The 144,179-nt window shown below is 39.3% G+C and overlaps 1 protein-coding gene, 2 long non-coding RNA genes and 1 other non-coding gene across 9 annotated transcripts; 3 read left to right on the forward strand and 1 right to left on the reverse strand.

The window, feature by feature from the left end:
* The first annotated feature begins 17,233 nt into the window (after positions 1-17,233).
* LOC129524011 (uncharacterized) lies at positions 17,234-34,922 on the forward strand. Of its 2 annotated transcripts, XR_010132758.1 has the most exons (8): positions 17,234-17,403; positions 19,450-19,508; positions 20,593-21,088; positions 25,592-25,714; positions 27,563-27,679; positions 28,017-28,213; positions 29,058-29,122; positions 34,755-34,922. It is a non-coding gene; the product is annotated as an uncharacterized lncRNA (long non-coding RNA). The 2 variants fall into 2 exon arrangements; XR_010132757.1 differs by lacking the exon at positions 34,755-34,922 and having other exon boundaries at positions 29,058-29,320.
* A 3,961-nt stretch (positions 34,923-38,883) lies between these two features.
* LOC129523959 (solute carrier family 35 member F5-like) lies at positions 38,884-105,401 on the forward strand. Of its 4 annotated transcripts, none has more exons than XM_063703613.1 (10): positions 38,884-39,018; positions 44,002-44,169; positions 47,149-47,236; positions 50,170-50,234; positions 52,314-52,418; positions 56,308-56,467; positions 58,657-58,747; positions 62,546-62,700; positions 63,902-63,999; positions 105,301-105,401. In XM_063703613.1, exons 2-9 carry the CDS (start codon positions 44,106-44,108, stop codon positions 63,975-63,977), a joined length of 804 nt encoding a protein of 267 aa, XP_063559683.1. In that variant the 5' UTR covers positions 38,884-39,018; positions 44,002-44,105; the 3' UTR covers positions 63,978-63,999; positions 105,301-105,401. The 4 variants fall into 4 exon arrangements, with proteins under 4 accessions (XP_063559683.1, XP_063559681.1, XP_063559686.1 ...); XM_063703611.1 differs by lacking the exon at positions 105,301-105,401 and adding an exon at positions 66,632-68,052; XM_063703616.1 differs by lacking the exons at positions 38,884-39,018; positions 105,301-105,401 and adding exons at positions 41,392-41,766; positions 66,632-68,052.
* On the reverse strand, positions 97,982-98,088 carry LOC134758096 (U6 spliceosomal RNA). The gene has a single exon (XR_010132933.1). It is a non-coding gene; the product is annotated as a U6 spliceosomal RNA (small nuclear RNA).
* A 33,495-nt stretch (positions 105,402-138,896) lies between the features above and the next one.
* Positions 138,897-139,911, forward strand: LOC129525414 (uncharacterized). Of its 2 annotated transcripts, XR_008669712.2 has the most exons (3): positions 138,897-138,992; positions 139,103-139,246; positions 139,531-139,911. It is a non-coding gene; the product is annotated as an uncharacterized lncRNA (long non-coding RNA). The 2 variants fall into 2 exon arrangements; XR_008669714.2 differs by lacking the exon at positions 139,531-139,911 and having other exon boundaries at positions 139,103-139,282.
* Positions 139,912-144,179: the final 4,268 nt, after the last annotated feature.

Below are 144,179 nucleotides of genomic sequence, written 5' to 3' on the forward strand. Positions count from 1 at the left end.
TGACTTTTAATTTCTCCTCTGTTTTTAGTTTTGTACATAATTTTCCTATCTACTTTTGCACTCTTTTTTCCATCAACAATATTTTTAAAATATACTTTTTAGCTTTTTTTGAAGAATTGTTATGTTTGACAATTTTTTATGACCTAATCATGACCGTAAATGATTTTTAATTAATTTCAGCTTAATGTCTTTTGTAGGGCACAACTGTTAAAATACAAAATTACAACAAATGTGGGTTTGCAGATCTTAATTGGCTTTTTTTTGTGGTTCTAGAATCAGGCAGCAGTCCAGACCAAAAATGGTTCAGAATGATCTGCCACACAACATGTGCGGGTTATATTTATAGCCAGAGAAAAAAAGTGACATACAGAAAACAGAAGTGAGGTATAGAGGTGGCTGGATTGGTTACAGACCTGGTTACAGCCCGGATTTGCCTTCTTGGAACTTGTTTTGAACAGCTGGCTGCCGGCCATTGACTGACACTCGGCTGATGTGATTGGCTGAACCGCCGCAATTTGTTACCATGATACATTCCCAAGTCAGATTTTCAGTTTGTTTCTATACTAAATTAGGTTGCGATTCTTCTTCTTCTTCTTCCCTTTTCTTTTTTGAGGCGGAGTCTCGCTCTGTCGCCCAGGCTGGAGTGCAGTGGCGCGATCTCAGCTCACAGCAAGCTCCGCCTCCCGGGTTCATGCCATTCTCCTGTCCCGGCCTCCCGAGTAGCTGGGACTGCAGGCTGCCGCCACCAAGTCCGGCTAATATTTTTGTATTTTTTTTTAGTAGAGACTGGGTTTCACCTTGTAAGCCATGATGGTCTCGATTTCCTGACCTCATGATCCACCCGTCTCGGCCTCCCAAAGTGCCGGGATTACAGGCGTGAGCCACGGCGCCCTGCCGCGACTCTTTACAAGGACTCCTTGGGAGGCTTCTAAAGCCTAAATGTTGTTTGATGTAAGAATTCCTCCCTTTTGGTCAGCCTCTCAATTTTGAGATATTGATCAAAACTTTGGGCATTGGTGTCACTCTTTGTTATCGTAAATTGAGTTATTAGAACTTATTTGCTTTCAGTGTGGCATTTTCAAGTTTTATTTGGTCTCAGTGCCCTCTGGGCAATAGCAGAACACTGTGTTGTGTAAGGCGGAAATAGAGCAATAGAAAATAACAACTGATTTGTTAATATCAGATTGCTTCAAGTTACTTGTTTTGGTAAGAATTAAAGCAGAGGGGACTTCTTTATGCTGACTCAGGTAGACTGGAATCTCTTCAGGGAAAAAGGGAGCTCTTTTGGGATCTATCTACTTCCTTAAAGTTTCAGCTTTGTTGTGTGTCATTCAGCGTGAGTGTCTCCATTCTGGTTTTGCCTGCTCAGTGTGGCCTAATGCGGGAGTTGTGACCAAAACAATGACCTCCCGTAATTTGTTCAACAGTTCTCCCCTTTTGGTTAGGTTCCTACCTAGGTGAGGGTGTGACTAAAAACTTAGGGCATTAGCAGTATTCTCAGTAACTATCATTTTAGGTTTCCGGTCTCAACACATCATTTAAGAAGTCAGTAAAGCTTTCTTCTATTGTGACAGCATATTTAATACTGAGAAAGAAAAGAAAATTTTTATCTTGCGAATGTGAGCTTCCTCTAAATTATCAGGTCCAGAGAGGCGTGGGAATGAGGCAGCAGTCACGTCCCATTTCCCTCTTAGCTAAGTAATCATATCTTGAAGCTGCTTGCTATGTAGACTAGACTGACTGTCATCAGCTATAGATTAACCTAAGAGTGTCTTTGAATATTTTTTCCAGTGGCAAATATTTGCTTCTGTTGTATCATAGCTGAAAGGAATGCTGGGAAACAAAATAAAGACAAGCATTCATTAGAATAAGTGATCCAGTCACAAGGAATCAATTTGAACTTTTTTTTTTTCACAAAGTCATACTTTGAAAACGTCCAGCCATAAATTGAAATAGTCTCCAAAATGTGAATTTTTTTCCCTGGTTCTAAGATGACCAGCTTTCTTAGAGAGTGAACTACACCATAAGAAAAATGATATGACCATGTTTACACGTATATGTTATCTTAACATAAAACATGTAAAAGGGGCATTTCTTTGAAAGTATATATTAGTCTGTATAATTTACTTTGCAGTATCATGAATGCTCTTATTTTTAAAAGTAGGAGTAGTTACTGTCAATTACTAATTTTTAGTACAAATAATTTAGCAGATATCTGAAAAAATTACAATTTTTAAATAGAGGTTTTATTTTAAATTAGTTTTAGATTCATATAGAAATTGGGAAGAAAATGCAGATTTCCCATGTAGATGCAACCTAGTTTCCCCTCTTTTTAACATATCAACATGTATCAGATAGGTTTAACAGCTTTTTTTTTTTCCCAGACAGAGTCTCAACCAGGCTGGAGTGCAGTGGCGTGATCTCGGCTCACTGCAACCTCTGCCTCCCAGGTTCAAGTGATTCTCCTGCCTCAGCCTCCTGAGTAGCTGGTATTACAGGCGCCTGCCATCATGCCCGGCTAATTTTTGTATGTTTAGTAGAGATGAGGTTTCACCACGTTGGCCAGGCTGGTCTTGAACTCCTGATCTCAGGTGATCCGCCCGCCTCAGCCTCCCAAAGTGCTGGGATTACAGGCATGAGCCACCACTCCTGACCAACATCTTACATCATTTCTTGTCATACTTAATGACTGGGTATTACTATATTATTAAATAAGCTCACATCTTATTTGGTTTCCCTTAGTTCTGCCTTTTTCTCTCCCAGGATCCTATCTAGGATCCCATAGGACATTTAGTCATCATGTCAGGCTCTTCTTGGCTGTGACAGTCTCTCAGACTTTACTTCTGAGGACCTGGAACAGTGTTAGGAGGATTGGTCAGGTATTGTGTAGAATGTCCTCCATTGTGGTTTACTTGGGGTTTTTCTCATAATCAGCCTGGGTTTAGGGGTTTGCAGGAAGCAGAGCAGATGTGTAGTGTGTCCACAAAAAGAGTCAAAAGACTGTAAAATATTTGAAGAGATGTATTCTGAGCCAAATATGAGTGACCATGGCCCTTGACACAGCCCTCAGGAGACCCTGAGAACATGTGCTCAAGGTCGTTGGGGTGCAGGTTGGTTCTATACATTTTAGGGAGATAGGAGACATCAATCAAGTGTATTTAAGATATATATTGGTTCGGTCCAGAAAGGTGGGACAACCCAATGGATTAGGGTGGGGTGGGGCTTCCAGGTTATAGGTACATTTAAAATTTTTCTGATTGGCAGTTTGTTGAAAGACTTACTATCAATAGAAAGGAGTGTCTGGGCTATGATAAGGGGTTATGGAGACCAAGGTTTTATCATGGAGATGAAGCTTGCAGGTAGCAGGCTTCAGAGAGAATAGATTGTAAATGTTTCTTATCAGATTTTAGGTTGTGTTGATGTTAAATGCTGATTGGCTTTTCCTGAATTCCAAAAGGGAGGAGGGCATCATGAGGCATGTCTGACCACCTCTTTCCCATCATAGCCTGAACCAGTCTTCCAGGTTAACTTTGGCGTCCCCTGGTGGAGAGGTGGTTGTGGGAAAGATCTTTGAATTTTATTTTTGGTTTGCAAGTGCTAGTGTAGTCACTTCATGCTGTCACTTCATGCTCTCAAGATGTGTTATCACCATTAATGTTAACTTTTATCACTTGGTTGAGGCAGTGTTTTCAGGTTTTTCACTGTGAGGTTACTTTTTTCCCATGTCTATATTGTATGTATGCTTTTGGAGGAAGTCATCATGCAGAGCTCATACTTAAAGGAGTGGGGAGTTAGCCCCACCTCCTTGATGGCTGTCTATATCAGGTATTTGGAATTCTTCTGTATAAGAGATTTCTATTCAGCCCATTTGCATATCTGTTTAATCATTTATTTATACCAGTATGGGTCCACAGATAGTTACTTTAATCTTTTGGTTATCTAATTGTACAGTATTTTGTTGCTCTTTGTTCATACCTGTGGCCATTGGTAGCTCTTTCCACTGGCTCCTTTTACATAATTTCATGTTTTTTTTTTATAATTTATTTCTGTTACTTCAAAAGTACCCTGGCTCATATATTTTCTGTCCCAGTCCTAGTTTCAGCTATTTCTTCTAATAGCCCTGATTTCTTTTGTTAGAGAATGGTATGAAAAACTTACATCTGGCCACTAAATGTGGTCATTGCATCATGACACTTACAGCTGACAGTGCAAAGAAATATATGTGTGTCTTCTAACTTGTATGTACCCACTTAATTATAAAGGTTTCTATGTGGAATCATCTATGTATATGTTAAGCTAAATGTGAATTTATACTTATGTTGTATATATATATTCTGACTCATTATGACAGAGATCATTCTAGGCTTCCCTATTTTTTATCTGTAACTTCTCACTGTAATAGTGAGGAACCTGGCTCCTACTATCTGCCATTTATTTCATCCCTTGTACCATTGGGAACAAGGAATTCATTCTTGATCAAGATTCCAGGTTGGGACTTAATAAGAAATATATGTTTGGTCTGTGTCTGCAGTTCCTGGTACAGAGCTTCTAAAACTATTATAATTTCCTGAACAGTAGGGGTGCTAGGAGCATCTTGTGTTCTAATATTTGGTCTTTGGCCCTGGTTCCTGATGCAGAGTTCCTAAATCTCTTGGAATCTCCTGGATAATAGGAATGGCTTCTGTTCTAATAAGGACACTCTGTGGGTTCCTGGATGGTTTCAGGATGGGGATGGTCACCAGAAAGACCAAGCCATGATAAGAAGGTTGTAACTTTTAGCTTAACATGCAATCCTTTGAGGGTGTGAAGGGACTGGAAATGGAGTTAATAATCCGTCATGTCTACATGATGAAGCTTCCATAAAAATTCCTAAAATATGGAATTTGGAAAGTTCCAGATCAAGGCTGACAGATTTGATGTCTAGTGAGGGCTCATCTATCATAGATAGTGTCTTCTAGCATGTCGTGACATGGCAGAATGGGGAAACGGGCTCCTAGATGCTTTTATAAGGGCACTGGTTTCATTCATGAGGACAGCACTCTCATGATCTGATCACCTCTTGGTTACCTCTGAATACCATCCCTTTGGGGATTACATTTCAAAATAGGAATTTGGGGTGGGGGTGTACACACATTGAGACCATAATAACTAGTAAACATAAGTAAGTATTTCCTAGTTCCATAAGCCATCATAGCAAATTGTCAAACCTGAAGAGGGGGTGTAGGAATGCCTAGTTTCTGGCCAAGTCATATAGAAGTTTGGGTAAACTGGGGATTCACTACTTGTGATTGGCATCTGAGGTTGTGGACAGTCTGGTGTTACTAAGCCCTTAACCTGTAGGGTGTATACTAACTCCAGGTAACCAGTGTCACAGTTGAATTACAGGATACCCAATTGTTTTCCAGAGAGTTGGAATATTGGTTGGTATGGAAAACACCCCCCACCCCCCACAATTTGCTGTTAAAAGTGGAGTGTTGATAGTATAGAGGAAAATCATGGTTATTTTTCTTTTTACAGATATAGTAGTTTCAAAATTAACTATTATCCCTATGGGAAATAACTTTATAAAATGAAGTCCACTGTTCGTGTATATAGTACGTTTTGTTTTTAGTCTATGGATTCTACTCATTTCCAGCTCAGCACCTTTGGCCCACCACTTGCAACATACATTGGTAATACAGTTAGATTCTTGGTGGCACTCTGTATTTTGTCCTTAGATACTTCCACATCCTAAATCATTTAATTTGTGTAGATTGTGATTTGTTCTTTGTGCATTAAAATTCTGTGGGTTTTATCAAATGCATAGTGTCAGATATCCACTACTGAAGTAGCATACAGAATACTTCAAATCCCCACCCCAGACAGTCACTGATCTGACTATCATCTCTTTGGTTGTGCTTTTTCCACAATGTTAGATGAATGGAGTCATATAATGTATAGCATCTTCATACTGCCACCCTTTACTTAGCAACATAGATGCAAGATTCATTCATTTGTTTTCATGGATTGACAGTTCATTCCTTTCTGTTGGTGAATGGTATTCCATTGCATGGTTGTACTTCAAATTGATTGTGCATTCAGCTATTGAAGAACGTTCTGATTACTTCAAGTTTTGGCCATTATGAGTAGAGTGGCTCATATATAATTACATGCTAGTTTTTGTTTGAACATAATTTTTCAAAGCAGCTGTCTAAACATACACAATTTAGGGGTGCATTTGTTGGATTGTAAGGTAAGACTTGTTTATCTTTGGGAAAAACTGTCAAACTATTTCCCAAAGTGGCTGTACCCATTCATGCATTCTGCCAGTAATGAATGGCCGTACCTATTGTTCTTCAACCTCCAATTGTTACTGTTGAGCTTTTTTAAGAGTCCCACAGTTGTACTAGGTGTGCAGTGATATCTCAGCATTATTTTAATTTGCAGTCTCCTAATGAGATATATTGAGCATCCTTTTGTGTGATTATGTGCTATCTGTGTATTTTCTTTTTTTTTCTTTTTTCTTTTTTTTAATTGAGATAGAGTCTCATTCTGTCACTCAGGCTGGAGTGCAGTGGCATGATCTTCGGTCACTGCAACCTCCACCTCTGATGTTCAAGCAATTCTCTTGCATCAGCCTCCCAAGTAGCTGGGATTACAGGCACCCACCACCATGCCTGGCTAATTTTTTTGTATTTTTAGTAGAGAGGGGGTATCACTATGTTGGCCAGGCTGATCTCAAATTCCTGACCTCAGGTGACTCACCCGCCTCAGCCTCCCAAAGTGCTGGGGTTATAGGCATGAGCCACCACACCTGGCCTGCTATCTATATATTTTATTTGGCTGGATGTCTGTTCAGATATTTACCCAGTTTTATTTGGGTTTTTAGTTTTCTTAGTGTTCGTTTGAAGAGTTCTTTGTGTATTTTCAATACAGTTTTTAAAACCACGTTTGTATTTTGTAAATATCTTCTCACAGTGTGTCTTGTCTTTTTGTTCTCTGAATAGGGTTTTTCATAGTAGAAAATTTAGTTTTATAAAGTCTGTTCTCAGTATTTTCACGAATTGGCACTTGATGCTGTGTATTAAAACTCAACACCAGATCCAATGTCTCTTAGGTTTTCTTTTAGATTGTTTATAGTTTTGCCTTTGAAGTTGTAGTCTCTGGACTATTTTGAGTAGGTTTTTCTGTTTTAATTTGTGTATAGAGTCATTTCATTCTATATGGCTTCCAAATAATTCTTCCATCACCATTTATGGGAAGGGTACGGATATAGTGGCCTTTACTTCGGTTTGAATTTCCAAAATTATGACACTGAATAAACTGAATATTGAATTTTATAGGTATTTCAGGACAGCCAGGAGGGGGCGCACATCTGCCGAGAAACTGTGAGCAAGAGCGTCTGTGCTGAACCACGGAGCCACCAGAGGGCGCGCGATCCCGCCCCAACCAACTTCCCGCGGAGGTGCCAGAAGCAGCGAGGAGCTTCAACTTCCTCAGGGCAGCACGAGGGTCGTGTTAACTTGGTGTTCTTCATTGGAGAGTAAAAAGCTCCTGTCCACGGCCCTGAGTGCCAAGGAGTGAGTCTTTAGAGCACTCAGCAGAGGAAGAAATTCATCTAGAAAAATAAAATCCCCAAATCTCACTGTTTGGAGTACACCCTAACATCATTGTCAATGTCCAAGACACAGTGGCTGCTAATATATATTCTTACAGTGGCCTCTAATATAATAATCACACTGTGCCCTACATTACTATGATATCCACACCGTGCCCTAACACCCATATAATATTCACACCATGCCCTATGACTGATCTAGTCCACACCATCGCTTCCAATACTAATGTAGTAATATCCACACCATGCCCTATCACTGATCTAGTGCACACCATCGCTTTCAATACTAATGTAATAATATCCACACCATGCCCTATAACTGATCTAATCCACACCATCGCTTCCAATACTAATGTAATAATATCCACACTATGCCCTATAACTGATCTAATCCACACCATCGCTTCCAATACTAATGTAGTAATATCCACACCATGCCCTATCACTGATCTAGTCCACACCATCGCTTCCAATACTAATGTAATAATATCCATAACATGCCTTATCACTGATCTAGTCCACACCATCGCTTCCAATACTAATGTAGTAATATCCACACCATGCCGTATCACTGATCTAGTCCACACCATCGCTTCCAATACTAATGTAATAATATCCACACCATGCCCTATCACTGATCTAATCCACACCATCGCTTCCAATACTAATGTAATAATATCCACACTATGCCCTATAACTGATCTAATCCACACCATCGCTTCCAATACTAATGTAGTAATATCCACACCATGCCCTATCACTGATCTAGTCCACACCATCGCTTCCAATACTAATGTAATAATATCCACACCATGCCCTATAACTGATCTAATCCACACCATCGCTTCCAATACTAATGTAATAATATCCACACTATGCCCTATAACTGATCTAATCCACACCATCGCTTCCAATACTAATGTAGTAATATCCACACCATGCCCTATCACTGATCTAGTCCACACCATCGCTTCCAATACTAATGTAATAATATCCATAACATGCCTTATCACTGATCTAGTCCACACCATCGCTTCCAATACTAATGTAGTAATATCCACACCATGCCGTATCACTGATCTAGTCCACACCATCGCTTCCAATACTAATGTAATAATATCCACACCATGCCCTATCACTGATCTAATCCACACCATCGCTTCCAATACTAATGTAGTAATATCCACACCATGCCCTATCACTGATCTAGTCCACACCATCGCTTCCAATACTAATGTAATAATATCCATAACATGCCTTATCACTGATCTAGTCCACACCATCGCTTCCAATACTAATGTAGTAATATCCACACCATGCCGTATCACTGATCTAGTCCACACCATCGCTTCCAATACTAATGTAATAATATCCACACCATGCCCTATCACTGATCTAATCCACATCATCACTTCCAATACTAATGTAGTAATATCCACACCATGCCCTATCACTGACCTAGTCCACATCATCGCTTCCAATACTAATGTAGTAATATCCACACCATGCCCTATCACTGATCTAATCCACACCATCGCTTCCAATACTAATGTAATAATATCCACACCATGCCCTAACACTGATCTAGTCCACAACATCGCTTCCACTACTAATGTAATAATATACACACCGTGCCTTATCACTGATCTAGTCCACACCATCACTTCCAAAACTAATGTAATAATATCCACACCATGCCCCATCACTGATCTAGTCCACACCATCGCTTCCAATACTAATGTAGTAATATCCACACTATGCCCTATCACTGATCTAGTCCACACCATCGCTTCCAATACTAACGTAATAATAACCACACCATGCCCTATCACTGATCTAATCCACACCATCGCTTCCAATACTAATGTAATAATATCCACACCATGCCCTAACACTGATCTAGTCCACAACATCGCTTCCACTACTAATGTAATAATATACACACCGTGCCTTATCACTGATCTAGTCCACACCATCACTTCCAAAACTAATGTAATAATATCCACACCATGCCCCATCACTGATCTAGTCCACACCATCGCTTCCAATACTAATGTAGTAATATCCACACTATGCCCTATCACTGATCTAGTCCACACCATCGCTTCCAATACTAACGTAATAATAACCACACCATGCCCTATCACTGATCTAGTCCACACCATCGCTTCCAATACTAATGTAGTAATATCCACACCATGCCCTATCACTGATCTAGTCCACACCATCACTTGCAATACTAATGTAATAATATCCACACCATGCCCTATCACTGATCTAATCCACACAATCTAATCCACACAGTTTTATTTGGGTTTTTAGTTTTCTTAGTGTTCGTTTGAAGAGTTCTTTGTGTATTTTCAATACAGTTTTTAAAATCACGTTTGCATTTTGTTAATATCTTCTCACAGTGTGTCTTGTCTTTTTGTTCTCTGAATAGGGTTTTTAATAGTAGAAAATTTAGTTTTATAAAGTCTGTTCTCAGTATTTTCACGAATTGGCACTTGATGCTGTGTGTTAAAACTCAACACCAGATCCAATGTCTCTTAGGTTTTCTTTTAGATTGTTTATAGTTTTGCCTTTGAAGTTGTAGTCTCTGGACTATTTTGAGTAGGTTTTTCTGTTTTAATTTGTGTATAGAGTCATTTCATTCTATATGGCTTCCAAATAATTCTTCCATCACCATTTATGGGAAGGGTACGGACATAGTGGCCTTTACTTCGGTTTGAATTTCCAAAATTATGACACTGAATAAACTGAATATTGAATTTTATAGGTATTTCAGGACAGCCAGGAGGGGGCGCACATCTGCCGAGAAACTGTGAGCAAGAGCGTCTGTGCTGAACCACGGAGCCACCAGAGGGCGCGCGATCCCGCCACAACCAACTTCCCGCGGAGGTGCCAGAAGCAGCGAGGAGCTTCAACTTCCTCAGGGCAGCACGAGGGTCGTGTTAACTTGGTGTTCTTCATTGGAGAGTAAAAAGCTCCTGTCCACGGCCCTGAGTGCCAAGGAGTGAGTCTTTAGAGCACTCAGCAGAGGAAGAAATTCATCTAGAAAAATAAAATCCCCAAATCTCACTGTTTGGAGTACACCCTAACATCATTGTCAATGTCCAAGACACAGTGGCTGCTAATATATATTCTTACAGTGGCCTCTAATATAATAATCACACTGTGCCCTACATTACTATGATATCCACACCGTGCCCTAACACCCATATAATATTCACACCATGCCCTATGACTGATCTAGTCCACACCATCGCTTCCAATACTAATGTAGTAATATCCACACCATGCCCTATCACTGATCTAGTGCACACCATCGCTTTCAATACTAATGTAATAATATCCACACCATGCCCTATAACTGATCTAATCCACACCATCGCTTCCAATACTAATGTAATAATATCCACACCATGCCCTATAACTGATCTAATCCACACCATCGCTTCCAATACTAATGTAGTAATATCCACACCATGCCCTATCACTGATCTAGTCCACACCATCGCTTCCAATACTAATGTAATAATATCCATAACATGCCTTATCACTGATCTAGTCCACACCATCGCTTCCAATACTAATGTAGTAATATCCACACCATGCCGTATCACTGATCTAGTACACATCATCACTTCCAATACTAATGTAGTAATATCCACACCATGCCCTATCACTGACCTAGTCCACATCATCGCTTCCAATACTAATGTAGTAATATCCACACCATGCCCTATCACTGATCTAATCCACACCATCGCTTCCAATACTAATGTAATAATATCCACACCATGCCCTAACACTGATCTAGTCCACAACATCGCTTCCACTACTAATGTAATAATATACACACCGTGCCTTATCACTGATCTAGTCCACACCATCACTTCCAAAACTAATGTAATAATATCCACACCATGCCCCATCACTGATCTAGTCCACACCATCGCTTCCAATACTAATGTAGTAATATCCACACTATGCCCTATCACTGATCTAGTCCACACCATCGCTTCCAATACTAACGTAATAATAACCACACCATGCCCTATCACTGATCTAATCCACACCATCGCTTCCAATACTAATGTAATAATATCCACACCAAGCCCTAACACTGATCTAGTCCACAACATCGCTTCCACTACTAATGTAATAATATACACACCGTGCCTTATCACTGATCTAGTCCACACCATCACTTCCAAAACTAATGTAATAATATCCACACCATGCCCCATCACTGATCTAGTCCACACCATCGCTTCCAATACTAATGTAGTAATATCCACACTATGCCCTATCACTGATCTAGTCCACACCATCGCTTCCAATACTAATGCAGTAATATCCACACCATGCCCTATCACTGATCTAGTCCACACCATCGCTTCAAATACTAACGTAGTAATATCCACACCATGCCCTAACACTGATATAGTCCACACCATCGCTTCCAATACTAATGTAATAATATCCACACCATGCCCTATCACTGATCTAGTCCACACCATCGCTTCCAATACTAATGTAGTAATATCCACACCATGCCGTATCACTGATCTAGTCCACACCATCGCTTCCAATACTAATGTAATAATATCCACACCATGCCCTATCACTGATCTAATCCACATCATCACTTCCAATACTAATGTAGTAATATCCACACCATGCCCTATCACTGACCTAGTCCACATCATCGCTTCCAATACTAATGTAGTAATATCCACACCATGCCCTATCACTGATCTAATCCACACCATCGCTTCCAATACTAATGTAATAATATCCACACCATGCCCTAACACTGATCTAGTCCACAACATCGCTTCCACTACTAATGTAATAATATACACACCGTGCCTTATCACTGATCTAGTCCACACCATCACTTCCAAAACTAATGTAATAATATCCACACCATGCCCCATCACTGATCTAGTCCACACCATCGCTTCCAATACTAATGTAGTAATATCCACACTATGCCCTATCACTGATCTAGTCCACACCATCGCTTCCAATACTAACGTAATAATAACCACACCATGCCCTATCACTGATCTAATCCACACCATCGCTTCCAATACTAATGTAATAATATCCACACCATGCCCTAACACTGATCTAGTCCACAACATCGCTTCCACTACTAATGTAATAATATACACACCGTGCCTTATCACTGATCTAGTCCACACCATCACTTCCAAAACTAATGTAATAATATCCACACCATGCCCCATCACTGATCTAGTCCACACCATCGCTTCCAATACTAATGTAGTAATATCCACACTATGCCCTATCACTGATCTAGTCCACACCATCGCTTCCAATACTAACGTAATAATAACCACACCATGCCCTATCACTGATCTAGTCCACACCATCGCTTCCAATACTAATGTAGTAATATCCACACCATGCCCTATCACTGATCTAGTCCACACCATCACTTGCAATACTAATGTAATAATATCCACACCATGCCCTATCACTGATCTAATCCACACAATCTAATCCACACAGTTTTATTTGGGTTTTTAGTTTTCTTAGTGTTCGTTTGAAGAGTTCTTTGTGTATTTTCAATACAGTTTTTAAAATCACGTTTGCATTTTGTTAATATCTTCTCACAGTGTGTCTTGTCTTTTTGTTCTCTGAATAGGGTTTTTAATAGTAGAAAATTTAGTTTTATAAAGTCTGTTCTCAGTATTTTCACGAATTGGCACTTGATGCTGTGTGTTAAAACTCAACACCAGATCCAATGTCTCTTAGGTTTTCTTTTAGATTGTTTATAGTTTTGCCTTTGAAGTTGTAGTCTCTGGACTATTTTGAGTAGGTTTTTCTGTTTTAATTTGTGTATAGAGTCATTTCATTCTATATGGCTTCCAAATAATTCTTCCATCACCATTTATGGGAAGGGTACGGACATAGTGGCCTTTACTTCGGTTTGAATTTCCAAAATTATGACACTGAATAAACTGAATATTGAATTTTATAGGTATTTCAGGACAGCCAGGAGGGGGCGCACATCTGCCGAGAAACTGTGAGCAAGAGCGTCTGTGCTGAACCACGGAGCCACCAGAGGGCGCGCGATCCCGCCACAACCAACTTCCCGCGGAGGTGCCAGAAGCAGCGAGGAGCTTCAACTTCCTCAGGGCAGCACGAGGGTCGTGTTAACTTGGTGTTCTTCATTGGAGAGTAAAAAGCTCCTGTCCACGGCCCTGAGTGCCAAGGAGTGAGTCTTTAGAGCACTCAGCAGAGGAAGAAATTCATCTAGAAAAATAAAATCCCCAAATCTCACTGTTTGGAGTACACCCTAACATCATTGTCAATGTCCAAGACACAGTGGCTGCTAATATATATTCTTACAGTGGCCTCTAATATAATAATCACACTGTGCCCTACATTACTATGATATCCACACCGTGCCCTAACACCCATATAATATTCACACCATGCCCTATGACTGATCTAGTCCACACCATCGCTTCCAATACTAATGTAGTAATATCCACACCATGCCCTATCACTGATCTAGTGCACACCATCGCTTTCAATACTAATGTAATAATATCCACACCATGCCCTATAACTGATCTAATCCACACCATCGCTTCCAATACTAATGTAATAATATCCACACTATGCCCTATAACTGATCTAATCCACACCATCGCTTCCAATACTAACGTAATAATAACCACACCATGCCCTATCACTGATCTAATCCACACCATCGCTTCCAATACTAATGTAATAATATCCACACCATGCCCTAACACTGATCTAGTCCACAACATCGCTTCCACTACTAATGTAATAATATACACACCGTGCCTTATCACTGATCTAGTCCACACCATCACTTCCAAAACTAATGTAATAATATCCACACCATGCCCCATCACTGATCTAGTCCACACCATCGCTTCCAATACTAATGTAGTAATATCCACACTATGCCCTATCACTGATCTAGTCCACACCATCGCTTCCAATACTAATGCAGTAATATCCACACCATGCCCTATCACTGATCTAGTCCACACCATCGCTTCAAATACTAACGTAGTAATATCCACACCATGCCCTAACACTGATATAGTCCACACCATCGCTTCCAATACTAATGTAGTAATATCCACACCATGCCCTATCACTGATCTAGTCCACACCATCGCTTCCAATACTAATGCAGTAATATCCACACCATGCCCTATCACTGATCTAGTCCACACCATCGCTTCAAATACTAACGTAGTAATATCCACACCATGCCCTAACACTGATATAGTCCACACCATCGCTTCCAATACTAATGTAATAATATCCACACCATGCCCTATCACTGATCTAATCCACACCATCGCTTCCAATACTAATGTAATAATATCCACACCATGCCCTACAACTGATCTAATCCACACCATCGCTTCCAATACTAAGGTAGTAATATCCACACCATGCCCTATCACTGATCTAATCCACACCATCACTTCCAATACTAATGTAGTAATATCCACACCATGCCCTATCACTGATCTAGTGCACACCATCGCTTTCAATACTAATGTAATAATATCCACACCATGCCCTATAACTGATCTAATCCACACCATCACTTCCAATACTAATGTAGTAATATCCACACCGTGCCCTATCACTGATCTAGTCCACAACATCGCTTCCAATACTAATGTAGTGATATCCACACCATGCCCTATCACTGATCTAATCCACACCATGGCTTCCAATACTGATGTAGCAATATCCACACCATGCCCTATCACTGATCTAATCCGCACCATCACTTCCAGTACTAATGTAATAATATCCACACCATGCCCTATCACTGATCTAGTCCACACCATCTCTTCCAATACTAATGTAATAATATCCACACCATGCGCTATCACTCATCTAATCCACACCATCGCTTCCAATACTAATGTAATAATATGCACACCATGCTCTATCACTGATCTAATCCACACCATCGCTTCCAATCGTAATGTAGTAATATCCACACCATGCCCAATCACTGATCTAATCCGCACCATCGCTTCCGCTACTAATGTAGTAATATCCACACCATGCCCTATCACTGATCTAGTCCACACCATCACTTCCAATACTAATGTAATAATATCCACACCATGCCCTATCACTGATCTAATCCACACCATCACTTCCAATACTAATGTAGTAATATCCACACCATGCCCTATCACTGATCTAGTCCACACCATCGCTTCCAATACTAAGGTAATAATATCCACACCATGCCCTATCACTGATCTAGTCCACACCATAGCTTCCAATACTAATGTAGTAATATCCACACCATGCCCTGTCAATGATCTAATCCACAGCATCGCTTCCAATACTAATGTAGTAATATCCACACCATGCCGTATCACTGATCTAATCCACACCATCGCTTCCAATACTAATGTAATAATATCCACACCATGCCCTAACACTGATCTAGTCCACACCATCGCTTCCAATAGTAATGTAATAATATCCACAGCATGCCCTAACACTGATCTAGTCCACACCATCGCTTCCAATGCTAATGTAGTAATATCCACACCATGCCCTATCACTGATCTAATCCACACCATCGCTTCCAATACTAATGTAATAATATCCACACCATGCCCTATCACTGATCTAGTCCACACCATTGCTTCCAATAGTAATGTTGTAATATCCACAGCATGCCCTATCACTGATCTAATCCTCACCATCGCTTCCACTACTAATGTAGTAATATCCACACCATGCCCTATCACTGATCTAGTCCACTCCATCGCTTCCAGTACTAATGTAATAATATCCCCACCATGCCCTATTACTGATCTAGTCCACACCATCGCTTCCAATAGTAATGTAGTAATATCCACACGATGCCCTATCACTGATCTAGTCCACACCATCGCTTCCAATACTAATGTAATAATATCCACACCATGCCCTATCACTGATCTAATCCACACCATCGCTTCCAATGCTAATATAATAATATCCACACCATGACGTATCACTGATCTTGTCCACACCATCGCTTCCAATACTAATGTAGTAATATCCACACCATGCCCTATGACTGATCTAGTCCACACCATCGCTTCCAATACAGCTTCTATGCCCTTCTGTTTTGTAGTTTTGGTAGGGATGGGGTGGGGTTAGGGCTAGGGAGGGGGGTTTTGGCTGTGTTGCCCTGAGGTCAAAGTGATCCGCCTGCCTCTGCTGCCAAAGTGCTGGGATTAGAGGCGTGCACCACTGCACCTGGCTGCTGTAAAGTCTGATTTCACACAGCTGAGACATGTTTTAGGAAGTTTGCTAAAAGACCCCTGGAGACCTCCTTATTGTGACCTCCCTGTTATTGTGTTTAATTTGATTGAACTTTTCTGCCCTCCTGCTTTTCAGCTTCTCTAATAGTCTCACATTAAAGCAATTCTAAGAACCACCAAAAAGGGGAAATTTTTTCTTGAAAGCAATAAAATGATATGGACTGTTTGAATGTAAAATATATGAAATCAGTCATTATACGTTAGTGCTGCTCTGACATAGGGACGTAGTATTGAGAAGCAACTTTTGCTTGATTTTCAGAGAAATGGAATCATCGTATCGCTGATCTACGTAAACAAATTGAAGAATTGTCTGAAAGAAAATATGGTATGTCTAAACTGGAAAAGTCCTGTAATCTTATGTTCATGGGCGTTTACACAATGGAGTTACTGTTCATCATGGGGGTACCGTGGACAATCCCAGGGCTGCCGGTGAGTCATGCCATCCTTACACGTTTCTCCTTGTAAGGTGCTTTGTAGTGTCTACACACTTTGTTTCTAGATTGCTGCAAAGCTGAGGAAAAGTTGTATTTCTTTAGTTATTTGTTAGCATTTCTTTTAAACTTTCAGTATGGAGATTGGAAATTTATTTACATATTTATTGCAAAGCCCTGGATCTTAGGGATTTCATTGAATTATTTATTTATTTTTTTTGAGACGGAGCCTCACTCTGTCACCCAGGCTGGAGTGCAGTGGCACGATCTCGGCTCACTGCAACCTCCGCCTCCTGGGTTCAAGCAGTTCTCTGCCTCAGCCTCCTGAGCAGCTAGGATTACAGGCACCAGCCACCACGCCTGGCTGATTTTTGTATTTTTAGTAGAGACGGGGTTTCATGATCTTGGCTAGGCTGGTGTTGAACTGCTGACCTCCTGATCCACTCACCTCAGCCTCCCAAAGTGCTGGGATTACAGGTGTGAGCCGCCATGCCTGGCCAAATATTATTTTTTTAAATGAATTGTTTCTCTTAGTCTGCTTTGTTAAATTTGGAATTCATCTGGGCGCGATGGCTCACACCTGTAATCCCAGCACTTTGGGAGGCCAAGGCAGGCAGATGTCTATGTCGGGAGTTCGAGACCAGCCTGACCAACATGGAGAAACCCCGTCTCTACTAAAAATACAAAATTAGACGGGTGTGGTGGCGCATGTCTGTAATCCCAGCTATTCGGGAGGCCAAGGCAGGAGAATCGCTTGAACCCAGGAGGCAGAGGTTGCGGTGAGCCGAGGTTGCACCATTGCACTCTAGCCTGGGCAAAAAGAGCAAAACTCCATCTCAAAATAAATAAATAAATAAAATGTTCAGTACTCACCAAGGTGCCCCTATTGTCTCTACTTTTATCTTGATGCATCACTGAATTGATGTTAGATTTCAAATTCATCATCGCCCTGATACTATTCTATCCTGAAGCCACCTTTATATAGTGATGAAAGAAATTAGCGATTTGTTATTATCCTCTCTCTGTTGGTACACATCAAATGCTCACCTAAAAAGAGCAACAACCAGTGGAAAACATGATGTTTTTATTTGGGTGACTATTTACTTGTAACCTACTAGCAAACTATAAAATTGTATGATATGCAGAATTTTAACTGAATTGCTTTAAGTGAACATTTAAACATGATAAACAATATTGATGGTATTTATGTTAATGTACTTAAAATGAACATTTTTCTTCATTATGAGTAATATAACCTACTCCTCAATGAAAACCTAGCACTAAATTTGCTAATGAATTCAATAACATTTCCATAATATTTTTAGTTACATGCTTAAGGTTCTCTTAGTGTTTCTCCCACTTTTTAATAGCTTATGCCGTTTTCACCTTTGGTTTATTTTGGTTCATTTTAAAGCAAAAACCTCACAACATGTGATATCTGGAAACACTGTAACCTAGTGGTAAGACCATAGGCCCTGGGGACACAGGCTGGCCACGTCTCTTCTCCTGTCTGAGCTTTAGTATCCTCTTTTGTGGTCATGAGAACTGAAGATCTGTCCCGAAGATTTGATAAGATAGTAAAGTGCTTCACATAATACCAGACATATACACAGTAAATGCTTCCTCCTTATATTTTTATTGATTGATTGATTGAGACAGAATCTTGCTCTCTTGCCCAGGCTGGAATGCAGTGGCGTGATAATGGTTTCTGCAACCTCCACCTCCTGGGTTCAGGCAATTCTCCTGCCTCAGCCTCCCGAGTAGCTGGGATTACAGTTGCCTGCCACCATGCCCAGCTAATTATTGTACTTTTAGTACAGACGTGGTTTTACCATGTTGGCCAGGCTGGTCTTGAACTCCTGACCTCATGATCTGCCTGCCTCGGCCTCCCAAACTGCTGGGATTACAGGTGTGAGCCACTGTGCCCAGCCTGTCTTTTCTCTTCACACCCGCAGTTCATGATGAAATATTAAATATGTACTAGTGGATATTACTTTGTTGAATATTGTCTAGTGAATATTAAGTATTTATTCTCACCTTTCAGACATGAACTTATGAATTCAACAGGTGAAGATTTACTACTTGATAAATCAGCTTTGTGAGGTACGTCTTCAGTCTTAAGTCAGATTAGAAGATTATGTGAGGTAATTAACACTTAACATTGATTTAATGGTAGCTTCCACATGAAATAGTATGCCTCTAAGTATTAATTATGTCCTAGGACAGGAGAATTCATGTTGTCAAAATTCTCATACTCTCTAGAACAATAAACATTTTCTTTTTATTAGTAAATATTGCATTTATGGTTAGACAAAACTGAACGAACAATATTTGTTCTACTTTTGAGATGCAAGATTCATCTGGCATAATGCATTGAACAGGTTATTATTGAAGTCTACACCAGTCAACTGAATAAGCATTCATCAAATGTCCATGATATGCAGGACGTAAGTTTTCTTTTAGAGTATGGAACCATGCATATTATCTTTTAATTAGATGATTTAGTTAGATATGTTTTTAAAGAACTAGAAATATAATTGATTTTCTTGTTTTGGCTCTGGAGTGGAGTGGGGACGAAACAGAATGGATTCACACAGTTTAGATTTACTAAAATGGAAGGATTGCAGCAGGATCATATCCCTAGTCTCCCCATAGCAAATGTCACCTGCTAGCTGTTTTTTTTTTTTTTTTGGAGGTTGAAGTTTTGTTCTGTCGCCCACGCTGGAGTGCAGTGGTATGATCTCAGCTCATGGCAAGCTCACCTCCTGGGTTCAAGCAATTCTCCCTGCCTCAGCCTCCTAAGTAGCTGGGATTACAGGCCTCTGCCACCACGCTTGCCTAATTTTTGTATTTGTAGTAGAGTTGGGGTTTCACCATGTTGGCCAGGCTGGCCTTGAACTCCTGACTTCAGGAGATTCACCCGCCTCAGCCTCCCAAAGTGCTTGGGATTATGGGTGTGTCACTGCACTTGGATTTAATGGGATATTTCACTACAGACTTTGGTAAACAGAATATTAGCATTTTTGGTGTTCTTTTTATTTTACTCATACTATTTTTCTTTGGACTCAATCACAATAACAGAATTAAAGATCAAAGTGTAAAAGTTAAAGACCAGTACAGATTCAATAATTATTCTTTTCTACATACTGTGTTTAAATGATATCCCTTTTTCTTTTTGTTCTTATAGCTCGAGCTGTAAAAGCCAAAGGTCCGGTGATGATCCCATACCCTTTTTTCCAGTCTCATGTTGAAGATTTTTATGTAGAAGGCCTTCCCAAAGGATTTTTTTTTTTTTTTTTTTTTGAGATGGAGTTTTCACTCTTATTGCCCAGGCTGGGGTGCAGTGGCGCAACCTTGCTCGTCACTGCAACCTCTGCCTCCTGGGTTCAAGAAATTCTCCTGCCTTAGCCTCCCAAGTCGCTGGGATTACAGGTGCCCACCACCACACCAGGCTAATTTTTGTATTTTTAGTGGAGATGGGATTTCACCATGTTGGCCGGGCCAGTCTCGAACTCCTGACGTCAAGTGATCTTCCCGCCTCGGCCTTCCAGAGTGCTGAGATTACAGACGTGAACCCATGCCTGGCCAGGAATTTTGTTTTTTAGGAAGGCTTTCTACTAATGGAATTCCTGGCCTTGAGAGGATGTTACTTTCGAAGGAAAGGATTTTTTTGTTATTAAAAGGTAAGATTCCTGGATTCTTATTGGACTGTTATCTCTGTTATGAGTAATCCATCTTTAGTCATTCACCACTAGGGTTGTATTTAATTAAGTCTGAGTTATTTTATGGTAGTTTTGTTTTGTTTTGTTTTGTTTTGTTTTGTTTTTACCGAATTTCGTTCTCATTGCCGTGGCTTGAGGGCAATGACGTGATCTCAGGTCACCACATTCTCTGAATTCCAGGTTCAAGCAATTCTCCTGCCTCAGCCTCCTTAGTAGCTGGATTTACAGGCATGCGCCACCATGCCTGGCTAATTTTTTGTATTTTTAGTAGAGATGGTGTTTCACCATGTTGACCAGGCTGGTCTAGAACTCCTGACCTTGGGTGATCCACCTGCCTCGGCCTCCCAAAGTGCTGGGATTACAGGCATGAGCCACTGCGCCCAGCCTGGGCCTGCTTCTTTCTCTTTTTCTTTTTTTTTCATTAGCAGCTTAAAATTGGTGCCTTATTCAGACACAAGCAAAAGGACATTAGCCCAGCTTTGGAAATAGGTGAGAGCCCATCTATGATTTTCCTAGTTTCTCCTCCCCTTTTGCTTTTTGCTCTCTTGTTAGTATATTAATTGTTTTCACTCTCTGAATCTTTTTTCCCCATTTCTTTGGCAGACATTTTTACTTGTCTTGGAAGAGTAGGTGAAGAGCTGTTTTTAGGACTCTTTGAAAGGGTACAGTATGGGTGACAGTCTTGGCTAATGGTAACATCCAGGGAGCTGGGGTCAGCGTGAGCTGGAATCAGTTCAAATTAGCAAAACACTGGCACTCAGTGGCAGGAATACAAGTGACTGCAAAGTGTTAAACACATCTGGAAAGGGATACTGACATCATCCTCAGAATCTGTGGGGAGTTCACATAGCCAGTTAAGACTCATTCCTCTTTGACCCTATAAAGATTCTTTAAAGAATAATACCCTTAGTGGTTTTCTAGCCAGCTTGCCTGCTCATTTATCTTTGAGGACGACATGCCTTGTGGAGCTCCACAGGCCCCAGAGGGGTATGGATTCTGCATTTAAAAGTGCTGAAGCTGAGAGACTGGGTCTTGGTGGACCCCGAGAGTTCTGTTTCTCCTCTACTCATTGTTCCTTTTTTTCCCAACAGCTGGCATTGCTGTTTAAATGGGTTGTTCTTTGCTGTTTTAAGTTGTTTCATAGTGGTGTGTCAGGATTTGGGTTTTCTTAATACTTTCCAAGCTGGTGACTTGAGTGGTGGTTAGAGAGGAAATGTTTTAGGGCTGTTCTGGAGCTATTGAGGTCAGGTGTCTAGATACTCCCAGCTTGTCTGTTGAGGAGAATGCTGTTCTCATTGTGCTGCCTTTGGTGGTGCTGTGTGTGGCTCTTTAGATGTGGGTGGAGGTGAGCTGGGAGAGTTAATGAGATCTTTTTTAGGTGCTTTTGATAAAGTAGCCTGCCCTACAGGATTCACTGTGACTTTTTTCCTTAACCTATGCATTTCTCTCTGCTAGCTTTTGCTGTCTTTCTCATGCCTTTGATTTTCCCAGCTCCTCTTAGTTGAATTAACCTAAGTGCTCTGCTATGGTTTAAATGTGTCCCCCAAAGTTTATGTGCTGGAAACTCAATCCTCAATGCAACAGTTGGGATGTGGGGCCTAATAAAATAGCCTTCATGAATGAGTTAATGTTGTTATTGTGGTAATAGATTAGTAATCACAGAGTGGGCTTATTATAAAACAGAGTTCAGCCCCTTTTGCCCTCTTGCTTTCTTGCACTCTCTTTTCCTTCTGCCTTCTGTAGTGGGATGATGCAGCAAGAAGACCCTTACCAGATGCAGGCCCCTCAACCTTGGACTTCCTAACATCCAGAACTGTTAAGAAATAAAATGTATTCCTTTCCTTTCCTTTTCTTTCTCCTTTCCCTTCTCTTCCCTTTTCTTCCCTTCCCCTCCCTCCCTCTCTCTCTCCCTCCCTCCCTCCTTCCCTCCCTTCCTCCTTCCCTCTTTCTCTCTTTCCCTTCCTTCCTTTCCTTCTTTCCCTTCCTTCCTTTCCTTCCCTCCTTCCCTTTTTCCCTCCTTCCCTCCTTCCTTCCTTTTTTCTTTCCTTCCTTTTTTCCTTTTTATAAATTATGCAGTCTGTGGTATTCTTTTATAGAAGCATGAAATGGACAAAGACTCCATTTTCAAGAGCAAGCACTTTTGTAGTTTCTGAGCGAATTATGACTGCAAAGGAAGTTCTATAGGTAGCCTCAGATCCACTACCTAGGAAGCATGCTACCAAGCAGACCTAGGATCTAGGATTTGATCAAGTGCTGGGCAACATGATACCTCTGCAATTTAGCACTTCCCTATATACCTCCAGTTGGCTCAGCCCATTAGGGCTAAAACTACTCCTCATATCCTGGTGTCTCTTATAGGCAGAAGCCTTGCCTAAACCCTAAGCTGCTTGGCTCACATTCTGTCTTGTGGTTTTTTTGTAGGGGGTTCAAATATACACAAAAGAAATATGTTGAACCTCCATGCACCCAACCCACAGATTAAGCAGTTACCTCCATTTTTCCAGATTTGTTTCGTCTGCTTCAATCTCCCTAAAAATTTATGTTTGTACAGGAAAGACTGAATAAATAGCTAATTCTCCACCCTACCTCTCATCTTAAGTCACTTTTCAGAGTAGTAAGTTAGTGACCTAGTAACCTTCCCTCTAATGACCAGTAGTTTTTTTTTCTGAATACCATTATGAACTCATAGATTATTGTTTGCATTTGATGTATTTCAGGCCATTGCAGTCTTTATTGTTTTGGATGCTTACATTGTCTCATCTAGGTTAATAATTATCTCTTCAAGTTGACTTTCATGTCTTTTTGACGTGATCCTGTTGGACTTTGATGGCTTCCTTGCTTTCTGGCAAAAAAGATGTTCCAGGATCAATATACTGCACCATACATGGAGTCAGCCATTTCTCTAGGGAAACTTGATTCCTTTTAGTAGAGAACAGAGTTTGAGGTCTTGGACTGAATGACTTTTGTGAACCTCCTCTCCTGAGACTACAGCCTGCATCCCTGCATATAGCCCATTTGGAGCTCTTGCTGGGCACCAACAGATCTCCTAAAACTGCTATATAGTTCTGCCTCACTCTTACAAAGATTCATCTCTTGAGAGTTTTGTGCTCTACCCCCAGATGTGGTCTTTCTGGTTCTGAAGCTTTTGCTTCAGTCACCCTGAATTTTGCCAGCCCTATGCATGCTATACCTTGGATTGCCAACTTGCCCTCACTGAAGCCAGTTTCTCTGGTTAGAATAGTTGCCCAAACCCATGCCTAATACTCTAGTAAACAAGGTTCTACCTAAGTTCATCAGCCTCCCTAAGTTCTGGAATTACAGGCTGCCACCATGCCCGGCCTTCACCAACATTTGCCATTATCCGTTTTTTTTTCTTCCTTTATACCTTAAAGCAGTATAAGAACAAGTGTCTTCAATTATAGGAAACAGTATAATCCCAGGGCATTGGGAGGCTAAGACAGGAAGATGTCTAGATGCCAGGAGTTTTGTTGTTGTTGTTGTTTTGTTTTTGTTATTGTTGTTGTTGTTTTTGACAGAGTCTTGCTCTGTCACCCAGGGTGGAGTGCAGTGATGGGGTCCACTGCAACCTCCACCTCCCAGGTTCAAGTGATTCTCCTGCCTCAGCCTCCCGAGTAGGTGAGACTACAGGTACACGCCACTACTGCCCAGCTAATTTTTGTATTTTTGATAGAGTCAGAGTTTCACCATGTTGGCCAGGCTGGTCTCAAACTCCAGACTTCAGGTGATTTGCCTGCCTTAGCTTCCCAAAGTGCTGGGATTACAAGCATGAGCCACCATGCCCAACCTGATGCCAGGAGTTTTAGACTAGCCTGGGCAACATAGCAAGACCTTGTCTCTACAGAATATTTAAAAATTAGCCAAATGTGGTGGTGCCTGTGTATAGTCTGTCTCCCTCTCTCTCTTTTTTTTTTCTTTCTAACTTTTTGTGACATGGTCTGGCTCTGTCACCCAGGCTGAAGTGCAGTGGTGTGATCATGGCTCACTGCAGCCTGAAACTCCTGGGATCAAGTGATCAATCCTCCCACCTCATCCTACCAAGTAGTAGGGACCACAGGTGTATGCCACCCAGGTCTTTCTATGTTGTCCAGGCTGGTCTTGAGCTCCTGGCCTCAAGCAATCCTCTCACCTTGGCCCCCCACAGTGCAAGGATTACAGGTATGAGCCACCATGCCTGGCCCCTACCCTGCCTACTGAGAACCAAAAGAAGGACCCAAATTCTCCTTAGCTCAACTCGAGCCATTTCCTGATTGCTTCATCAGCAAGGAGCTGGTTATTGGGCTGTCCAGTCCTCCCAAGCAGCACAGAAATGAGGTGAAGGAGTTTTCCTGTTGCTCCACTCTGTAAGGAGTTGGAGGGTGATGTTTACTCGTTTGCAGAGAGAGATGCCTTGTAGGCACCTCAGGATGGAGAGGACCCTGATTCCAATGTCCTTTTTTTCTTCAGAAACAGGACCTTGCCCTGTCACTCAGGATGGAGTTCAGTGCTCCTATCATGGCTCATTATAGCCTCAAACTCCCAGGCTCAAGCAATCCTACCATGTCAGCCTTCCCGTAGCTGGGACTACAGGTAAGCATCGTGACACTCAGTGAATTTTGTTTTTATTTTGTTGTAGAGATGGGACCTCAGTATGTTGCCACAGCTGACCTTGAACTCCTGCACTCAAGGGATTTTCCTGCCCTGGCCTCCCAAAGTACTGGTATTACAGGCATGAGCCATTGTGCCCACCGTCTCTGGTTCTTAACCTTCTGCCTCCCTCTTCCAGTTTTAAAGAATGCTTGTAAGTACATGGGCTCTCCTAGATATTCCAGGATAATCTTGTTTTAAGGTCAGCTGATGAGCAACATTAATTTTATCTGCACTCTTAATTCTCCCTTCCTATGTAATTGTGCTGTGTAACATAGGACATGAGCAATTGGTGGTGGTGGGGGTTATTACTTTGGCCACCACAGTAACTATTTTATGCCAGGTACTCAGATAAGCACTGGTGAATTAAGCATGAATAACACACACTCCCTAATCTCCATCCATTCATGGGAGGAGCACTTCACCTGCCATGCTCCTGAGAATCTCGGGAGTCAAAGAAGTCTTCTATGAGGAGGTGATGCCAAAGCAGACAAGTGACAGAGGAGTCGAAGCTAGCTAGGAAGAGAGTAGAGGTTTAAGGGGAAGCATATTATAAGCAGAGGATATTACCCACTTCAGAGACTCCCAGAGGAGAAAGAGTGTGTGTTCAAGGGGCAGATGAGGCTCAGTTGGACTCCATAGCAGATGAAATGGAGAGGGGCAAGCAGTGAGGCTGCCTTGCAAGGCAGGGCAGAGCAGGGGCTGTTAAGGAGTTTGGACTTAATCCCTGAGGCAAGGAGAAGTGATGTAAATGGGGGAGTAACATGATGAGATTCATGGATTAGAGACATGGCTCAGGCTGCTATAGAGAAGGCACCAGGGAGAGCAGATGGCTCAATGGGTGTGCAGGAGACCTCTCCCTGAGTTTAGGGAGAGGTTTTTAAAACAGAAGAAGTTTGAGTAATTTAAATGATGATGGGAAGGAGCTAAAAGTGGGCGATAGGTTAAAGATACAGGAAAGTGGGAGGAAGAACTGACAAGTGAGGTTCCAGAGAGGGCAGGAGAAGAGGAGATTCCCATAGGGGGATTAACACTTTCTTTTCTTTTTTCTTTCTAAGACAGGGTCTCACTCTGTCGCCCAGGCTGGAGTGCAGTGGCACAATCTTGGCTCACTGTAGTGTAGACTTCCCAGGCTCAAGGGATTTCTCCCATCCCAGACTCCCAAGTAGCTGGAACTACGGGTGTGCACCACCACCACACCTGGCTAATGTCTCTTTTTTTTGGTACACACAGAGTCTCACTATTTAGCACTGATTGGTCTCCAACTCCTGGCCTCAAGCGATCCTCCTGCCTAGGCTTCCCAAATTGCTGGGATTACAGGCATGAGCCACAATGCCTGGCCTCTGCTAGTTCCGTATTCTCTAGAGTTGTCTTTACTTTGTGCTAGTGTGTCCCTCATTGTGCTGATCCTCTGTAAAAATTAATCTTTTTTTTTTTTTTTGAGATGGAGTTTCACTCTTGCTGCCCAGGCTGGAGTGCAATGGCGCTATCTCGGCTCAGCGCAACCTCCACCTTCCGGGTTCAAGCGATTCTCCTGCCTCAGCCTCCCGAGTAGTTGGGATTACAGGCATGTGCCACCATGCCCAGCTAATTTTGTATTTTTAGTAGAGATGGGGTTTCTCTATGCTGGTCAGGCTGGTCTCGAACTCCTGACCTCAGGTGATCTGTCTGCCTTGGCCTCCCAATGTGCTGGGATTACAGGCATGAGCCATTTTGCCTGGCCAAAATTAATACTTTTTATATTAAATTTACTTATATACATATATATACGTTTTTTCTTTTTGATACCAGGTCTCACACTGTCACCCAGGCTGGAGTACAGTGGCACAACCTCTGCTCACTGCAGCCTCCACCTGCCAGGCTCAAGCAATTCTCCTGCCTCAGCCTCCCGAGTAGCTGGGATTACAGGTAAGTGCCACCACACCCTGCTGATTTTTGTGTTTTTTGTAGAGACGAGGTTTCGCCGTGTTTCCCAGACTGTTCTCAAACTCCTGAGCTCAAAGCAGTACACCCACCTTGGCCTCCCAGAGTGCTGGGATTACAGGTGTGAGCCATCTTGCTCATTCTAGTTTAAACTTTTGAGTGGTTTGTGTCTCCTGATTGGACTCCTACAAATACAGAATTGATGCTAGGAAGGGTACCAGGAGATAGAAGCACACAGATGGGATTTGGGAATAGGTTTGGTTATCCAAGGAGCAGTGCTGAGCTCCTTGCTAATGGGATATGGGATGCTGGTGATTTCCAGGAAGTGAGCTCACAATGACTCAAGCTGCCACATACTGTTGATTGTGAAATGCCAGTTGAAGTATATGTCCTGCGAGCTTAGGGGTGCTACAAGTTGACCACTGCAGCAATAAAGATGTCTCTGAAGAATGGCGTGGGATGGATCCTTTCAAATGCACTTGAGCAGCGGTCTCCAACCACAGGGCCACAGAGCTGGAGGTGAGCAGCAGGCGAGTGAAGGGAAACTTCATCTGTATTTCTAGCCCCTCCCATTGCTTGCATGACCACCTGAGCTCCATGTCCTGTCAGATCAGCAGCAGCATTAGATTCTCATAGGAGCACAAACTCTGTTGTGAAGTGTGCATGTGAGGGATCTAGGTTGTGTACTCCTTATGAGAATCTAATGCCTGATATTCTGTTACTGTCTCCCATCACCCCAGATGGACAGTCTAGTTGCAGGAAAACAAGCTCAGAGATCCCACTGAGTCTACGTTATAGTGAGTTGTAGAATCATTTCATTATATATTACTATGTAGTAATAATAGAAATAAAGTGCACAATATATGTAATGCACTTGAATCATCCTGAAATTATTCCCTCACTCCCAGTCTGTGGAAAAATTGTCTTCCACACATTCACTCTGTTTTTTGGTAGAGGCAGGGTCTTAATATATTGCCCAGGCTGATCTCAAACTCCTGGCCTCAAGTAATATACCTCTCTCAGCCTCCCAAAGTGCTGAGATTACAGGCATAAGCCACCACCCTCAACCAAGACTTTCTTAAACCAAATAAAAATTAAGTGAGATTACTTGAGCCCAGGTGGTCAAGGCTGCAGTGAGCCTGATTGCACCACTGCACTCCAGCCTAGGTGACAGAATGAGACTGTCTCAAAAAATAAAATAAAATACAAATTAACCCTTTATGACATTCCCAGTAACTTCCTAAGTGTTCCCCAGAAGTCTTTGAATTCTGTTTAATTTTCACATAACATTTAAGACATTTAAGAATTTATGTCTGTCTGTGTCATCCGTTTATGTCAAAAGATGTCTTTTTGTCACTTCCAGCTGGATCTACCATGAAGGACTTCTGAATCCAGGAAGAGAGACTGACTGGGCAACATGTTATTCAGGTACAAAAAGATTTGGACTGTAACTTAAAAATGATCAAATAATAGTGCATGCATCAAGTGCAATGGGAAGCTCTTCTGGAGAGTGAGAGAAGCTTCCAGTTAAGGTGACATTGAAGCCAAGTCCTGAAAGATGAGGAAGAGTTGTATGAGAGTGGGGAGGGAAGGGGGAGGTGGAGGGATGGGGAATGGGCCGGGATGGGATAGCGCAAACTGCCCGGAAGGGAAACCAGCACCGTACAGACCTGAACGACGAAGATGGCGTATTTTGTTCAGGGAATGGTGAATTAAGTGTGTCAGGAATGCTTTGTAGACACAGTAATTTGCTTGTATGGAATTTTGCCTGAGAGACCTCATTGCAGTTTCTGATTTTTTGATGTCTTCATCCATCACTGTCCTTGTCAAATAGTTTGGAACAGGTATAATGATCACAATAACCCCAAGCATAATATTTCGTTAATTCTCACAGAATCACATGTAGGTGCCACAGTTATCTCCATTTTATGAATGGAGTGATGAAGCCTTAGGAATAATGAATGATTTGTGCAGGCTCACCTGGATATTAAGACTGAGTCAAATGTTGGGTCTGGTCTGACTTTAATGTTTGCTTTGTTCATGAGCACCACATATTGCCTCTCCTATGCAGTTAAGCAGGTAGGTGACAGAAAAGCCCATGTTTGTCTCTACTCACACACTTCTGACTGAATGTATGTATGGAGTTTCTACACCAAATTCTTCAGTGCTCTGGATATTAACTGGGTATCCCATGACTTTATTCTGACACTACCTGGAGTTAGCACAGACCCCACAAGTTAGGGGCTCAGTCCCACGAGGCCATCCTCACTTCAGATGCCAATGGCAAGTCCTAAGTTGTCACCATACTTTTGACCAACCTGTTACCAATCGGGGGTTCCCATAACTGTCTTCTTGGGTTTAATAATTTGCTAGAACAGTTTACGGAACTCAGAAAAACAGTTTATTTTCTTTTTTCTGAGAGAGAGGGTCTTATTTTGTTGCCCAGGCTGGTGTGCAATGGTGCAGTCATAGCTCATTGCAGCCTTGATTGTCTGGGCTCCAGTGGTTCTCCCACCTCAGCCTCCCTAGTAGCTGAGACTACATGCCTGCACCACCACATCTGGCTAGTTTCTTTTATTTTTTGTTTAGATGGGGTCTTGTTGTGTTGGCCAGGCTGGCCACAAATTCCTGGTCTCAAGTGATCCTCCCACCTCAGCCTCTGAAAGTGCTGGGATTACAGATGTGAGCCACCACATCTGGCCAGTTCATTTCCTATTACTGGTTCATTGTGAAGGATACATCTCAGAAACAGTCAATGAAAGAGACGTGCATGCTGGATGCAGTGGCTCATGCCTGTAATCTCAGCACTTTGGGAGGCCAAGGTGGGAGGATCGCTTAAACTCAGGAGTTTGAGACCAGCCTGGGCAACATGGTGAAAACCTGTCTCTATAAAAAATTAAAAAATAATAATAATAACCGGTGTGGTGTTGTGCACCTAGAGTTCCAACTACTAGGGAAGCTGAGATGAGAGGATACCTTGAGCTGGGGACTGGGGAGGCTTAGGTTACAGTAAGCTGAGATTGTGCCACTGCACTCTAGCTTGGACAAAAGAGCCTGATCCTGTCTCAAAAAAAAGAAAGATACCCAGGGCAAATTAAGTTCGGAGGGGCACAGAGCTCCCATGCCCTCTGTTGAACATGCGACCCTCCCAGCATCTCCTGTGTCCAGCAACCCTGAAAGCTCTGCAAACCCCGTTCAGGGTGTTTATGGAGGCTTTATTATGCAAGCATGATTGATAAAATCTTTGGCTGTTGGTGATTAAGTCGGTCTCCAGCCCCTCTTCCTCCTGGAGTTCAGTGCATGAGGCTGAAAGTTCCAAGCCTCTTACCATGTGGTTGCGTGGTAATCAGCCCTCCTCTTGAAGAAATTTAGGAGCTTGCAGTCACCCAGTCATCTCAACAACATCCCCAAATGCATTCTTACCATGCTGGAGATCCCAAAGTTCTTAGAGGCTCTTGTGTTAGAAACCTTGGACCAAGACCAAATATTAAAACAAAAGATGTTCCTGTCACATCTATCACTGAGGTCTTTGTAAGAGCTTTAGAAGCTCTGTGCCAGGAACCAGGGACAGAGATTAAATATATATTTCTTTTCTTTTTTTTGAGACAGAATCTCCTGTGTCATCCAGGCTGGAGTGCACTGATGTGATCATAGCTCACTATAGCTTTGGCCTCCTGAGATCAGGCAATCCTCCCATCTCAACCTCCCAAGTAGCTAGGACTACACATGCATGTCACCCATGCCCAGCTCATTTTTGTAGAGTCAGAGTTTTGCCATGGTGGCCAGGTTGGCCGTGTTGGCCAGATGGGGTCTTCTTTTGTTGCCCAGGCTGGCCACAAATTCCTGGGCTCAAGTGATCCTCCCACCTCGTCCTTGTAGAGATGAGATTGAGTTATGTCGTCCAGGCTGATCTCAAACTCCTGGGCTAAATCGATTGTCTCACCTCAGCCTCTCAAGGAGCTGGGACTACAGGCGCATACCACCATGTCGGGCTAATATTTATTTTTATTTTTTTCTAGAGGGGGTGGTCTCACTGTTTTTCGTGCTAGTTTCAAACTTCGGGCCTCAAGTGTTCCTCCTGCCTTGACCTCCCAAAGTGTTGGGATTCTGGGTGGGAGCCACCATGCCCAGCAATCACAAGGGTCTTTATAAAAAAAAGAGAGTAGGAGACTCAGAATTGGAGCAGGAGATGTGGTGATGAAAGCAGAGGTAAGAGAGGGAGATTTGAAGATGCTTCACCTCTGGCTTTGAAGATGGAGTCAGGGGCCATGATCCAAGGAATGGGGGTGGCTTCTAGAAGCTGGAAAAGCCAAGGGAACATATTAGAGTCTCCAGAAGGAATGCAGCCCTGCTGACACCTTGACTTTAGCCTTAATAGACCTAGTTTGGGTTTCTGGCCCCTAGAACTGTAAGATGGTAGATTTGTGGTGCTTTAAGCCACTAAATGTAGGAAACTGCAAACTATGTTGCAGCAGCAAGAAGAAATGAACATGAAGCCAGGCATGATGGCTCATGCCGGTAATCCCAGCACTTTAGGAATTTAGGCAGGAGGATCACTTGAGGCCAGGAGTTCAAGACCAGTCTGGGCAACATAGTAAGACCTTGTCTCTACAAAAAATGAAAAAATTGGCCAGGCATGGTGGCTCACGCCTGTAATTCCAGCACTTTGGGAGGCCGAAGCGGGCAGATTACCTGAGGTCAGGAGTTTGACACCAGCCTGGCCAACATTGTGAAACCCGGCTCTACTAAAAATACAAAAATTAGCTGGGCGTGGTGGCACACACCTGTAATCCCAGCTACTTGGAAGGCTGAGGCAGGAGAATCACTTGAATCTGGGAGGTGGAGGTTGCAGTGAGCCGGGATCGCACCGTTGCACTACAGCCTGGGCAAGAAGAGTGAAACTCTGTCTCAAAATAAAATAAAATAAAATAAAATACTAAAAAATTTAGCCAGGCATGGTGGCATGAACCTGGAGTCCCAGGTACTCGGGAGGCTGAGGTGGGAGGATCGCTTGAGCCTGGAAATTTGAGGTTGCAGTGAGCTGTGATTTCGCCACTGCACTCCAGCCTTGGTGACAGTGAGATCTTGAAAAAAAGAAAGAAGAAAGTAAAGAAAGAAGAAATGAGCATGGTGGGCATGGGGACAGATGGCAATGTTAAATAGAATAGTCAGGGGTGGCCTCCTAAGTGAAAATTGAGTAAAGATTTGAAGGAGGGGAAGGAGGTGGCCAAGGTGCTGAGGGAAGAGGATTGTAGGCAGAAACAATAGAATAAACTGTCTGAGGTGTGTCTCTGGCTCTGGAAGGAGGCCCATGGAGCAGATGGAGAGAGGAAGAGAATTAGGGGAGGGAGCCAGGGAGTTGCTGGGTGGGGATCAGTACAGATCACATAAGCCCTGGGAGGTTATTGCTGGGGCTTTGGCTTTTACTCTGACTGAGATGGGAACTGCGGGAGGGTTCTGAGCAGAGAGGCGACATGATCTGTCTCCCGATTTAAAAGCATTCTCTGGCTGCTGAGTTGAGAAAGACTGTGGGAAGATGTGATAGAAGCATGGGGGCCAAGCTTTGGCAACATCCAGGCGGGAGATGATGGTGGTCCTGACCAGGGTCGTGGTGGTGTTGAGAGATGGTCAGAGGGGAGAAGTAGGGGAGGAGGCCAGGGAGTTGCTGGGTGGGGATCTTTAGTAGATATCGAAGACAATCAACAGGATTTCCTGACAGACCGGATATGGGGTGTGAGAGAAGGCAGTGGTCAAGGTTGAGTTTGATTGTTACTGAAATTATTAAGTAATTTTAAAAAACACTACTGCCTTTCCCAATCCTACCAAGTATGGGATGCTAGATTAAAGAAATCTCTTCAGGCTGATTGCAATGGCTCATGCCTGTAGTCCCAGCTCTTTGGTAAGCAGAGGTGCGAGTATCTTTTAAGGGCAGGTGTTCAAGACCAGCCTGGACAACACAGCAAGATCTGCTCTTTACAAAAATATTTTTCAAAATTAAATAAATGTAGCTAGGCATGGTGATGTGTACTTGTAGTTTCAGCTACTCAGGAGGCTGAAGTGGGCAGATCTCTTGAGGTCAGGAGTTTGAGGCCAGCTTGGGCAACATAGCAAGAACCCTCACTCTACAAAAAAATTTAAAAAATAACCAGGCATGGTGACACTCAACTGTACTACCAGCTACTGGGGAACTGAGGCAGGAAGATGGCTTGAGCCCAGGAGGTCGAGGCTGCAGCGAGCTGTAAATGCACAGCTGCACTCCAGTCTGGGTGACAGAGCAGTACCTGTCTCACAATACAAATAAAAATACAAGTAAAATAATATCTCAAGTCAGAGCCTTTTGGCTCTGCAGCCCTTGAAACCCCTCAGCCGTGCAGTGGGGTTTGCATCGCTGGGAATGAGGAGACCCCTGCCCGGTGTTGTTGCCTGGCTAATCAGTGTTTTAAAAGATACATTAATCGGGGTGGGCGCGGTGGCTCACACCTGTAATCCCAGCACTTAGGGAGACCCAGGCGGGTGGATCATCTGAGGTCAAGAGTTCAAGACCAGCCTTGCCAACATGGTGAAACTCCTTCTCTACAAAGAAAATACAATAATTAGCTGCACATGGTAGTGGACGCCTGTAATCCCAGCTACTTGGGAGGCTGAGGTAGGAGAATCACTTGAACCTGCGGGGCGGAGGTTGCAATGAGCTGAGATTGAGCCACTTCACTCCAGCCTGGGCAAGAGAACAGACTTTGTCTCAAAGAAAAAAAAGTATTATATCAACATGTAATGGTTTTATTATTAATATGTAATGAATATTAAATATTTTTAAAATCTTATATCAACATGTAATGGCTTTAATATGTGATGAATAATATTTAAAAATTTGGGTCTTATTTTCTAGTTTTCATATAATTATCTACAGAAAGAAATAGTCTTAGAGATCTTCAATAAAGTTAAAAAAGGTAAAGGGATGTTAGACCCCAAAAGATTGAGAATTTCTAGTTTACAAATATTCAGACTAAGCCACATACAGCTTGCTACTTGAACTACATTTTTTCTTTGTTTTTTATTGTAGGAGATGGGGTCTCACCCTGTCACCCAGGCTTGAGTACAGTAGTGCTATCACAGCTCACTGCAGCCTTGAACTCCTGGGCTAAGGGTACTCCTACCTGAGCCTCCTGAGTAGCTAGGACTGTAGGTATACATGACGATACTTGGCTAATTTTTAAATTGTTTTGTAGACATGGGGTCTCACTTTGTTGGCCAGGCTGGTGTCAAACTAATGGCCTCAAGTGACCCTTCCACCCCTGCCTCCCATCCTAGAGGTATGTGCCACCACAAGGAGCACTTGTTCAATTTTCTAAAGAAAAAATTTCTAAAGTAAGGCTGTGGGATGATGGCAGGAAGATAAAAGAAAAACAGAAGAATAAGTTAAAATGACTTATTCACACATATTCTTTTGACAGCAAGAAGAACTTTTAGTATATACATTCCTTACAAACAAACAAACAGCAGATAAACAATGTTGTACAGGAACTTCAACACACACTGTACAATATTCCCACTTTGCTGACATAAGTTATGGAAATTTCGTGGTTTACTTGAGTGTCGCTACCTGTATTTTGCTTCTCTGATGATTTTTATCAACTTCCTCATCTGTTAACTTCTCTCCAAGGTATGTCATGTCATGACATACTGCTGTTGCACGAACACGGCCAGTGTCTTCCTATTAAACATGTAGAATGCTTTCCTAATTTCTCTTTTTACTCTCTGTCTTTGTGTTCTGCATTTTCCTTACTTTTGTTGTCAGAAACTCCAGAAAGTCAGTCGTACTAATTTATCACGATTTGCTTTATTTATTTATACTTTGCTTATATGGAATTTTGCCCAACAGACCTCATTACAATTTCTAACCTGTTTTATTTTGTTTTTTTTTTTCTCTGAGACAGGGTCTCACTCTGTTGTCCAAGGCTGGAGTGTAGTAGTGCTATCACAGCTGACTGCAGCCTCAACCTTCCAGGCTGAAGCGATCCTCCCACCTCAACCTCCCACGTGGCTGAGACTACAGGTGCTTGCCACTATGCCCAACTAATATTTGGAATTTTCGTATACGTGGATTCCAGAGAGGTGACAGCGAAACGTGAGTAAGCATGGATTTTGGTATATGCAGAGATGGGGGCTGGAACTAATTCTGTATACTGAGGGACGGCGACTGTATATGTTTTTACAATTACGCTGTAGGATACATACTGTTGCGTAGCCTTGAAAATAATAATTTTTAATGGAGTGGAAGAATAATAATAATATTGCTAAAAGTAGCAGCTGGCCAGGTGTGGTGTCTCACACTGGTAATCACAACACTTTGGGAGGCTGAGGCAGGAGGATGGCTTGAGGCCAAGAGTTTGCGATAGGCCTTGGAAACAAAGGGGGAGTCACCATCCCTACAGAAAAATACATGAATTAGCCTAGTGTGGTGGCATGTTCCTGTATTCCCAGCTACTTGGGAGGCTGAGGTGGGAGGATCACTTGAGCCCAGGGAGGCTGAGACTGCAATGAGTCATGATCAGGCCTCTGCACTGCAGCCTGGGTGACAGAGTGAGACCCTGTCTCAAAACAACAAAAAAGTAGCAGCTAACATCAACTGACCTTTTATACCAGGTGCCTATTGATATCATAGTTTAATTTCTTAGAACTGTTTCTTATTTCACTTACCAACTCTGTCTTCAGTTACTCCCAGATTTTTACTGTGTTTGTACAGATGACCTTTTGTTTAGATTGAATTGTCTCCCCAGAAGTAAGATTACTGTGAGTCATGGTGAATGGACATTCTCATTACCCTTGATGTAAATTGACAGGGTTTTGGGTGCCTCCCAGCTATAATCTTAGCACTTTGGGAGGCTAAGAGAGGAGGATTGCTTGAGGCCAAGAGTTGGAGGAGGCAGTATGGCAGTATGGTGAGACCCTGTCTCCATTATTTTAAAAAATTGACAGGCTTTACCCGGGAAGGCTTATACACAATGTAAACACCCCTCATAGTATAAGAAAGTGCCAATTTCACTGCACCTTTGCCAGCACAGGGTATTATAATTTAGTAAGTCATTTTTTGTTTGATTATTTTAAATAGACAAAAGACCTCATGTTACTTTACTTGTCACATTTCAACATCTTTCCTCAGCTTATTAGCTCTATCTCTTTTCTGTCTGTAAACAGTTTTTGTTGTTTTGTTCTTTGAGACAGGGTCTTGCTCTGTCACCAGGCTGGACTGTAGTGGCATAATCATGCCTCGCTGCAGCCTTGACCTCCCAGGCTCAAACTTCAGCATTCCGAGTAGCTGGGACTACAAGTGTGCACCACCACCCCCAGCTAACTTTTTTCTTCTTTTGGATGGAGACAGGTTCTCACTGTGTTGTCCAGACCGGTCTCTAGCTCCTGGCCTTAAGCAATCCTCGTGCATTAGCTTCTCAAATTGCTGGAATTTCAGGCATGAGCCACCATGCCTGGCCTGGGCTAGTCCTGTATTCTCTAGAGTTCTCTTTACTTTGTGCTAGCCAATCTCTCATTATGCTGTTCACCTGTTATAATGAATAATTCTCCGTATTAAATTTTACCACTTTAAACTTTTGAGTGGTTTATGCTTCCTGATTGGACTCTGACTAATATGTTAGGAAGGGTCCCAGGAGATAAACCCACACAGATGGGATTTGGGCATAGGTTTGGTTTCCCAGGGGGCAGTGCTGAGCTCTTTGCCAGTGGGAAATGGGATGCTGGTGATTTCCAGGAAGTGACCTCACAATGACTCAAGCTACCACTTACTGTTGATTGTGACAAAATGCCAGCTGAGGCACATGCCTTGGGAGCTAAGTGGTTGCTGCCCTTGACCACTATGAAGACTGGTGTGGGAAGGGTCGCTTTGGATGCACTTGAGCAGGGGTCCCCAACCCCTGAGCCATGGAGCCGTAGGGAGCCACACAGCAGGAGGTGAGTGGTGTCGAGTGAGGGAGTGAGGGAAGCTTCGTCTGTATTTACAGCCACTCCCCTTTGCTCACATTCCCGCCTGAGCTCCACCTTCTCAGATGAGCAGCAGCATTAGATTCTCATAGGAGAACGCACCCTGTTGTGAACCGTGCATGTGAGGGATCTAGGTTGTGCTGTCCTTATGAGAATCTAATACCTATTGATCTGTCACTTTGTCCCATCACGCTCAGGTGGGACCATCCAGTTTCAGGAAAACAAGCTTAACACGCCCACTGATTCTACATTATGGTGAGTTCTATAATTATTTTATTATATATTGGATATCTAATAAATATATATTTATTATATATATTAATATGTTAAATATATTAATATATTAAATATATTATTATCTATTGTAATAATGGAAATAAAGTGCCTAACAAATGTAAATGTGCTTAAATCTTTTGGCCCAGCTCCTACTTCCCGGCAGCCTCTCCAGGCCCAGAACTTTCTCCAGTCAGCCTCTACAGACCAAGCTCATGACTCACAGTGGCCTATTTAGGCCCATACCCCACCTCATGGCAGTCTCCGCAGATGAGCCTACTGCCTCACAACAGCCTCCACAGGCACAGCTCCATCGTTACAATGGCCTCTTTAGACCCAGCTCCTGCCTCCCAGCCTTCTCTCCAGGCCCTGAGCTTTCTCAAGTCGACCTCACCAGGCCCAGCTCATGCTTCTTTGCAGCCTCTCCAGGCCCAGCTCCTGCATCTTGGCCCCTCCAGGCCCAGCCTCTGCCTCCTGTCGGCCTCTACAGTCCCAACATCTACCTCACAGCAGATTCTTCAGGCCCAGCATCTGCCTCACTGTGGACCCCCCAAGCCAAGCTCCCAACCTTTCAGCAGCTTCTACACACCCAGCTCCCGCCTGCCAGTGGCCTCTTCAGGCCCATGGGGCTCATTCCTCACAACAGCCTTTCCAGGCCCAGTTTTTCCCTTCCGGCGGCCTCTCTGGGCTGAGAACCTCCTCAAGTCGGCCTCTCCAGACCACTTGCACCCTCCGGGCGTCCTCTCCGGGCCAAGCTCCTCTTCCTGGCTGTGTCTCCAGGCCCGACTCCTGCCTGTCAACAACCTCTTTGTACTCAGTGCCTACCCATCTCCTGGCTGCCTTGGTTGGCCCACAGCTTCCTCAAGCCACGCTCCCCAGGCCCAGGTCAGGCCTCACGGTGGCCTCTCCAGGATGAGTTCCTGCCCTCCGATGGCACCTGCAGGCCCCAAATGGTCTCCGGTCGGTGGGCTTCTCCACGCCAAGCTTGGGCCTCCCGGCGACCTCTGCAGGCCCAAGTTGTCCTGAAGTCGGCATCTCCCGGGCCTGCCTCCCAGCAAGTAAGCACGCTCTTTTGGCTCAACTCCTGCCCAGCTCCCAACCGCCTTTGTAGGTCCCGAACTTTCTCCAGCCGAGTTCTTCGGGCCTAATTCCTGCCGCCCGGTGGCCTGTACGGGCCCAGCAATGGTTGGAGAGTGGCCTCTGCAGGTCCCACTCTTGCCTCCCAGGGGCCTCTCCAGGCCCAGCTCTTGCCCCCACGGCGGCCTCCTGGGGCCAAGTCCCTGCCTGCCTCCCAGCAGCCTGTGTGCAGCCCAGCTCCTCCCTCACGGTGGCCTGTTGATGCCCATGCCTCTGGTACCCTGCCCAGAGGCATGAGCCCCTGCCACACACTGGCTCCTCCCACGCTGAGAGAGGTCAGCATGAGCCCCTTGCCTCACACCGGCCCCTCCCATGCTGAGAGATGTCAGCGTGAGCCCCTTGCCTCACACGGGCCCCTCCCACGCTGACAGAGGTCAGCCTGAGCCCCTTGCCTCACACCGGCCCCTCCCACACTGACAGAGGTCAGCCTGAGCCCCTAGCCTCACACCGGCCCCTCCCAGGCTGACAGAGGTCAGCCTGAGCCCCTTGCCTCACACCGGCCCCTCCCACGCTGAGAGAGGTCAGCGTGAGCCCCTGCCTCAACAGGCCACCGTGAGGGAGGAGCAGGGTCGCACGCAGGCTGCTGGGAGGCAGGCAGCGACTTGGGCCTGGGAGGTCGTGGTGGGGCGAGAGCTGGGTCTGGAGACACCCCTGGGAGGTAACCGCGGGGCCTACAGACTCTGTTCTCCAGCCGGAGCTGGTACTGTTCAGGTACTGGGAGGCGGGATGTGGGTCTGAAGAGCTTGGTTGCAGAAACTTCGGGGTGTACAAACGCAGGCGGGAGCTGAGCCAAAAAAGCTTGTTTGCTGGGAGGCGGGAGATGCAACTAGGAGAAACAGCTGTGCCTGCAGAGGCCGCCATGTGGGAGGCGGAGGCCGGGCCTCCTCAAATCGGCCTCTCCAGACCCACTTGCAGCCTCCCGGCGTCCTCTCCGGGCCCAGCTCTTCCTCCCGGCTGTGTCTCCAGGCCTGACTCTGGCCTCCCAACAACGTCTTTGGACTCAGCTCCTGCCCAGCTCCCAGCGGCCCTGGTAGGCCCACCACTTCCCGAAGCCAAGCTCCCCAGGCCCAGCTCAGGCCTCACGGTGGCCTCTCCAGGCTCAGCTCCTGCCCTCCAATGGCAAGGTCAGTGGGCTCCTCTAGGCCCAGCTTGGGCCTCCCGGCGGCCTCTGCAGGCCCAAATCGTCCTGAAGTCGGCCTCTCCAGGCCCAGCTCTGGCCTCCCGGCGGCCTCTGCAGGCCCAAGTCGTCGTCAAGTCGGCCTGAAATTGGGCCTGGAAGAGCAGCAAGTCGGCCTCGCCGGGCCCAGCTCCGTCCTCTCGGTGGCCTCTCCAGGTGCAAAACTTCCTCGAGTCAGCCTCTCCAGGCCCAGCTCCTCCTGCCTCCCAGTGGGCTCTTTCAGCCCAGACCAGCTCATGGCTCTTGGCGGCCTTCCCAGGCCCCACTTTTGACTTTTGGTGGCCTCTTCAGGCCCAGAACTTGACCTCCAGTGGGCCTTTGCAGGCCCGGCCTCCTGCCTCTCGAAGGCCTGCATGGGCCCGGACTCACAGCGGACTCACAGCGGACTCTCCATGCCCAGCTAGCTCTCGCCTCATTGCGGCCTCCTGAGTCCAAAGCTCCTGCCTCTCGGCCGCTTCAGCAGGCCCAGCTCCCGCCTGCCAGTGGCCTCTTTAGGCCCAGCTCATTCCTCACAATGGCCTTCCCAGGCCCCGTTTTTCCCTTCCGGCAGCCTCTTGGCCTCTAATTTGTTTATCTTTTGTGTATAAATCCCAAAATATTGAATTTTGGAATATTTCCACCATTATGTAAATATTTTGGTAGGTGATTTATTTGGGGTGAGTTTCTGCACCAAGCCCGAATTTTTTATTTTATTTTCCTTATTATTTGGTGTTAAACAGGTTTAATGACGGTCATGGCAACTTTTTGGCACAATGAAAAATATCGCCCATGATCAACGTGTTCTGTTCTGGGGAAGGGGGCAAAGGCAGGGTGAATCACTTTCTTAAAAAGTATAGCTCAAGTTGGGAGTGCAGAGGGAATGGGGAGAAAACCCTCCCACTGCCTGTGTCGAAGTGCAGGAGCCCCCACCCCCATACTCACCTGAGTCCAGCCCCTCTGGAGAAAGAAGGGGTGCATGAACTCCCCCTAGTCCACAGGCACCTCCCTGTGGCCCAAGGCCCTCTTCACACTCCATCTTGTAGCCCCTACAGGAGCTATTTTCCGAAAAGTGAAAAGCTCTGAAGGTCCCACAATTCATGGTATGTACACCTCCCTCACCAGGGGCTGCAAAGTGGCCTGGAGCTCCATACTGAGTAGAAGTCTTTGGGCCAGAGTCAGCATCTGGCTGACGGTCCGGATATCCTGGTTGGAGTGACCCTGGTGCTCCCTGCCAGGGCCTGGTGCCACTTGCTGAAGATCATGACCGCCACTCATGGGCCACCGGATGTGGTCCTTGTCCCATTTGTTGGGACTGCGTCCATCCTTCTCAGAAGATGAGTCCTGTTCCTTGCGCAGGGCACTGAGGGACTGGGCCTGACATCATCTGAGTGGTAGAGGCAACTGGGTGTCAGGAGACATGATGGAGAGGAAAGCATCATCATGGTCATTCTCTGTCTCACTGTCCAGCAGGGACTCCCCTGAGGGGCCCAGGGCTCCTCCTCCATGGTGGGAGGTGAGCTTTTACCAGGTTCCACCACCCCCAAAGTGTGTGGGGTTGCGGGCCCTGGGCTTTCAGGGCAGGTGGCTCCAGGGGGCCACCCAGGGTCAACACTCCCTGTCCCACCTGGTGGACGCTCATGAGCAACAGCTGCCAACTTGGCAGGTTGTTTTCTTTGGTTGGAGGCCACTGAGTGACTGACAGGTTGCTGGGCCTCATGTGGCTGCAGGGAGGGGTGAGGAAGGGGATGGAGTACCAGGGGAACACGGCCGCAGAGTGACCTTCCACATTCCTCCACACGAACATGCTGACGCCACGGGAGGCCTCACTGAATGCAGGCCTGGGGGCCGAGTACTTGGTCCGGGCAGGGGATTCCTGGCAGGGGCTCACACCTCCTCACCCCCTCCTCAGCCAAGGTGGCTTGGGCCCAGAGAAGGGGAGGTTGGAGAGGAGCAGAAGGCCAGGCCTCAAGTTTTGTTTTTTTTGTTTGTTTTTTTTTTTTTGTTTTTGAAATGTAGTTTGACTCTTGTCACCCAGGCTGGAGTGCAGTGGCACGATCTCAGTGGCCTTCATACCTTCCTAATTTTTTGTATTTTTACTGGGGGTGGGGTTTTGCCATGTTGGCCAGGCTGGTCTTGACCTCCCGACCTCAGGTGATCCACTCACCTCAGCCTCCCAAAATGGGATTACAGGCATGAGCCACCGCTCCCAACTTCATTCATTTTTACTTGAAAAACTCCATTAAGCATTTTTTTAAGGTAGACCTAGTGGTCCTGAATGCCCTCAGCTTTGTTTGTCGAGGAAACACGTTATTTCTTTTTTCTTTCTGAAGGACAGCTTTGTCAGACATAGTATTAGTTGCTGGCAGTTTTTTTCTTTCAGCACTTTGAATGTATTATTCGATTCTGTCCTGACCTGCAAAGTTTCTTTAACTTTTGACTATTTGATTATATTGTGACTTGGTGAGTATCTATTTGGTTTGAACCTCTTTAGGAATCTTTAAGCTTCATGGATTTAGATGTGTAAATCTTTCCCATGATTTAGGCAGTTTTCAGCCATTCTTTAAATAAGCTTTCTTCTCCTTTCTCTACTTTCCTTCCCAAACTCCCATAACCTGACAATGGTTTGCCTAATGGTGTCTTGTTGGCTTTCTTTTCTCTGTCTCTTTTTTTTTTTTCTTTTTCTTTTTTTGAGACAGAGTCATGCTCTGTCACCCAGGCTGGAGTGTAATGTGTGGTCTCGGCTCACATTGCATTCCAACCTCCGCCTCCTGGGTTCAAGCGATTCTCCTGCCTCAGCCTCCCAAGTAGCTGGGACTACAGGTGTGTGCCACCACACCCGGCTAATTTTTGTATTTTTAGTAGAGATGGGGCTTTGTCATGTTGGACAGGCTGGTCTTGAACTCCTGACCTCTTAATCTGCCTGCCTCGGCCTCCCAAAGTGTTGGGATTACAGGCTTGAGCCACCACACCCAGCCTTCTTTTCTCTTTTTTATTCTTTTTTTCTTTGTCCTCTGACTGGATAATTTCAGAAGATCTATATTGAAGTTTACAGATTCTCTCTCCTGTTGAAGTTTACTATTGTGTTATATCACCCAGTCTGGTCTTGAACTCCTGGGCTCAAGAGATCCTCCCACCTTGGCCTCCCAAAGTGCTGAGTTTACAAGCATGAACCACTGCATCCAGTCAGTCCCAGCACTTTGGGAAGCTGAGGTGGGAGGATCACTTGAGCTTAGGAGTTTGAGACCAGCCTGGGCAAAGTACTGAGAACTTGTCTCTATATTTTTTAAAAAAAAAAAGTCTTTGGGAGGCCAAAGTGGGAGGATCACCTGAGGTCAGGAGTTCGAGACCAGCCTGGCCAACATGGCAAAACCCCATCTCTACTAAAAATACAAAAATTAGCCAGGTGTGGTGGCACACGCCTGTAGTGGTGGTGCACGCCTGTAGTCCCAGCTACTCAAGAGGCTGAGGCAGGAGAATCACTTGAACTGGGAGATGGAGGTTGCAGTGAGCTGAGATCACACCAGTGCACTCCAGCCTGGGCAACAGAGTGAGACTCCATCTTATAAAAGGAAAAAAGAAGAAAAGAAAAATTCCATATCTGAGTGTTTACTCCTGAGTTTTTGAGATTGTTATTAAGATCGTGCTCTACTGTGATGATTTGGGTTTGTTTGATAATCATAAAAAAGCATATTCTTTTGGGTGTTCAGCCACACTGCTTTGGTGTCACAACTGCACATTGGTTTCACAGCTGCAGGACAAATTCGAGCATCTTAAAATGATTCAACAGGAGGAGATAAGGAAGCTCGAGGAAGAGAAAAACAACTGGAAGGAGAAATCATAGATTTTTATAAAATGAAAGCTGCCTCTGAAGCACTGCAGACTCAGCTGAGCACTGATACAAAGAAAGACAAACATCGTAAGAAGCAATAGTTTCTCCTACTATTCTGAGAGCCTTATCATTCTACATCCCATCTTCCTGTGAGATTGTCTTTGTAGCATTTAACTCTAATTGCAGTTCTCTTTTTAAAAATTGGCTTGCTTATTGTATACTTTCCCCAACTAAAGCGTGAACTCCTAGCAGGTCGTGGTGGCTCATGCCTGTAATCTCAGCACTGTGGGAGGCTGAGGTGGGTCGACTACCTGAGGTCAGGAGTTCGAGACCTATCTAGATAGGCATGTGAAATTATCTAGGAAATCAAAGGATTGCAGATGGAATCAGAACCACGTTGCCACAGTTTCATTCTGGCTTCAGCCTTGAGTACAGTATGGACTGAATGGAGACTACTAGGCTCTCAGCCATCTGCTGCGTTCTGGTAGTGCTCTACAATCATGTGTCTCTACTACTTCTTTTCAATGTAAATACTAGTGTAAAACTACTCAGCCACAAGCTCTGAGAGAGATCGAGAGATGTCCTTCTCTTAATAGAGATAAGTCATTTGGTGGAATAACTCTTCGAGTCAACCAGTGTAAGTAACAGAGACACCAAAAACCAGCCATTAGTTTAGTTTGCTTGACCCAGCAATCTACCTCTTAGTATATGCTTTGGTGACACTCATGTACTTATGCACCAGGTGGCAGGTGTGTACTAGAATTAAGATATTCATAGTAGCATTGTTTCAGATAGTAAAAAAGTGTTATCCACAAAAAATGGATGAATTATCAGTGAAAATTACTGAACTTTGGACACACACACATCCTGCCAACCGTCATCAAAAAAAGTATTATTTCTTATTCTCCATCCTAACCTAGATAAGTGGAAGAGAAGAAAGAATTTTTTAAAAAAAGTCCTGATAGCTGGAAAACTTCCTTCACTGTATCCAAAGTTATGAGAACTCTTTGGGTTGTGTCTCCAAACTGAGATTCAGAAAAGCAATCACAATTAATCAATAAATTATCATTTTCATAGGACATTTCTAAATTTCCAAAGTGAATATAGCCTTTTATTTTTCAATCCAGCTAGCTAGCTAGGTCCATCCATATCCATGCACATCATCTGGTTTAATAGATTTCTCATTATGCTGTATTCATCTGTATATATTCTAATGTTGGAGAATTTTCTCAAATTTAAATATGATTTAGATAAACTTAACAGAGTGTCAGCAGTACTTAGATAAAGCAATTTTTTTTTTTTTTGAGAAATGGTCTCTCTGTCACCTAGGCTGAAGTGCAGTGAGGGAGTTATGCCTCACTGCAGCCTCAACCTCCCAGGCTCAAGTAATCCTCCCACCTCAGCCTCCTGAGTAGCTGGGATTACAGGTGTGCATTACCATGCCTGGCTAATTTTTGTATTTTTTTTTGTAGAAATGGGGTTTCACTGTGTTGCCCAGGCTGGTCTTTCTGGGCTCAAGCAATCCACCCACCTCAGCCTCCCAAAGTACTGGGATTACAGGCATGAGCCACTACATGCAGCCTAGATAAAGCAAATTTTTAAATTGATTTGATACTTGATTTTACTCATTAAAAAAACCTGAATGCTAATTGTTAACCAACTATTGTTAAATTTTAAGGGCAATTGGGTAGCATGGTCTTAGGTCTGATTATAAATGTTTGTCTTTTTTGGGAGCCTGTGATTTTTTCAATACAAAGCAGCTTTTAAAACATCTTGTGAGAACGGTATTTAGGAGGAGAACAAAAAAGGGAATTCTGAATTGTAATGACAGATGTAAACATGTCTTTCATTAGGGTTCACTTTGGTTTTCTTTTTCTTTAGTGGTTTTTGGCAAATTTGTCATATCAAGAAGCACTTTCAGACACACAAGTTGCTATAGTTAATATTTTATCTTCAACTACCAGTAAGAAATTTGTCTTTAAAAATCTGCATTATAAATCAGTGTATGTATTTCTGGTATATATATGTGTACATGTACAACATTTTAATCTTGTTATAGCTTCTTACATTAGTTCTAATATACATTAGTCTATTATAACTGCCTTTTAATCTGTATACAGTCAGGTGCTGCTTATGATGTTTTAGTCTACAACAGACTGCATATACGATGGTGGTCCCATAAGATTATAATACTGTATTTTTACTGTACCTTTTCTATGTTTAAATATGTTTGGATACACAAATACTTACCATTGTGCTACAGTTGCCTACAGTATTCAATACAGTAGCATGCCATACAAGTTGGTAGCCTACAAGCAATAGGCTTATAGCATATAGCCTATCTGTGTAGTAGGCTATACCATTTAGGTTTGTGTGAGTATGCTCTATGATGGTGGCACAAGGATGACATTGCCTAACGACACACATTTTCTCTATATTTATCCCTGTTGTTAAGCATGACTGTAGTTTCATGCCTTAGCCTGTGCTATTTATGTTCCTTCAAATACTTTACAATATTTTTTATATAACAACATATTACAGTTTTATAGGCTGGCCTTTTGTATTGTAGTTGCCTTTCCCTTCACACATCCTTTCCAGAGATCTTTTTCTAGACCCTTTGGCTAAAATTTAATTGCTTATTTCAGAACTATAATTTGCCCTATGATAGGTGTTTTATTTTTAAGATTAAATCACCTTTCAAATCTGGAAGACAAAAGTATTTTTAAAGCTATAAAAGTAACTTTAGGGACACAGGCTTGATTATGATGATGTCAGCTTGTTACTCTGAATAAGATTTAAGTTTCCTATTAGTTTAAAATAAATAGGACTGTACTTGATCTGTACTGTTGAAATAAACATGGTTTAGTTTGGAGGCTATTTTATGCATGAACTTTAAACATTTCAGTCTAGTCATTACTTAACTGCAGTCATTTTCTTAGTTAAGAGTGACAAAAATAATTTGAAAGGTAGGTATATAATTTGCTTATTTAAACAATGAAGTTGGTAGTAAAAATGTTGACAGTATTTAAACTCATGTACCATTTTTAAATTCTTTTCTCCTCATAGGACTTTTTACCTTAATCCTTGCTGCAGTATTTCCAAGTAAGAGTGGAGATAGATTTACCCTTTCTAAACTATTAGCTGTAATTTTAAGGTAAGCATGTAGTGTGATAGCTAGTTTACTCTGCTTAAAAATACAATATTACAATTTCTGATAGTGGCACCAGGGTAGTTTGTATTGTAAGAGCAAAGAAAGATGTGGATAAAATAAGGCTTTAAGTGGACATGATGCTACTTAGCCCTGTCACATCCTGCACTAGGTTTCTAAACCTTCCTGGGTAGGGTAACCAGAGGGAAAACCCCAAGGCTGCTTTGGTTCCCATTCATGTGTCTGCAGACTCATCAAGTATTGGACTGACATTCACACTTAATGTGGCAGCTTAATCCTCATAATCTCCCAAGTTTCTATTTCTTTTTCTTAAGGCAATTTCCCCTCTTTGTTTTGATTTTTATTTCTCCTTTTTCTACTTCTCTTAGAAAGCTAACATTCAGTTTTCTCTAATTGTCTAAGCCTCAGGTGATGTTTCAGTTATTTTCTGTATAATTCATTTGGCAGTTTTGCACTACTGCATAATATGAGTGTTGCTGATAACTATACTTAAATATTTTAATTTAACTTTGTGTATGTTTGTCTTGTCTTCCCTACTGGTTTGTAAACACTTGAAGGCCATAGCCTTGTTTTATATTTGTGTCATCAAAGACCTAGCATAGGGCTTTGCCCATAGACAGTATTGAAAAAAGATGTGTTGGTTTAATAAAACTTATTTTATGAAACAAAATCAGAGAAGGTAGCAGGATGATTTGATGGAGAGTAGTGTTTCTTGGTTATCAAAGCTGAGATTGAATAAGAGCTCTGCTGTTTGCCCTGGGGCAGTTTCCTTAAACTCTGAAAGGGTTTCCTAGTTGAGAAAATGATATTATCTATTTTACCTTGCAGCCTTGTTTTAAAGTTTAGTGGTAATAGCTATGAAGTGTCTGGTATTGGGCAATCATAGAAGACTGGTAGCTCTTAATATTAAATGTTTTTCTTTTTTAGTTATAAGGGTAAATTAACCACGGTTGCTCCAATGGGCAGCTGGTTGATCCAACTAATTTATCATTTAGACTTTATGGCCACTAGGGATTTATTCTTTTACATGGTTTACTAATGTTTTAAGCCGAGCAAATTTTTGCATTAGGGAAATATGTTTGTATTGGAGAAGTAAATGAGGTTTTATTTAACTTTATTTAAAATATGTGCTAATTTATAACTTTTCTTCGTGGTATCTTAATAAAGACTTGATAAAGAAGGAAATGGATATAAAATATTGAACTTGTAAGTATTTTGACAGAGTACATTACTTCTTCTCATTAAAGTAGGTAGACGAACAGAGGTTGGCAAACTATGTTGGGTCAGCTGCTGGTTTTGTAAATCAGATTGTATTAGAACACAGCCACTCTCATCTATTTGCAAATTGTCTATGGCCATTTTAGCACTACAGAGGCAGAGCTGAATTGCAATACCATGTGGCCCAGAAGCCTAAAATATTTACTATCTGTACCTTTAAAAAAAAAGTGTTACTTAGAAATTTTTTGAGTAAGTATATGTTCTTAAGAATTATGTATTAAACATTGTTTAATATTTTGTTTTGAATTGGCGTTTTACTAAGAGATTCAATTTCTGAGGCTATAAAAAGAATTTTACATAGCAACAATCTTGAAGGGAATCTAAGCAAAGAAATCTCATTTCATCAATTGAGAGACAAGAGTGTGGCCTCAAGCCAAACAACTTGGAATCCAATCCCATCTCCATCATTACTAGTTTTGAGATCTTGAACAAGTTCCTTACATTTCTGTGCCAATTTTCTCATCTGTATATTGGGGATAATAATAGGATTTCTCTCATAGGATTATTATGAGGATTAAATGAGTAGAAGTTCTAAAGTGCTTGGAACAATGTCTGATACACAACAGGAGGTGCTCACTATATTTAGCCATTATCATAATCATCATCATTTAAATGGAAACAAAATCCCTGGTTTCTAATATATTGTGGATACTCAATAAATAATAGCTGAATCTGAATATGAACAGTGATTATTACAGAAAATTGTGATGATTTAATTGAAGGGTTTGCATATTTAATGTAAGGACTACACTTGAGTTCTGATGACATCTTTCCGTAAGGGAATACATATTTTCTTTCATCTTCCTCTCCCACTGCCACACTGGTCTTTCTCATCAGGGTGAGAGAATTAGGCTAATTTTTTTTTAATTAGCAATATCTCATCTACTTGAAAACGTGTTACAATTTATAAGATTCATAGAAATAGACAATGTAAAGAGTTCCCTGAGGACAGGAACCACATCTGTATTGTTCACTTCTGTAACCCAGTGCTTTGCCCATATTAGATGCCCAGAAAATAACAATTGAGTTTATGAATGACCTCTGATATCTCTACATCCTTAATTCAGTCTTATTTTTATCCACTAAAATCATGAGATTAGTGAAATTGTTTAAGCACGTAAGGATAGTTTTACTGTTAATTTAGATTTTACCAATAAGCAAGAGTAGTACCATTGGTGGATTTATATGGGTTTGATATATTTGTATAATCCAAAAGAAAGATTGGAAAGGGATGACAAGTTGGTTAATTCATTCTTAACTGAAAGACAGTGGATAGCATAGCGCATAAAAGCACTGGACTCTGGAGTAAAACTGCCTGTATTTCAGTCTCGGCTATGTGATCTTGGTCAAGTTACCTTACCTCTTTATGTATTAGCTTTCACATGTAAAATGGGAATGGCAGTAATAAGACTTCCTTATAAGGTATAATATTGTACATTTTGTGAGGATTAAATGAGTTAATACAAATATAACACTATATTATATTGATATTGTTAGATATTATTATTGAAATTGCTAAATTATTTGATAGTTTTACCCAAAGTTGAGATTAGTCTTGATCACTTATAAATAATTTTTATCTTTATGATTAGCCTTTTCAGAATTCTTTAGCTCATCATTAATGACTGTTATTCTCATAGCATTGGAGGTGTTGTACTGGTAAACCTGTCAGGGTCTGAAAAATCTGCTGGAAGAGGTACAATAGGTAAGTACTTGACTCTGGATTCTCTCTGTTAGAGTAAACAAGAAAGATACATGTGCGTGCTCATGTGCACAGATGAACGTACGAAGGGTAGGCCCTAGCAGGGTGTTTTTTTTTTTGAACTTTTCCTTTGGAAATAACATAAAAAAATGCGTAAATAGTTTAGTGAATTCTCATAGCCTTCACCCAGATTTTTCAAATGTTAACAACTTACATAAATATTATACAGTTATAAAAATCAGAAATTAACGTTGATTATGATACTGTTATCTATAAAGCCTTTTCAAATTTTGCCATTTTTTCCACTAATGTTCTTTTTCTGATCCAGGATCATTTATTGCATTTAATTGTCGTGTTTCCTTAGTTTCCTTTAAATGCAGAAGTGTTCCTCAGTCTTCTTGTCTTTTATGACCTTGACACTTTTGTAGGGTACCACCTAGTTGGTTTGTAGAATGTTCCTCAATTTGCATTTGTCTGACATTTTCTTTGGTTAAATTGAGGTTGTGCATTTTTGGTAAGAATATAATGGAAGTGATATTGTTTCCTGATCAGTGCATTCTACCAAAAGGCACATGATATTGATTTGTCCTGTTGCTGGTAATGTTAATTTTAAGGTGGTTAAAATTAACCACCCTACTCCAGTGTAAAGTTACTAATATTTCCCACTGTAAGTAATAAGCATCTTGTGGGGGATACTTTGAGGCTATACAAATTTCCTGTTGCTGTCATATCTTCACCCACGAATATTGTCATTTACTCTTGATTCTTGATTCATAGTTACTGCTATGGTGAACACTTAGATTTTGATCCATTGCTTAGACTTAACAAAAACAAAAGTAATCAGAACCTAGCTGGGCTGAGCATGGTGACTCATGCCTGTTATCCCAGTGCTTTGGGAGGCCAAGGTGGGAGGATCGCTTGAGGCCAGGAGTTCAATACCAGCCTGGGCAGCATAGTGAGACCTCATAATAAAAAATAAACCTAGATTAATTATTTCTCTTTGAATACTTCTTTAGATATTTGAGGTTTATTGAATAGAACAATGCTTTCTGAATTATTCCTAGCTACTACCCAGTGAGCTGTGCTTTGAACCTCCTCACCTCTTTCTCACCCAGAGCAGCTTTGTGTATATAAAACAATGTATGTATTTGGTATGTGCATGTGTATGCAAGATTTTGTTGACAGGCTTTTCCTTAGCTTTAAAAAAAGTTTGAAAATAATAAAAAAAAGTAATAAAACATTCGTCTTTTGAATAATTGATTAAAGTATTGAATATGACCACTTGGCAGAACATTATTTAGCTGTTTAGAAAAGTTTAAATGTTTTTGAGAGTTAATAAAGAGAATCAGTATTTATTATTCATGTACTGTGAGATCTGTATTATGTTAGCTATTTCGGAACATTAAAAAGTATAAATTATGTGTTTGCAGTTTTCAAGGAGTTCTTGATTTGGAACAATATGAGATTTATAAAATGAAGCTACTAGGGATTAAACTAATACCATACTTGACAATAGTAAGTATTGTCTAAAACAGAAGACAGGACAGAAATACAGCCGATTAGAAAGAGGATGCTTTGTGGAAGAAATGGAACTTTAACAGAGCCTTTAAGATGGGAGTGGTAGTGCAATACATATTAAGAATGGTATATGGGGGTAAGGAAGACAATACAAGCAACAGCTTAGTGATGGAAAAAAACATTTGTTAAGTTGGAAAATGCCAGGTGTCAAGATTGTTTATGTAGGGTAAAATAAGAAACATGCATTTCTAAATTAAAAACAAAGTGTTACTTTGGAGTTGTATTATTATAATATGTATAGGTTTTGGTCGGATCATTGAGGTGAATGCTTTTGCATTTATTTGTTAACACATTAAACTCCTTCCTGTACTCCTAGAAGACTTGGATGGGGTAGGCTATACCTTTTCATTATATATCTTTATATCAATATAAAGGTGATTTATATCATTATATATCTTTTCACTTTTGTATATTCTTGCAATATTATCTGACACATTATTGGATTTTAAGCGTATATTGAGTGAGCTAATGAGTGATTGCTTTAAATCACGTCCATTTTTACAGGTTCCATTTGGTCTCTTGCTGGAGCCATGCTCTATGCTGTCTATATTGTTATGATTAAGAGAAAAGTAGATAGAGAAGACAAGTTGGATATTCCAATGTTCTTTGGTAAGAATATATGTAACTTGGGAGGCTATTTACTCTAAATGATTAACACAGGGTTTTGCTTTTGTTTTTTGGAGGGAATAGGGAAGCCTTTTTTTTCCTTCCGTATGATTCTTTAAAACCATTTAAAGATTATGAAGGCCAGTCCCAATGTTTTCCTTACTTTATCCTGCATAGTTGTGCACCTATGAGGGAGTGCCCGTCTCCTCAGTGTGAGACAGAAAGAAACTCCTAACACTTTTTTCAAATTGATGTCTTCAGACTGCAAGTCAGATATTTATCTCATGGATAGGACAGATTTATGCTCTTATAAGCATGTGAGAGTTTACCTGCTGTATTTTACATTTTGCCATTTTTGAATAGTTAGCAAAGGACTGGGGAGACTGCCCCTGAATTATATGTTAATGCTGTCGCAGTCTATGTACTTATGTACATTAAAAATTGTGGGCCATTTAAATGATTTTCATTTGCATTTTATCTTTAAGACACAGACACTTTTATAACATAGATTCATTCTCAAATTACCCAATTATAGTTTCTGGATATGGTTTATAAATTTTCCTTTGCCTGACATCAGTTCAGGAAAGAACTTGCGATATCTGTAGGACTGCAGATGAAGAACACATTGACAAGATAATCTTTCAAAAGATATCTGAATATAAATAGATAAAGAAGCTCCGTGATAAGAGTTCAAAGTGCAGCTTACAAGGAGTCAGGAGACCTGGAATCCAGCTGTTGTAACTTTATTTATCTCACAGGCATCTGAAATATGAGGAAATTGGACTAGATGAATGGCCTCTAAACTGTGATTTAGGGAATAGGTAGGCTTCTGGGATGGTTGGAAGGAAATACAGTTGCATGCAGGGGTCTAGTTCTTGGACTCCTTTGCTGCTTCACCTGTGGAAGAGCTCTACTTTGTTGAGCATTTTGCATTAGAATTTAATTTATAGTAAAGATTTTTCTTATGGCTGGGCATTGTGGCTCACGCCTGTGATCCCAGCACTTTGAGAGGCTGAGGCAGGAGGACTGCTTAAAGCCAGGGATTCAAGATCAGCCTGGGCAACATAGGGAGACTGCATTTCTATTTAATTTTTTTTAAAAAGACTATTTTAAAACTATTTTAAAACTAAAAATAGATTAAATACTTGTACCTAAAGACTAACAAAAATAAAATGTTTGAAAAGCCATGAGGCTGAATGATTGCTTAAATTCTTTTTAAATATAGAATTCAAGAAATATAGCATAATAGCCAGGTTTGGTTACATGTGTTTGTAATCCCAGCTGCATGAGAGGCTGAGGCAGGAGAATCACTTGAGTCCAGGAGTTCGAGTCTGCAGTGAGCTATGATTGTGTCTCTGCACTCTAGCCTGGGTAACAGAGTAAGATGCTGTCTCTTAAAAAAGAAAAGATAATTTTAATGATATTTTATTTGAGAGTCATAGAAAATTTTATTTGGAATGGAATAAAATGCTAGTTTTTTTAGTGTTATAGGTAGGTGGTTGGGTCAGTGGTACTTTTTAAAAATTTATACATTGACAAGTTGCAAGAAAAATTGCTTAATTTACTCATATTAGGGAGAGTGCATATAGACATGTGGCTTGTGTTGGTCCTGTTCATATGTGATGTGATATGTAAAGCAATATTGATCTGCCCTGGGCTTTAGAATAGACAGGATTTGGAGAGGTTAGGATTGGGATGTTGGGGGCTCTTCAGGCAAGGGAGTGTGAGCAGAGGCTTAACAGGGAGCAGTGAGTAGATCTGAATGATTGTGCTGGAACTTCGCTTTGTGGAAGAAGAACAGAAAGGCATGTGGCGCCAGATTCTGGGCAGTCGAGGGAATAGGTGGGGTCATTGGGACTTTTGTCTCTAGGTCAAAGGATGTTAATTTATGTGGGATTTCATAGACTCAGCACTTCAGGGACTAGAAAATAGATTTAGATCTTGGTAATGCCACATTTTGGTGTTTCATTAAAACAACTTTGTAATGTTATTTAAGCATTTTAGGTCATGTGTCCTTGCTGTATATGCGTTCTTTTGTTGTTGTTTTTTTAATCAATAGATGTAAGTTGGTGTATTAGTCTGTTTTCACACTGCTATAAAGAACTACCTGAGACTGGGTAATTTATAAACAAAAGAGGTTTAATTGACTGACAGTTCTGCATGGCTGGGGAGGCCTCAGGAAACTTACAATCATGACGTAAGGTGATGGGGAAGCAAGGCATGTTTTACACACTGGCAAGAGAGAGAGAACTTGAGAAGGGGGAACTGCCAAACACTTTAAAACCATCAAATCTTGTAAGAACTCACTATGATGGGAACAGCATGGGGGAAACCACCCCCATGATCCAGTCACTTCCCACCAGGTCCCTCCCTGACACGTGGGGATTACAAGTCAAGATGAGATTTGGGTGGGGACACAGAGCCAAACCATAATAGTTGGGCTCCCTAAAACAGGATATGAGATGGGGAATTTGTGTGGGTGATTTTTTGTGGGGAGTTCACTGAAGGAAAAACTTGCAGTGAAGGAAGCAAGATAGAGAAGGGGAAAGAACCGTGTGGCGCACAAGTATAACTGAGGTTTGGCCCAATTCATTGCAGGTACTGAGGCGGGGAGCAGAGGGAGAGCAGCTAATATGTCTGGGCCTTGAGTCGTGATGGCTGGCCTCGTAAAGCCTCCATCAGTTAGTCATGAGCTGCAGAAGATGGGGTGGAGTGGAGGGTGGGAACTTGCTGGGAAAGGCAGACTTATTTGCCCCCCTTCACAGAAGTGGGGTGGCTGTGAGTCTTTAGCATCAGACAGAGAGTGGGTGCTCCTGCCCTGTTAAGATTTAACTAGGCATCCTAATGACTGGTTTATTATTTAGGTGACATAGTAAGTATCAATTATATACCTACTGTAATTTAATTTTCTTTTAAGAAAGCTGTATAGTTACATAAATCATATAGTAAATTTGTGACATAAACTGTATAGGAAGTACAAAAAAATTTATTATAGAATTGTAATCTTTTTTCTTTATATTCTTTACTTTTACTTGTATATAGTCATATATAAACTTAATTTCTGTAATAATATTAGCTAACTTTTATTAAGTGCTTACCATGTGCCAGATACTATGCTATATTGTATGTGTTTTGTCTAATCTTCCCAGAAACCTAATTAAATATTATTAAATGTTATTTTATGCTTATAGATTGGAAAACTGAGGCTTAAAGAGGTATAAGGCTTGCACTACTATTGAGTGATATATAGAGCTGGGATTGGACCCAGGCAGTCAGACTGCCGAGTACACACTTAACCACTATGTGGGATGGCTTTCCTTAATAACTAGTCAGTGGTACTTTGCTCATACGTTGAATAGCTCTTTGTGTGTACATACTTTCTCACTAACTAGTTAGAGGTCTGGGAATGCAGGAACCAAGAGTTTTATCTCCTTTGGAACCTTCTTCCATTATTGCTCGCAAAGCACAAGTGTTTTGGACATAAATAATTGAATCAGAGAGCAAACCATCTAATTCCTCAAAATTAATTTAGGCTGAGTACACAAACACATACATACAAGTTATTTCTTTTAAGTTCTAGGGCACTATATTATCAGTAGCTAAGGTTAACAACCCTTCTTGTTGAGTTGTCCTAAGTGGTTTATTCCATAGTAGTTGCTCCCATACAATGTGGATAGTTGAACTGAGTGATCACCAGTTGCTTCAGACAGTTTTTTTTTTAATGGTGTTGAGCTATTCACAGGACTGACTTAAAAACAAACCAACAGAAGTTTTAGCTAAGGAAACCTCCCAGAGTGCTTTTGTGCAAAATCTAATTTTGATTTTAGAGTTAATAAGCTTGGAAAATAGAAATAAATCAATTTTAACTCTTGTCTCTTTTATACATGTTCAGGTTTTGTAGGTTTGTTTAATCTGCTGCTCTTATGGCCAGGTTTCTTTTTACTTCATTATACTGGATTTGAGGACTTCGAGTTTCCCAATAAAGTAGTATTAATGTGCATTATCATTAATGGCCTTATTGGAACAGTACTCTCAGAGTTCCTGTGGTTGTGGTATGTACTGTTTATTTTCCAATTATTATCAGTTGATTAATTTTTGGATATTTTAAGCGTTTATATTTGTTGTTTGCTGGTGGGCCTTCCTGTGCACCCCATTCTGCAACACACATACAACTGAATACTTTAACTCCACTAGAGCAGGGACTTTGTTTTTTAACTTCTGTGTGCCCATTCTAGAGTAGTACCTTGTCCACAGAAGGAGCTCAATAAATACTTGTTGAATGAAAGAATGAATATGAATGGTGTAAATCTGTAAAAATGTTTTAGAAAGTGGAGTATTATGCAAATGAAAGTAGTCATTATCTAATGGATATCCAAACATATGAGGTATGTGTGCCAAGTATGAGTGCATGAGTTCTAGTTGAGAATCCAGGAGATGGTGCTTATTTAAGAGGCTTTGGAATATCTGTTTGCTTGTTCATAGGTGTTCTTGTTTTATTTATTTTCAGGACCTTTCATATGGGTGAGCCAGATATGTAAACCTTAAACTGTGATTGATTTGAGATGTTAACATACTTTGATATGCTGTATATCCAATATACTGATATGCGATAATAAACTTAAAATAGTTTGAAGACAGTATCATGTATGGAGTTTGAGAGACCTTTCAAATAACAGAGCTTTATACTTAGTCCTATTTTTATTTAATAGAAACTTGAAATGAATAGAATGAATAAAACATAAGTGAATAAAATGAATTTTATTACATACCCATTGAAACTGTTAACTAGTTTTCCCTTGCAAAAGACTGCAACAGAAATAGACTTTTTTGTGGAGTCTTCCTTAATGCTCTGCCTATAGTGCTGTGTCTCCCTGCCCAGTTAAGAAATACCTATTTTCTTGGTATCCCCCATATCACTCTCTTTTGTGTAATACTTAAAGATTTACTTTGTATTGTAGTAATTTATGTTCTTATCTAAACTCCTTTGCTGATCTAAAATTCTTTAAAATCATAATCCATTTGCTCATTAATTTTTTTATCTTTAGTTATGTACATTTTAGATACTCGATTTTTTTAACCTTAACTATTAACAGATGACAAAAGGCTTTAGCCTTTAGCTAAATTGGATCCACCTTAACAGCTGGATTAAGTCAAACAGGCTTTATAATTCTACCTCCCAGGTTTTTTATTATAGTACTCTGCATGATAAACATCCAAGAACATATGCTGTATTTGACCCCGAATGCTCTTTTCACAGAGCAGCTAAGTAGTGGGAACCACAAGTACTTGTTTCCTTTACCTCATCAATAAGGACTCGTTGTTCAGCCTCTGTTCATTACTTCTAGTGACACTTTATTGAGAGATAGCCCCTTTTATTGCAGGACAGCATTATTAATTCTGACATATACTGAGCTAGATTTTACTTGCCTATAACTTCCATGGATTTGTAGTCCTAACGATATACATTATGGTTTTATCTTGGCTTATAATTCATTTTCTCCTTATATGACCAAATTATCAGTCTTTATAAATGGCTCATCTGTCTCCATTGGGTGTAATATTTTCTTTCAATTCAACAAAATTGTATGCAGATAGATATTTCAAAATTTCATACCCACATTGATAATTCAAGGTGAAAATAAAGAGCTTACTTAGCTTTTGGTTAGGACAATTGTTAGAAAAATGGAAAACAACAAGAAAATATTTTTTAAGAATATTCAAGTCTTTCTTTTTTTATGCCAAGCCAAATCAAAAGAGTAACACATGATTTTAGTGTTCATGAAGGTGAGATATTTTTGCCTGGTGACGGAATCACATGTTTGCTTATCACTTCCTTAAAGTCTATGTGTGAAGTATTGTCCTGCAATGTTAATAATGCTGTTTTCCTTGTTATCTACAAATCATCACAAAACTGTAATAACTGTTCAACAGTTTTTTAAAAAAATTAATGAAATATAAGCTATACACCCAAAGTTGAATAATATCTGCAAACAGATCTTGAAAATAGCATAAAATATTTTGAGCTTTTTATACTTATATATTTGTATTTTTAATATTTGAAGAAAAACTTTGAGAATCATCTTAATAACTTTATTATATTTTATGTTTCAATCCATCCTAGCCTCTTATCTTTGCTCCTGATCTCACAGGCCTATATTATAGGATAGAAAGTCTTTGTTCAGTGTTTTTCTTTGGTCGTTTAATTTTTTAAATATAGAAATGTATATTTTCTTTTTTTTAGGGGCTGCTTTCTTACCTCATCATTGATAGGCACACTTGCACTAAGCCTTACAATACCTCTGTCCATAATAGCTGACATGTGTATGCAAAAGGTAAGGAAACTATTTATTATTCATAGATATTTTAGGTGTGTTATTAAAACAAACCTAATGAAAGTTGAGATGTGATTAAATTATAAGGATACAAACATAAATAATACTTGATGCTTTCTCTCCCAAGGTGCTTTACTACATAGAAATATAGAAAGTACCGAAGAAATAGATAATTTCCATTTTTAGCTTTTCCATTTTTTCCCTAAATTTCTAAGTTAAGGGCATCATCTTCATAGGTAGTTCTCCAGTTTTTGAGCTGATTCTGTTCCAGATGTTCTTTGGTAAGTCACATTTTATCATACAAGCATTTTAGTTTCTGCGATAAACCCTGTCACAGGCTCCTTCACACTGTGCTGAATGAGCAGCACAGGAATCATGCTGTTTGCAGTAAAAGTTAGCCATCTCTCTCTGGACTCAGCAGAGTGGGTATCCCATCCCTTTTCTCTGAAGGCCTAGTATGGATGTGGGGATTCTCGTGATAAATATTGGCAATGCTAACACCACAGAAAAGAGAATCTGGGATGTTGCTGCCAGCAGCCTAGAAGGGAAGAGTTTATTCAGTGCTCCTGAATGTAGCAGGAAGAACAGAGGTATGCTGTTGCCCAGCACTGAAAGATGGAGCATAGCCATTTATCACACAGTTCAGTATATGTAGGCATTTAACTTTTAACTGCAACTACTAAGTCACAGAAGTGTGTGTGTGTGTGCGTGTGTGTGTGTGTGTATGTGTGTTTTAGTCTAATATAATTTGAAGAGGGAAATACTTCAAGACCCAAAGGCTTATAATGTGTACAAGCAATAATCAAAATTTTAAACCTATTTTTCTCTAGGTCTTAGCCAGGCACAGTGGCTCACGCCTGTAATCCCAGCACTTGGGAGGCCGAGGCAGGCAGATCACTTGATGTTAGGAGTTCGAGACCAGCCTGGCCAGCATGGTGAAACCCCGTCTCTACTAACAATACAAAAATTAGCTGGGTGTGATGGCAGGCACCTGTAATCCCAGCTACTTGGGAGGCTGAGGCAGGAGAATCACTTGAACCCGGGAGGCGGAGGTTGCAGTGAGCCAAGATCATGCCACTGCGCTCCAGCCTGGGCAACAGAACAAGACTCCATCTCAAAAAAAAAAAAAAAAAGATAAAAGCAAAATATGCTTAGTGCTGTATATCCTCTTTATTTATAAAATAATTCTTTACTGATATTTAACTTTGTTTTATGGTCAGTAAATTCTTATTTGTCATGGTTAAAGAACTGAGATTCTTTCCTTAATTGAGAATTAATTATCTTACATAACTTGCATTTTCAAAGAATGTGGATATTCTATATAACACTAACATTGCACATTATTACACATCATTCTTTTATAGATTTAAGTAATATCTAGGCCCTTCTTCATCTTCAGGTCATAATCCTGAATATGAACCAAACTGGTTGTGAAACTGGGAAGGTGCTACTTGTTAGAGGATTTTGGTAGACTACTGTGTAAATCATCTTTATTGTACTGATATTTTAAAAACAAAAGCTTTCGTAGATTGAAAAAAATTGCAGCTTAATGTTCAGGAATTTTTAAGAAAATAGTCACAGGGGACCTAATTGTATTAAATGATTAGTCATTTCATAATTATCATTACAAACAATAATGGTTATAATTTGTTTAATAAAGTATTTTAGGGTAAAGACAAAACGGGGAAATGTATGCACATGCAATTAATTATAAAAACATAACCAAACTTTAACTGATTGCCCAGTTCTGGATATGAAGACAATCAAGAAAAGATTTGGTGTTCTTGATTGTCTTCATATCTAGAACTGGGCAGTCAGTTAAAGGAGCAGGCTGTGTGTTGGTGTCAGGATTGAGGTTAGGGAGATTCCATCTGGAAAAAGCAACAGTGTGTGTCCAGAACTGTAACACAAACATGATAAGAGAAATATACTTTTCTAGGGTTTTTAGGTTTAATTAGCTAACTGTATTTATATATAGCTTCTGAAATGTTAGCATTTATTAACATTGTGCTTGAAACAAATTGGTTATTTAAATCTATTTATAATCATTTTATATAATAGAAAGCATCCTTGATCATATTCTATTTGATATTCAGATATATTTAGGAATTAGAAAAAAAATTTTTGTTTACATAGGTAATTTTCTTTGTTGTAATAAATGGCTTCATTTCTTTTGTCTTAGCTTGTTGGAAATCAAATTAGAAGTTTTTTATTATGAGACAACATATAAACAGCTACATTGTGGAAAGTGAACTTGCCTTCTAAAGTCTTCTAGGGCTTTATCTATCTTTATTAAGTTTGCTTTGATTCAGTTATGAAATAAGGTTTTTAGTTGAATATTCATGAAATAATTCTATCAACTATATCTACATTTTTAATCGCATTATTTATAACTTCTTAATACCTTTTCTGATCTTGGATAATTTAAATGCAGCATGGTTTTTCCTGATTATTAGTCATTCTGGCAAATATTCCAGGAATATGTTAAAATATATTGGTAATTTCATAACTAAATGAAGGCTTTTCAGTTTAATGACTATTCTTTCCGGGGTGTTCTTAGGCTGACTCAGTCATTGTATATGAATACCATAGAAATAGGGCATGCATGTTAAAAATTGTCAGTTATTATTCTTGTGTTATGCATTGTGAGTTCCCTCATAAAAGACATTATGCTCACAAAACTCGTTTACTCTGACTAATGGTGCTATGAAATGGAATAGTATATGTTTTCCACCAGAGGGAGTCTTACCTATGACTCCATGCCCTTTTTTTTTTTTTTTTTAATTCTCAAAGAGGGCAAACACAGTTTTCCTTCCCTATTTTATAGATAGAAGTTACTATTTTCATCATTATTTTTAAAGCAAACCTCCTGTGTGTTACACTTAAGTCTCAGTGGTTGATCAGTGTAGGCTTCTTTGACAATCGTTTCTGATCTTTAGCTGAGTCTAGATGGTAAAAGTGAACCAGTGAAAGGGAAGAATGAGTTTTGTTTTGGATGGCATCTCATTATTTTTTATTTTCTTTTTATTTATATATTTGTTTTTCTTATTTTTTTTCTTTTTGATTTTAATACCTCCACCCTACTTACAGATATTTTTTATTTTCTTGACAAGCCTGATAAATGATGGATTGGAGGATCAGACTTGTTGACATCACTGATGAGGCTTGTCTTGTTGCTTGTCTTCTCTGGCTAACATTCCTTAGTAAAAATATTTCTATTTTTTTTCTTTATTTTATTTGGTCATTATTTCATTTTGAGCTTTTTTCATTTATTACTAGATAAGCGAGTTTTGAGTGTCAAATTTGCACTTAATTTGTTTTTGGTACTGTCATAAGGACTGTAGCATACACAGCATACTACAACTGTAACTTTTTATGAAAATATACATTTTTTGAAGATGACTTCAGAAACTGAGGGAGAGAGACCCACTTGAGACTAGGCAGCAAACTGTGAAGGAGAAATGAGCAACATGGTGTGCAGGAGCAAAGTTTCATACTGTATATCTCTACTCTAAGTGTACAATGCCTATAAATGGAAAGTATGCTTTCTTGGCTTTCCTTTAGCTTATTTTCCAAGCAAGAACTATTGTTGTTGGTAATTTAGGTACATGGAATAGTAAGTTGAAGTCTTGAATTCTTATTTAATAATAATACACTTAATACATTGTCAGTGTTTAATTTTGTCTTCCCATTGTTCTTATTCCTGCTAGTTTTCACAAATAGAAAACTTACACTGAAGGGGAAAATTGCCTTAATGATCATTGTGGGTGTGTTTTTTCCTCTATCTTTTATTTTTAGGTGCAGTTTTCTTGGTTATTTTTTGCAGGAGCTATCCCTGTATTTTTTTCATTTTTTATTGTAACTCTCCTATGCCATTATAATAATTGGGATCCTGTGATGTTGGGAATCAGAAGAATATTTGCTTTTATATGCAGAAAACATCGAATTCAGAGGTACGTTTAGTCCCAATACACATTTTTAAAAATAGTGTTTGCTAGATAACTGAGAATTGCATCATGCTGGCCTAGCTTTTAGAGATTTTGTGAGGAATTATTGAAAGATGATAACTTATATGTTATGGCAGATGAAAATAATTTGTTTAGATCTTTTGGGTAATAAGATTCTTTCTCTTTCTTTCTTTCTTCTTTCTTTCTTACTTTCTTTCTTTCTTTCTTCCTTTCTTTCTTTCTTTCTTTCTTTTTCTTTCTCTCTCTTTTTCTTTCCTTCTCTTTCCCTCTTTCTTTCTTCTCTTTCTTCTTTTTTTCTCTTTCTTGACAGAGTCTTGCTCTGTAGCCCAGCCTGGAGTGCAATGGCATGATCTCAGCTCACTGCAACCTCTGCCTCCTGGGTTCAAGTGATTCTCCTGCCTCAGCCTCCTGAGTAGCTGGGATTACAGGCGTGCACCACCATGCCCAGCTAATTTTTGTATTTTTAATAGAGGCAGGTTTCACCGTGTTGGCCAGGCTGGCCTTGAATTCCCGACCACAAGTGATTTGCCTGCCTAGTATCTATATTTTTTTTAAAAAATAATATGATTCACAGGTAATACCAAAAGGTTTACTGTTTTGCCATAACAAACTTAAATATAGAAAACTTTTATTGGTTTGAACATAATTCATGATAGAATAGTATTTCCTCAGTTTTTCTTTCCAATTTCTTTCTTTTTAAGAATGAAAGCTTTTTACATTTTGCTATAAAAAGAACTTGGTTCCAGTGACTCTGGAGCTCAAGACCAGCCTGGGCAACATATCAAGACCCTGTCTCTAAGAAAATTAAAAAAAAAATTACCCAGACACAATGGCATATACCTGTAGTCCCAAGCTACTTGGGAGGCTGAGGTAGGAGGATCACTTGAGCCCAGGAATTCAAAGCTGCAGTGAACTATAATAGCACCACTACACTTTAGCCTGGGTGACAAAGTGATACCCTGTCTCTTATTTAAAAAACAAAAAGTGAGACCCTATCTCTTATTTAAAAAACAAAAACAAAAAACGCTAACTTCGGACAAGTTCTTGGGAAATTTTATCCTAGTGTTGGTTCTGCCACTGACTTGCATCCTGTCCACATAGCTTCAGCCAATGGAATAAATAAGGTTTGAGGTTCCTTTTCAGCTCTAAAGCTTTCCTTAATTATTGCTTTTTTTTTTTTCTTAAGAGTTCCAGAAGACAGCGAACAGTGTGAGAGTCTCATCTCTATGCACAGTGTTTCTCAGGAGGATGGAGCTAGTTAGCTGTTTGTTGTCTGTAGCCCAGGTTTGTATGTGAGCTGGGTTTAGTATTGAATAAGGTTCTTATCTGTGTCATATTCAAAGGGTTGATTTTCTATAATTAGTTGTTTGAGAGGCAATACAGCCTTAGAGGCTAAAGGGGCTAAAGCCTGGACTCCAGTTCCGTCTTCTCCACATACTAGCTGTGTGGCCCTATGCAAGGTTCTTAATCTCTTGATGCTCCGGCTCTCTTATTTGTGAAATGGGATTACAGTAGAACCTCCCTTATGAGGGTGTTAAAATAGTAAATACTTGGTAAATATAAAGTATGTATAATAGTGCCTGACTCAAATGATCAGAAAGTTTTAACTCATTTTTATTCATGCTAAGGGTCATTTTATTTAATAATATGCTTTAGAAAAATATTTTTTCTCTGATGATAAAAGAAAAATGTAATATCCTGGGGTACAATATACTGGTTGGAAAATACTAGTCTTTATGTGTGTGTTTTACATAACTGGCACAGTGTTTATCCTCATTCTCTGACATTGCTTTGTCATTTAACAATGCTTCTGGAATATTTTTCCATTTTTTACATTTTAAGAAATAGTGTCTTTTATATGTCTTCGATGATAGAGTACATGACATTTAATATTTTGCTGAATGAAAGCTTGAATTAAATATAACATACAGATTTTGCAGGTACAAAAGTGATTATTTAGAATGAAAGATCACAATAAACTACTAGAATTTTTCTAGTTTTTCTAAGACATTTGCGGGTACAAAAGTGATTATTTAGAATGAAAGATCACAATAAACTACTAGAATTTTTCTAGTTTTTCTAAGACATCTTTAGGCAATTTATATTGAAATGTTTCTTGATTGCTACTGAGTTTTTCCTCCCTATCTAGAACATTGTACAACTCCTGTCAGTTGTTAACACTTATATTAGGCTTGAAGATTAAGTTTCGTTATCCTCATGGTAAACTTGCTTCTAACCTACAGCTAATGGTCCTGGTTTTCTGTTTTTCTTTAGTGTGCTGTTTTTAAATCTAGTTTATACCTGCACATGGTTTGAGCTCTAGTTCTCCAAGACTTTTTGTACAAGGCAGTTACCCCTGCCCTTCCCTGCCCTGCTCATCCTGCTTTCATTTTCTTCCCACTCTGAGGAAATTAAACTCTTCTCTGATTCTTTTGGTATTTTCCTTCTTGTCTCCCTAAGTATCACGCTTATGACTTGTGTTTCATGAGTTCTCGGTTTTAGGCATCTTCAGCTGACTTTCCCACTAAGATCAATGAGGACAGATTATTTTCAAGTTTACTCCTCCTCTGCTCCCACCTCATATGCCTCCTGTCTCCATATCAGTTCGGCCTCCTCATCATCCCTGTATAGTTATTGCATAATTTTGGATAGATCTGTAGTCAGTGTTTATATTGTTGTCACTAAAAAATTGTTACTTATAACTGAGCTATGTAGGATTCGTCCTGGTATTTCCCTTATCCAGAGATTCTCTGTTACTACCCTTTTTGGAGAGTAAACCTTAAAGTCTTCTCCTGGGATAGAGAAAAGGCACTTGGCCAACTGTGAAAAGTAAGAGAGGGCATCTGAGTGTCTGTCTGCTTTTTCTATAGACATTATACCAGTCTTCTTGTTTTTAGTCGTTTCTTCACCCCTCCTTACAGAGATATCTGGTCCTGTTTTTCCATTGCTAACCAAGAGTTGGCTGTTATTTTCTCATCTCTCTACTTTTGTTTTTGTCCATGTGGTTTATTCCTTTTAAGAAAAAAATTCCAGGCTGGGCATAGTAACTCATGCCTGTAATCCTAGCATTTTGGGAGGCCAAGGAGGGAGGATCACTTGAGCTCAGGAGTTTGAGACTAGCCTGGGCAACATAGTGAGACCTTATTTCTGTTAAAAAATATATTTTTTAACCCTTTGTTTCCTTTTTAGTGAGGTTTTGGAGAACAAGTGGAACTAAATATATGTTTATGTGCCATCTTTAAATTTAAAAAAACGTAAACACAATTACAGTAAGTCCTCACTTAACATCATCAGTAGGTTCTTATAAACTGTGACTTTACGCAAAATTACAGCAAAACTTTTTTTTTTGCATCAACATTATAACATAACAACACTGAACGAAAAAATGTTATTCGGGGACCTAAAGTCAGTTTCCTAGAACCTATGACATTAAATGAGGACTTTGTATTCTTGAAAGCTTTTTAATGCTGTAATTTATGCATTATTTTTCTTGGGTATGCTGTGCATTGTTCTCATACTCACACTTAAACCTACCCATATCCAGCAAGGTTTCAGTATTTTTAGAAGTGAGAGCTGTGTAAAGAAGAGAGTGAAGACTAGAGAGGATGGATTGCAATAGAGTAGAATAGACTGGGCAGGTGTCTTTGTCTTTGCAGGAGTAATGTTGGAATATACCAGGAGTACAACTAACTGCTAATACACAGTCTTTAGTGTTGATGTCAGCTTTTGACATTGCTATAGAAGTCACATTCATAAGTTCTTAGTACTCCAAATTTGAGTATCCAGTTATTAAGTATGTATACAGTGAAAATAGGTATTTCAATCTTAAGATAATTTGCTTTTTAAAATGTAAACTATAGAAAACTAAAACTGTGAAATTATAATCTAATCACATTTCTGTGGTTTCTGTTTTTAGCTTGATAATGGAACTATACAGCTAAGAGACAATCTCTGGCAAGTTTTTGTAGAAAAAATGTTTCAGTGCCTAGTCTGAAAAATAACAGTTTCAGTTCTTTGAAACTCTAAAATATATTTTTCTCATACCTGTTTTCTTCATTTTCATAATGAAGCACTTTGCTATGTAGCTGTGTACATATCACTACAGTTATAGGAAGTTTCAGTCTACAGTCCATCCAAAGGACCAACCTGCCTTACACATCTCAAGGAATTCAGCTGTTGAAATCATTTGAACTAATCAAGGAATAAATCCTAATGTTCTGGGACTTTATTTTCACATGTTAAATGCTGGAATATATTATGAAAATGTTTTCAAGAAATCACTTAAGTGTTCATAGACCAGTATTTCTGACAGGTAAAATGCTAAAATAAGCTACCTGTAATAAGTGTGGATTATATTTTTGGGTTTTGTAGAATATTGCAAATTAACTACACAAAAAATGTTTAATTTATACAACAAGCATGTTTGTGCAAATTTCATGGGACTTTAAAAAGAATAAGTATTTGAGAAAATATCTGGTTCACTTACACTACATTTACTGTATTATTCTTTTATAGCATTAGGTGCCTTGTATTTTAAATCTGTGACAAACCGTGGCAAATTTTTAAAGGGGAAGTATTATTATAAAATGAAGAAATATGTATTTCTAAAGGCTATATTGCTGTAAACTTAATTGATAAAGCTCTGTTTAATTTAGAGTTTTGAAGAAATAGTCTCCCTTCAATTAAGAAATTTTCATAACGGAATGATTTAAATTGAAGTGACAAAGAGTATTATTAAAATACAATGTTTATACGTGTATTTGTGTATTGTAGATGTATCAAGTGATTTCTAATTTTTTTCACATATGAATGTGCCAGATTACTCTAGAACTAGATGTCTCTTCTTTAAATAATTTTAGTTTTCCTGAATAAATTTGTAATGGTTAAAGTACCAAGTAAGTAAGGTGAGAAGGGATTCTGTTTTTAAAATCACATCAGAACTTTTCCTCTACTAAGATTATAAATTAAATGTAAAATACTCCTAATTGCAATTCTTAAACTTAGGCCTTACATGTACTTATTATGCAACTGCTCCTGGACTCTATTCACCATAGATATCAGTAAACGTATGTCCCAGGATTCACAGGCTTTTGATTAATCAATATTCTTTTCAAGTTTTCTGTGTGAAGAGTTTAGTTCTCTTCAAAATTTCTTAACTAATCTGATTTTTAAGAATTCTCTTTGCAGTGTTTAGCTTCCTATTCACATTCTTAAAATTGCTTTGGTGTTACCATGAGTCTAAAATGAAGTTTAGCCTTCCTTTTGTTTCATTCTGAGAACTTCTATATTATATTACCTTTAAAAATTGTTTATGATATTAAATTTAAAATACAAACAGCTCTCTCTCTTTTTTTTTTTTTTAAATCATCCAGCCCAAAGTGGCAAAAACAGCTCTTTTCTCATTTGGCACCACCAATAATGCAAGTTAAAAATAATGTTGAGTTTATTATACTTTTGACCTGTTTAGCTCAACAGGGTGAAGGCATGTAAAGAATGTGGACTTCTGAGGAATTTTCTTTTAAAAAGAACATAATGAAGTAACATTTTAATTACTCAAGGACTACTTTTGGTTGAAGTTTATAATCTAGATACCTCTACTTTTTGTTTTTGCTGTTCGACAGTTCACAAAGACCTTCAGCAATTTACAGGGTAAAATCGTTGAAGTAGTGGAGGTGAAACTGAAATTTAAAATTATTCTGTAAATACTATAGGGAAAGAGGCTGAGCTTAGAATCTTTTGGTTGTTCATGTGTTCTGTGCTCTTATCATCACACAGGTCATGTGTTGTTCCTCAGGATTCTGGAAGTACTAAGCCGTAGTTAACAGGCTGCATAGACCTTCAGCCAATCTTCTTTCATTATACTGATGCTTTTCTGTTTCTTAAAAAACAAAAATCAATGAACAACTTCTTTAGAAGGAAGCACCACTGTTCAATTGGTTAACTGAAAGTATGAATCACTGCCGCTTTGCTTGCCCACCTGTTGGCTTTTTCTCACAGGTTTTATTTATCTGAATGATTGTTGCATTTGAATACTGTAGCCATGGTGAGTGAGCAGTTGAAGACTTCCTTTCTGCACCTTCATAGTTAAGGGTTCATCTTCTCAAGAAATAAAGTTGTGCTGGGTTGTTTCAATTCTGTAGATCACCTAGAAACTAGGTAACAAGGCCCTTGGATCACAATGAGCACATTGCAGGTCTTTGGAAATGCTGGAAAGGGGTTACATTCAAGTAACTGCTGACGTCCTTCCTCTCTGTCAGACCCATGTTGGCCTGTAATTATATTTTTCTGAATCTAAAAACAAATAGAAATTTCTGATATCTTTTCAGTCTCCTACTTTTCTTTCCATTCATCACTTAAATCTCATTATTGTATAACGTTTCAAATTATGACCTGGATTGAAGGAAGTCTGTTTTGTCAGGGACTTTGTTAGGTGAACATCAGAATCTCAACTACAACAAAGCTGAAAAATGAGGCAGCCTTAACAGTAAATGCTTTTGGGCCGGGCGCGGTGGCTCACGCCTGTAGTCCCAGCACTTTGGGAGGCCGAGGCAGGTGGATCACGAGGTCAGGAGATCGAGACCATCCTGGTTAACACAGTGAAACCCCGTCTCTACTAAAAATACAAAGAATTAGCTGGGCGATGTGGCGGGCGCCTGTAGTCCCAGCTGCTCGGGAGGCTGAGGCGAGAGAATGGCGTGAACCCAGGAGATGGAGCTGGCAGTGAGCCGAGATCAGGCCACCGCACTCCAGCCTGGGCGACAGCGAGACTCCGTCTCAAGAAAAAAAAAAAGTGAATACTTTTGAAATGAGTGCTTTTTGAAGCTTAGAAGAACCATTAGGTTTATGTAATGCACCCATACTTATTCCTTTAAATAAATTTTAATTTAAAAACATTGAGATATTGGCTTCTGTCAACCTGATTTAATTAATTCTTTACATTAAGCTGATTTCCCCCCTGGCAGCTGACAAATAAGTTCATTGTTCTTGTAGAAGTGAGCTCACAAGGTTAAATGTGAATGTTCTCAAAGGTACACAGCCTTGTTTCAGAAGAATTTTAGTGCCCACTGTAAAATCAATCATGAAGAGCCAATTTGGGGTATGACTCCAAGGTATGCAAGGTATGACTCCTCTGGAAGCCAAGTTTTTTCATAGGGCACTGTGGTAATACCCATAGCACTAATCCTCAGTGTGCTGGTTGAAGAAATAAAATGTTTTTAAAGAAGGATAAAGGAGGAATTAATTAGAAAATGTTTTTTTCCACATATTATCAAATAAATGAAATGTCATTTTCATATTAAGTAATTATAGTTATGATCTTGCTTCATTTCTACCTACTCTCCTTTTGAAATATTCTTTATTACTAAATAATATTTTAGGAGGAGTTAACAGAAATAATTACCTGTAACATCTGCAGATAAACTTACATAGCTAACATTGTGTGCTGACTTTTTTAAATGGTAAAGTGGCATTAATGAGATGTTCAGTTTACAGAATTTGAAGTTTGAGTTCTATTTTAGTAGTCTGCCGTGTCCCCCAAATCCCATTTAGATAAATTGAGGTTCATTTTTCACATAGACTTGCAACTTTTAGACACCACATTTTTTTTTATAGTAACAGCCTCATTTGCCTGTACAATAACTAATAATACAGTATTTCATAGGTACATTGTATGTGCACAGGAAATTTTTCTTTAAATCTTAAGAGCCTTTAATAAACGAGATATTTTAATATTTTAATGTTACTACATTTAAAAAATAGTGTTTTCCTACAAAATTTTCTGTATTCAGTATACGTTAACTATGAAAATGTCAAACAATGAAATCATTGAAATATATTTAAGGAAAAATTACCAACCAAAAGTAATGAGTACCCTCTATATGCATATTTGCTGGAATGTTCATGTGAAATGGTAACATTTCCAATAACAGCATTTTGAATCTGGGGTGACACAAACATGATTTTTATTTTTGAGCTAGGGATTTTGATGGAGAAGCACCTAGATGAAGACACCATTTCATTCATGATATTTTAAAATTAGAAAAGTAAAGCTTCTAAATTGAAACTCTTAACAGGTCACTTCATGAAATTTTTAGTTTTAAATTTAATTTTACATGAGATGTCTTTCTGAAGAGCTACTTTTATTAACTTTCACTTAGATCGTTGTATGCTAGGCATTCAGTATTTCTCTACTTGATTTTCCTATGCCTAGTTGTGATTACAGCAAGTATTTAATAATAAAGTCAGTCATGTGAGAGTATCCATTAATTTCAGTGGGTCCTTGGAAGGCAGGCAGAAGATTTCTGTCCAAGAGTCTTATTTTTGACATGAGATGAAATTCTTTTTTTTTTTGAGATGGGGTCTCACTGTGTCACCCAGGCTGGAGTGCAGTGGCAGGATCTTGGCTCACTGCAACCTCCCAAGCTCAAGCCATCCTCCCACCTCAGTCTTCTGAGTAGCTGGGACTACTGGCATGTGCCCCCATTCCTGATTAGTTTTTTTGTATTTTTGGTAGAGATGGGGTCTTGCTATATTGCCTAATTTTTGTGTTTTTAGTAGAGATGGGGTTTCACCATGTTGGCCAGGCTGCTCTTGAACTCCTGAGCTCAAGTAATCTGCAAGCGCTGGCCTCCCAAAGTGCTGGGATTACAGGCATGAGCCACCATGCCTGGCTAAAACCAATTCTTTTGATTGTTTTTGCCACCATTTTCTTACTTGGAATAGCTTTCACATTTATTTTTCTTATGAAGAAATCCAGTGTCAGTCAGACCATATAACATGAAAGCAAAATTTCATTGAAGCCTATCCTTGTCTTAATTATTCTAAAATAAAGTACAATAAAGTGAATTATTTTGCCCTTTGTAGTAGCATAGTGTTAAGTTATATATATATTTTAATGTGCATACTCCTAAGTAAAGTTTCAGAGACCACATGCTGGAGAGCAGTGGCTTTCAGACAGCACCAGCATCACCTGAAGGCCTTGTTGAATACACATTATTGGAAGAGAGGGGAGAACACAGGCTCATGCCTGTAATTCCAGTGCTTTGGGAGACTGAGGCAGGAGGATCACGTGAGCCCAGGAGTTCAAGATCAGGCTGGGCAATACAGCAAGACCCCTGTCTCTACAAAAACAAAAACAAAAAACAAACAGGCATGGTAGTGCATACCTGTAGTCTGAGCTGCTTGGGAGTCTGAGGCAGGAGGATCACTTGAACCCAGGAGTTCGAGGCTGCAGTGAGTTATTATTGGGCCACTGCAGTCCAGCCTGGGCAGCAAAGTGAGACCCTGTCTATTAAAAAAACAAAACCAAAAACTTGATTGCTGGGTGCCTCCCTAGAGTTTCTGATTCAGTAGGTCTGGCGGTGGGGATGGTGGGCCTGGTAATTTGCCTTTCTAACAAGCGTCCAGGTAATGCCCCAGCTGCTGGTCCCAGGACCACACTTTGCAGATTATTACTCTGAGAAGAGCACTAACTCTGACGTTGGATTCCTTCTGTTCCTCATTAGTGAATTTATTTGGGGGAGATTATTCAATCTGGTAGATCCGCATTTACTTAGCTGTGAAGTGGAGGTTAATGCAACCTGCCTGAGACTGTGAGAATCAGAAACTCTAATTGAAATACCAGGCCCAGCGTGCCTGGATGCTTGAAAAATGCTGACTCCCATGGTCAGTCCTTCCCTCACTCTTCTCAGCTATAAAGTGAGGAGCGGAATTCAGTATCTTTTAAGATTCCTCTCAGGTGTAAAATGCTGTGATTCTAAAAGTTTAATTTTGTAGTTCCAGAGACAATGCCAAACACCTGTATGTACTTAGTGCTTTGTAAAGAGTGGTGATAACAGTGACGCCACATAGGCCGTAATTTTGTTTTTGCTTTTGTTAGGGTGTTCAGCATCTTGACTCCTTAAAAGTTTTCAGTCAGATTTATAAAGCAGCATTGAAGAAGTTGTATTATGTTTGAGTACAGTTGGAATCCATGGCAGTTTTATGGAGGCCGAATATGTCAGATGAATAGGCTAATTTTCCTGAGTTGCTGGCCTTATTAGTCCCTACTATGTTGCCCCCTGGTTACCTAATGCATGTTCAAAAGGTATAGTTTTCATCACCTGCTTGATCTTGATTTTCAGACAGCATCAAATCAGTTGCAAAACAAATCCAAGCTAAAATTGTGAGCGTATGATTAATTTACTATAGCATGTAATTATGCAGTATTTTATTTTTTATTTTTTATTTTTTTTGAGACAGAGTCTCGCTCCATTGCCCAGGCTGAAGTGCAGTGGCATGATCTCGGCTCACTCTAACCTCTGCCTCCTGTGTTCAAGTGATTCTTCTGCCTCAGCCTCCCGAATAACTGGGATTACAGACATGCACCACCACGCCCAGCTAATTTTTTGTATTTATAGTAGAGACAAGGTTTTACCGTGTTGGCCAGGTTGGTCTTGAACTCTTGACCTCAAGTGATCTACACGCCTCGGCCTCCCAAAGTGCTGGGATTACGGGTGTGAGCCACTGCGCCCAGCTATCCAGTATTTTATTTAAAAGTTGTCACTAGGGTGTTCACTATTGTGAATTTATAATCTTAAAAGTTGGGGATGCTAAAAGTACCAGACTAAAATACTATGAGGTTTTCTCATCTTTTAATTCCATTTTGTTAGAAAAAAATAATCACAACCAGGGTTCTTTTACCTTTCCCCGGCCATCTAGACTGCTTTACTGCAATGTTGGGAAGATTGCATACAATAAAAACTGTAGCTAGTTGATTGGGATTTGGGAAAATTGAATCAAGCATTTGCATTCATCCAGAATGGTCTTAAACTGCTGACTGTGGGGTGCCCACAGGATGAGCACTGGTGGCATGGGTGGGAGGAATTTCCTTGGATACTGCAATTGCATTTGAAAGATCTATTTTCCAAAACCCGAGCAGAGAGAGGCTAGGAGGAATGCAGACAGGACATTGAAAATGCGAATTCCCTTTACTAGTAGAACATGAAATATCTGATAATGGTTTAAAAAAAATAAGTGTCAGGATACATTGTAGTATAAAGGTTCAACTAGTATAATTTAAAATGAGTCTTTATATTCAGGCCAGGTGCGGTGGCTCACACCTATAATCCCAGCACATTGGGAGTCCGAGGCGGGTGGATCACCTGAGATTAGGAGTTCAAAACCAGTGTGACCAACATGGAGAAACCCCTTCTCTACTAAAAATACAAAAAATTAGCCAGGCATGGTGGTGCACGCCTGTAGTCCCAGCTACTTGTGAGGCTGAGGTAGGAGAATCGCTTGAACTCAAGAGGCAGAGGTTGCAGTGAGCTGAGATCACACCACTGCACTCCAGCCTGGGTGACAGAGCGAGACCCTGTTTTAAAAAAATAAGAAATAAAAAGTGAGTCTTCATATTCAAATTAGTATATGAGGTTAGGCAACAATTCTTGTATGGGACCAGGTATATTTAATTTGCCTTTCTTTGCAGTCATCCTAGTAAATCCTTGTAAAGGGTTATTTTATATACAATTTTGTAGTATATTCTAAATCCCCTTTGGCAAATAAAGCTGAAGTTATCTAGTGTCAGCATACTGTGATTTGTATATTTATATAAGACAAGATTGCATCATTCTGATTAAGTTGCAGCATTTTAGTTTTATCTGATAGGCCTGTATTGAGTAATCAGTAGCTATGTGCAAATATTAAGTCAACTTAATTACCAGACCCAGAAGTCCAGAGGTAATCAAAGAGTACTTTCGGAAGATGAAATATTTATAATGAGTTATGGAAACAATGTTTTAGAAATGTTTTTCTTGGTGTAATTTAATGCAGATTTTTACCTCAATTTTGTTAAAAAACTTGATAATTTGATCCCTCCATCTATTTAATATTTAATATTTTCAGATTCTAGAGTATTTAAAATTTAAACACAATTATAAAATTAATTATAATTCCTACTTATGTTAGCTATGATTTAGGGCCAAAACTACCCTGGTTTTGTCTGCAACTTGAAACATTGTGTATTTTAAAGTATATAATTTGGGAACATTATTTTATAGACTGTGGATAACCAAATATAAGATTTGTGATTTTTAATGCTTCATTTGTGTAAAATCATTTGTATATTCTATTTATAGTATGCATTTTCTAGCTCATTAAAAGTACAGAAAAACCTCAAATCTGTCCTTATACAAATATTTGATTTCTAGTTTCCTTTTATTAAAACATTTTCACTCATTCATTCTTTCACACCTTAGTCTCTAAGATGTGTCTCGGGTATTTGATAAAGTAGATCTTCTTGTGGAGCACATCACTCAGCTTTGGAGACCAAACATTAAACACACTGAGTTGCATCTTATGCATGTTAAGGTCTAAAGCCAAAAGGTGAAATTTTTGAATAATCATATTGCCCTTGGGAGGGTCCTGAATAAGAGATCTACATTCCATCTCATGATAAGTCCCTTCCATTGAACTTTTCCTCCAAAATTGGAATAGAAATTAGCAACAGCAGAAAGCCAATGCTATCCCTAGGATGGTGGGGTGGAGGGAGGAAGCCGTCATAAAGCTCCAGGCCAGGGTCACCCAGAGGAAGCACAACCCCCGCAGCAGAGCACAGGGGCCTTCAGGGTGCTGCAGCTGGAGGCAAAGAAGGAGGGAAAGAAATACTCTCGCTTTGCTTTGCTTTTTGCCATTGACTCCCAGTGGCAGGAGCTGACTGGAAGCCAGCTGGCACAGGAGCTTGGAGCTTGGTGGTATCCCTCTGGTGTCGACTCCCCTGACTTAGAGCAGAGCCGCAGACCTCAGGTCAAGCAGGCTCAGAATTGGCACATTTGCACTGGGGACCATATTGTATGGACAACACTTACTTTCAACCGTAGAATCACAGCCTGCGAAGATGTCACAGTACAAGAAATATTCTGGAACCAAGATCACCTTTATCCATGTCAAGTCCACTCCAGAAAGTGGAATTAGGGGAAAGTACCTGCCCTGGACTAGTATTTCGAATCCCTTCCCTCCTCTACTTACTCCCCTTTCCCTTTTTCTTCTCCCAAGCTGAGCTAAAGGGAAATGTGAAGAACATTATTGCCTCTTTAAAACCAAACATATATAAAATATGAAAAATATTTTTCAGTGACAAAAGATAAGAATGAAAGCATTCAGGATAGTGTATTCATAGAAGCTTTGGGAAAGAGTAAAAATAATTTCTTAAATTTTTTTCTTGAAAGACTGAAAATAGAATCTTAAGGAGATAGTGTTCTTAAAGCCTTGATCTGACTACTTGGCTACTTATAACTTCTTTCTTCATCTACTAGTTATTTTGAAAAGTCACTTAGTCATTTGTCAATCCTAACCTTTAGAGATAAACATTTAAAATCAGTTCACTAATCACAGCATTTTTTTTTTTAGATGGAGTCTTGCTCTGTCGCCCAAGCTGGAGTGCAGTGGCGAGATCTCGGCTCACTGCAACCTCTACCTCCTAGGCTCAAGTGATTCTCCTGCCTCAGCCTCCCGAGTAGCTGGGACTACAGGCGCATGCCACCACACCCAGCTAAATTTTGTATTTTTAGTAGAGACGGGGTTTCACCATGTTGGTCAGGATGGTCTCGATCTCTTGAACTCGTGATCCGCCCTCCTTGGCTTCCCAAAGTGCTGGGATTATAGGCGTGAGCCACCGCGCCCGGCCCACAGCATCATTTTTCAAGGGTCTCTAGGGTGACGAGGTGTGCGGGTTTGCCAAGGACAGTCCTAGTTTCTACCTGCTGTCCTAGGACAATCATGAATAGTGCCCCTTTCAGTTTCAAAAGTGTCATAGTTTAGACATTAAATTACCTGACCACCCTTATATGCCCCATGTTTCTTAACATCTAGGCTGCTGACAAAATTCACATTTTCTGACTGTCAGTCTGGTGTTCTCTATACTAGACTGATATGGATCCACAAAGGAAGCAATATTGGCCAACAATTAATCTTCAGTCTTTGGATTAGTGAGAGGTGACAACGTGCTGGCAGCCGTCACAGCCCTCGTTCACTCTCCCTGCCTCCTCTGCCTGGGTTCCCAGTTTGACGGCACTTGAGGAGTCCTTCAGCCTGCCGCTGCACTGTGGGAGCCCCTTTCTGGGCTGGCCGAGGCCGGAGGCGGCTCCCCCAGCTTGCGGGGAGGTGTGGAGGGAGAGGCGAGGGCGGGAACAGGGGCTGCGCGCGGTGATTGCGGGCCAGCGCGAGTTCTGGGTGGGTGTGGGCTCGGCGGGCCCTGCCGGCCCCGGGCAATGAGGGGCTTAGCACCCGGGCCAGCGGCTGCGGAGGGTGTGCTGGGTCCCCCAGCAGTGCCGGCCCACTGGCGCTGCGCTCGATTTCTCGCCGGGCCTTAGCTGCCTCCCCGCGGGGCAGGGCTTGGAACCTGCAGCCCACCATGCCTGAGCCTTCCCAGCTCCATGGGCTCCTGTGTGGCCAGAGCGCCCCCTGCTCCACGGTGCCCAGTCCCATCAACTACCCAAGGGCTGAGGAGTGCGGGCGCAGGGCGCGGGACTGGCGGGCAGCTCCACCTGTGGCCCCTGTGCGGGATCCGCTGGGTGAAGCCAGCTGGGCTCCTGACTCTGGTGGGGACTTGGAGAGCTTTTATGTCTAGCTAAAGGATTGTAAATACAGCAATCGGCACTCTGTATCTAGCTCAAGGTTCGTAAACACACCAATCAGCACCCTGTGTCTAGCTCAGGGTTTGTTAATGCACCAATCCACACTCTGTATCTGGCCAATCTAGTGGGGACATGGAGAACCTTTGTGTCTAGCTCAGGGATTGTAAACGCACCAATCAGTGCCCTGTCAAAACAGACCACTGGCTCTCTGTAAAATGGACCAATCAGCAGGATGTGGGTGGGGCCAGATAAGAGAATAAAAGCAGGCTGCCGGAGCCAGCAGTGGCAACCCGCCGGGGTTCCCTTACCAAGCTGTGGAAGCTTTGTTCTTTCGCTTTTTGCAATAAATCTTACTGCTGCTCACTCTTTGGGTCCACACTGCCTTTATGAGCTGTAACACTCACGGTGAAGGTCGGTAGCTTCACTCCTGAGCCAGGAGACCACGAACCCACCAGGAGGAATGAACAACTCCAGACGCGCCGCCTTAAGAGCTGCAACACTCACCGCGAAGGTCCGCAGCTTCACTCCTGAGCCGGCGAGACCACGAACCCCACCAGAAGGAAGAAACTCCGGACATGCCGCCTTTAAGAACTGTAACACTCACCGCGAGGGGCCACGGCTTCATTCTGGAAGTCAGTGAGACCAAGAACCCACTGAGTCCGGACACATTAGGATGTTAGAGTCCTACCTTCAAAGCATTTTTCTCCTGGAGTGGACTTTGCACAAATGGTAGGTCGATTGTGGAGTCAGTGAAGAACCAGGCTAATCCAGCTTGTTTTATTGGCCCCAATTTTTCTTCTCAGGGCCGTAAACCAGTTATTACCAGGAAACAAAAGCAAAGTAACTATTAAGTTTTGAATTGGTATTGAGGAGAAACATCTAAAATCAAATCTCGCCAATCTAATTAAATTAGATTCCCAAACCTTAAGAAGCTTTGCAATTACTGCCAAAATGTCTCAGAGGGCATTAGGTTAATTGAAGCTGGAGAGGAGTGAGAAAAGAGGCAGCTGCTAGTCACTGAGAATAAGGACTATTTGCTGTGAGGTTTGTAGGGGCAGCACTTTGCTGTTGGGGTTTGGTAAGGGGATTTGTTTTAAAATTGGAATTATATTTTGTTGGCTTTTAATCAAAAGCAGGGAAATACATTTTTCCTACGCCTAAGAATTTACATAAGCTAATTTGTTCCATAATTAGAAAAATCCTTGCTTTTAGCATATGGACTGTAACAATAGGGGTCATAACTCATGAGTCGTGTGACACATTGTTTCCCTTTGGTGAAGTTTTACTTTAAGATCTGTTGAGTATATCCAGGGAGAGAGATGAAGGTCAAGACATGCTTATTTTTACAGAGAGAGAGAGAAAGAGATTCATTAAACTTTGAGTTATACTTTATTTTTATTTATTTATTTTTTTGAGATGGGGTCTTGCTCTGTCACCCAGGCTGGAGTACAGTGGCATGATCTTGGCTCATTGCAACCTCCACTACCAGGGCTCAAGTGATTCTCCCACCTCAGCCTCTCAAGTTGCTGGGACTACAGGTGCACACCAACAAGCCTGGCTAAGTTTTTTGATTTTTAGTAGCGATGAGGTCTTGCTATTTTGCCTAGGCTGGTCTCGAACTCCTGGCCTCAAGCAATCTGCCTGCCTTGGCTTCCCACAGTGCTAGGATTACAGACGTGAGCCACCGTGCCTGGCCCATATTTTACTCAGTAGGAATCTTTGCTATTTGCTATGATTTTTAATTCTTCTTGCATGTTAATTTTGCTTCCCCAATGAGTATGTTAAATGTTCTTTAAAATCTTCCTGTAAAAAAATCATAAACATATTAAACAGCAGTTCTCTAATTGAATGTGCTAATTTGATAAATATTTGAGTGGATACCTACTATTTGCAAAGTTTCAAGGAATACAGTGGTGAGTAAGATAGTCTTTTTTTTTTTGCTCTGTCTCCCAGGCTGGAGTGCAGTGGTGTGATCTCGGCTCACTGCAACCTCCGCTTCCTGGGTTTCAAGTGATTCTCCTGCTTCAGCCTCCGAAGTAGCTTAGATTACAGAAGCACATTACCATTCTTGGCTAATTTTTGTATTTTTAGTAGACATAGTTTCACCATGTTGGCCAGGCTGGTCTCGAACTCCTGAGTTCAAGTGATCCCGCCTGTCTCGGCCTCCCAAAGTGCTGGGATTACAGGTGTGAGAGACTGCACTTGGCCAATAAGATAGTCTTTAATGTCAAGGAGTTGATGATTTTTTTCTTGGCGGAGGTGATAAGAAAATATGTAAAAACAATAAACATAGTTTACAGTAGTTGGCATCAAAGGAATGGGGAAGGGCTTTTTACCAAGCTTGTCTAGCTTGTGTACCGCAGGCTGCATGTGTGCCAACACAAATTCATAAACTCTCTTTAGACATTATGAGATTTTTTATTTTTATTTTTTTAGCTCACCAGTCATCATTAGTGTTAGTGTATCTTATGTGTGGCCCAGAAAGCCAAAAGATCAGACACCCCTGCACAGAGAAAGTAGCGCTTGAGATTAACTTGAAGATTGAAATTAAACTTTGAGAGGTATTGTTGGCAGGCAGGAGATAGGAAGCAAATAACTGCATCGAGTTGGAGAAATTTGTTGGTCTTTGGGGAAAAGCAAGTAGTTCAGTCTGGCAGGAGTTGGAATAAGTGTTAGGGAATAATGGGAAATAGAGTTAGAAAAGCAAATTGTGAAATACTGTGTATCAGTCGGCTTAGGCAGTTAAACTGCAGTAACAAAGGACTCTCCAAATCATAGCAATACTACAAGGTTATTTCTCTCTTACATTACATTTCCCTTGTGGGTATCTGTAGCTCTGCTCCATGGCTCCTTTGTTCTGGGGTCAGGCTGCAGAAGCAGCTTCGATCTGGGTTATCAATTCTGGCCAAGGGAAAGAAAATATGGGAGAATTGTTCAATAGTTTTCGTAGTGTCCGCTTGACTGTGGCATATGTTACAGCTGTTCACGTTTCATTGGCCAAAGCAAGTCACTTGGCCATGCCTGCCATCCCTGGGAAAGGGGAAATATATTCCTCTTACAGGAAAGGACAAAAAATATATAAAACAATTTACCAAAAGCCTTGAAAGCCAATCTGAGTCTTTTGCATTTAAATCTTTAGATGGCTTGGAGCCATGGCAAGTTTCTGGACAAGCTAATATGGCTTAGTAAAACAAACAAACAAAAACATCAGGGTGGTTGTTGTTGTTGTTGTTGTTTGAGACAGAGTCTCGCTCTGTCACCCAGGCTGGAATGCAGTGGCGCGATCTCGGCTCACTTCAAGCTCCGCCTCCCGGGTTCACGCCATTCTCCTGCCTCAGCTTCTCGAGTAGCTGGGACCACAGGTGCCCGCCACCACGCCCGGCTAATTTTTTGTATTTTAGTAGAGACGGGGTTTCACCGTGTTAGCCAGGATGTTCTCGATCCCCTGACCTCATGATCCACCCGCCTCGGCCTCCCAAAGTGCTGGGATTACAGGCATGAGCCACTGTGCCCAGCCCAGGGTGGTTTTTATGTTGTGTGTGTGTTTGTGTGTATGTGTGTGCATGTACATAAAAATTATTTAGGGTATTTATTATAAATGCGGGTTCCAGGATTCCAGAAGGTCTGATTCAGGGAGCTCAGGAATCTGCCCGGTAGCAAGCAGCCAGGTGGAGAGAATGTAGATTGTCCACAGACCTCATTTTATAAAACCCGGATCAAGGAATCAACGGAGAGTGCTCAGGCAAGTGTAGGTGAGATGGGGCAGTGAGTGAGGGAACGGCAGGTAGGTCATGAGTGCAGAGGCCCAGATGCAATGTTGGCACATGGTAAATGGCCAGTACGGAGGCAGATAGATAAGAGAGAACAGATGGAACTAGACTTACTCAAGGTGGGAGGCTATGGTGCAAACAGCCAGGAAACAGGGTAGTGGAAGGGGCAAATCTTGGGAGCTGAGATTAGGAATATCAGGGGATCTTGATCTTCCCTGAGGAGGAGGAGGCAAGCCTAGCTGATGCAAGAAAAAGCTGAGAACTTGAGGAGAGCAGAGGCAATAAACAGGAAGTCGCAGGAAACTCAGTGCCTGTAAGCAGCTATGGAAAACTTGACTAAAAGCGGCCACATAAATTTGATTTTGTATTCGGCCAGAAGAGGGCACTACAGTAGCACATATGCTGATGTCTGGGCTCGGCCGCCCAAACTGAGTCATGCCAGCTCCTGTCCAGTAGGATTATTAACCCGACCCACAGTGCAGTATTTTGGGCGATTCATTTATTACTTTTATAGCTGTGAATCTTTTTAGAAGGAACTTTAAGGTTTCTATTTATTAAGGAATCTGGGGTTATTTTGTTTTGAACTGTGAATTCCTGTAGTCAAAAAGAAATTAATTCCACGGAGTTTAAGGGAATTATTACCCATTTATTGGCATCACTTGAGGCATGGAGAGGAGATTAGGACAGAGAGGAGAAAAGACCTAGAAGACAGAAAAGTGCATTTGAGGCATGACTTCTGGGAGTGTAATTGCTGAGCCCAAAAGGTTGGAATCTTACGGGTTTTGTTTGTTTGTTTGTTTTTGAGATAGAGTCTCGCTCTGTCGCCCAGGCTGGAGTGCAGTGGCTTGATCTCGGCTCACTGCAACCTCCACCTCCCAGGTTCAAGCTATTCTTCTGCCTCAGCCTCCTGAGTAGCTGAGATTACAGGCATGCGCCACCACGCCCAGCTAATTTTTGTATTTTTAGTAGAGACGGGGTTTCCCCATTTGGCCAGGCTGGTCTAGAACTGCTGACCTCAAGTGATCCACCCGCCTCAGCCTCCCAAAGTGCTGGGATTACAGGCATGAGCCACCGCGCCTGGCCTATTTTTATGACCAAATAATACTCCATTGTATGGACAAACTACATTTTGTTGATCTATTCATTAGTTGTTGGGTGTTCGGGTTGTTTCCACCTTTTGGCTATTATGAATAGTGCTGCTGCAAATGTTCGTGTTCAAGTTTTTGTGTGGACACGTTTTTATTTCTCCTGGATATATACCTGGGAGTAGAATTGCTGGATCGAATGGTAACTCAGTATTTAATGTTTTGAGGAACTGCCCAGCTGTTCTACAGTGGCTGCACCATTTTTCCTTTCCACCAGCAATGTATGAGTGTCTCAGTTTCTCCACATCCTCAACAACATTTGTTATGCTCTGTTTTTTAGGGGCTTTCTTGTTTTCATACAGCCTTACTCGTAAGTCGAAGTGGTGTATCACTGTGATGTTTTGGTTTCGTTTTTATGGTTATGCTTGATATAGTTATTCTTATGTGTCAACTTGACTGGGTGATGGGATACCCAGCTGGTTGGTTAAACCTTATTTCTGGTGTGTTTGTGAGGGTGTTCCCAGAAAAGATTAGCATTTGAATGGTTGGACTGAGTAAAGAAGATGGTCAACATGGGTGGGCATTATCAATCTACCGAGGGCCTGAATAAAACAAGAAGGCAGAGGAAGGTTGAATTAACTCTGCTTGACTACTGAGGTGGGACATCAATCTTCTCCAGCCCTCACCACTCCTGGTTCTCAGGCCTTAAGACCTGGACTAGAATCTACACTATTGATTCTCCACCTCTTGGACTTTGGGACACCACAGGCTTTCCTGGGGGTCCAGTTCACAGGTGGTTCGCAGCGGGACTTAGCCTCCAGAATGATGTGATCCAATCAATATCTCTTTAATTTAATTTAATTTAATTTAATTTAATTTTAGTTAAATTCTGGGATATATGCATAGAACATGCAGGTTTGCTACGTAGGTATACATGTGCCACGGTGGTTTGCTGCACCTATCAACCTGTCATCTAGGTTTTAAGCCCCACATGCATCAGGTATTTCTCCTAATGCTCTCCCTCCCCTTTCCCCCCACCCCCAATAGGCCCTGGTGTGTGATGTTCCCCTCCCTGTGTCCATGTGTTCTTATTGTTCAACTCCCACTCATGAGTGAGACATGTGGTGTTTAGTTTTTTGTTCCTATGTTAGTTTGCTGAGAATGATGGTTTCCAGCTTTATCCATGACCCTCCAGAGACATGAACTCATTCTTTTTCATGGCTGCATAGTATTCCATGATATATATGTCTCACATTTTCTTTATCCAGTCTGTCATTGATGGGCATTTGGGTTGGTTCCGAGTCTTTACTATTGTAAATAGGGCTGCAGTAAACACACGTGTGCATGTGTCTTTATAGTAAAATGATGTATAGTATACCCAGTAATGGGATTGCTGGGTCAAATGGTATTTCTGGTTCTAGATGAGCCAATCAATAGCTTATAAACAAGCAAACAAATTCTACTGGTTCTATTTCTCTGGAGAACCCTGACTAACACAATGCTTTAATTATTTTTTTCTTACTGTGGTAAAATATGCAGCACATAAAAGTTATAATTTTATCCTGTTGTTGTTGTTGTGAGACAAAGTCTCACTCTTGCCCAGGCTGGAGTGCAGTGGTGCAGTCACAGCTCACTGCAGCCTCAACCTCCCAGGCTCAAGTGATCCTCCCTCCTCAGCCTTCCGAATAGCTGGGACTACTGGCATGTACCACTACACCCAGCTAATTTTTTATTTTTTGTAGAGCTGGGTTCTCCCCATGTTGCCCAGGCTGGTCTTGAACTCCTGGGCTCAAGGAATCCTTTCACTTTGGCCTCCAAAAGAGCGGGGATTACAGGTGTGAACCACTGCACCTGGCCTATTTGAGGCATTTTTAATTGTACAGCTCAGCGGCCTTCATGACATTCATATTGTTCGCATCATGGTGGTTTTGGTTTGCATTTCCCTGATGATTAATGATGTTGGGCATCTTTTTCCTGGGCTTGCTGGCCATTTGTATATCCTCCTTGGAGAACTGTCTGTTCAAGATCTTTGCTCATGTTTGATTTGGGTTGTGTTTTTATTGTTGAGTTGTGACTATTCTTTATATATTATGGATACTTGTCTCAATTGTAACGGCAGGATTTTAGTTTATGGAGGTGACTGAATGATGATGTGGAGAGGCCAATGTTACTGAAAGAAGAGTTTTCTTACGGTTCCTGAGAGGAGGGGACATGCCACAACACGCAGGGCCACAGCGAAAGCGTTAGGATGGTCAAGAGGCAAAAGATGAGTGAGAAGGCATGGGCCATAGCCCTTACTGGAGTTTCTGCAGGAAAGGCAAGGCAGGGCCGGGCCATCAGTTTAGGACTGGCTACTTTGAATAACATGGGTGAGCCTGGGCTATAGGGGGTGGCCTCTAGTTGCCTGGAACCTGGCCTTGGGATGATTTAGGATAAGGGAAGTATTGGTTTGGTGTGTGAGAGTTATATAGAAGGTAGGTGGAGGCACAGACTTGGATCAGCCTGTCTGCACACGAAAGGAGAATTCCAGGCAACTTGACGTATATTTGTACAATTGTTTGATAATGCATTTCCATGTTTTTGGAAACAGTGAATCAAACGTGGACGGGAACAAGTCTCCCTCACTTGCCTCCTGCACCCAGCCTTGCCTCAGTGTGGGAATGCCCCATCCTTGGAGGGGAATGCCCCTTCTTGAAGGAGAGAGGTAAACACTTGTCTGCTGGCCTTGCAGTTACTAGATGCCAAATAGACATAAAGAATTTAAGGCCAGGCGCAGTGGCTCACGCCTGTAATCCCAGCACTTTGGGAGGCCAAGGCGGGCAGATCACTTGAGATCAAATCACTTGAGGTCAGGAGTTTGAGACCAGCCTGGTCAAAATGGTGAAACCCCATCTCTACTAAACATACAGAAATTAGCCAGGTGTGGTGGTGTGTGCCTGTAATCCCAGCTAATTGGGGGGCTGAGGTGGGAGAATGGCTTGAACGTGGGAGGCGGAGGTTTCAGTGAGCTGAGATCGTGCCACTGCACTCCCACCTGGGCAACAGAGCGAGACTCCATCTCAAAAAAAAAAAAATCTGGGAAATCAGATGACAATATTAGACAGACCCTGAACAGATATATACAGTTGGCAAACATATTCTCTCATTCTGTGGGTTGTCATTTCACTTTTTTGATAGAGTTCTTCAATGCACAAAAGTTTAAAATTTTGTTGAAATTCATTTCATCTATGTTTTTCTCTTGTTGCTTGAGCTTCTGACACACACTGTGAGGGAGTCAGGATTCTCAGAACAAAGAACCCATTGCCAAATCTGAGATCATCAGGATTTATCCCTGTGTATTCTCTTACATGTAGGCTTTTGTTTCATTTTGAGTTAATTTTTTATACGGTATGAGGTAAGGATATATCTTATAAAAATTTTTATGTTATAAAGTGATAAGCCAAAGCCTACAAAGGACAGTCTGGTGATATTTATTGCAAATGTATATCTCTCCCAATTCTATTTCTAGGAATTTATTCCATAGATACAACGCAAAAGATATATGTGTAAGGTAATTCACTGCAGCATTCTTTTTTTTTTAATAATAGTAAAGCATTGTAAACAGTCCACGTGTCCCTCAATAGAGGCTTTGAAATAAATTGTGCAAAGATAAAATACTATAGGGCTACAAAAAATGAATTTCTGTATGTGCTGCTTTGGAAAGCTCTCCAAAAATTATTGTTCAATGAAAAGAAAAACAAGGTTTAGAACAGAATGGTTTTTTGGTATGTGAAACATTTGGGACAATAAGATACACATTTATTTTTGAAGTTTTTAAGTTTTTTTTTTTTTTTTTTGAGACAGAGCCTGCGCTCTGTCGCTCAAGCTGGAGTACAGTGGTGTGATCTCGGCTCACTGAAACCTCTGCCTCCTGGGTTCAAGTGATTCTCCTGCCTCAGCCTCCTGAGTAGCTAGGATTACAGGCACATGCCACCACACCTGGCTGATTTTTGTATTTTTAGTACAGAGGGGGTTTCCCTGTGTTGGTCAGGCTGGTTTCAAACTCCTGACCTCAAATGATCACCCCTCCTCAGCCTCCCAAAGTGCTGGGATTACAGGCATGAGCCACCAAGCCTGGCCTAAGTTTTAAAAAAAATTTAATTAAAAAATAATTGCATGTATTTATGGGATACAGTGTGATGCTTTGATACACATATACACTGGGGAATGATACCACCAGGCTAATTAGCATATCCATCACCTCCGATAGTTACCATTTCTTTGTGGTGAGAACATTGAAAATCCTCTCCTTCAGGTCTTTTCAAATACACAATACATTAGTATTAACTATAGTCATCACGCGGTGCAATAGAGCACCAGAACTTAATCCTTCTAACTGATGATAACTTTGTACCCATTGACCAACCTCTCCCCTTTCCCTGCCCGCCCCTCCCTCCAGCCTCTGGTAACCATCATTCTACTCTCCACTTCTGTGAGTGTGACATTTTTAGAGTCCACACGTAAGTGAGGTCATGTAGAATTTTTGCTCTGTATATGCACATGTCTCATGTACAAGTAAAGACGCTCTGCAAATTTTAAGACACCAAGGATGGGGCATTCCCACAGCGAGGCAGGCGCTGGGTGCAGTAGGTAAGTGAGGGAGTGTTGTTCCAGTCCAGATTTGATTCACTATTTCTGAAAACATGGAAATGCATTACCAAACAATTGGACAAATATATGTCAAAATTTAAAAAGAACCTTCTGCAGAAAAGAAACGAGCAATGGGGATAAAACAGCCACACGGTCATGGGTGTTGCACGTATAACATTTTGTTCCAGTTGAAGCTCCGTGTTTTCTTAGCCAGTTTTCTCGTGACTACTGATGTACTAAGTACAATCGCACCGGAGCTGGCCGACTCCGGGCTGTGGCCACGGATGTCAAATGACAGCCCTGGCCTCGTCCACACGGTAAAGAGCAGACCTCACACGGGATGGTTTACCATCGAGGGGTCCAGACAGAAAGGCTGTTCTAGAACCCCTCTCACTTAAAGAGCACAAATCCGAATGAATACGTTGTTTTATTGTTTTACCAGTAAGGTTCTTGACACTGATGACTTACCTTCCTATCCCCAGGAAACAGACGGTAAGTGTCCTTGAGAAGAATATCCCTTCACAGCAAATTCACATCTGTCCTTCAGCCTAGAGAGATCAGACAGAGATGAAGACCTCACCACTAAAGACCCACTCTTCTAGCTGTTTTGGAGAGGTCGCTCTTGTCTTTATAAACTTCTGAAGTTGTCTCTTGGCATATTTCCCTCCCCTCAAATCCTTATAAAAACAGGTGTGGCTAAAGCCTGTCTTTGCTGAAAGAACACTCTCTTCCTTAATAGAAAATTCTCTATTGAAAACTTATTTTCCCTGGGTGGGCGCAGTGGCTCACGCCTGTAATCTCATCACTTTGACAGGCCAAGGCGGGTGGATCACACAGTCAGGAGATCAAGACCAGCCTAGCCAACATGGTGAAATCCTGTCTCTACTAAAAATACACAAATTAGCTGGGTGTGGTGGTGCATGCCTGTAATCCCAGCTACTTGGGAGGCTGAGGCAGGAGAATAGCTTGAACCAGGGAGTTGGAGGTTGCGGTGAGCCGAGATCGTGCCACTGCACTCCAGCCTGGCGACAAAGTGAGACTCCATCTCAAAAAAAAAAAAGAAGAAAAAAAAGAAAGAAAGTAGTTTCCCTTTCTGGCTTCTGTGGTTAGCGGTGCAACAGTAGCAAAACTGGTCTCAGACATGTGAGTGGGAGGCAGGAAATCTGCAAAGTGACAATGGTCACCATGTGTACTTTTTACCCTTTCTGTGTGCTAGACCAGAGGCCCATGCTGGCGTGCCATTCTGACATGCACTGTGAGGGAGGTGACATTCTCAGAACAAATGCCGCATGTGTGGAAGATGGAGGAGCCCGGTGCCAAATTCCTTCTGTTTTTATCCTCCTTCCAGTAGGAGCCCCAGATATCAACTCCACAAATTTGAAACTGTGCCAGACCAGAGTGTGTAGAGAAGTGATTGGGGAACTGTGGGAGGGGAGAAGATAATATTGGTATAATAAAATCAAATTCGGGGCTGGGCATAGTAGCTCACGCCTGTAATCCCAGCATTTTGGAAGGCCAAGGTGGGTGGATCACTTGAGGTCAGGGGTTCGAGACCAGCCTGACCAACATGGTGAAACCCTGTCTCTACAAAAAAATACAAAAATTAGCCAGGCGTAGTGGTGCTTACCTTTAGTCCCAGCTACTCTGGAGGCTAAGGTAGGAGAATGGCTTGAACCCAGGAGGTGGAGGTTGCAGTGAGCTGAGGTCGTGCCACTGCACTCCAGCCTAGGTGACAGAGTGAAACCCTGTCTCAACAAACAAACAAACACACACACAAAAAAAAAGAAAAGAAAAAAGAAAAAATCAAACTTGAAAAAGAACTCCATTAAAAAGAAAAAAAAATGATTTTATAACTATAATAAAACTATGCTATAAATATAATAAAATGCCATGGAACATAACATATTTCTCCATTTATTTAGATCTTCACAAAACATTGTTTCAAAATTCTCAGTGTATGAGTCTTACACTTCTTTTGTTGATATTTTTCCGTGTTTTATTATTTTTTATTGTGAGTGCAATTTTTTTCTTAATATCATTTTAGATTGTTCATTGCTAGCATATAAAATACAATTGATTTTTTATATTGGTTTTATATCCTGCAACCTTCCTAAACTTACTCATTAGTTCTAGCAGGTTTTTAAAAATAGATTCCATCAGATTTTCTACACACATCTTCTGTGATTAAGGACAGTTTTATTTCTTTTTTCCCAGTCTGGATGCCTTTTATTATTTTTTTCCAGTCTATCCCTGGCTATAACTTTCAGTAAAATTTTCAATAGAAGTGTTAAGAATGGACATGCTTGTCTTGTTTTTGATCTCAGTCTTTCACCATCAAATATCACATAGATACAGGTTTCTTGAGAAAAGCTCTTTATAAGGTTGAAGAAGTTCTGCTTTTTTCTACTTTGTGGAAAGTTCTTTTTATTTTATCATGGATTTTGTCAAATGATTTTCCTATATCTATTGAGATAATCATGCGATTTTTATTCTTTATTCTATTAATATGGTATGTAATATTAATATATTTTAAGATGTTAATCTAACCTTACTTTCCTGGGGTAATTCCCACTTTGTCATGGTGGGTACTTAAAAATATATGTTTATGTATTCAGTTTGCTAGTATTATTTTTAAAGAGTTTTTGCATCTATTTTTATGAGAGATTTTAGTTGATAGTTTTTCCTACTTCTGATATCTTTGTATTGTGTTGGTATCTGGGTAATGATACTGGCCTCATCGAATGAGTTAGGAAATATTTCCTCCTCACCTATTGGTATCGGTTGAACTGTGCCCTCCTTCCCAAATGTATACGTTAAAATGCTAAGTGCCAGTGCCTCAGAATGTGCTCTTATTTGGAGATGAGGTTTCTATAGAGGTAATCAAGTTAAAATGAGGTCTTTAGGGTGGGTCCCAATCCAATACGACTGGTGTCCTTGTAAGAAGCGGAAATTTGGACACAGACACAGACAGAGGGGAGAGAATGTGAAGACAGGCGGAAGATGACTCTGCAAGCCAGTGAAAGAGGTCTGGAACAGACCCTTCCCTCACAGTCCTTGGAAGGAACCAACCTACCAACACCTTGGTCTTGGACTTGTAGCCTCTAGAACTGTGAGACAGTAAATTTCCATAGTTTAAGCCACATAGTGCAGTACTTTGTGATGGCAGCCCTCATAAACAAATACACAGATTTTCTGAAGAGTTTGTATAGGATTGGCAAGATTGCTTCCTTAAATATTGGATACAATTGACCAGTAAAGTCATCTGGGCCTAGAGTTTTTTTTTGTGGGAAGATTTTAAGTTACTAATTCAATTTCTTATTTGTTATCAGTCTCCTCAGATTTTAAATTTCTGATTGAGTCAGTTTTGGTAATTTTTGTCTTTCTAGGAATTTATACATTTCATCTATGTTGTGTAATTTGCTGGCATAAAGCTGTTCATAGTATTCTCTTAAAATCCTTTCTGTAGGGTCAGTAGCTACATTCCCTTTTCATTCCTGATTTTCATAATTTATGTCTTATTTCTTTTTTTCTTTGTCAGTCTAGAGAAAATTTTATCAACTGTATTTCTCTTTTCAAATAATCAGCTTTTGACTTTCTTCCTTACTGTTTTTATTTTATTGATTTGTATTTTGATTGCTATTGTTTCCTTCACTTTACTTTGGGTTTAATTTGCCCTTCTTTTTCTACCTTTTGAAGTGAAAGATTAGATTATGGATTATAGATCTTTCTTCCTTCTAATTTAAGCATTTAAAGCTATAAACTTTCTTTTAGGCCTTGCATTAGCTACCCTCAGAGATTTCAGTGGTTTTGTTTTCATTCAGTTTGAAATGTTTTCTAATTAACCTTATGATTTTTTTTCTTTGACCCATGGTGATTAAATTATTTATTTAGTTATTATTTTATTTTGGGGGGGGTGGTGTTTTGCTCTTATTGGCCAGACAGGAGTGCAATGGCACGACCTTGGCTCACTGCAGCATCCACTTCCCAGGTTCAAGTGATTCTCCTGCCTCAGCCTCCTGAGTAGCTGTGACTACAGGCATGTGCCACCATGCCAGATAATTTTTGTATTTTTAGTAGATACGGGGTTTCACAGACGGAGTCTCATGCTGTCTTCCAGACTGGAGTGCAGTGGCTCAGTCTCAGCTCACTGCAACCTCTGCCTCCCAGTTCAAGTAATTCTCCTGCCTCAGGTTCCTGAGTAGCTGCGACTACAGGTGCGTGCCACCATGCTGGCTAATTTTTGTATTTTTAGTAGATATGGGGTTTCGCCATGTTGGCCAGGCTGGTCTCGAACTCCTCACCTCAGGTAATCTACCCTCCTCAGCCTCCCAAATTGTTGGAATTACAGGCATGAGCCACCGCTCCTGGCCTCCATGTTTATTTAGAAGTATGTTTTTCAAATGTTTGAGGGTTTACCAAATTTCTTTCTGTCGTTAATTTTCAATTTAGTTCCATCAGGGTTGGAGGACATACTTCAGATGACTTCAATCCTTTTAAGTTTATTGAGACTAGTTTCGTGATCCAGCAAAGGCTCTATCCTGGAAAATGTTCCATGTGGATGTGAAAGGACTGTATACCCTGCTGTTGGGTGGGAGCATTCTATATGTTAGCTGGGTAAAGTTGGTTGACAGTTGTGCAAGATTTATATATCCTTATTCATTTTATGCCTAGCCATTCTATCAGTTACTTAGAGAAGGGACTTAAAATTTCTAATTACAATTACTAAATTGTCCATTTCTCCTTTCCATTCTGTCAGTGTTTGCTGCATGTATGTGTTATTCAATGCCTATGTCTTTATAATTGTTTTATGTTTCTGATGTTTTGATACTTTTATCATTATGAAATATTGTTGCTATTTATCCCTACCAATATTTCTTGATTTAAATTCTATTTTTTTTTCTGATATTAACATAAGTACTTCAACTCCCTTATGGTAACATTTTGTATGATTTACATATATTTTCTCCATTTTTTTTTTTTTTTTTTTTTTGAGACAGTCTCTCTCTGTCACCCAGGCTGGAGTGCACTGGTGCAATCTCAGCTCACTGCAACCTCCGCCTCCCACGTTCAAGCGATTCTCTTGCCTCAGCCTCCTGCCTCTTGAGTAGCTGAGATTACAAGTGTGCACCACCAGGCCCAGCTAATTTTTGTATTTTTAGTAGAGATGGGGTTTCACCATGTTGGCCAGGCTGGTCTCGAACTCCTGACTTCAAGCGATTCGCCCACCTGGTCCTCCCAAAGTGCTGGGATTACAGGCATGAGCCAGCTATATTTTCCCCATTCTTTTACTTTGTAACTACTTTTGTCTGAATTAAAAGTGCTTTTCTTGAAGACAGCTTATGTAGTCATGTGTCAATTAACGACAGGGATGTTTTGAGAAATGTACCTTTCCAGAAACCTAGATGGTATAGCCTGCTACACACCTAGACTATAGGGTATAACCTAGTGATCCTAGGCTACAAACCTGTACGGCATGTTACTGTACTCAACACTGCAGGAAATTGTAACATAATCATGACTATTTGTGTATATAAACATTTCTAAAGATAGAAGAGATAGAGTAAAAATATGATATAAAAGATAAAAAATGTAACACCTGTATAGAGCACTTCCCATGAATGGAGCTTGTAGGACTAAAGTTGCTTTGGGTGAGTCAGTGAGTGAATGGTAATTGAATGTGAATGCCTAGGACATTACTGTACCCTACTGCAGGCTTTATACACACTGTACACTTAGGCTACACTTAATTTATTAAAAATGGTTTTCTTTCTTCGATAATAAAATAACATTACATACACAACTTTTTAAATTTATACCCTTTTATTTTTTTGAGGCAGAGTCTAGCTCTGTTGCCAAGCTGGAGTGCAGTGGTGTGATCTTGGCTCACTGCAGCCTCTGCCTCCTGGGTTCAAGCGATTCTCCTGCCTCAGCCTCCTGAGTAGCTGGAATTACAGGCACGTGGCGCCACTCCCAGCTAATTTTTGTATTTTTAGTAGAGATGGGGTTTCACCATGTTGGCCAGGATAATCTCCATCTCCTGACCTTGTGATCTGCCCACCTCGGCCTCCCAAAGTGCAGGGATTACAGGCATGAGCCACCAAGCTTGGCTTTTATCCTTTTTAATATTTTAACTTTCTGACTTTTTTGCAATAACACTTAGCTTAAAGCATATATTGTACAGCTGTACAAAAGTATTTTCTTTCTTTATAGCCTTATTCAATTTTTATTTTTAAAATTTGTAATTTTTTTTCCTACTTTTCAAACTTCTTTGTTAAAAACGAAGAGACAAACACACACATTAGTCTAGGGCTCTACAGGGAGGGTCAGGATCATCAATATCACTGTTTCCCACCTCCACATCTTGTCCCACTGGAAGGTCTTCAGGGTCAGTAACATGGACGGAGCTGTCACTTCCTATGACAGCAATAATTTCTTTGGGAATATCTCCTGAAGGACCTGCCTGAGGCTGCTCTACAGTTAAAAAAAAATAAGTAGGTGTACACTCTAAAATAGCAACAAAAATGGTATAGTACGGTGTATACATAAACCAGTAGCGTAGTCATTTATTATCTTTATCAAGCATTAGAGACTGCAACTATAATTATGTGGGCTATACTTTTATATGACTGGTAGTAGATTTGTTTACACCAGCTTCACCAGAGACTCATGAGTAATGCTTTGTGCTGCAGCGTTACCACAGATATGACATCACGAGGCAACAGAAATTTTTCAGCTTCTTTGTAATCCTATGGGACCACCGTCCTATATGCGGCCTGTCATTGACTGAAATGTCATGGTGTAGCACACGACTGTATTGGACCGTGCTTTTTCGTACATGTTGATAATGACTGCCTTTTGATTGGAGTGTTTAATCCATTACATTGAATTTAATTGTTGATATCTTTGGATTTACATCTGCCATTTTACTATTTGTTTTTGTATGTCCCATGTCTTTTTTCCCCCCATCCTATTTTGCTGCCTTCTTTTGTGTTAAACACATCCTCTTTTTTTTAAGTGTGAGACGTTTTAAGTCCTAGGTTATTTTATTAACTATTTTGAAATTTAATTTTCTTTGTGGTTACTCTAGGGATTATAATACATATCTTATCACAATCTACTTTAGCTTAATGCTGGGAATTTTGAAAAATATAACAACTTTGTTCTAATATAGCTCCATTTCCCCATTCTTTGAGCCATTAATGCTATATTTATTATACTTACATATGCCATAAATCCGACAGAACTGTGATAGAGTGATTGCCTTATGCAGTCATATAATATTTAAACGAACATTTTAAAACTATTTTATATTAACAAATGTATATATATATATCATATGAACTTACATAATCTATAAATATATATTTAAACAGAACATTTAAAACAAACTCATATAAAAAAAAGAGAAAAAAACCTGTTCATACAGCCCTTTATGCTAACCCACATATTTATCATTTCCATTGCTCTTCATTTCTTTCTGCGGATTCATTTTCTGGTACAATTTTCTTTCAACCTGAAAGTCTTCCTTTAATATTTCTCATGGGACAGTTCTGCTAGCTACAGATTCTGTTTTTGTTCATCTTTCTTTTGAGCAGAATCTCGCTCTGTCACCCAGGCTGGAGTGCAGTGGCACGATCTTGGCTCACTGCAACCTCCACCTCCGGAGTTGAAGTGATTCTTGTGCCTCAGTCTGCAGAGTAGCTGGGACTATAGGTGACTGCCACCACGCCCAGCTAATTTTTGTATTTTTTGTAGAGATGGGGTTTCACCATGTTGGCCAGGCTGATCTCAAACTCCTGAGCTGAAGTGATCCATCCGCCTCGGCCTCCCAAAATGCTGGGATAACAGGCGTGAGCTGCTGTGCCCGGCCTGTTTTTGTATATCTTTGAATGAATTTATTTTAGCTTCTTTATATATATATATATATTTTTTTTTTATTATACTTTAAGTTATAGGGTACATGTGCACAACATGCAGGTTTGTTACATATGTATACATGTGCCATGTTGGTGTGCTGCACCCATTAACTCGTCATTTAACATTAGGTATATCTCCCAATGCTATCCCTCCCCCCTCCCCCAACCCCACAACAGGCCCCAGTGTGTGATGTTCCCCTTCCTGTGTCCATGTGTTCTCATTGTTCAATTCCCACCTATGAGTGAGAACATGCGGTGTTTGGTTTTTTGTCCTTGCGATAGTTTGCTGAGAATGATGGTTTCCAGCTTCATCCATATCCCTACAAAGGACATGAACTCATCATTTTTTGTGGCTGCATAGTATTCCATGGTGTACATGTGCCACATTTTCTTCATCCAGTCTATCATTGTTGGACATTTGGGTTGGTTCTAAGTCTTTGCTATTATGAATAGTGCCACAATAAACATACGTGTGCATGTGTCTTTATAGCAGCATGACTTATAGTCCTTTGGGTATATACCCAGTAATGGGATGGCTGGGTCAAATGGTTTTTCTAGTTCTAGATCCCTGAGGAATCGCCACACCGACTTCCACAATGGTTGAACTAGTTTACATTCCCACCAACAGTGTAGAAGTGTTCCTATTTCTCCACATCCTCTCCAGCACCTGTTGTTTCCTGACTTTTTAATGATTGCCATTCTAACTGGTGTGAGATGGTATCTCATTGTGGTTTTGATTTGCATTTCTCTGATGGCCAGTGATGATGAGCATTTTTTCATGTGTCTGTTGGCTGCACAAATGTCTTCTTTTCAGAAGTGTCTGTTCATATCCTTTGCTGACTTGTTGATGGGGTTTTTTTTTCTTGTAAATTTGTTTGAGTTCTTTGTAGATTCTGGATATTAGCACTTTGTCAGATGGGTAGATTGTAAAAATTTTCTCCCATTCTGTAGGTTGGCCTGTTCACTCTGATGGTAGTTTCTTTTGCTGTGCAGAAGCTCTTTAGTTTAATTAGATCCTATTTGTCAATTGTGGCTTTTGTTGCCATTGCTTTTGGTGTTTTAGGCATGTAGTCCTTGCCTATGCCTATGTCCTGAATGGTACTGCCTAGGTTTTCTTCTAGGGTTTTTATGGTTTTAGGTCTAACATTTAAGTCTTTAATCCATCTTGAATTAATTTTTGTATAAGGTGTAAGGAAGGGATCCAGTTTCAGCTTTCTACATAAGGCTAGCCAGTTTTCCCAGCACTATTTGTTGAATAGGAAATCCTTTTCCCATTTCTTGTTTTTCTCAGGTTTGTCAAAGATCAGATAGTTGTAGATGTTTGGTATTATTTCTGAGGGCTCTGTTCTGTTCCATTGGTTTATATCTCTGTTTTGGTACCGGTACCATGCTGTTTTGGTTACTGTAGCCTTGTAGTGTAGTTTGAAGTTAGGTAGTGGGATGCATCCAGCTTTGTTCTTCTGGCTTAGGATTGACTTGGCAATGCAGGCTCTTTTTTGGTTCCATATAAAATTTAAAGTAGTTTTTTCCAAGTCTGTGAAGAAAATCATTGGTAGCTTGATGGGGATGGCATTGAATCTATAAATTACCTTGGGCAGTATGGCCATTTTCATAATGTTGATTCTTCCTATCCATGAGCATGGTATGTTCTTCCATTTGTTTGTATCCTCTTTTATTTCATTGAGCAGTGGTTTGTAGTTCTTCTTGAAGAGGTCCTTCACATCCCTTGTAAGTTGGATTCCTAGGTATTTTATTTTCTTTGAAGCAATTGTGAATGGGAGTTCACTCATGATTTGGCTCTCTGTTTGTCTGTTATTGGTGTATAAGAATGCTTGTGATTTTTGCACATTGATTTTGTATCCTGAGACTTTGCTGAAGTTGCTTATCAGCTTAAGGAGATTTTGGGTTGAGACGATGGGGTTCTCTAGATATACAATCATGTCATCTGCAAACAGGGACAATTTGACTTCCTCTTTTCCTAATTGAATACCTTTTATTTCTTTCTCCTGCCTGATTGCCCTGGCCAGAACTATGTTGACTAGGAGTGGTGAGAGAGGGCATCCCTGTCTTGTGCCAGTTTTCAAAGGGAATGCTTCCAGTTTTTACCCATTCAGTATGATATTGGCTGTGGGTTTGTCATAGATAGCTCTTATTATTTTGAGTTACGTCCCATCAATACCTAATTTATTGAGCGTTTTTAGCATGAAGTGCTGTTGAATTTTGTCAAAGACCTTTTCTGCATTTATTGAGATAATCACGTGGTTTTTGTCTTTGGTTCTGTTTATATGCTGGATTTTGCTGGACATATTGGTTGACACTGTTTTCTTTGAGTCTTTTGAATATGTTGTTCTACTGCCTTTTGGCCTCTATTGATTCTGATGGAAACTCAGCTGTTAAATATGTTGTTGTTCTTCTGTACATGGGAGTTATTTTTCTCTTACTGCATTCAAGATTTTTAAATTGTCTTTGGCTTTTAGCAATTTAACTATGATGTGCAAATCTCTTTGTGTTTTTCTTACCTAGGTTTGTGGGGCTTCTTGAACCTGCTGATTAATGTTTTTCAGCATAGTTGGGAGGTTTTCAGGGCATTATTTCTTCAAAAAAATTTTTTTAACCTTTTTTCTGCTCTCCTCCCCTTCAGGACTCTTATTATATGTATGTTTGTGTGCTTGATGTTGTCCCAGAGGTCTCTGAGGCTCTGATCATTTTTCTCCAGCCTTTTTTTTCTGTGTTCTTCAGAAAGGATAATTTTTCTTTCTTTCTTTCTTTCTTTTTTTTGAGGTAGAGTTTTGCTCTTGTCGCCCACAATGCAGTGGCACTATCTTGGCTCACTGCAATCTCTGCCTCTTGTGTTCAAGTGATTCTCCTGCCTCAGCCTCCCAAGTAGCTGGGATTACAGGCACCCGCCATCATGCCCGACTAATTTTTGTATTTTTAGTAGAGGTGGGGTTTCATCATTGTTGGCCAGGCTGGTCTCGAACTCCTGACCTCAGGTGATCCACCTGCCTCGGCCTCCCAAAGTGCAGGGATTACAGGTGTGAACCACCTCGCCTGGCTGCAGAAAGGATAATTTCTACTCATCTATCTATGTCTATAGATGTGAGATGATAGAAGGAAATAATCAGTAAGTTCAGAGTCTTGCTGTTCTTATATGACATTTGGGTAGGTTTCATGAATAGACCCTTTTTAGTTTATTATTTGCTTTTGGTTGATTTCCAGTCCTAAAACGCTTGTTTAAACAATTTTATACTTTTTTAAAAATGAAATGCTTCATGAATTTGCGTGTCATCCTTGTGCAGGGGCCATGCTAATCTTCTCTGTATCATTCCAGTTTTAGTTCATGTGCTGCTGAAGTGAGCAAAACAACTTTATACTTTTATATTTGTTTTGGCGGGGAGAGGATTTGTCCACCTTTTTAGGCTGCTCTAACTTGAAGTATCATCTCTGGTATGTTTATAGTTTTTTTTTAATGTTTACATTTTGGAGTTTTAATTTTGTTCATTCAGTAGCTTGAGATAGGGGTCTAACTTTGTTTTTCTTCCAAATGAATAGATAATTTACCAAACAACTTCTGGCTGACTGACTGCATCCCCAGCTTCAGTCTGTTTGTGTGTATAATTTTTGGTTGAGACTAATGTTTGAGCATGTGTGTGTCTGTTGGTGCAGCTGTGGAAGAAAATGAATGGCACGTAGGTCCTCAAAATAAAATGAATCACCTCGAAATGTTAAGATAAAATGGAAGCATCTGTATGCAATGGGTGAGTTTTCTTTGTTGTTTTGGAGATCCCTGAGTTTCTGTAAAACTGCTATTTTGAATTCTTGGTCAGAGAGCTCATGAATCACCATCTCATTAGGGTCAGTCACTGGTTCCTTGCTTTATACGTTTGGGGAGGTCATGGTTCCATGTTCTTATGGATATATGTCTGTGTCTTTGCATTAAAGGATTTATTATTTATTCCAATCTTCTTTGTCTAGTCTGTTTTGGTTTTTACTGGTATGTTTGCTTAGAGATTATTTGTAATTTAGCTGTTGAATTTCTTACACATTTTTCCCGCTAGGTCACTGCCTCTTTTTCAGCACTAAATGGTACTTAAAACCCAGGTTTGCCTCTGTTCTTCTAGCAAAGGATCAGAGGATTGCCTGGCTGGAATGGGGGAGGTTCCAAAGGAGCTATCCCTGTGGTATGGAAAGGCTGGCTAGGAGTTCATGCCCAAGAGACCTGTGGAATCTACCTCCTACAGTGTAGTGCTGCCGAACAGCCACTCTGATTTGGCATCTCCTTTGGTTGAGTTACAGAGCGGAGCTTCCAGGGCTGGAGATGGTAATCCTGCCCCCTTCCTTTGTGTCCGGCTGTCCACAGGGTGGTATCTCCCTTCAGGCACTCCTGATGCTTCTCATGGGTTGAGGCATGGATAGGTCTCCTGCCAAAGAAGCCAAGATGGTAGGCAAGTTGTGTGTCCAACTTAATCTCACTTTTTCCAGTGTAGAATCTGAGTTGGGGGAAGTTTTACATGTGCTTGATACCAAGCAGACTGGGGGAAGAGTGTCACAGATATGAAAATCTGATTCTCTTACTGTCTGCTGGAGTTTTGTTTTGTTTTGTTTTGTTTTGTTTTTACTTCTCAGTGGCCCCAGGAACTGACCGATTCTCTTTCATGAGTTCTGGGAGATTGCTGGTGATAATCTCGTTGATGTATATTTATTTTGGTTATTCTGTGGGGAGAAGTGAAGCCAGCTTTCATCTACATTTTTAAAGTATAATTCTTATTTTGAGTGGCAAGAATCTGATTCCAGTATCCTGCCTTAGTTTTTATGCATTTTTGAAACTCCTACCATTGCATTTAGAACCTTCTACCTGGTGGAGTTTTTTTTTTGTTTTTCAGTTCTGGAAGTATTTGATTTTTTGAAACAGTTGACATTCATATAAAGAACAAGGTTGATAATCAAGCCTGCTCTACTAATTCTGTGCAGTCTAGAAAAGAGTGTACTGGGACCGGGCGCGGTGGCTCACACCTGTAATCCCAGCACTTTGGGAGGCCGAGGCATGCAGATCACAAGGTCAGGAGATCAAGACCATCCTGGCTAACACGGTGAAACCGCGTCTCTACTGAAAATACAAAAAATTAGCTGGACGTGGTGGTCTGTGCCTGTAGTCCCAGCTAATCGGGAGGCTGAGGCAGGAGAATGGCGTGAACCCGGGAGGCGGAGCTTGCAGTATGCCGAGATGGCGCCACTGTGCTCCAGCCTGGGTGACAGAGCAAAACTCCGTCTCAAAAAAAAGAAAAAAAAAAAAAAAAAAAGAAGAAGAAAAGAGTGTACTGGTTAAGTACTGAGAAGCATTTCCTGTGTGTCATGTAAGTACTTCAGGCTCTTAAATGTGTTACTCCAAGGAATAAGGTTGCAAATACAGTTGCTCTAAAAACATATTATACCAGCCTGGACAACATGGTGAAACCCCATCTCTACTAAAAATGCAAAAATTAGCTGGGCATGGTGGTACACACCTGTAATCCCAGCTGCTTGGGAGGCTGAGGCAGGAGAATCACCTGAACCCGGGAAGCAGAGGTTGCAGTGAGCTGAGATTGCGCCACTGCACTCCAGCCTGGGCGACAGAGCGAGACTCCGTCTCAAAAAAGAAAAAAAATTACATAAAATTCCGAGATGCAGCTTTCTTATCTAAAAAGGATTTGCGCAAAGCCTCCTTGCAGTAAGCATATAGGTAACTAAGGTGACTACCTTACGTATATGCATCACTCATTTATGCCCTAAGTTCTCATTTGTTGAAACAATAGTGCCCTTACTCTAAATCACATAATCACAAGAGCCCTAGGGCTGAATTGCTCAGCTTTAAATGTCAGCGCTGTCATACTAGCTGTGTGATGTGAGCAAGTTCTAAAACTCCCTGTGCTTGTTTCTTACGTATACAATGGAGAGAAGGGGTAGTACTTTGTAGGGTTGTTGTGAAGTTTAAACAAGGTAATAACTGTTCAGTGTTTTTAAAAGTCCCTTGAATGTAACAATTGCATCAGTGGTAAGGTATGCATTTTTCTCATATGGCCTCTGAAATGAGGATGTGTCTTATAATGAATGTAATTTCTTAATAAGCATTTTATCATTTAGTGACATCTTTTTTTATTAGTAGTACTTAATGTTACACTTTGGGTGACATTTTATATTTCAATAACTAATAGTAAGAGGTCTATTAACATTAGCTGCCGTCAACATTACCATCAATATTATCATCAGCATTATCTTGTTTCTAACTGAGATAGTGGCATTTGATAGTTTAGCAGTGCTAGAGTATATATCAAATCTCAATTTTATCTAACTACTTGTTTGCATTGGTGTATTTTTATCAAAGTTCTAGTGTGCTGTTTTTCATATTTGTATCATTTTAGCTAATGTAAAGTATTTATGGGGTCAGCTCATGCAATGTTTCCGTCATTCATTGTACGTTACTTGGCGATCTACTAAAACATGCATCAGCATCCTTCAGTCTCCCGAAATAAATAGAGACAAAGACAAATTCTTTATTTTCTCTGTTGATGTATTTTCCTAAATCCTTTCACAGGAGTGGTTTCTTTCTTAGCTAGGAGAACTAAGCCACCATTGTACCACTTAAGATTTACTGGTTTGCACTGTCCTCTGAGGGAGAAAAGAAGCAATTTATTGATCTGTAACACAGGAATGGACTGTGGCCAAACCTTTTCTGGTTTATACAATGCACCGACATAAGAATCTGCATAGTATTAAGAAGAATGAGCACTCACAATTTGAGGCCGCCTGTCAGCATGAATAATAACTGAGAAAAATCAATACACAATATACAACTGTTCTCTTTGCACGGACACTGCCAGGATTCACACCCAGTGACAGTGTCTTCTTTTTTTTTTTTTTTTTTCTTTTTTTTGAGACAGGGTCTCTCACTCTGCTGTGCAGGCTGGAATGCAGTGGCGTGATCTCGGCTCACCGCAACCTCTGCCTCCCTGTTCAAGTGATTCTTGTGCCTCAGCCTCCCAAGTAGCTGGGATCACAGGCGTGTACCACCCTATCCAGCTAATTTTTGTAGTTGTAGTAGAGATGGGATTTTGCCATGTTGGCCAGCCTGGTCTTGAACTCGTGGCCTCAAGTGATCCACCCACCTCGGCCTCCCAAAGTGCTGGGATTATAGGCGTGAGCCACCGTGCCCGGCCAACAGTGTCTTGTTATTTTACCAGTGATATGCTTATAGTTCCTAATTTTAGGCTTCCTCCTTATTTTGGTTTTATTGTTCAGTTTGGGGAAGGGTGGGAGGCACCAATTTGGATCTGAGAAAAAGGTCTTCTGCCAGATGAAAGAGTTTCAATAACAGGAGAGGACCTTGGGCCAAAGTTTATTAAGCTTGACTAGGAAGATTCTGGGCACATCTCCATCCAAATACCTTGACGCATATTTCATTCACCCCTAGCACATGCAGCTTGTCCCTTCTTGTCTTCTGTTTGCCTTCAAGGTTTTACATGGTGGTATTTACAAGCCGTTATGGAGCAAGAGTGCAAACACACAAGGCTAGCAAGGGGCCAGTAAACAGGGTTTGGCTTAGGGTTTTGTGGTTGTTAGCTTTTAAAAGCATACTTAGTTGAATAATTCCAGAAACTGGGCTTCTTTCCTTTGCCCCTTCATTTGCCCCTCCCTCTCTGGTCTTCCCAGTCTCCACTTTTTTTTTTTTAAATAAAACTGCGTTTGTCAGAAATGTATAGACAGTCACTCCTATTCTTAAAAGACAGTGTTTATCCCTAATGCCTGCCTTTTGATTCAGCCAGCAATGACTGTGCACACAGAGGTTATTGCTCTCCAAGTTCAATGTTGTGGACCTGAACCAGTGCCTCTGTTTCCAAGAGAAAGTCAGGTGATTACCCCTTCATCAGGGAGATTGGAGCCATCCTATCCTCCTGGTGTGTCACCAGCCAGAAACTAAGGATCAGCAGGGAGTGGATGGTTTAGAATCTCCTCTCTCCAGGTGGACACAATGCTATTCAGTGTAGCTGGAAAAGCCACGCAGCGGGCAGGCTTGTCAGAAGCAATCTGTTTTTTTAAAAAAAAAAAAAAGAGAAAAAAGGGTCCTTTTGAGTTTACACTGAGTTGCTTTCGCAGTAGTTAGCTTTGAACTGTGGTGCAAACCCATTTAAACAATGAGGGAAATTTCACTAAGTGGCAAGAAATTCTCACCCTGTGTGATCAAAGCAATCAGCCATTTCCTTTTCCTTCCTTTTTATTTACTTATATTTCTGACCCCTTATAATCTTCGTGATTGTAGCCTGATAGTTTCCTTTTTTGAATAGCATTAAAAAAAATACCTTTTCTTTTCCCTGAGGGTTTTAAAGCAAATAAAACAAGACAGAAGGGGTCTAAATTTTTAGTTTTATTTTTTGAGACAGTCTCGTTCTGTCGCCCAGGCTGGGGTGCAGTGGTGCAATCTCAGCTCACCGCAATCTCTGTCTCCCAGGTTCAAGTGGTTCTGGTGCCTCAGCCTCCCGAGTAGCTGGGATTACAGGCGTGCACCACCAGCCCTGGCTAATTTTTGTATTTTTTAGTAGAGACGAGGTTTTGCCATGTTGGCCAGGCTGGTCTCAAACTCCTGACCTCAGGTGATCTGCCTGCCTCAGCCTCCCACAGTGCTGGGATTACAGGTGTGAGCCACTGCGCCCGGCCTAAATATTTATTTTTAATAATTGTTATTACAAAAGTAAGAAAAGAGCTAAAATCCATGATTTCATCACCCAGAGGCAACCACCACAGTGAACATTTTGGTACATTTACTTCTCATCGTTTAAATTAAATGTGTACATATACACATACATATTTTTAATAAAATTAGGTTTAGGATAGTATACAGTTTTGTTTTTCTTTTAACCAACATACTTTGAATATTTTACCTTATTAAAAACTTATATGATTTCAATGGCTGCATTAGAATGAGTGTATACAGATATTATCTTGGCATTCTGTTGTTAAGAGGTCGTGTGGGTTTCTGAATTGACACTTTAATTCTCAACTTAGAGTTTATTTCTCCCAACTTCTTCTGATTTCATGGGTCTAGAGTCAGAGTTTGGGCACAATGGAAATGGAATTTCTATATGTACTGTTGTTTACTGTTTGCTAGTATTTTTCAGAAGGTATTTGCAAAAACCAAAGGGGAAACAGTGTTCTTTTTTGTATTTTTTCTTTTTTTGTTTTAGATTTTGTGATTGAAATATAAGTCTTATTATGGTAATCTCAGGTAACTTTTAAATAGAAATATCAATGTAAAATGAATACATTGCCCAATGTGGACCCCGGTGTTTCAGAACTATGTGCCATGATCTATCATTTTGTTACTGGAAAGGGGTCTTAATCCAGACCCCAAGATCTTGGATCTCTCACAAGGAGGAATTAGAGGTGAATCCATAGAGTAAAGTAAAAGCAAGTTTATTAAGAAAATAAAGGAACAAAGAATGGCTACTCCATAGGCAGAGCGGGAGCGTGGGCTGCTCAACTGATTGTACACACAGTTACTTCTTGATGCTAAACAAGAGGTGGATTATTCTTGTGTTTTGCAGGAAAGGGGTGGGCAGTTCCTGGAAGTGAGGGGTCCTCCCCTTTTTAGACCATATAGGATAACTTCCTGACATTGACATGGCATTTGTAAACTGTCCTGCTGCTGGTGGGAATGTTTTTTAGCATGCTAATGCATTATAATTAGCATATAATGAGCAGTGAGAATGACCAGAGATCACTTTCATCTTCATCTTGGTTTTGGTGGGTTTTGGACGGCTTCTTTACCACAACCTGTTTTATCAGCAAGGTCTTTGTGACCTGTATCTTGTGCTGACCTGTCTCATCCTGTGACTAAGAATGCCTAAGCTCCTGGGAATTTAGACTTAAAATAAAGGTCTCAGCCTTATTTTATCTAGCCCCTATTCAAGATGGAGTTGCTCTGGTCCGAATGCCTCTAATAATTTGAAGTTTATCCAGCGGCACAGTGGGAGATAATGAATTTTTGTTTAAGAGGAGGAGGACTGACTGGATCAGATTTGTGCTTTAGAAAGGTGGTTGCATGTAAGAAAGAGGCGTTGGTAGAAAGACTTCAGATATCTCAAAAGAATTTCCATGAAGTTAATCTTTTTAAAAATGTAAACATTTGGTGCAGTAATTGCTTTGAAATTGCAGTTGAATAAATGAACTTTTTGAACCAGAATTTGGAAAGGAAGATATGCTTAAAAACCAAAAATATTTTGTAGAGTGCTACACATTAGGAAGTCATTTGTATTTGGTGACCACTTTCCTAAAATAGTCTCATTTCTAGAGAACCAATTTTGTTTCCCATAGATTATTATGTGTAGAGACCCCCTTTCAGTATGTAGCCACTGGTACATCCGTGGGTGTTATCTCCATACTGCCAGGTCCAATGCAGTCACCTCCTGGATCTATAGTCTTTCTCCCCCCATTCCGATTTGCTTTCTCTGTTAGCAGTCATCTTTGTAAACGGAAGTCTAAGATTTAGTGTTGTACATTTTTTAAATGATCCATTTTGATGGGGCTCTCTTTATTGTTTCAGGTTGAATGCCTTTGAGAACTTGATGCATAAAATTTGCATGACTCCTCACTCCTTTCTGGATCTCTCATTGGACTCAAGCCAGCATGGCTCACACCACAAAGGTTAACGACAGTGCCTCAGGTAACCCTGTGCTCTGGAGTTTGTGTGTTAAATGTATGTCTTTTCTCAAACTAATTTTTTATTCTCTTTAATAATGAACGGATAATAGCAAGTTGCCTAGATAACTAGGATTTCAAAGCAATTTTCTGTCCATTGAAGTTTGGGTTTGTTTTGTTTTACTCTCAGAAAATTTGCTTTTATCTTAGAGTCTTGCACTGAAATCAGTTGAGTAAATTATTACCTAAGTCAATTCTGTTGAAGTGTTGAAAGACAAATGTAAATGCTGAATGCTGATGCAAATGTAATGTATACTCCTCTTGCGCTTCTTTCTGAGGGATTGAATGAGGAGAGAGGAAATTAGTTTGGATGCTGAAAACCAATTCCTAGTAGCCACTCCCAAGCAGCTTTTGTTTGATGTTGCTAAACAGAGAGAAAGGAGGGAAGAGAAGTATATATTCTGTAAAATGATTCTCTTAGGAATATGCAACAAGCCATATTATGAATCATAAAGACCTGTATTTGAATTCTTATTTTGGTTATATTAGAGACTTACATAGTTTCACTTTCTGTTCCAATATTGCTTCTGTGAGATTCGGGAGAAATCTGTACACGAAATGCAGAGAAGATCCTCCTAAGAGACACATCACCATGGGGACAACCTGCCCAAAATGGCATGCCAAGTGTTCGTTTCTTTTTTGAGTTATGTGCCAAATAGCTGAATGAGTGAGAATAGTAATTGTCTATGCAGAAATTTTTTCTGAGCGTCTGAGTCCAGAGTCCTACGTCTGCTGGCTCTGAACACCTTCAAATGACAACATTATGTACTGGAGCAAGTGTAGAGTTGGAGCCAGGAAACCTGAATTTGAGTCCTAGTTCCAGCACTAACCGTGAAATATTGGGCAGGGCTATTTCTTCACATGTAAACCATCGGTAAGTATATCCACCTGCCGGTTTAGGACCAGTGAGCGCACCAGAAACATACTTACAGGAGCTATGTAAGCCGTAAAGCACTTTTGAAGACAACAGCAGGAAGTGACCTCTAAAGCGGGCATTCCCAGCCCATGAATGTGACTTTTTATTCTAGCGGTCTCAGCTGCAAGTATCTCCTCTGGGTAGAACACTATAACCCAAACCCAGATAAACTCAGTTATTTGTTCTGGGATGACTGATCTTTCCCTGTTCATTCCATTTTTGACCTTTTTACTGCCCAGCTCTTTGAGACTTTTATAGATTCTGCTGTGGGACTGCTATCAATAATAAAGACATGAATGAGAATATCTAACATTCATTGAACACTTAAATGCACTATGGTGCCTAAAATGCTTTGCCTGCATTTTCATACTTAATCCTCACAATAATCTAATGAGATTAAGCTATTATTTTACTGTCATCATCATCCCTATGTAATGTCACAGAGAAGTTCGGGGACTTACTGTAAATGAAGTAAGAAAAATAGAATTATGGGCAGTGGCTCACACCTGTAATCCCAGCATTTTGGGAGGCCGAGGGGGATGGATCACCCAAGATCGGTAGTTCAAGACCAGCCTGGCCAACATGACGAAACCCCTTCTCTACAAAAATACAAAAATTAGCCAGGCATGGTGGCGCATGCCTGTAATCCCAGCTACTTAGGAGGCTAAGACAGGAAAGGCTGGAACCTGGGAGGAAGAGGTTGCAGTGGGCCCAGATTGCACTACTGCCCTCCAGCCTGAGTGACAGAGTGAGACTCCATATCAAAAAATAAAATAAATCAGAATTATGATGACTTTCTCCAGTAAAATATTTGGTGAGAGAGGAGATTGAAACATTATGAAATTTCAAGTGTAGTGGGTGGGTTTTAATTCCCTCTGATGATGTGGTTTCCTCCCTTGCCCTGCATTTGCTTCCATTCACATGCTCAGGGGAAGGGGTCTTTAAGATTGTTGGTACCTCAAGACCTCAACCTTCTTCTGGTGCCTTGGGCAAAATCCTTTCTTCATGGGTTTAGATACCTACCCCACTAATTCCTTTCCAACTTGGTTTGTTCTGTACTTACCTTTTTGCTTTGTTTCTGAGATCTAATAAGCAAGCTGTAACTTTTCCTTCCCACCTGGTATCCTGCCTAACAGGTCTGGGCATTGAGGTTGAAAGCAAAAGAAAGCTCTCTGATTTGTGACTTTCAGGGTGTCAGAGTATGAATTGTTACTGCAGACAGTTATCTGGACTGTGCAGGGGAAGATTTTTTACTTATTCTAGTCACCATGACCCATGTACGTCTATAAGCAAATCTAATTAGAGACTCAACCATAAACAGTAATATATATGCAAACATACATATATGTGTATGTGTCTGTATATGTATATACACACATAGTAATATATACATACATATATGTATATACAAACACAAATGTGTGTACACCATATATATGACACTCATAGAAAAAAAAATTTTTTTTTGAGATGGAGTCTTGCTCTGTCACCCAGGCTGGAGTGCAGTGGCGCGATATCAGCTCACTGCAACCTCTGCCTCCTGGGTTCAAGTGATTCTTGTGCCTCAGCCTCCCACATAGCTGGGATTACAGGCCCATGCCATCACGCCTGGCCAATTTTTGTATTTTTAGTAGAGATGAGGTTTCACCATGTTAACCAGGCTGGGGTTGAACTCATGACTTCAGGTGATCTGCCTACCTCGGCACTTTGGGGTTACAGGCATGAGCCACCGCACCCAGCTGAAAATTTAAAAGTATAGATGCGTGTTGTATTGTCTGAAAACCAAAACAAAAGCAAGAATTACTGGTGATAATACCACCTAGAAATAAATGTCTTCCTATTTTTTATATAGTGGTCAAATGTTACATATTTCACAGGGTTGAGAATATGTTAATAAAAATCATTCCTTTACCTTTTCCCACTTTGTATTACAAAAGAAACACCTCTCCAATGTTTAAAAAAATACTCCATGTAAGAGATGCGGGTTATAAATACACTTCTATGCGTGTAAATAACATTTAGAGAACCTAGATGAAGATGAGGTAAAGAGGCCTCATGGCAGCTAGTGAGGGCCAATTACTGGTCTCCTATGAGAAAAGGATAAGCTATTTCGGTTTAGTAGGAGTTTCAGATGTGGAGTAAATTATATGTTTCTTCAATTTCCAAAAATTGCTGCTTGGGCTTCGTAGAGCATGAGGGGAAATTTCATGTGACGACGGAGTCAGGGCAGTGGCAAAAGAAGCACTTTCCATAGTCTTAGTAATAAAACAAGCAAAAGAGGAGCCTCTGGGAAAGGCCATACCATGCCCTTGGCACAAAATACATCCGACGACTGATCATCTCAAGTTGACATCCCCATGTAACATTTAAATGGGATAAGGGGTGATTCACAACCTTTTATACTCTGACTTCCCCTTGGAGTCCCTCACGGAGGCTGGGTAAAAGAAACTGCTTTTAAAACGAGCTATTCATTAATGCTGTAATTTGTAAAATGTATTATGCCACACTTCAGACATACAAAGTGTGTGAAAGTTATATAACAAGCACCTTTGTACACACTACTTAGCTTAAGAAATAAACCTTATTAATATAGGCCAGATATACATGAGCACCTACTATATGCTGCTTTAGGTACTGGGGATACAGCAGTGAACCAAAGAGGCAAAAATTTCTGCCCTCAAGGATTGTACATTCTAGGGAAAGTTAAAGTCTCCTGTGTACACGGTTGCCAGAAAAAAAATACTAAAAAAGTGTTCATTGTTTATCTAAAATTCATTTTAATGGTGCTCTACTTTTGTGTGCAGCCCTACCTGTGTACCCCTTCCAGATTGCACCCCCTGCCCTTCCTTACCACCAGCCCATCAAAATCAATCATTCCTCGTAGTGTTATCTCTTTTTCACCAGATCCTCCATCCTACTTCTCTTGATTGGTACAGTATTGTTTTCATTAATTCAAAACATTTTAGGCCAGATGGGGTGGCTCAGACCTGTAATCCCAACATTTTGGAAGGCCAAGGAGGGAGGATTGCTTGAGGCCAGGAGTTCAAGACCGGTATGGGCAACATAGCCAGACTCCATCTCTACAAAAAAATTGTTTTTTAAATTAGCCAGGCATAGTGGTATGCACCTGTAGTCCCAGCTACTCAGGAGGCTGAGGTGGGAGGATTGCTTGAGCCCAGTAGTTTGAGGCTGCAGTGAGTTATGATGGTACCACTGCACTCCAGCCTGGGTGACAGAGCCAGACCCTATCTCTAAAGCAAAAAACCAAAAACATTTTATTATGGTACTGCTAACAGTACTGCAGTGTCTTTTGTTAAGGAGGTAAGAGCATCATAAATTGCTCTTGACTGTTCTCTCATAGCCAGCTAGGAAGTAAATGGTGATTGTTGGTTAGGAAAATAGCTGTGTTTCTTTGGGGTGTAGGGATGAGGCAGTCTGCTTTTTCCCCAAGTTTCTGAATCATGTTGTAAACTGGATGCACTGATTGATACCTCTCTAAACACTAATGTTGTGAAACTTTAATTAGAGCTTAGATATGCTTTAGAAGCCAAGTAACAAGTGGCTTATTTGTGAAAGAAAGATAATAATAGCTATCCTACCTTCTTCACAAGGTGGTTGTGCGGGGAAGAAAATAATAGCTGTAGAAACACTTTTTAAAACATAAAGTGCTGGTCAGATATCAGGGGATAGCACCATTCCCCTTGTTCTCTTGTCATAATGGGCTGGGCACACATGCCAGTCTCTTTGGGGGGTCCTAGTAGGGAGAATGTCAAATTAAATCCTTCCCAGCTGGTTGCTCAGGAAAAGGTTCTCCTGTTTAGCAGTTAAGCACACACAAAAAAGTCATGCAACGGCCTTCCCTATAGTGGTGAGATCACATTAAATAGCTACTTCAAGTGTCACTAAAGCATTATAACTGCTCTTAAGTGTATGTAGAATGAGATTACTTTAGAAAAACATTTTGAAAAATCATATGCTTTTCCCATATGTTCAGTATTTAATGTTGTTGGACAATGACTGCCTAAAACTTCATATGCAGCAAAAAAAAAAAAAAAAAAAAAAAATCTAACAACGAACATTTAAGTTTAGTTCCCATAAGTCTCAGAATTTCATGCCCTCGATTTTTTCCCTATCATACACATTTTTAAAAGACTAATCTAGTGGATAAGGATATGCTATCAAAACCTGAAACTCATGAATCAGAAATCATCTTGCACATTAACTTGTAATCTTATAACAATTTTTGTCTCTGCACACATAAAATGTAAATTCTGCACGCATAAAATGTAAAAAATCTCAAACAGTTTAGTGTTTTGTATATTTAAATCATTATGTTCTATAACAAACAATAATTTAGGTATTGTCAGTAAGATGGAATTAGCAACATTTCTATTTCTCCCAAGTAAAAATATAGAATGATATAAAGAACTGGATGCCTTGATGAAAGTACCTGTATTACAGCAAATTATAGCAAAAGACAGAAGTAGAAAGGAAAAACAAAAATTGATATACTGAATATAGAGGTGGGAAATGATTGCAAACTATAATTCTTATTAGTGAAATAAAGCACTAAAGGATACAATATGTAAAGGGAAAAAATAAAATTTCAACTAAAAAATATTCTAGTGTTTAACATATTAAATGACAACCAACTTGTAAGCTCTTGGACCCAACAGAGATAAATTAGTTTAAGAAAGGCAAATTTTGCTGGGTTCAGTGGCTCAGGCTTATAATCCCAGCACTTTGAGAGGCCAAGTAGGAGAATCACTTGAGGCCAGGAGTTCAAGACGAGCCTGAGCAACGTAGCGAGAGCCTGTCACTACAAAAAAGTAAAAATAAAAAAATTAGCCAGGCATGGGTGCAAGCCTGTAGTCCCAGCTACTCAGGAGGCTGAGATGGGAGGATCACTTGAGTCCAGGAGTTCACGACTGCAGAGAGCCATGATAGCCACTGCATTCCAGCCCAGGTGTCAGAGTGAGACTCTGTCTCAATAAAATAAAATAATTAAATAAATATGAAAAAAAGAAAAGGCCAAGTGTGGTGGCTCACGTCTATAATCCCATTACTTTGGGAGGCTGAGGTGGGCAGATCACTTAAGCCCAGGAGTTTAAGATCAGCTTTGGCAACATGGCAAAAACCTCATCTTCTACCAAAATAAAAAATTAGCCATCTATAAGATGAAGGATTCCGTGACACAGCTCAGCTCTCACCTGCAAAAGTTCTATGGTCCAAAGTACTTTTTTTTTCTCCTGAAATAGTCCTAAAGTCTGGGACACCACTGGCTTTCTCCACAGCTGGTGCTCATCTCCATAAGATCTTCAGTCCAGAACCCAGGCAATCAGCAGCTTCACGTGTGGCAGTGCGGGGGAGTAAAGAGATAGAAGAAAATGAGACAAGATTTGCACCTGGTGCATGGAAGAGGCGCGTGTAACTTCTGTTTACATTTCATTGGCTAATTCAAGTCACGTGGTGGAACCTGGCATTAAAGAGGCAACCTAGCGTGTGGTCAAACTAGAGTGAAGGGGTGTGGATGCAAAAATTAACAAATCTTTCCATGATTGTGGAGCAGCTCTATCATGACTGAGAATTCAGCGCCAGTAGCAGCAGGGATCTTCCTGTGTAATGACGGGTCATCAAAGCCAGGTAGACCTTTGTAAGATTTTTTTACACTAATATTCATACTGGATCTTTATATTCTTTAGGAAAATAGCAGAATAACAGAATTTTAAGGTCAACTAGAATGAGTACAATAAATTTGTTTGTGGAATATATTAATATCTAAAAATAACTTTGCCGTATAAAGTAATGCCAATGTAATTTTTTCTTTTCATTACTGCATTTTAAATCAAAACAAATTTGGCACGTTAAGCAGTATAGGAAACAACTTGAATTTAGCAAAGAAACTTGTAGCCAGTTCAAGTAAGCAAAACACTGTATCACAGCAATCTAGCCTAATTTATTCTCATTGGTTCCTCTTATTGTCACATATTGTTCCATTCATTCCATGATAAATTGTACCTCTCTGGGTCAGAAAAAAAGTATTCAAATAGAAATAATTTCAGCAATTTTCTGATGTCACACTCTGTTTTTTCTTCCACATTTTGAATTATTTTATTGGGACGCATACCCCTATGAGCTCAAGTCTTATCACCAAAGCAGGTTGCTAACTAACTGGAGTTTCATATTATGCTGTTGTCATCATCTTCTTAGATGTTGTATCTTTAAGACAGTTTCTATTTGGCTAATGGCATTCTTTATCTCCTGTAGTTTAGGCTTACCTTAAGTGAACCAATATTGAATGTATTATCCTATTTTCACTATTTCCAATAAAGACATGGTCTCAATCATAGATATATTAGGCTTCTTTTAGCAGAGCTAGTGCAAGTATAAATGTAGAAAGAGAAAAACTACTTGGCGAACAGCTTAGTGAATTTTTGCATTGTTTACTTGAAAATGAATCTTGTTTTTGGTAGCCATTTCTCAGTAAACTTTACTATCACATGTTTTTATGTCCTAATTATTCAATTCAAGTTTCTTTAGTTATAAAATCAGCAAAGAGGTCTGTTTCTATTTATTTTCACATAGCTAAGACTTATAAAATTGTGAATTTAGAAATTGCTAGATGGGAATTAATTTCATCTTATAAACCCAGCATACTCATTTAATAATAAAATCAAGATAAACAATTATAGGATAGACGAAAAAAATAGAAATTGAACTAGAACATTGAACAGAGTGCTAACTACAAGTTCTAACATTTTTGTTTTTGTTTTACATGTTCAAATATTCATGCATGCATAAAGTATTATGTGGAATTTAAATAATTTCTTTAAAATGGAAATATGTTGTATTTAATGGACACTAATTTGTTTTAAAACTACAGAATGAATCCAGGAAAGAGGTGCATGATTTAGTAGTTGCCTAAATTGTACCTTCTACAGATGTTCTGAGTTTATTAAAATTAGTTATTATTAATTACTTGCTTAAATATTAGCATATCAAACTAAAACCAAAGGATCAAAACTCAAAATGTTAGGTAGATAAAAACTCTCATGGTTTTTTGTTCCTTCAGGGATTTATAAGAACTTTCAGTCTTTTGCAGTGCTATTGTGAAACCAACAACTGGTTGTTATTTTGAATCTCAAAAAGGAATTCGAATTTGGGGTCCTAACAGGAAATGACATTTACCCAAAGGAATTCAAATAAGGAAATATTTGAAAAAGTAACAGGAAGATATATTCAAAGCAATATCTTTTTCTCTTTTGGAATATGGGACGCAGCTAATGATAGGTGTAGTTGCATTTCCTGACATTAATTTGGTGTTACAGGTGAGGAGCCAGTTAAGAATGGTCTAGTCTGGGTGTTAATTATGCACAGAAATCCACTGGCTTTGTTTTGAAGATAGCTGGGAATTTGGGATAGGATTAGAGGGGTTATAATTGCGAAGGAAAGCCCTTGCTTTGACGTCTCTGACTTAGGTATCTAAATATTGCAAAATAATTAAAATAGGTGTAACTTGAACATTGGCTTTAGGCATAGTATGATTTTAGAGATGAGGAAAAGTTGTCCGTATATGAATATCTGCCAACACTTCCCCCATCATCTCAGTGTTAACTTTCTTTTCTGAGAAATGAATTCATTCATTCTTTCTACAACCAGAAGTGAGGATGATTCATCAGTTTTAGGTGGAGTAGAGAGGAAGATTCAGGTGAATTTCTTTTGGACAGGTGAGAAATTTCTAAAGCAGGGCCTCAAATTGGAACTTGTGTATGTTGCTGTGCAGGGAGGTGTAAGCAAGCTGGGTGGTCAGCCTGGGAAAGTCAGATCTTTTGTTGCATCACAATTTATAGCCCTGACTTTGGGATATGTGTAATAATTTCAGAAATATTTTCAGTCTCTTGGGCACAGTGGCTCTAAATGAAAGCGTGAAGAAGGTAGTTACATCAGCATACTCCCACCTGCTTTAAAATATTTTCTCCTTTCCCCACTTTGGCAAATGGCCTAAAGGTGCTGCTAGTTTCCATGTCCCACCTGGTATCCTGAAACTTTTCACCAGCTCTCTTTGATCTACGTTCCTCAGTGTCTTTTGAAGCCTGCTTTAAATCCTGGTATTCAATACTAATTCATTGACTATGGTATGGTCAATACCATACCAACGATCTGATAAAATAATACACAATTATATACCAGTAGGTAAAAATGTCTTTCTTTCTAGGATATTTTGCATTTTAATGTAGAGCACTCATGATTAACTTTAAAAGACCTAATGTGGTGGAATCTGAGGAACAAGGGTAGTCCACTTAGAGAGACGGCTGGAAAAGAGTAGGTTCCAGGAACTCCCAAATAGTTATTTAGTTAGCTTTCATTTAATGTGGGCTCTATATTTGGGAATATAAGAGAAACCAAAATGTAAAAATAAAATATTCCCGTTATGAGGACATTAGGAGATGGGCATTAGGACAGTTAACATGCTTCAAAAATGCAGGCTTAAATATGCTTTGACTTATTTTCACCACCAATGCCAGGAGCATTATATGATGATTGCTTCAAAATTGTGAATTGAAGCAAAGGCAATGCAAATTATATTTAAAGAGCTGGATACAGGTTTTCTCAAATAGATGTCCCAGCTAAAAGTAGGGATTTAGACACTTTACCTAGAACTTTGCAATTTATCTGTAGTTTAAGGTTTACCAGTATTGATATCTATTTTTTTCTTTTTTAACATATTTTATTATTTTTATTTTTATAAAATTCAAATTTTATTTTAGATATGGGGGTACATGTTTAGGTTTGTCACATGGGTATATTGCACCCAGGTAGTGAGCATAATACCCAAATAATTTTATCAACCCATGTCCCCCTCTCTCCCTCCCCTCTCTAGTAATCTGAAGTGTCTGTTGTTCCCATGTTTCTGTCCTTGTGTGCTCCATATTTAGCTCCCACTTGTAAGTGAAAACATGCCATATTTAGGTTTCTGTTTCTGTGATAATTCACTTAGGATTATGACCTCCAGCTCCATTCATGTTGCTGCAAAGGACAGGATTTCATTCTTTTCTATGGCTATGTTGTAGTTCATAGTATATATATACTACATTTTAAAAATTCAGTCCACCATTGATGGGCATCTAGGTTGATTCCGTGTCTTTGCTATTGTGATTGGCACAGAGATGAACATGTGAGTGCATGTGCCTTTTGGTATAATAACTTCTTTTCATTTGGGGATATACACAACAATGGGATTACTGGGTCAAATGGTAGCTCACTCTATACAGATATTAACTCAAGATGGACTTAAGATTTAAATGTAAGACCTCAAACTCTTAAACTTTTAGAAGAAAGCCTCTGAAATACCTTTCTCAGAGGCTTTCTTGGCAAAGAATTTTTGGCTAAGTCCCCAGAAGCAATTGCAACAAAACGAAAAATTGACAAGTAAGACCTGATTAAACTAAAGAGCTTCTACACAGCAAAAGAAACAAACTATTGATAAACAGACAACCTACAGCATGGGGAAAAATATGTACAAACTCTGCATATAACAAAGGTCTAATATCCAGAATCTATAAGGAACTCAATTCAGCAAGCAAGAAACAAATAATTCCATTAAAAAAATAGGCAAAGGACATGGACACACACTTATCAAAAGAAGACACACAAGTGGCCAACAGACATGAAAACATACTCATCATCACTAATCATCAGAGAAATACAAATCAAAACTGCAATGAGATACTATCTCACACCAGTCAGAATGTCTGTTATGAAAAAGTTAAAAAGAGAAAGAAAAGATGCTGGTAAGGCTGTTGAGGAAAGTTCATGCTTATCCACTGTTGGTGGGTATGTAAATTAGTTCAGCCACTGTGGAAAGCAGTTTGAAGATTTCTCAAATTTGTTTTTCATTCTTTATTAAAATTAAGATAATTTCAAATCAAGTTTTAAGTCAAAATTTAAAATAATTTAAACTTTAAACGTAAAACTTTTCTTCAATTTATTCTACACTTTAAAATTGTCTATCTAGTCCATTCACTTGAGACCATATTGTTAAAGGAATTAACAGTTAAATATTCCAGCAGGGTAGTCAAATGTACAATTAGATGTTTGAGGTTTCTTCCAGAATTTGGATCTTGTATATCTCAGAAGACTATTCAGTAGTCTACTTTGATTCTATTACAGCGATGTTGTCTTCTGTTTCCTGTTCATAAACCTGCTTGGAGGAGAGTTTCCAATTTATGCCAAGACTGCAAATTAGCACAAGCTGCTGCTGCTCTCCAGCAAATCAACCCGAGGGAAACTGGGGGGGGAGAAGGAAAACTCCATGCAGACTCATAAAAATGTGAGAAATCCTTAGGAAAAAAGACAGCTACTTTGAACTGGTATGTGGCAAGGCAGGTAGATGGCTGCAGCTGACAGCAAAGGGCTTTTGGCTCAGCTGTTAAAGCAGAAATTAGAAAAGAGCAGTTGAAATAGTGTCTTGACTTCCCCTTTGCCTTCTTTTTTGTTGCAGGATTTGGCAATGGTTGCCCATACCTTTGAAGGCCAATACTTCCAATGGCCCATCCTTCTGTAGGGATAAAATCAAGGGAATGCAAAATCCTTGACAGGGTGGAGAATTGAGGAAAACTAATGGACGAGGACTCACCAGACTTGGCTTTCTCTCTTTCATTCAGTTTCCTCCAAACTTCCAGGGCTGATGGATGACAATTTAGGTAGTCTTCCATTTCCTTGGTGTTTGAATGTAGAGTGTTGACTTGAAAAGTTATTTGGTGCGGTGAAACCGAATAGGAGTGGTTAATTCTGGTTTGTGGTAACTTGAGTTCTTCACCTGAAAGCCCATCCCTTCATAAACCTTTGACCTCTAAGGATTGACCTAGATTCCTTCTTCTGCCCCTCCCCAGTTCATACTAACAGTCAACGTATCTATCTCTTCAGGGATAAGCCAAATTAATAATATTATTAAATGTCAAAATACTAAGATATAACTTATTTAAATTGAACATTTCAGAAATATATCTTCCTTAAATTAAAAAATGTAAATTGGACAACATATCAGAAGTATTAAAATGGAAGAGTCAGAATTTGAAATAGAGAAAATATGCAACAAGGGAAGGATATTATCAATAGGAAACAAGAATAAGATGTAATGAAAAATAATCAAATAGAAACACTAGGTGCAAAGAAGTTAACAGCTGAATAAAAAGCGTAATAGATTGCATATGAGAATGAATATAGCTGAAGAAAGAATTCATCATTTGTAAGGTGGGATACCAGCACATTCCTAGAAGGAAACAAATATGATCGAACAGCTGAGAAATATCCACAGAAGTGCAAATATCCAGATATAGAAGTTCTAGACAGAAAATAATAGTAAAGGTAATTTCTAGGAATTAAAATTCAAAAGTCCATAAAATTAAAATATCCCTTACAGTATAAAACAAAAAAAAGCCTTAGGCTTTTAGCAATGGCTTTTTTGGATGAAGTGATGTAGAGGTGATATGCAAACTTCTTAGGGTCACCAGATATGGATGCTAGTTGTCCAGTAATCCCTGTGGGGTATACAGATGATACTCTGAAAGGCACTTGAAAGCAGGGTAGGGGTAAATTTGCTAATGGGAAAATGTGACTGGAGACATCTTTGGTGGTATACAATAAATGCAGACTCTCTTGAAGTAATGAGAGATTGTTGTTCTGATTAAGGAAATTGTTGAAGTAGAAGTTTTGGTTCCCTCTAACTCTCTTTTCCAAATTCTTGTCTGGTCAGTACTTAAGACAGATGAATCCTGGAGGTTAACAGTATGAAGGATTAAACAGGTTGGTATTTCTGATTACCTTCATTGTAACTGATATTGTAAAGGCTATAAAGGAAGTGCCTCAGATCATGGGGGACGGTATGCTATTGTTAAGAAAAACTTTATAGACAAATTAAATTTAGTAGACTTTATTTGAGCAGAGAATGATTCACAAATTGGACAGCACCCAGAACCAGGGGAGGTTCAGGGAACTTCGTCCAGCCATGTGGCAAGCAGTTTTTATAGACAGGAAAAGGAAGTAACATACAGAAACAGCTTTATTGGTTACCGTTGAGTGTTTGCCTAATTTGCATGTTGTGATGAGGCATTGGCCCTGTATAGACATGGTCTGATCAGTTGGCAGCCTGTGTTCGTTTGGAGCTCAGTGGCTGTGATTGGCTGAGACTCAACTATTTGTTACAAAAATAAACTCTTAGGTTGCAGTTCATTCTAAGGGACTCAATGTATGAAGGTTGCTTCAGGCCAAATTTAATTTAATTTAGCACTATTTTAGCCATTCCAATTTGGGAATCCAGCCAGTAACAATTTGCATTCTTGTAGAAAGTGAATCAGTATTTATTTCATGCATTGATATGGGGATTTTAAAATTTACTAGCAGTTTGCCATATTCTCACGAAGGATTTGGAGTTAAAAATCACTAATAGAAAGTCAGTTTACTACACTGACAGTATGAGAATTGCCTCTTCAGAGAAAGATCAGGTTGAGCTAAAGATGAGAGGCACCTAAATGAAAAACAGAGGCTGGCTGATAAATGCTGCTAACATTTAAGCGGGATTTATTAAATTAAATAAAATTTAATTTATTTATTCCAACCCATGAAATTCTGAAGGATGTATATAAACAGCAGAAACCAGAGATAGTTCTTCTACTTTGAGAAATAAATTACTGGTTCTCTCATATACTGGAAATAGGCAGGAAACTTAGAGACTAGCAGGGCTTTTGGGGTTTTGGTTGAATCATATTTATCTATTAATCCTGTTGGCCTGAACCATAATGTCTCCAAAAATAAATCTGAATTTGAGTGGGGCTTTTGCTGAAACAAGTGTTAAAGATATACCAAGGGTGTTGGCACAGATATTTTCACTGGACACTTACGATCCATCTACTCAGATAATATTTGAAGTTGTTGTAACCAGTACATATGCAGATTGCAGGAATTTGCAGAAATTGAATAGGGCTATTCAGTGAGTTCTCTTGAAGTTTGGCTAAAACTGCTGAGTTGTTTAGCATATAGAACTCAGGAGAGAAAAGTGAGATTGTTACTGAGGGTTGGTTCAAACCACTCCCACTACTGAAGGGCATCAGAAAATTCTGAGGACAGAAATACTGATTGCGCCATGGGTGATATCAGAGAGACATTCAGATAGGAGGAGTGCAGCATAGCAAAGCTTGTTCACAAGATAGAGACAGTATGTTAGAAAGATGCTAAGAGGGTAACTTCAGGGGAGCCTACAGTTTATATTAGCAGTTGCTTCGCTGACTATAGAACCAAAAATAGAGCCCACTAAGGATACTGTGTAGTCTGGGTCTTACCATTCTCTCCCAGTCATGGAAAAGGTGGCTTCTTAGTCCACTGAAAGGATCCTCTAGAGTGAGAATACAGAATAAGGGCCACAGGGCCGTTTTGTAAAGCCTTGAAGAAAAAAGCAAGTTCGGGTTTGCACAAGGGCAATAGCAGTGGAATTAGCAGAAGAAGACTTGTTAGACTTTCACAGGCGAGTGTTTGGATATTTACAGACCCTTGTACTTTAACCAAAGGTCCTGCTGTATGATCTGGGGAAATGGGCCCTAAATGAATGAACAATGAAGAACATATCTGCGTGGTTTCTTGTGTGGACATATCTGGAAGCTTACTGGAAACATTAAAGTGATTGACTTTAATACCTGCCCACAATAACAACACAAATCCCAGGTCTTCTGACTTCTGCCTAAGAATGTAGACATCTAGAAGGAGTACCCATCTGCCTTCTAGCAAGAGAAAGATAGGTGGTCCTCAAAATCCTAATTTTTCTGGAATCTATTGGAGAGCTAATGCTGCAGGACAACAAGTAGCCTGGAATCTGAGGAAAGACAGGTGCCTCTGCAGACAGATAGAGAACAAGCATGGATTCACCTGTGTAAGATCACAAGAGGAAGAGAAGGCCACCATACAAGTGAATAAAAAGAAGTCACAGTGACTTTTAATTAATTTTCAAAGATTGCTTCTCTGATACTGTGAGAGTATGGAACCTATGAAGACAGCCAGTTGCAGGCTTTTCTCCATAGACTTCACTATGTGCTGATGAGAAAAGTTTATTGGCAGGGCAGGTACTAATATAGACTACTTTGGAGATGCAGCATGAAGAAGAGGTGCATCCACTGCTGTAGGAAACACAGGAACCCATCTTTGGTTTCTTCTCACATAAGGAAAAAAGACTTTTAAGATGCTGGGGAATAGCAGAAAGCTCTTGGCCCAGTGCAAGGAGAAGATGTCTCCATTGTGGGTAGGGGAAGGGGGAAAAAAAAAAAGAAATACTTTATCCATAGGTAGGAGCAAGAAATGTGCTCAGAAGAGCCCAGACCAGTAAAGGTCTCCTTCCATTGAGTTTGGAAGAAGATCACTGTGAAAATCCATATTCTAAGACTCAGGGAGACAATGACTGCTTAAATTGAGGCTGAATCAGGATGACAGAGAACCTCGTCCACAACCATAACACCTCAACCTCCAAGACAGAAGCAACAGATTAACACTGGAGACGACTAGAGAAGTTTCCCTTTGAGGGGCAGTTGAACAGGGAAGCCCTAATGAGTGGAGCAGAAACATCGTGAAAACCCACCAGCAAACTATCTCCAACCTAAGAACAAACAGGAATTTAAAGACAGTGGTGAACAAAACTGAATATTGCAACAACAAAATCCAAACTGGGCTCAACTCTTGAGTTAAATTTACTCACCTTCCCACAATAATAACCTAGCAGAAGACAAATGATATTTACCTAATACATAAATACTACTTTTATCAGTCTCTACCACTCTGAACACTATGTCTGGAAATTAATAAAAAAATTAACAGACACAAAAATCAAGTTAAAAACAAAACACACAACCCTTACTGTCAAGAGACAAAGTAATCAACTGAACAAGACTTAGAGATGATCCAGATGTTGCAACAATCAGACAGGTAATTGAAAATAACTATGGTTAATAGGTTAAAGGTTGTAACACAAAGATGTACAACGTGCATGGATAAAGATTTCAGCAGAGAAGTGAAAACGACAAGAAGGAGCCACATGAAAGTGCCAGAAATGAGAACCTCCATAAGAAATATGAAGAATGCCTTGGATGGGCTCAGCAATAGACTTGACACAGCTAAGGAAAGTGATAGAGGAAGTGAAAGTCAGTTAATAGTAATTACCTAAACTGTCAAATGATAAAAGAGTGAAGAAAAAAGGAAACAAAACACGCAAATGCTGTAAGAAAATATCATTAGTGTGATATATGTGGCATTGAAATCCTAGAGAAAACAGAGAGAGAATGTGAGGCAGATGAAATATTTGAAGAGATAGTGGTTACAAAATTTTAAAGAATAATTTATCAAACTACAGATATAATAACTTCAGAGAACCCAAAGTAATTGATTGGATAGTAATTGATTGACTAGAAGTCAATAATGAATTCGCAGATGTGAACAATATCATCAAAGCCTTCACCAACCAAATCGACTTTTATTGAACACTAAATATAAGCAGAATATACATTATTTTCAAGTGCATGTAGAACATATTGTATAGTCTATATATCATGGTTCTGGCCATAATTCAAACCTCAATACATTTAAAAACACGTACATAGTATATTCTTTGATCATAATGGAATTAAAATAGAAATCACAAACAGGTATCTGGAATAATTGCCAAAGATTTTTACTGATGAACACACATCTAAATATCACTTTAAGTGGCAAAAACCACAATTAATTTTTTACCAACCTAGTAACTTACAGGTCAAAGAGAAAATCAGAGGGGACATCTGAAAATAATTTGAATTGAATAAAAGAAAATAATCTCTCTATCATGCAAAATTTGCGGGATGCAAATAAAGCACAATTTAAAGAGAAATGTATAGCATTTCATGTTTATATGAAAAAAAGTCTTAAATCAGTGATTTAAAATTCCTCCTTAAGAAACTTGAAAAAAGTAAATTAAACCAAAGTAAGCAGCTGCAAAGTAATAATAAAGAACATAAATAAAATTGGAAATGGAACAGCAGAGAAAAATCAATGAAACCCAAAGCCTATGATGAGACTCACCAACAAGGAAGAAGACACAAATTATTATATCACAAATTAAAAAGAGGACATTGTTGCAGACCCTACATGCATTATATTCTCTATAGATATAGAAAAATAATTTTACAAAATTCAATATCCATTCATGATAAACTCTAAATTTTAGGTAGAATGGAATTTACCCAACATGATAAGAAACAGCTACAGAAAACCTACAGCAAACATCATACTTACTGATAAAAGACTGAACCCTCACTCTAAGGGAAAAGAAAAATATTCTTACCACCCACATTTAACATTATACTGCAGTTTCTAGGCAGTGTAATAAGAAAAGAAAAAGAACTATTCATACAAATAGAAAAAAAAATGTGGAATTGTTGTTATTCACTTTCAACATGATTGTATTTGAAGAAGATTTCAAAGAATGTACAAAACAAAGTTATGGAAGATACAAGATCACAATTTAAAAATTTAATGGTATTTTTAGGTACTGACAATGAACAGTAAGAAACGGGAATACCACCATTGATGGTGGAAAAAGATGAGCTACTTAGGTATAAATGTAATAAAATATTTAAAAGATGTGTATGGTAAAAGCTACAAAACAGTGAAGAAAGAAATCAAAAAGGCTGAAATAAATGGAGAGGCATATTATATTCATGTATTGAAAGACTCAGTAGTGTTAAGATGCCAAATATGTCCAAATTCCAAATTGATCAAATCAGTAAATACAATCCAAATCAATGTCATGGCAATATTTGTCATAGAAATGCACAAGAGATTATAAAATTTATGTGGAATGGCAAATGAACAAGAATAACCAAAATCGTTTTGCCTAGAAAAACAAACTTGACATTCACATGCTACCTTATTTCAAGATTTTTATAAAGCTAGAGATAGTAACTCAGTATGGAATTGGCCAATGAATAGGCATATAGAGTGTAACTGAAATGAGAGTCCAGAAACAGACTCACACGTATACAGTAATTGACATTTGCCAAAGTGCAGAGGCAAATAAATGGAACATCATTATGTGCAGAGGCAAATAAATAGTCTTTTCAAAAATTGTGCTGGAATAATTTCACATCCATATGCAGTAACTTTTTTAACTTAGTAACAAACCCTAAATCTCTTTATCATCTGTTTTAAGTAACAAGTATTTTAATTGTTTCATTTTATATCCATGGAGTTAGAAAATATATGTGATTTTTTCCAGGGAGCCATTTCTTATAAATCCACAGACTCTAGGTTTCTTTACCATAAACAATACTAACTAGAAACATTTTAGTCAAAAGATTTCTGAGATGAGGATTTTTCTCCTAGTAAGTACCATTAGTTTATTTACCATAAAGTCTCTTGTTTACACGTTTACAATACAATGTGACCAGGTCATTTGCCTTCTTTCTTTCTCAAATTGTCCTCCAGATATGGTAATGAAATGATTGAAGAGTAGCCTCATAGCCTCTTCCTTTCCATATACCTTCCAAAGCCTGTTAGAATATGTTCTGAGGTAATTATTTCAAAAGGAGTTCATAGGAGGTCAACTTTGAGTTCTTGCTTGTTTGGAAAATTTTTTATTACGCCCATGATTCATTTATAATATGTCTGGGTATATAGAATTCAGAATGCTTTTTGTTTTGTTGTTGTTGGTTTTTGGCTTGTTTGTTTTCTCTCATTTGTTTGAATCCATTGCTGCTTTTTATTCTAGGAGAAAGTGTTACAGCTGAGAAATATGACAATGGTCTTATTTTCATTCAATTGTAGTCAATTTGATTTTTTTTCTTGGAAATTTTAGGCATGCTTGCGTATGTGTAAAAATGCCCTGAGGTTTAAATTAATGACTTGTGTATTTACAACCAGTATACTTTCTTCCCTTTACTATATGTATATGTGTTAAGCTTCAATTAAGGGGTTAAGAAAAGTAAAGTTTTATACAATACAATAAAGCTGTAAATTTTAAATTTTAAAATAAATTTTAAGAAACATATGAAAGTATGAGCCCCGCCTTTTTTTTGGTTAAGAACTTTTATTTAAGGGCTATCACTGCTTGATAACCAGTGTCTCTCTTTTCTTTTCTGGTTCATTTTATGCTTTATTTTCTCTTATACATTTTCTCACTTTCACTTTATGTAACTCTCATTAGATAAATACTGAAAGTATTCAATACATCCTTTCTGTTTCTTGTTTCTTTCATATATTTTATATTTTGATCTCATTCTATACTCTAGATCTCAGATTTATTTTCTATTCCTTCACTGTCCAAAAAATAGCCCTTAGTCATAGGTAACTATTTAAATTTACATTAACTTAATTAAAATTAGTTATAAAATCAGTTTCAAAATGCTTTATAGCCAATGTGGCTAAGGGGTACCCTATTGGACAGCACAGATCTAGGGCTGTTCCATCATTATAGAAAGGTCTATTGGACAGTCTTATTCTAGGCTATATCTATAGAATAATTTCATGCTTGATATTTAAATATCCTAGACTCTGAATGTTCAGGTATTTCATTGAAAACTATTTTTGTATTATTAAAGGAATATTTTTTCAACGCTTTTTAAAATACCAATTTCAGTTCTCTTTCCTTTCCTTTCTACTCTCTACTTCTCTTTCATATATTCTGGGCAAGAGAACATTACTTGTGATAAGTCAAGCATTCTTCGAGACCTTTTCTTGTTTCTGAATCATCACTTTTGAAAGTCAAAATATAAGAAATTGGATCTTTTATTATCTATATTCCTCCATTTTTTTTTTTTTCCTGAGGACAGAGCCCCGGCTCTGTCAGGGAGAAAAATACAGGAAGAAGGACTGAAGTTTGACTGATTTTTTCCATTAGAAAAACATAACTTAGAACTAACTTACAGTTAGAACTCTGTCTTGAATAGCTTCCGTTTCAGGTATAGCATAGATTTATTTTGTGCATATTCTGGATGGCAACTTCCTCTCCTCTAATTTATTCATCAGCTCAATTGTATCCTCTTTATGTCTTGCAGAAACCTGTTCACATATAAAGTAGTTTGATTTAGGCTAACACACTCTTCCATCACAGCTTTATTGTATTACATAAAACTTTACTTTTCTTAACCCCTTAATTGAAGCTTAACACATATACATATAGTAAAGGGAAGAAAGTATACTGGTTGTAAATACGCAAGTCATTAATTTAAACCTCAGGGCATTTTTACACATACATAAGCTTATATAACTCCATCACCCTCTAATGTTCTCTTCTGCTACTTCCATGCCATTAACTACCTTTCTTCACTCCCACCAGTGAGGTAACCTCTATTCTGACTTTTATTACTATAGATAAGTTTTGTCTGTTCATGAATTTTGTATATGTGAAATCATAGTTTGTGTCATTTTTTGGTGACTAGCTTCTTCCACTCAACATAATGCTTGTGAGCTTCATCCTTTCTGGTGCATCTATCAATAGTTTTTATCTTTCTTTTTAAAACTGCAATGTAGTAGCCCATTGTATGAATATATCACTAAATTATTTAAATTGAAAATGGAGGACAGGACCTTGTATGTGCTCAGTCAGCTATCTTGCACGAAAGTTGTATGGTTCTCATAATACAGTACATCAAATGTGTCTTATGTTGTTTGTGGTTATACTGTCACCGTCAAAAGACTGAGTGACTTGAGTAGAGAAATATGGACTGTTATATTTTCTGTGTTTTAAAAGTGTCTTACATATATCATGTAGTTAGAATTCAATTAATATATGCTCAAAAGCAGAAACTTTAAGTGCATTTCTGCATCAAAAAAGAGGTTAAATTAAAAATAATACATTTTATTCCCTCACCAGCTAAGTAGGATGTTTTTAATATCAAATGTTATAGCAAATTAAGCATATTATTTATGTGTGCTGATTTATATCTGCTCCCAAATTACACCCCATTTTGAGGATTTACTTAGTCTAATAGCACCGAAAAGAAAATTTTAAAACATAACATTTTATTCAATCTGTATTATAGAAACTTCCAGAGAATGTATAATTTAGATAAGCATTGATGTAGTGAACTGGTTTGGTAGAAAAAAAGTCTAAAAACATTTACAGCATAAATTGTTGTTGCTGACCATTCATGATTACTGTTACTGACATTTTAGAGTACAAGATGATTTAAATTAACTTTTCCTTGAATGGTCTATTTTCACAAAAAGATGTAATAAGGGCTATTATAGCATTTTGACAATGCATTAGCATTTCAGAGAAGATACATTGAGTAATACTGTTTATCATTTTGAACAGACCATGTGTGGTCAGATAGAATCTGATCTGCAAAGGCAAACTAAGGGGGGAAGATAGATGTTGGGAAATATCTATGAGCTATTACTTGCCCTCAAGGAGCAAGAGCCTCTGCTTTGCAGATTATACTGTAATTGTGTCCTTTGTTCATTGTTTTAGTATTTTCTCCTCATGTATAAATATATTCAGTAGCTAGTATTTTTGTGATAGATTTTCTAGATACAAGAAGAGATTTTAGCTAAGACCACATATGCTTGTTTCTAATGCATTAAATTCAGACACGTTAAAATCCGGGGATGTGCTGAGGAAAACAAAATACTATTAAAGTTTCTGTGTCTCTGTAATATCCCCAGGGAGATTTCTCTCAGCTGAAAAGTTAGCTTTCACAAAGCTACTTCTAAAGCCATTCAGTGGCTTGCCTCCTGTTAATAGAACTTTAGTGGAAATAAAACCTAATGCATAAGGCAAAACAACAACAAAATTTCTATTCAAGACTTTCAAAAAGCTAAAGTATAAATTAAGTGGCAAAATAAATGTGAAGAATGCATCAACATTAATTAATATTTGAGGTAGGATTTCACATGGAAAAAAGAATACTTCCTTCAGGTGTGGTTACAATGTCATTTCTATGGCCAGTGAAGGAGGTATTTCATGTTTATATGTGAACACAGCACTCTTAAGTGGCAAACAATAGAATGTGGATTAGAAAAAAATTCCTCATGTTAATCAATTATTGAGATAGCAGTTGTGAGGATTACTCCATAACTATCTTGTCCTGAAAAGGAAAATGAAATTGTTTATAATTAATTTAATTAAGGCCAAAGCTACATATGGTTTTTATGATCAGAAATCTGCTTTGGTTGAGATTCATTCTAATCCTCTGCATGCCAGAGAGACAGCTAAACAGGACCCAATGTGGACATTTTAATCAAGTAGTAAAGGAAGTAATGAATACATAAATAGGTACAAAGAACACTATGTTTTGTCATTTATCTATATGAATTTTAAGCAAGTTAACTTGCTTTTGTATTGTCGGTAACAATAGATATACTCCTAATTTTCAAAAGAGTTTTGCTAAATAAAAGGGATAAAAATTAGGAAACTATTCAGACAAATGCCTGAAACAGAGTAAGCTACACATCATTTTCAATTTAGGCTTTGTTTTGAAATAGACAATTTTTATTGACAGACAGACATATAATAAATGCACATTTCTTAACCGTATTTTGACAAAAATGTAGATCATTTACTGAAAAAATAAACAATGTAGGATTAAACATAAACTTTTCAGGATAGTGTCTTTGAATAAGGGAGCTAAAGCTTCTGGTTTTCAAACATGGCTTTCCTTGGAAACATCAGAATATTTTCTTGGGTTCCCCTGTCTGGAGTTGGTTACCTCATAATAAATATTTGTAATTTTTTATAGCTTTCCATTTAAGGGAATGAATTACCTACTTTTGTACAAATTGCATATTTGTTGGAATTTTCCAATAATCACAGTCTCAAAATAAAAGTAAGTTTTTAGAGAATAATCAAATAAATCCCCCCGTTCCCCCCTCAAAAAAAAATACTTGAGCAAATTATTTGGAGGGATTTGGATGGAAAATACCTTTAGAAATATACTCACTGTAGCCTTGGTCTCCTGATAAATGGATCCTAAATCACAGGAAATTTGGCCACCAATTATTCATACATTTATTTATTATGCTAAAGAGTAGTTAACTCTTCTTAGAAAAATCACAAAACAGTATTTCTTGTACCAAAAACGAGTGATTGTTTCAACCTTGTTTAGATTGAATTCAATAACTTACTCAATTTTTACAGGATGTGAAATTGATGTTGCAACCATGAACCTCCCCTCCATTTTTGAAGAAATGTCAGAATAGTTTGATTTTAAAGAATATTCCATTTATAAATATATTCTATACATATGTTTTTCTTGAGACTGTGATTTGGAGTAATAGGGCAAAATAATGTGAAAATAAGCTAAAAAGCTAGAAATATAATTGAAATATAAAACAATATTTTGAGAAAATTAAGCAAATCCAATTCATGCTCATGAAATGAGAAAATCTTATCTGTCACATTCCAGAAATTCAATAATATTTACATCGTATTTATGCATAACATGGTGATCCTCTATATAAAATAAGGATAATAGTAATATCTACTATTGCTATTGGGAGGATCATATAAATTAATGAATCAAAGCAAATAGAACAATGCTTGACACTTAGTAAATGCTGAAAAAGGTTACTGGTTCCTTAATTGTATGGAGTTTCAGTTTTAAACTAACTCTATTGTGAATTTTAATTTTGCTTTGGACATTTTAGTTTCTTGGAAATCTTTCATGAACCTGAACTCCATAATTATGTCTATCTGTGTTTGTATTTCCCTGATGGAAACAGTGCTCTGGTGTTCAGTATGAGGCTTCTGGAGCCAGAATCTCTTGGTTCAAATCCCAGTTCTACGAATTCACTTTTGTACAATTAAGGACAAGTTACCTAAATCTTTTGTTTCTCAGTTTCCATATCTGCAAAACTGGGAGAAGAGTGATAAGAATTTCATAGAGCTGTAGGGGGAATTGAATTTATAAATTGCCATAAAAATACCTTAGGCTATCTTGTGACCTTAACTGTTATTTTCACTTAAAAAAATAATAAACAAGCTTTATTCCTCTACATGCTTTTCTGTTCTTGTCTATTAGCATGTCTTTTGCATCTTCTCACAGGAGAGCAAGCTGACATTTTAAGTTTCTTTTTATTTTATGTTAAAGCATTTTTATGTCTGCTTTTCAATATGACTCCTTTATATACTTTAAAAAGTAGATATAAATGCTCACTTCTCTTAGGGACAGGAGAGATTTTATTGGGCCCCAAATTTGCTGTTGAGGTTTTAGAAAATTTGTAGATCACACTTGACTTGTTCACTTAGCTCATGAGCTGGCTGAATCCTTTTTCCTGTTTATGGCTGAACGGAGTTTGAATATGAGCGCTTTTTTTTTTTTGAAACAGACTTTCGCTGTTGTTGCCCAGGCTGGAGTGCAATGGCACGATCTCAACTCACTGCAACCCTGCCTCCTGGGTTGAAGTGATTTTCCTGCCTCAGCCTCCCGAGTGTCTGGGATTACAGGCATGTGCCACCATACCCGCCTAATTTTGTATTTTCAGTAGAGACGGGGTTTCTCCATGTTGGTCAGGCTGGTCTCAAACTCCCGACCTTAGCTGATCCACCCACCTAGGCCTCCCAAAGTGCTGGGATTACAGGCATGAGCCACCGCATCCTGCCATAATATGAGCGCTTCATAAACCAACATACTGCAGGGTTGCAAGCCTTTAGTGGATTCTCTCTTAATTCCAGTGATTACTTCTTTGATGGAATCTGCGGAGGAACTATCAAACTCTAATGCTTGAAATCAGATACTCTTTCTTTCGTGTGATCAGTAGTAATCACTCTTTTGTTTTTCATGAGTTTTATGAGTTTCTGGTTCAATGCAGTCTCAACCTCCTGGGTTCAGGTCCAGCCTCAGCCTCCTGAGTGGCTGGGACTATAGGCACACACCACCATGCCCACCTATTTTTTAATTTTTTTGTAGTGATGGGGTCTCACTGTGATGCCCAGGCTGGTCTCAAACTCCTGGGCTCAAGTGGTTCACCTACCTTGGCCTCCCAAAGTGCTGGGAATACAGGTATGAGCCAGTGCACCACGCCCTGCGACTCTTAAATACAAATGTCTATTGTTTGTATCTTTGGAGAGAAGGGTCCACGCTTCTTTTTACCCATCGATGTGAAACTAGGAAAAGTGGTTGGTTTATATACACGTGACACAAATTCTTTCTCCCTTATTGTGGAGCACCCTGTCTGGGGCACACTGTGTTCCTCACTCCTTCCTACAACACTGAGGCATCTCTGTCTCTCCAAGGTGACAATATACCATTGCCCATGTATTCTGATTGTGACCACAGGGTAAATTTACTTGTGGGGATCAATTATTTGGAAGCTTATTTCTAGCCACAGTTGAAGGTATGTTCTGTAGCCTAATTTTATCAGTGATGAAGTTAATGTTTTTAATACTCCTCTGACTCAATTCTCTGCTTGCTTTCCCCTTTTCTCTTTCTTCTCTCCCTTCTTTTTTTCTTCTTATCTTTCTTCCAATTTTTTTCCCTCCTCTTCCTTCTGTTCCTTTTCTTTTGTAAATGTTCTATGTCCCATTAAAGGGGTAGTGCTCTATAAATATGAATGAGAAAGGGTTAGCAAAAAATGTTTAAATATTTCATAGCTTCACTAATGTTTTATTTTGTTGTTCTGTTAGTTACTGACAGAGATGTGTTCAAATTCCAAACTCAGGTTAAGAATTTTTAAATTACTCCTCTTAGGTCCATCAATTTCTATTTTGAAGCCCATGTTATTAAATACTTACAGATTCAGGATTATTATTTCTTCATGATGAATTGGACCTTAATCATTATGAAATTCACTTTCTCTAATGATATTTTTCCTCTTTAAACCTATTTTGTCTGATGTTAATGTAGCCACACCATGTTTAGGTAACGTTTTTACGTTACCTAAAGGAATACGTTAGGTATTCCTTTTCCCATACTTTTTCTTCCAACGTAAGGACTTTCTGTGTCCTTATATCTAAAGTGTAAACAGCATAGATTGGGCCTTTTTCAGAACTCATTTGAAAATTTACACACCTTTTAATTGAGGTGTGTAATTCATTTACATTTATTCCAATTACAGATGCATTTGAGCTTAGTTCTGCCACCTTTCTTTTTGTTTCCAATTTTACAATCTTTTCTTTGGTCCTATTGTTACTTTTCCATCCCTTCTTCTGGGTTCATTAAGATAAAGAAAAAAACGACTTACCTCTTTTATCAGCATTTTATCACTATGTTTTAAAAATTCATTTATTGGTCGCCTAGAGATTACAATATGCATTTTTTCTTTTTATAATTTGCCTTAATGATTTTGCAACTTTCCATATAAGAAACTTCAAACAGTAATTTCTTTTACCTGTACCCCTACCTTTGAGCTATTGTCATATATGGTACTTCAATATATCTTATCAACCCCCAAGACATTTATAGTGCTGGTCTAAGCACTTAAGATTATTTTATATTTACTCTCATATTTGACCTTTCTGGTTCTCTTTAGTCCTTTCTAAAGTTTTGTCCTTTTTCTCTGGTGTGAGACTACTTATGACAAATGTTCTTGTCTTGACCTCACCTTAATTGTTGGAACTCTTTGTTTTGTGACTTACAGGAAAGTTCCAAAGATAGTACTGATTATTCCTATATGCCCTTCACTCAGTTTTCTCTAATGTTAGCATGTTATGTAATCATGGTATAATTTTCAAAACTAAATAATATGATACTATTGGCTAAACTATAGACTTTGTGTGGATTTCATAAATTTTTACATCAATGTCTCTTTTTTGTTTAAGGATCCAATCTGGGACACCACTCTGCATTTAGTTGTCACGTCTATTTTGTCTCTCCCAATCTTTCTCAGTCTTTATGTGTTTTTTTATAATCTTGATCTTTTTGAAGAGTACTGGTCAGAAATTTTGTAGAATGTCCTTCATTTGGGGCTTGTCTGATGTTTTCTCATAATTAGTTAAGTTTATATATTTTGGGAGAATGCTACAAAGGTGATGTGTCCTTATAATTTCAAGAGTAGCATGATATCAACATGACTTATTGTTGGTGATGCTAACCTTAAAATCACTTTATTACAGTGATGTCTGCCAGTTTCTCTACTGTGAAGTTACTGTTGTTCCCTTTCTATACTCTCTTTGTTGAAAGTGAGTCATTAAGAAAAGTAATTCCACACTCAAGGAGAGACAAATTAAGTTCCATCCCCCTAAAGAGAGAATTACCAAAAATTTCATGAGTGTATATTAAAATCACAACAAGAATTAAAAAAAAAAGGGCGATATTTGAATCTAGGCCACTATCCTGTTCTTAAAATTTTGCTACCCACTGTAGCATACAGCATTGAATCTTGCCAGCAGAAATTATTACTGTGGTGTTTTAAAGTTGGTTTTCTATTTCCCACATTTCTTCTATAGTTATTAATTGGAATTATTCCATAAAGAAGAGTTGCCTCTTTCTTTTTAGCTATTTTTTATTATTAAGGGCTTATGGATACTTCAATCCAGTGTGACACTTATAATCCATAATGTGTTATTTCTTTTATTGTTTGATTGGTCCAGCTCTGACTATGGGAAGATTTGGCAACTGTGTCACTTTGATGTGCTCTTATCCTTTTCATTTCTATTTAAAAATTTTAGCACTTCTTTTTTTTTTTTTTTGGTACCACAAGATGTTCCAGGCTCATTGCACAAGTGTACCATGTACAATCTCTGTTCCAGTCTCCCAATCAACCACGGAGCATTGGTTCCTTTTACAATGAAATTGTACATAAAAGTAATTCATTTTAATCTGGGTGTAACTAGCGCATTAATTCTGAATTTTATATGCAGATTTGTTATATTTATATTCTGTTCCATTTTTCCGTTTTGTATTCGCCAAAAATTCACTCATGTGTAATTTTTACATGTAACATAATGTTTTCTATCACTGCTACTTTAGAATATGTACTGCTCTCAACTATACATTTTAGTAGGATAATAACATGATGTGATAGCCTAATTATTTGATTGAATTGAATTGGTCTTCAAAGAGTCTCATTTGAAAAGGGCAGATACATTTTCTTGGAGACAGGCTATTTGGCATTTGGCCAAAAGAATGGATGAATCAATGAACCATGGAGATGTCTCTTTGCTTGAAGTCATATAAAATAACAATTAAATATTAATGAAAAAGTCATGCATATTGCTTTGACACAGATCAATATTCAACTTGGCAAGAATGAGATGAAAGGAATTGATTTGTGTTCAAGCTCAGAAGCAGTTTCTTTCAGCGACTTTTTCTGGTGAGACAGCAATTCCTCTAGTACATAACATGAAGGACTGACAAGTTACACTAAAGCATGGCAAAGAGAGAAAAAAAAGACATTGCAGAGGGAAAAATAGCTCTCTAGTCTTAGACACCATGGAAGAAATAGAGATAATAACTGTTCCAACAGATTTCTGACAAAAACGGGAGCATAGAAAAATATGAAAATAAATTAGGAAAGAACAAAAGTCTAGGATTATAAGAATAGCTGTACTGCTTACCAGCATGAGCCTTCATTAAAAACTGGCCATTTAGAATATTTAAATTCAACATTAATTCTTTGAGCACAAGATATATGTCAACTAAGGAGCCAAGCCAAAGGAGATACAATGAGCATTACTGGTAGTGCCTGCCAGTAAGCCCACCTTCCAGTCTTAGACATAGGTGGGAATATGGTCTCAGTGGAACCTATCAGACTTTTTCCTGAAGTTATGAGTGATAGACAGAGGTTACAAAGCATATGAATCTGTTGGGTGCTATGCTATCTTGAGAATACTCAAAGTTCATGAGTTCCTGCTATAGAGAGAAGAGCTGGCCTTGATTCTAGATTTTATTTTTTATTTTTAAATTTTATTTTTATAGAGATAGGGTCTTGCTATATTGTCCAGGCTGGTCTCGAACTCCTGGGCTCAAGCAATCCTCCTGCATCGGCCTCCCAAAGAGCTGGGATTAAAGGTGTGAGCTACCATGCCTGGCTGATTCCATATTTTTTTAAAGGCCTAATCATTCCAGTTTTTCTTTGATATTGTAAGCTTCTCAGTATCTTTCAAAATAGATTTTCTTTAATAAATCATTGAGGTATTCAGAATCACCCAATCCACTGAGAACCTGAATAGAAGAAAAAGGCAAAGGAAGGGAGAATTCGCTTTTTCTCTTTGAGCTGCAGTGTCCATATTCTCCTGCCCTTGGACATGGGATAGGAGCTCCTGCTTCTCCACCCTCTGGATCCAGGCTGAATTACACCACCGGCTTTCCTGGTTTTCCAGTTTGCAGATGGTAGATCATGGGACTTCTTGGCTCCATAATCACTTGAGCCAGTTCCTATAATTAATGTCCTATTATATATGCAGATATCCTATTGGTTCTCTTTCTCTGGTGAACCCTAATGCAGCTGCACTGTTCATAATGTAGTTGTTTCTTGAGCTTTTACAGTTCTGCTTCTGTATCATTTTGGGGGTCCTGCATTCCTGGTAAACTAAGAAACATCTCTCTGAGGTCTGAATACCACATCAGACACTGCCTTGGACTAGTTAGTGCACCAGCCTCTGGTCCAAAGATTGAAGACTCTCTCTTTTCCCTATTTGGTGGAAACTGGTATCTGCTGCAAAGATATTCTCTCTGCTCCCTTCTGCCCAGGTCTCCTATCAGTCTCTTCATTTTGGTTAGGCTTTTGTGAAAGAAAGGCTTCTTTGATCTTTTCTTAATCTTATTGCTTCCAAAATCTCTGATTCAAGAAATTTAAGAAGTCTGGCTACCTAATTGAACTGAAAAGAGTAGACAGGTATGAGATAAATTTACAAAGCAAAATAAAATGTAATATCTCAAAAGATCAATGTATCAGAACTAAGTACTGGGCAATGCCTGTGCAAGAATTTGAAAATATATTATGTAGTCACTCAGTAGAGGTGGTTAATAGTTGAAAGAGGAGGATGTTTATTGACTCCGGCTGCTGACTTCCATATTTTTCTAAATGACACATTAGCCTTCACCTGTAAATATAGTACAACCCCTTCATCTGGATCAATTTTGATCCCAGATAAATTGCTCTCTGAAAGAGCCTGGAATCAGAATTGTGTTGAAGCCCCTCTACCTCTGATGCTGTGGTTTCTTGATTCCTGGTGTACACTCTGGTTATCCACCTCCCTGTGTTGAAACCCCAGATTCCTGATGCTAATAAATTGTCTCTTTGCAACTCTATTACTGTCAATTTTTGGAACTTTTTGCTTGATAGCCATCTGGATTGACATCCCAGATAATTGTTCTATGTGCACATTTTAACCTGTGGTTAATCTTTCATTTCCTGATCAGTTCTCAGACTCATGTTCATGAAATCCATCCCTAGATTGGCATCACCTTAGCCATATCCTTACAAAGCCTTTCATTATTAGACATATTTGGATTGGACTTAGAAGACTATTTCAGTCAATTCTGCTGACTTTGAGTCCTGGAAATGGCAGGATGGTGAAAAATAATTAATAGATGTTCCAGATCTCCTGGTACTTACGCAAGCATTCTTCTGCTGGCGTGTTCCTCTCAATGTCCAGCTGTTTGTGTGTGTGTGCCCGCTAGGGTCGCAGGGTGGTTTTTATAGGCACAGGAATGGGGATGCAGGGTGGCTGGCCAGAGTGGTCTTGAAAAATGCAACAGTTGGGTGTGAAAACAGGAGTGCCTCTCCTCACATAGGTCCATGGGCACAGGCCTGAGGGTGGAGCCTTCACCAGGGACCCTGCCTTTCTCTATCCAGCACTTCCCTGCTCACCTCCCGTATCATTACAATACATAAATACATATATAATGCAACTTATATATGTGTGTATAATATATACACAATAATGTGCATATAGAATTTAAGTGTATACATTATATATAATATAATCATATACACGTATATATATGCACCTATATAGAGTATCATTTTTATATATGTACAAATAATATTTTAGAGCAAAAGACCTCATATCAAAAGGAAGAGAAATTTAATTCCCATGTTTACAAAATGGCATATGTGAAACAGCACTCCTGGAAGCAATATTATGATAGAAAAAGTTTGGAAACAACCTAAAAGTTTTTAAGTATCTCACAATCAAATAATCTGATGACAAATAATATATTTTTTTGTCCCACACTAAAATGGAAACATTTCCAGTTTTCAGCAGTAAGTATCCTGCTGGCTTTTTATTCTAGGACTAAATTTAGTTTAGGAATAGGAAAATGAAGAAAGCCATTCTACAAACCCAAGGCTATAAATTTTAAATTCATCTGTATATGCACACTAATAGACATTCATGTCATATAGGCATAGTAAACGTAGTATGAAGGAAAATGTTAACAGGGTGTACTTCTTGTGAATGCAAATTAGATTTCAGAGAAAATAATATTTCACTTTATCACATTCTGCACTTCTACATTTTACCATGAATATTATTAAGGTTTAAAAATGTTAAGATACTCTTAAAAATAACAAGATTGAAATGGGCATTTTCTGTCACAAGAAGCAGAATTGATGCTTCTTTAATCTACACAGTGGCAAAAATCTACACAGCTCTTTAAGAAGGTGTAGAAAAACCATAAATAGTGTAAAACTGAGAAGGAGTAAAAGGATGTGGAAGACAAAACAAAGAACTAATAATGATATTATTATTATATATAATTATCATTATACCAAATAATGATATTTCTACAGTAGGCCAAAAGTTACAAATAGAAGCAATTTTCAAATACTAAACAGAACATTTCATTTCTTCTGATTTGAAGCAAGATCTGTATATATAAATTGATGAATTCTTAACATTCCAGGAAAAATCAATTAATGAGACATCTCTAGACACTTGCCCTTTGCATTAATAGAAAGGATTCTAGTCATATGGGAACTTTACCTTTCAGGGAATGCGTAAATTGGATTTCTTTGGATTACCTATGAAAAATTCCAAATAAATTCATTTGTAAAACTAAGGGGCACAAATCAGTAACTTTTATAGTTTTGAGAAAAAGAAACAATGGCCTTAATTTTGGTTTTATTATTTTTTTACCTAGAAATTGGTTAATGTGCTAGGCAATGTAAAAACGTGAACACATGTAAGGCTACTGTTAATATTCCACTGTGGTACCTATAACAAAGGAAATGGAAAAGTCATAGTTATCATGTTACTCAATTATTTAGCATCACAGTCTAAGTACTTGGCATGAGTACTAACTTTTTTGACTTCCAGCAAGATATAATTGAGCAGAGTCAAGAGCTCCGTATTATATTTAATATATGCAGAACTTTTTCCTTACAATTTCCCACCTGCAGTGTGTTCTAGTTTTTGCCCACTCTGCAAGGCCGAATCCCTGCAGCAACAATAGAATCATGATCTATGATGCTGTTTCTGCTGTGTAGAGGTGAAAAATCAATGTGATATAAAATTTATCATTATTAATATCATTTAGGAGTAAAATATATGTCACATATGTATAATACTGTTATTCATGCTGAAATTACTGTTGTGTTGCCCTGCAGACCTATATGATTGATTAATTTTAAATTAAAAGTAAATTAAAAAATATTGACCTTTGGGTACTCAAAAGGCACTTTAAAGAAAAAATGAATAAGAAGAACTAAAGTTTTAGAAATAAAATCATATATTTAATAATTTGGGTTTTAGAATTTGTGAGAGAAGATTTTTCTTGAATATTCTTTTTTTTCTCCAGGGAAAATATATTACTAAATTTTATCCAAATCTATCTGGATGTGTACATCTTCATAGGAATACATTGGACTCCATGGGTGCTACAGAAATGAAATGTGCTTTGCAGTGTCTGTGCTGAGAGTTCAAGATGTATTTTTTGATATCATTATCAGTCTAGAGAGTGGTGAGTCCTGAGGTAAAGTCTGGGCTAGTCTTCACTTCCCCACATGATCTCCATGACTTATACCACTGACTTCAAATTCTTTGATGTAAAACAAATAGATTTTCAGTCTTCTGTAAAGGGTCACCAAGATGTCGATTCAAGAAAAGTCTCTATAGGCTGCCCAACACAAAAACCAGGCAATCACTGTAAGCCCCTCTTATTTACTAAACCTATTTCTGCCACTGACTACTGGAAGTGGCTATGTCTTAGTTATTTCTAAGAACAATATGTACAGTTTGTCCTTCAGAAATGCTTTGCGATTAGATAATTACTGCACTCAAAGAGACATCTTACAGCTTTTAATAGGACATTTTGTCTTTTCTGGGAGCAAAGGAGTTGTGAATGGGTATGAAAATAGTATTTGTTCAGTAATATGTTTTTGCTAGAGCACAGTTTTGGTGGCTGCAATCAGTGGAGCGATCCCTTCTAAATCTTGATGTGATATTACTGGAACTTAGTGAAATAGAAGAGATCACTCCTTTGTTCTGATTTTTACAGGAAAATGCGTGGCTGGAAGCTTTGTAACCGCTTTTTTCTCTCTGGAGGATTGATAGTTCAGTCCTTTCAGATGTGGATCAGACATATATACTCTATGGAGTGTGAAGTGGGAAGAAGGAAAGACGATAGGAAAAATGATCTTCAATGACATTAGCAATCAGCACAATTTACAAGAGTTAAAGTTACCATAGGAACACAGAGAAGATGAAAGTTTACTGCCAGAATTAAGTAGGTATAACACACACACACACACACACACACACACACAGGCACACAGGTTTCCAAAGGTCAAACATTTTTTTAACGTTTATTTTTCTGCTTTTTAACTGTATCCCCAGTGCCCCCAACTTTGCTATGAAGACCAAGGCACTGTGGAATTGTGTGTCTACGTTTGGAAAGTCAGCTTGTGCCTAAATGGATTTTGAAGATATCAGGCATTCTAGGATTGAGAATGAGAATTCCTTTTGTTACAACAGGCAAGAGTAAGAGCCAATAAATAAAAGAATGCTACATTTTAATTTTCAAAGATATGATTTTTTTTTTACATTTAATATCTCACATCAGGATGTATCTTGGAATCAATAGTATGTTCCATGTGAATTGCCAGTGTTTAAAAAAAAATTGTTGATGGTAAATCAGATAACAGTGCATCTTATAACTGATGGCATCTTTAGATAAGATGAAATACGGTATTTTGTTAGTGTGTAATATGTTTTTGGTTTGTAATTTATTAATTCATTTTACTTTTCTGTGGCTGCTGATGTAGTTGCCTGGTGATTTATTTCAAGTTGAGCATTCAGAGTTTGAAGGTGAACTCATTAGCCAAGTAAGTGCATATCCGTCTCAGTCAGTGTATGGTACTCACAGCATCAAACAACTACAGCTTTCTTCCTAGGCTATCTAATGTATTTGTAATAGTCACTTTTTGGAAAATTGTATTTAACATGTTTAGGCTATATTGCCACATTTAAAAATCATCAACTACTTTGTCAACTTCAATATGGTAAAATTAAGTTTAAAGGTCACCTTTATATCTTTATGTGTCCTTTATATCTTATTCTCTTATTTTTACAGTTATTTAAATTCCAAATATACCCTGATTGTAAATGGGGTAAAGAAGCATGACTCATTTGAAGAATCAGATAACAAAGGGGTCCCGAAAATCTAAAAAATAAAGAGAGTTAACATGATGCTAATCATGTAGACACTTTAGGAAGTTGTGCATTTGATAAAAATTTTCTAAAAGATGACATTACTTTAGATGTAAATTTTAATAGTTCCTTTTTTGGTTGTAAATATGTTACATAGAAAATATATACATTTATAATATAATTTAATTGAACAACATACAATCGGCAGCCAGCTGATCATTTCTATTTTTCTGTTTTTAGAAGGAGAGTTGCTCTTTCTGCTATTTTGGAAATCATATTTTATTTTTCTCTAGGGCGACAGAAAATTATCAGAACTAAGAGGGCAATTTTATTCCTTCTAAAGTAGTTAAAATTAATTCAAACAGTTAATTTGTGTCTCCCTTGTATATCTTTTGCATCCTACTTTGAGTTTTTCCTCTTTTGTTAAAATGCCTTCAGTATGTTTCTCCCTTGATAGAGGCCTCAGACATTTTTTTCTTGATCTAAACTCTAATTCTTGCTCTGTCTTATTGTAACCACTACTTTTTTGTTGGAGAATAGCTTATATTTACTTAATCCCATTTAACCATGTAGAATATGGATTCCCATGAAGAAAAGTCAAGCAAATTTCAGGTATTATCATATTTTCTGTGGATCGATTCTCCATCTGTAATCTAAAGAAGTGGTCATGGGTAGAGGCCCTCTGAATAGCTTCTTTGCGGTAGGAAAGAGTGTTTGGCCCTCTAACTACTGTGGAATATGGGAGAAACCACACTGATTTCTATTTTTCCTCTGGATTTTCTCCTAGTTAAAGGATAAAATAATATGTGGAAAGGAATGGGAGGAAGAAAAATTATGGAATGTTTGCACTGTCAGAGGTAGTTCAGAGAAAAGAAAACTTGTAATGTCTATTGAACTCTTGCAATGCTATAACAAGAAGAGAATTATCTTCTTAATACTCTCCATAGTTAGTACTTTACTTCTTACTTAATCTTCAAAACACTTTTTTATGTTAGGTGTTAATACCATGCTCGCTTTAGAGATTAGACAATTGAAGCTTAGAACTTAAGTAGCTTGTCCAAACTCATGCAGCTGTTGTTAGAGTGAGGATTCGAAATGAGGTTTATTTTGCTATAAAGTTCATATCCACTTTATTTTTTCTACATAATGTTATCTGTATGAAGTGAAGTTTTTAAATAATTTAAAACATCTAAGTGACATTATTGGATTTTTGTGTTAGAATATCACCCTGGGAGCAGTGTGGAGACAGGTTTGATGCAAGGGAGTAATAATAGAGCCCAGAAGCCTTGAAAGCCAGTTAGAGACTTAGTTCAGTAGATGATTAATGCATGAATTACAGTGGTAGTAATAATAACATAAATAATATTTATAAGTAACATAAATAATATTTATAAGTAACATAAATATTCTTTGTAATATTAGTATTATTGTAATCGTAATATTTGTATTATTTCTAATATTTGTAAATAACAAAACACTGGATAAAAGACAGTCCTCTGCTGAGGACAACTTGAAAAACTGGATTAAACAATACAAACAAAAGCCTTCTATTTAAAAAGGCATCAGAGTGTTAATGAAGAAATACCAGCCCAGGATTCAAGAACAGAACAAAACCAAGATTGGCAAATTCTAGCACTTGGGCTATTTTCCCCCTAGATTATTGATAATCCCGGGGCAGTTGACAGGCAGCTGAATTTTGCTACTGACAGTCTCACAGAACTAGGGTAATAGGGTTTAGAGTCTAGGTCCCATCAAAAGCAGTGGTTCTGCTAAGCATCCTTTACCTTTAGTGAGGGGCTGAAAATTACACCTTTGGAAAAAGAAAAAAAAGAACTAGGAATACATAGACCTTTTCAAGGACTACAGCTCAGCTATGAATCATTTTAATCTTTGGAATTGAATTGAAGTGATCCCAGATTGTTAGTGCATCCAAGTACCTGACAAAAGCAGCCTAATTCCTCTCTAAAGGAAGGTGATGTGGTAGCTCTCAAATAATTTTCTACAACAATTTTGCAAATATAATGTCGGGTACAAAGAAAGGAATCAGGTACAAAGAATACAAGACATCCTGGATGACAGTGAAAAGCAGACAAAAGAAACAGATTCAGAAGTGCCTTAGATAATAAAGACAGAGTTAAAATAACAGCTTATCTCCTAAAAGAGAAAATAAGCGATTGAGAATTTTTTGAGAAAAACTTAAAAGAATTGTAACTGAAAACTACAATATTGTTACTGAAAATATCAAAGAATTTCTTTTCTTTTCTTTTTTTTTTTTTGAGATGGGGCCTCGCTCTGTCACCCAGGCTGTAGTGCAGTGGTGGGATCATAGCTCACTGCAGCCTCGACCTTCTGGGCTCAAGCAATCCTCCCACCTCAGCCTTCATGGTAACTGGGACCACAGGTGCATACCACGATGCCTGGCTAATTTTTTAAATTTTTTGTAGGATGGGCTCTTTCCGTGTTGCCCACCCAGGCTGATTTCAAACTCCTGGGCTCAAGTGATCCTCCCACCTTGGCCTCTCAAAGTGTTAGGATTAGAGGCATGAGCCACTGCACCGAGCTCAAGGATAGTTTTTATGAGAAGAAGAAATGCAAATGAAGAAAAAAATATATAAAAGGTATCACATGTGAATGAAAAGATAAGAAACCCTAAGTTTTGTAGTTAGAGTTGAGAAAAACCAGATGAATGCAAGATTTGAAGAAATGTTTTGCTTTGCTGATACTTATTAAAATTAATGGAAGATATCATGCAACAGATGCAAGAGGTCTTATGAATGAGAAAAACTCAAATCCTAGTATACATGTTTTAGCTATACATTTTGTGAATAGCTTAGAGGGTGAATTAGAAAGTTATCTCAAAGATCACATTTCTGTAGTTGTCTTACTGACATTTCACTTTGGCCATGTTGGGTGTTTACTTCATAAACATCTCATGCTTTCAACCTATAGCCAAATGTAAAAGAAACTTTTGGACCTTGAATCTTTATTCATTTGTATATTCTAGCAGATCCAAGACCATTTGCTGAGAAAAATCTCATCACTGTCATCAGGTTTTACCTTGGTTTGACTTGGAATGACTTTTGATGGCCCCTTGCAATCTCCCTCCCAAAGATTCACAGTAGAAACTGCTTGGGTGACTTGAAGACATCCTAAAGTAAAAAATAAGATTGTTTTAATTGTTTAATTTATCTAAAACTGAAGTCGAAGCTCCACATCAGAACCCTTTCTGTGTATAACAGTTGTGACCCAGGGACATCCCTTGGGGAACATTATTCAACTCAATTTTGTTCTTACTAAGGTAAGAGCATGTGACTCAGAGTTAAAGTGAATCTCTTAACATCTCATAGTGAAGAGTAGAGCAAGGAAAGAAAGTTTGCTTATTATTTGGTTTGGTTTTTGTTTTTCTTTTAATTTGGCCTAGTTGTTTTTTTGTTAAAAAATACAGCTCTATTAAGGTGAAAATCCTAAAGTGCTCAGTCCCACTTGACAACTGAGATCACTTAGTAACCTTGCTAGCTGTATCTTCTGGTGGCAATCTCTAGTATATATGTGTATATAGTTTCATACGTATATGGTGTTATATGTATTATGATACAAATTATAATTATCTATAATGTATTATGATTTATCGATTTTAGACTATATCTTATAAGTAGTATTTGTGTTAGGTTAAGACTTAACTTACTTGAAGGACCTCACCTCATCCTCTATCTTCTCAAGTAAATTATAACACATTAGTTATATTATGAACTGTTTAGATAGTTCACATTGAACTATCATATTGTTCAGCTTATAAATATGTAAGAATTATCCAAATATCTTTCTATAATAAAGACTGATTCCTATTTTGATGTTTGATCACTGACAGCTTTAAAGCTCCACCCCTCCCTCTTTACCTTTTGCCTCACATCTGGAAAACTGACTTACAAAAAAGCTCAGGAGCTCCCTCCCTTGGCATTGGCGGAGAAGTTCAAACCATGTAGATCCCTACCTGGTTTCACCTCTTAATCCAAAATAAGCTGGGGTCATCTATTCTTCTCATGGTTGTTTTACTACAGAAGGATTCTGATCCCTTTTCTTGGAGAATACTTTTGCCATTTACTATCTGAGTAATAAACTTTATTTCATATTTATTAGTGTCTGTATGTCCTTCTTCCTGATATCCCCAAATTTCTCGGCAGAATATAGCGGAATATACTAGTTTCCCAAATAAAACACATTCAGCTATTGATCAGATTCCACTGTGGCAAGAGAGGATATGATT

This window comes from Gorilla gorilla, chromosome 1 (genome assembly GCF_029281585.2).
Source record: "Gorilla gorilla gorilla isolate KB3781 chromosome 1, NHGRI_mGorGor1-v2.1_pri, whole genome shotgun sequence".
NCBI classification, from domain to species: Eukaryota; Metazoa; Chordata; class Mammalia; order Primates; family Hominidae; genus Gorilla; species Gorilla gorilla.

Excerpts from the sequence above, each read along its gene's own strand:
- LOC129523959 (XM_063703613.1), top strand. The coding sequence starts at position 44,106 with ATGAAAGCTGCCTCTGAAGCACTGCAGACTCAGCTGAGCACTGATACA. Across the intron at positions 47,237-50,169 it reads CTATTAGCTGTAATTTTAAG|CATTGGAGGTGTTGTACTGG; the intron begins GTAAGCATGTAG and ends TTATTCTCATAG. Across the intron at positions 50,235-52,313 it reads TGCTGGAAGAGGTACAATAG|GTTCCATTTGGTCTCTTGCT; the intron begins GTAAGTACTTGA and ends CCATTTTTACAG.